Below are 144,179 nucleotides of genomic sequence, written 5' to 3'. Positions count from 1 at the left end.
CTTTGAGTGAAAAAATATTTCCTCCTATTTCTTTTGAAAGTATTTCAACTTCATTGAGTGTCCCCTATTCTTTGTATTTTTGAAAGAGTAAAAAATCGATTCAGTTCTACTCGTTCTACAGCACTCAGGATTTTGTAGACCTCAATCACATCTCCCCTCATTCGTCTCTTCAGGGCCGTGCCAACACAGTAAGCGAGGTAAGCATGGCAGGGGGGCGCTTCCCTCTGGGGGGCGCCGCCGCACCATGCTCACCTCGCTCGCCCTTTCCTTGACGTCAGAAGAAGGCGGAACACAGCGAAGGGAAGGCTAGAGACGTCGAGAGCGCCGCCTCCTTCACTGACGCTGCGCTGCCGGAACCGCCACGGAGGTAAATTTAAAAAGAAAAAAAAGAAAAGGGATGTTGGGGGGAGAGAAGAGGGCGGGCAGTTGAACAATGGGAGCGGGAGGGCAGGGGAGAGACGAGAGCATGGCTGCGAAGGGGGAGGGGAGAAGAGGGCGGGCCAGGCCAGGCCAACTGGGACATGGGAGCGAGAGGAGAGAGAGGAGCATGGATGCGAGGGGGGGTCATGGAAGGGAGAGAGGGGAATTGCTGGATAGGGATTAATGGAGGGTGACAGAGGAGCATGGATGGGAGGGGCAGGGCTCAGGGAGAGAGGGGAATGCTGGAAAGGATGAATGGAGGGGGCAGGGGACAGAGGAGCATGGATGGGAGGGCAGGGCTCAGGGAGAGAGGAGAAATTGCTGGACATAGAGGGGAGGGAAGAGAGATGAAGGAGATGAAATGAGGGAAAAGGAAGAGAAGAGAAAAACTGCACATGGATGAAGAAAATAGGCAGAAGCTGAGGACCAGAAATGAAGAAGAAAAGAGGAAAGGAAATAAATAAATGGAAAGGAAGCCCTGGAAACGGAGTTAAGAGGACAGATAGCAGCAGAATCAGATACTGGGCCAGCATGATCAGAAAAAGAAAGTCACCAGACAACAAAGGTAGAAAAAAAATCATTTTATTTTCATTTTAGTGTTTGGAATATGTCCACTTTGAGAATTTACATCTGCTATCTTATTTTGCAATGTATAGCAATTTGTTTCTAAGAATATTGCTGACAATTCCTGTCAGTGTGGCAAGTGGTGAGCGATCATTTTCATGGGGGGGGGGGGGGGGGGGCCGCCGCCAACTGATAGTCTGCAGGGGGACGCCAGAGACCCTAGGCATGGCCCTGCGTCTCTTTTCCAAGCTGAAGATCCCTAACCTTTTTAGCCTTTCCTCATATGAGAGGAGTTCCATCCCCTTTATCATTTTGGTCGCTCTTCTTTGAACCTTTTCTAATTCCACTATATCTTTTTTGAGATACAGCGATCAGAACAACGCAATACTCAAGGTGAGGTTGCACCATGGAGTGATACAGAGGCATTATAGTATTTTTGGTTTTATTCACCATCCCTTTCCTAATAATTCCTAGCATCCTGTTTGCTTTTTTGGTGCTGCCACACTCTGGGCAGAAGATTTCAGCATCCTGTTTGCATTTTTGGCGCTGCCACACTCTGGGCAGAAGATTTCAGCATATTGTCTACAATGACACCTAGACCTTTTTCTTGGGTGCTGACCCCCAAGGTGGACCTTAGCATCAGGTAACTATGATTTGGACTGAGCTGCTACTTTACCTGGCTTTATTTGTATGTTCTGGATTAAAGAGATGAGAGGGGGAAAGTAAGGAAGTCTTGCTGTCTCCAGGTTTGACCCAGACAACAATACACAGATTTGCCTCTGCTTTGGCATCTTTGGTAGCAGCTGAAGGCTTCCTCGCTGTAGCGGTGGATGAGAGACATATCATATGCTGGCTTCTGAGAAAGAAGTGTCTGCAAGTCGACCAGCCTGCATGCCACCTCAGCCAACCTCAGCCATTTCTTGAATTTCCCCCATGCATTTTTGGGGTATAGTTGGAGGATAGACTTTACACGTAGGCTCAAATATACGGACCTACTTGTCCTCAAAAAATAAAATAATCCTCAGAATTTAGAAGGTGTAAATAGCTGTGGTTAATTTTATTTATGAAATTTAACAAATTAAATCCAATCCAAGCAATTTCACTTGTGCAGAAAAGTGTCTAAGGATAAGATAATCTTTTACAAAGAAATTCTCAAAAAGGAAATATATTTACACTCAAGTCCACAATATTAGATCCAAGACTTAATAAGGAGGAAAAATATAAGAAAAATTAATGACAATATTATACCTGAGGTACATGAGCTAGAATTTTACTATATGAAGAGCTCTATTCAATCTCCTGAAGTTCTCTTAGTTACCAAAAATGCTGACAAGTGAGAGGGTTCGAAGAAAACATATTTTAAATCTTTATATCTGATAATACATTTACATGGATATCTTAGGAAAAGGTTCCACCTATTTGCAGAACCCCAGGTTTCAACAAAAGAAACTGCTTAGGTGTGGTTAATTTTCAAAGCGAAGGCAGATGGGTACTTTCACTTTGAAAATGTTGCCAAATCCATGTGGTGAAAAGTACTTTTCACAACGGCAGGCAGTTAAAAAAAAAAATGACCTCTAAGATTTTAACATTATAGGAAGGGCACTATTGTGATCTGATATACCTTGTTCCCACCCTCAAAAGACATCGCTATAACAGGAGCTTCTCTTATAGGTGCCAGCCCTGAGGGTGCTGTGAATACTTGACCACCACAACAAATGCTTTCACTTTGTCTAAGGAGCGGAAATTTATTATTTATTGGGATTTGTTAACCGCCTTTATGAAGAGATTCACCCAAGGTGTGATGGGTTTAGCACTTCCAACTATTCTGAAAAGTTGGCTTCTATGGCTTCTCTGGGATCAAGGGTCCTGTGCTGACTCTTTGAACAGCATGGTTGTTCTCCATCATTCCTATTGCAGTGTTTCTCGAGTCCCGTCCTGGAATACCCCTTGCCAGTCAGGTTTTCAGGATATCCACAGTGAATATGCATGAAAGAGATTTGTATATAATGGAGGCAGTGTATGCAAATCAAGTTCATGCATATTTATTGTGGATATCCTGAAAACCTGACTGGAAAGGGGTATTCCGGGACTGGACTTAGGAAACACTATGCTAATATAATGCCTTCAATGAGGTCACAGTAGTGCAGTGCTACTCAAGCCAGTCCTCAGGCACTCCTAGTCAGTCAGGTTTTCAGGATATCCACAGTGAGTATGCATGAGATAGATTTGCATACCAAGGAGACAGTGCATGCAAATCTATTCATGCATATTCATTGTGGATATCTTGAAAACTTGACTGGCTAGGTGTGCCCCAAGGATTGGTCTGAGAACCACTTCAATATTGAATGTCACAGGAGGCTGCTCACACTTTCTCAGGGTTCTGCCTCCTTTCCCCAGGCAGTGTTGAATGGGTGGCAATGGCACTAAATTGGATTTATAAATACATAGGTAAGCTGGATGCAAATTGCCTGCACTGTCACCCAAAAGACAGGATATTTCCTTTGAAGTAAATCTTTCAAATGAAGCTTTCCATGATTTATTTGTTTAGTTCACCCACTGAAGGGGGTTCACTTGCCAAAGTCAGCCAGGGGCACCTATTTTGAGGGGTGTGCACTGCAAAAAAAAAAAAAAAAAAAATATATATATATAGTTTGTGCTCGTTTTAAACTAATGTTTCCCAAATTCCAGACATTTTTTCATGCTTGTTTGATCTATTTGATTCTTTAGGAGCACATTGCATGCAATTGATTGTGTGTTAATTAATGGGTAAACATGTATACTAAAGATTTTTATGCACATTAAAATGTTAGGCACTCCACTGAACTGAATGTGCACTTACAAATGTAAATGTACACCCCTACCTGTTTTCCCAGTATTCACAGATTTATGATTCACCATAGCTGGTTTAGCAACTTCTGTGGGTCCTTTGGTGGGACAAAGTCTGTGGGGAATGTGGAAAGGCACAGGTATTTCACAGAGCAGAGCAGTTTTGGAAGGGCTCACCACCTCCATACAGCACTTGCCTCTTTCCATCTCATTGCCTGATGGGAGGGGAGGTAATCCTACATGTAACCTTCTGGCCCAGTGCTGTTTTTCTCACCTATTGGGCTCCCCATGGATTCTGTCACACCAGGACTTGTTACTTATCAATTGGCAAGTTGTTACCCCCTGTTGAGGAGGATATGCACAGCAGAGATAGCAATGGTGGGAAAGGAAGGGATGAGGACAGAGAGGCCCCCATGCTGAAAAGTAAACCTGGGTGCTAGTAGTGCCATACTAGCTCTCGTATTTACCTGCGCAAAATGTTCAGAGGGTTCTAGCGTGAGAAACAATGAGTGTGCCAGGCACTAGCGCAGATAGCATGCAAATGTAGTCAAGGGCATGCAAATGAGGTCATTTTGTATTCCTCCCCAATGCTCAGAAAAGAGCGCTGTAAACATAACTGCCTTACCGCCAGGTTGGAGCAAGTGTTAGGGTGTTGGAAAAGAGGATTTCTCATGATTCTCATGCTTCTCTCATGATTCTTTCTGCAAAATCTGCTGATTTTGATTGATTTTGGAAGCAGAAGGAAGCCCCATGCAAGCCCTTAAGTGCTGGAACAGCAGACCCAAGCAAAAGCACACATTGGCGTCTGTTCCCTGTGACTAAATTTAAAGTGTCCGTGCTAAAAATATTTTAAATGCCCAAAGTGAAAACACACATTGGCGTCTGTTTCCTGCACCTAAATATAAGCGTTCAAGCTAAAAAAAAAAAAAAAAAGTAAAACGCTTATATTTAGGCCGCAGAAAACAGACGCCAATGTGTGCTTCACATTCTGGTTTTACCAGGCGCATGAACACAGGAGCCAAGCTTAACACGGAACTCTTCTGGACATGGGCCAGAGTGGAGGAGTGGCCTAGTGGTTAGAGCACTGGTCTTGCAATCCAGAGGTGGCCAGTTCAAATCCCACTGCTGCTCAGTGCCGTAGGAAGGGGGAGGCGGTGGGGTGGTCCGCCCCAGGTGGATGCCGCTGGGGGGGTGTCGGCTCCGCTGGTTCCCTGTTCCCTCTGCCCTGGAACAGGTTACTTCCTGTTCCGGGGCAGAGAGAGCAGGGAACCAGCAGAGCCGACGCAGCTCCCAATGACATGCACTCGGGGCGGTTCGGCCCTCCCGCCCATCCCTCGTGCTTTCCCTTGTAAGTACGTGTTCCGGGAGGGGGGTGCGCTCCGGTGGGGGGAGGGTGCGCCGTGCTGCACCCGGGGGGGGGGGGGGTGCGCAGCGGCGACCCGCCCCAGGTGTCAGCTGCCCTCGCTATGGCACTGCTGCTGCTCCTTGTGATCGTGGGCAAGTCACTTAACCCTCCATTGCCTCAGGTACAAACTTAGATTGTGAGCCCTCCTGGGACAGAGAAATACCCAGAGTACCTGAATGTAGCTCACCTTGAGCTACTACTGAAAAAGGTGTGAGCAAAATCTAAATTAATAACAATAATAATCCTCCTGCGTCAAAGCACAATCCTCCCGCTGAACTCCCTAATGCTCAACGCTATGAGCACGCCTATATTTGCATCTCATTAGTGTTGAGCATCAGGGTGTTGGTCTGCGCTGTTCTGGCAGTATTTTTATGGCGCTATTTGGAACAGCACCGGAGTGTTGAGCATTAGGGTGAGAGTGTGTGTAGTTCAACTGAATTGACCAATTTGGTCTTTTTTTGCCCATTTGTTGTATCAATAAGTATTTATTTTTGCTGTAATTTAAATATGCGATGACGGAACATAAGTAATCTGTGATTTTGGAAATAAAGGTCTATTAAATAAAAACTGCTTCTCACTTTTTATAAATTCTGTGTACTTCATCGGGACATCTGTACAATGGAGAATGTGGACTTGGCTTCTGATGCTGGGGTAGGAATTGATTCCCAGTCATATCATCAAAGGAATTACAACATCCAAATGGCAGATGATGTTTAATGTGAGCAAGTGCAAAGTGATGCATGTGGGAAAGAGAAACCCAAACTACAGCTATGTGATGCAAGGTTCCAAGTTAAGAGTCACTGACCAGGAAAAGGATCCAGGAGTCATCTTTGATGATACTTTGAAACCCCCTGCTCAGTGTGCTGCGGTGGCAAAGAAAGCAAACAGAATGTTAGGTACTATTAGGAAAGGAATGAAAAATAAAAATGAGGAGATTATAATGCCTTTGTATTGCTCCATGGTGCGACCGCACCTTGAATACTGTGTGCAATTCTGGTCACCGCATCTCAAAAAAGATATAGTGCGATTAGAAAAAGTACAGAGAAGGGCAACGAAAATGATAAAGGGGATGGGACTTCCCCATGAGGAAAGGCTGAAAAGGCTTGGGTTCTTCAGCTTGGTGAAAAGACAGCTGAGGGGAGATATAATAGAGGTATATAAAATACTGAGTGGACTGGAACGGGTAGACGTGAATCACTTGTTTACTCTTCCCCAAAATACTAGGACTAGGAGGCATGTAATGAAGCTACAAAGTAGTAAATTTAAAATGAATCAGAGAAAATATTTCTTCGCTCAATGTGTAATTAAAATCTGGAATTCGTTGCCAGAGAATGTGGTAAAAGCAGTTAGCTTAGCGGGGTTTAAAAAAAGGTTTGAATGGCTTCCTAAAAGAAAAGTCCATAAGCAATTATTAAAATGGACTTGGGAAAATCCACTGCTTATTTATTTTATTTATTTATTAGGATTTATTTACCACCTTTTTGAAGGAATTCACTCAAGGCGGTGTACAGTAAGAATAGATCAAGCATGAGCAATAGACAATTACAGCAGTAAAAATATTCAAAAACAATACAAAGTATGGCATGGTATACTATTTACAATGTCAACACAATACATAATAGAACATTATATGTGATAGCGAAGGGTAAAGCAGCATAAAATGTATTGTACTGTTTTGGGATTTTGCCAGGTACTTTTGACCTGGATTGGCCACTGTTGGAAACAGGATACTGGTCTTGATGGACCTTCGGTCTGTCCCAGTATGGCAACACTTATAACATCAGTAGTCAAATTCCCACTGTGCCACATTGTGCAAACCCTTAGCATTGGATACTAGGATGCAAGAGCTGTGCGTCTAAGTCCCAGTGTGGGCTGTAGGTGTACCCTGCAGTTGATGTGCTAAAGTTTATTGAAGTACACAGGATGACTGGTGCTACAGGGGCAGCCCCTTCCCAACCAGAAAGCAGAACTAAGGCTGCATCTCAGAGGAGATGCCCATCCATCCCTCCAACCGATAAAAGCTTTCTCATTTCCCCTCATACATGCTGTCTGTATAGGACAGGAGGGGGAAAAGAGGGGACAGGGTTTTACAATATATCTGTTTCAATCCATTCATCTCTGTAATATGTCATGTTTATCCTCTGAAGACAAGCATTGTTTTTACACTTTTCATATTAACCAAAATGCATTACATGAAAGTTTTATCTGACAGCAATTAGCCTTTTACATTTTTTGCAGTATTTTTTTTATTTATTATTTATTGCATTTGTATCCCACATTTTCCCACCTATTTGCGGGCTCAGTGTGGCTTACAATACATTGTGAATGATGGAAATACAATGTGTTACAGTACGATTATGAGTTACATTGTGAAGAGTTATGGGAAAACAGTGTCAAGTCAAGACATCGTTTAGGGCATGGAAACACTGGAATGTTACAATGGGGAAAAGATAGGGCGATAGAACAATAGCAGAGGACATAGGGTATCACAATTGTATCTGTGGGTGGAGATTGAGGTGTGGTGTAATACGGGGTAGGATGGCTTCAAAGTCCGAAGGGTCTTTCCCCTTTCCTTCCCCTTAGAAATGTTTTTGAGATTGATGAATAAATGCAGGATGCCACTTCTGAAAAGGAAACCCAAACTCAGGACACTATTGGGAGTGGTGGAGCTGGTGCGCTCAGGGTGGAGGGACGGGAGAAGAACAACATTTGATAAAGTGCTCTTCTGCTTATGCACAGCAAAAGGATCTCAGAAAGCCTGGCCGTAACAAATTTTATCTAGTTATTTATTTTGTTAACTTGAAGGCCCGGGATCAAATCCCACAGAAGTTCCTTGTGGCCTTGGGGCCATGGTCTTTGATCTGATGTTGAGTCGGCTTTGGCAGCAGTGCTTGTCAGGTCTTGCCCCCCCCCCCCCACCCCTTTTGGTGGCCAGGAGTGACATGGAGGGGCATAATTGAACGAAAACGCCTATCTCCATGGGCGTTTATCTCCGAGAACGGGTCCGTGAAGGGGCGGACCGAACCGTATTTTGGGAAAAAATAGATGCCCATGTTTTATTCAACAATGTGTGAGCTGGGCGTTTTTGTTTTTCAGCGATAATGGAAAATGAAAGCGCCCAGCTCAAAAACGAATAAATCCAAGACATTTATTCGTGGGAGGGGCCAGGATTCGTAGTGCACTGGTCCCCCTCACATGCCAGGACATCAACCGGGCACCCTAGGGGGCACTTTTACAAAACCAAAAAAAACAGGTAAAAGAGCTCCCAGGTGCATAGCACCCTTCCCTTGTGTGTTGAGCCCCCCAAATCCCCCTCAAAACCCACTGCCCACAAGTCTACACCATTACTATAGCCCTAAGGGGTGAAGGGGGCACCTACATGTGGGTACAGTGGGTTTGGGGGGGTTGGACGACTAATAAGCATTAAGCAGCACAATTGTAACAGGTAGGGGGGATGGGCCTGGGTCCACCTGCCTGAAGTCCACTGCACCCCCTAACAACTCCTCCAGTGACCTGCATACTGCTGCCAGGGAGCTGGGTATGACATTTGAGGGTGAAAATAAAAATTTGTGAAACATCATTTTTTTGTGGTGGGAGGGGGTTAGTGACCACTGGGGGAGTCAGGGGAGGTCAACCCCGATTCCCTCCAGTGGTCATCTGGTCATTTAGGGCACTTTTTGGGGCCTTATTCATGAAAAAACAGGGTCCAGGAAAAGTGTCCTAAATTCTAGCTAAAAACGCATACTTTTTTCCCATTATCAGTGAAATGCGCCCATCTTTGTTCGGCAGATAACCATGCCCCAGTTCCGCCTTCGCCACACCTCTGACACGCCCTCATCAACTTTGTCCGCATCCGCGACGGAGTGCAGTTGAAAACGTCCAAAAATCGGCTTTCGATTATACCGCTTTATTCGTTTTTGTGAGATAAACGTCCATCTCCTGATTTAGGTCAGAACTTGGGCGTTTTTCTCGTTCGATTATAAGCAGGATAGTGGTGTCTCACACTGTGCAGGAGATGGCAATGGCAAACCACTCCTTTTCCTTGCCAAGAAAACCGTGAGGAGGGGGTCCCTCATTGTGTGGTCGTCAGGAGTCAGTTTCACTTGAAGGCACATCTGGATCTAGAACTGGATTTATTTCGCCATGGTTTATGTTATGTTTAACTTTGCTGTTGTTTTTGTTTCAAATTGTTGGCTGACTTGTGGGCTCATTTTTCAAAAGCGAAAAACATCCAAAAAGTGTCACAAAACAGCATTTAGACAAATTTCTTCTCAAAATGTCCAAATTGGTATTTTCGAAACCTATTTTGCAGACATTTGTCTATGCAATTCTTCTGCAGTGCATCCAAATCATTAGGGGGGCATGTCGGGGCATTTTAAAGGTGGGATTAGGGCATGCCTAACACTTGACATTTTACAGCCATACTGAGACAAAACCAGTATGTGCAGGACGTCAGACTCACAGAAACAGAAGCCTGTGTGGCCACATTGCTGATCTGCAAGGGCAGGCTTCTTCATGGAATGTTGCTAGTGGAGGAGTAGCCTAGTGGTTAGTGCAGTGCAGTGGCGTTCCGAGGGGCGCTGACACCCGGGGTGGATCGCCGATGTGCCCCACCCCCACGGGTGCAGCGCCCCCCCCATGCAGCATGACCCCCCTCTGGCGAAGAGACACCTTCCCACCCTGGCAAAAAAAACCCCCCTGGGTGCACGCCGCTGGGGGGGGGTGCCGCGCGCCGGTCAGTGTCATTGGTTTCCATGCTCCCTCCATGATCCGGGGCAGAGGGAGCATGGAAACCAACGACGCTGACTGACGCGCGGCATCCCCCCAGCGGCATGCACCCGGGGCGGACCGCCCCCCCATGGTACGCCACTGGTGCAGTGGACTTTGATCCTGGGGAATTGAGTTCAATTCCCACTGCAGCTCCTTGTGACTCTGGGCAAGTCACTTAACCCTCCATTGCCCCTGGTACAAATAAGTACCTGAATATACTATCAGCCTTATTTTCGAAAGAGAAAGTTGGCCATATTTTGACCCAAATCGGGAGATGGGCGTCTTTCTCCGGTGGGTACCCAAATCGGTATAATGGAAAGATGATTTTGGGCGTCTTCAACTGCAATCTGTCACGGAAACGGCCAAAGTTGACGGGGGCGTGTCAGAGGCGTGGTGAAGGCGGGACTGGGGCGTGTTTATCGGCCGAGGAGAGATGGGTCCCTCGGCCGATAATCAAAAAAAGAAAGGCGTTTTTAGCGCGAATTTGGGTCACTTTTTTGGACCCTTTTTTTTCACGAACAACTCTCCAAAAAGTGCCCCAACTGCCCAGATGACCACCGGAGGGAATCAGGGATGACCTTCCCTGACTCCCCCAGTGGTCACTAACCCTCTCCCACCAAAAAAAACAGAACTTTAAAAACTTTTTTTGCCAGCCTGTATGCCAGCCTCAAATGCCATACCCAGCTCCATCACAGCAGTATGCAGGTCCCTGGAGCAGTTGTTAGTGGGTGCAGTGGATGTCAGCCAGGTGGACCCAGGCCCATCCCCCCCCTACCTGTTACATTTGTGGTGGTAAATGGGAGAGCTCCAGACCGCCCCCAAAACCCACTGTACCCACATCTAGGTGCCCCCCTTCAGCCATAAGTGCTATGGTAATGGTGTAGAGTTGTGGGCAGTGGGTTTTGCTTTCGACTCCTAACCATGACTCTCTTACTCAACACCCTCACTTATCACCCCTACCATTGCAATTTCCCCACCCCTAGCTGTCTGTTCGTCTGTCCAATTTAGATTGTAAGCTCTGTTGAGCAGGGACTGTCTTTTCATGTTAATTTGTACAGCGCTGCGTAAGTCTAGTAGCACTATAGAAATGTTTAATAGTAGTAGTAGTAGTAGTAGATTTGGGGGGCTCAGCACCCAAGGGAAGGGAGCTATGGACTTGGGAGGTATTTTAATTTATTTTTTTATTGTTACAAGTGCCTCCTAGGGTGCTCGGTTGGTGTCCTGGCATGTGAGGGGGACCAGTGCACTATGAATCGTGGCCCCTCCCACGGCCCAATGCCTTGGATTTGTTCGTTTTTGAGCTGGGCACCTTCGGTTTCCATTATCACTGAAAAACAAAACCGCCAAGCTCAGATCCGCACAAATCCGATGCATTTGCCTGGCACAAACCATATTATTGGAAAAAAAGATGGACGCCCATTTTTTTCGAAAATACAGTCTGTCCTGCCCCTTCACGTACCCGTTCTTGGAGATAGACGCCCATGGAGATGGGCGTTTGCATTCGATTATGCCCCTCCACGTAAACCGCTTTCAATGTAGTTGCAAAAACCACAGACAGGCGCTATATCAAGTCCCATTTCCCTTTCCCTTCACTCGTTGAGAGTAGTGGTTTGGGATGTGTTTTGGAGGGTTCAGCAGACAAGATAAGGAAGCAATGGTGAGATACGTACCTGGGAGCATTTATATGAAGTCCACAGCAGTGCCTCCTAGGGTACTCCATTGCTGTCCAGGGATGTCTGGGGACCAGTCTGCTAAGAAAGCTGGCCCTCTTACATCCCAGTTGCTTGATTTTGTGCATTCTTAATTTGTGCGTTTTGTTTCCCGAAAATAGCCTAAAAAGATAAACGCGCAAAACTTTGTTTGAAATGGTATTTTTGAAAAAAAAAATTGATGTCTTTCTTTTTTTGAAAATGGTTACATTTGCTATTCGGAGCGCAAAACATCCAAAGTCCACTTAGACTTCATATATAGAAAGTGCCCCTTTTGATGTTTGTTGGTTACAGATGAGATGTAAAGTTTAATAAACTTAAAGTTAATTAACAAGGGAGTTGTTTGCAGCTTGGCCAATACCTGGGGATGCAAAGATTGCAGAGAAAAGGTTTCCAAGTCACAATTTATCATCAAAAGTCGTTCTTTTAAAAGCTTACGAGTTTTAAGTCATACTTATTCAACTGTGAAGAGCAGTTCATGTGACAGTATGGTTTGTATATTACCACTGAGAGGAGACACACTGGATAGAATCATCTTGTTTTATTCCGTGATGACCTCAAGATTCAGAGTGTTTTAGTATATCAGGCATCAAGCCTCTTTCTGTAAAATAACATTGCTGAGGCTGGGATTCCCCTTCTCTACCCCATACTCTTCCACTTCTCATTTTTGAACGTCTTCGTTGTATTTTTCAATACCTCCTCCACTTTGATCTGTCCCCTTGGGATTACTGTGCACGCAGTCTGTTCCCCATGTGGGGCTGTAATGGTTCCAGCATGGAGCCTTGACTGGAACAGGAGCTCAATACCTTTGTGACCCTGAAAGAATCTGAAATAGCAGCTTTTAGGTCCCCAGAGCAGGGAGAAAAAGCAAGCAGAGAGGTGAAGTGCAGGTAATTTTTGTTCATCCATTGGACACCTTGACAACCAGGGCTGACTCAAATTTTACCATCTTAGAGCTCAGAAATGGTGATTCTTCATCTGGGTTTAGTGGGAGATCAGGGGTTTCCGAATCACAGTTCTGCCCCTGGTTTAGCTCATGATATCTGAAATTGCTATCTGAAATTGCATTAAAAATCCTTGTGGGGCACAGGGATCTAACCAAAAGCTCTGCCTGCATTGGGCCCTTTGTAACTTGGAGCTTCCCCAGATGTTTAAATTCAAAGGTGCCTTGTGAGCTACAGGGGAGCCTTTTACATAGTAACATAGTAAATGACGCAGATAAAGACCTGTACGGTCCATCCAGTCTGCCCAGCAAGATAAACTCATTTTACATGGTATGTAATACTTTATATGTATACCCGAGTTTGATTTTTCCTTGCCTTTCTCAGGGCACAGACCGTAAAAGTCTTCCCCGCACTGTTCTTGAACTTCCCATATCTATCCAGTTACGATCAGGGTGTAGACCATAGAAGTCTGCCCAGCACCGGTGTTGCTACCCAATCTCCACTAAGATTCCGTAGATCCATTCCTTCTAAACAGGATTCCTTTGTGTTTATCCCACGCATGTTTGATTTCCATCACCATTTTCATCTCCACCACCTCCCATGGGAGGGCATTCCATGTATCTACCATCCTTTCCGTAAAAAAATACTTCCTGACATTATTCCTGAGTCTGCCCCCCTTCAACCTCAATTCATGTCCTCTAGTTTTACCACCTTCCTGTCTCCAGGCAAGGTTTGTTTGCGGATTAATACCTTTCAAATATTTGAACGTCTGTATCATGTCACCCCTGTTTCTCCTTTCCTCCAAGGTATACATTTTCAGGTCGGCAAGTCTCTCCTTGTACGGTTTGCAAAGCAAATCCCATACCATTTTTGTAGACATTTCAACTTCACATCATATCAATCAAAATGATCCTAGGCACATCCCTGGCAGCCTTTGCATTCACACAATTTTAGAAAGATGCAACTGGGGAACTGAGGAACTGAGTTCGATTCCCACTTCAGGCACAGGCAGCTCCTTGTGACTCTGGGCAAGTCACTTAACCCTCCATTGTCCCAGGTACAAATAAGTACCTGTATATAATATGTAAGCCGCATTGAGCCTGCCATGAGTGGGAAAGCGCGGGGTATAAATGTAACAAAAATAAAAATAAAGGTGGGGTGAATGGCATGTGGAGAATTCTTCAAAACGGGAAGGGATGGAGAACATAAATCCAGAGTCCAGGGACTGGTTCTTCTGTATACAGTGCTGGGTGGTTTGATAGCGCTAAAGAAACATTAAAAATTGCAGATTCCTAGGGACCCTTTTACTGAAGGTCATTAAGCAGTTAATGCAGAAATTAATGGATACCTGCATACCAGTTAAGGCAATGGTTTGACACTTTAACTCAGGGGCCCTTTTACTAAGTTGCGTAAGCGTCTACGCGTGCCCAACGCGTGCCAAAATGGAGTTACCGGCCGGCTACCACGTGGCTCTTGCGGTAATTTCATTTTTGTCGCACGTCCGATACATGCGGCCATCGGTCATTATTGCCTGGTTACCGCTTGAGACTTTACCACTAGGTCAATGGCTGGCGGTAAGGTGGCAGACGCACAGCAATGTTGATTTTGCTGCACGTCTATTTTCATCACAAATTTTAAAAAGGGCCTTTTTTACAGGTGCACGGAAAAAATGGATCGGCGTGCGCCCAAAACCCGCGCCTACACTACCGCAAGCCATTTTTCAGCTCACCTTAGTAAAAGGAGCCCTCCGTGATTCCCAAACCTGTCCTGGGGGAACCCCAGCCAGTCAGTTTTTCAGGATATCCATAATGAATGTGCATGAGATCGATTTGCTTACACTGCCTCCTTGGTATGCAAATCTACCTCATGCATATTCATTGTGGATATCCTGGATACCTGACTGGCTGGGGTTTCCCCAGGACATTTGGGAATCACTGCTTTAACTTCATGCTGAGTAACGGGCGGGAAATGGGTATGGATTGTGCCTTGCCATTAACAAGCACTATCTTAATGCAGCAGATAATGCTGAGCAGCTCATTCCACTTCAGCGGATGGGGTTAAGTGTATTGGAGTTACATGCAATGCAGTTAACATGCAGTAAGTATATTATCTCTCCATTAACTGTATGGCACACCCCCAGCAATTATAGTTCAGGCTTTTGCAGCTACTTTGTATTCCTTTTTGCAACTAAAGTAGTGACAGCAATATTTTGGCAGAGCTTAGTATAAAGGGGGCCTTAATCACTGTCATTGCGTGTCCCTTAAACCCTGCTTTCAAAGCGAGCCTTAGATTCTGAGCATGTTCCAGCACACAGTCACCTTCTGCCAGATCCGAATCTCTTTATAACAGAATTGCTGGCTCCTGCCATGTTTAGAAAGGGTGGAAGACCTGTAAGACTGACCTGAAACCCTTTTTCGCTTTTTGGGTTTAGGATATGCAGCCCTGCAAGTCTTGCAGCTCACTTTTTAAATACATTCCAGCTGATATTCAAAATGATTTAAGAGGCCAGAAGCGTCCGCTGACTGGTTAATTTGCCATGGGACCGGACGGAATCCACCCCAGGATATTGAGGGAGCTCAGAGAGGTTCTGGCGGGTCCTCTTAAAGATTTGTTTAATAAATCCTTGGAGACGGGAGAGGTTCCGAGGGATTGGAGAACGGCGGAGGTGGTCCCTCTTAACAAAAGTGGTGATAGGGAAGAAGCTGGAAACTACAGGCCGGTAAGCCTCACTTCGGTTATTGGAAAAGTAATGGAAGCAATGCTGAAGGAAAGGATAGTGAATTTCCTGGAAGCAAATAAGTTGCAAGATCCGAGACAACATGGTTTCACCAAAGGGAAATCGTGCCAAACGAATCTCATTGAATTCTTTGACTGGGTGACAGGAGAATTAAATCAAGGAAGTGCTATGGACGTAATCTACTTAGATTTCAGCAAAGCTTTTGACACGGTTCCCCACAGGAGGCTCTTGAATAAACTAGATGGGCTGAAGATAGGACCCAAAGTGGTGAACTGGATTAGGAACTGGTTGACGGGCAGACGCCAGAGGGTGGTGGTAAATGGAGTTCGCTCGGAGGAGGGAAAGGTGAGTAGTGGAGTGCCTCAAGGATCGGTGCTGGGGCCGATTCTATTCAATATATTTGTGAGTGACATTGCCGAAGGGTTACAAGGTAAAGTTTGCCTTTTTGCGGATGACACCAAGATTTGCAACAGAGTGGACACACCGGAGGGAGTGGAAAACATGAAAAAAGATCTGCGGAAGCTAGAAGAATGGTCTAACATTTGGCAATTAAAATTCAATGCGAAGAAATGCAAAGTGATGCAGTTAGGGAGTAGAAATCCAAGGGAGACGTATGTGTTAGGCGGGGAGAGTCTGATAGGTACGGACGGGGAGAGGGACCTTGGGGTGATAGTATCTGAGGATCTGAAGGCGACGAAACAGTGCGACAAGGCGGTGGCCGTAGCTAGAAGATTGCTAGGCTGTATAGAGAGAGGTGTGACCAGCAGAAGAAAAGAGGTTTTAATACCCCTGTATAAGACGTTGGTGAGGCCCCACCTAGAGTATTGTGTTCAGTTTTGGAGGCCATACCTTACGAAGGATGTTAAAGAAATGGAAGCGGTGCAAAGAAAAGCTACAAGAATGGTATGGAATTTGCATTCCAAGACGTATGAAGAGAGACTTGCCAACCTGAACTTGTATACCCTGGAGGAAAGGAGGAACAGGGGTGATATGATACAGACGTTCAAATATTTGAAAGGTATTAATCCGCAAACAAATCTTTTCCGGAGATGGGAAGGTGGTAGAACGAGAGGACATGAAATGAGATTGAAGGGGGGCAGACTCAGGAAAGATGTCAGGAAGTATTTTTTCACAGAGAGGGTGGTGGATGCTTGGAATGCCCTCCCGCGGGAGGTGGTGGAGATGAAAACGGTAACGGAATTCAAACATGCGTGGGATATACATAAAGGAATACTGTGCAGAAGAAATAGATCCTCAGAAGCTTAGCCAAAATTGGATTGAGGAGCAGGTGGGGGGAAGAGGGGTTGGTGGTTGGGAGGCGAGGATAGTAGATGGCAGACTTATACGGTCTGTACCAGAGCCAATGATGGGAGGCGGGTCTGGTGGTTGGGAGGCAGGGAATACTGCTGGGCAGATTATACGGTCTGAGATGGAGATGGGAGGCGGGACCAGTGGTTGGGAGGCGGGGAATACCGCTGGGCAGACTTATACGGTCTGTGCCCTGAAATAAAATAAAACAGGTACAAATCAAGGTAAGGTACAAATCAAGGGCAGACTTATACGGTCTATGCCCTGAAAAAGACAGGTACAAATCAAGGTAAGGTATACACATATGAGTTTATCTTGTTGGGCAGACTAGATGGACCGTGCGGGTCTTTTTCTGCCGTCATCTACTATGTTACTATGTATCCGGTCATTTTGGGCAGCACTTAATCAGTTATCTCTGTTGAAAATGACCAGTTAGCACTGAATTCAAAAGCAGCTAACTCGTGGGTGTTCCAGAGGCTCGGGTTAAGTGCCGATATTCGGCCGCTCACCGCATAAGTGATCGGGCCACATGAATAGCAGTCCTATCTTTAATTGGTTTGGCTTATGCGGTCAAGGGTTGAATATTGACTTAACTGGCTATTGGGCTCATTTTCAAAACAGAAAAACGTCTAAAAAGTGGCATAAAGCAGCATTTGGACATTTCTCTCACAAAAACTTCCAAATCAGTATTTTCAGAACCTATTTTTAGACGTTTTTCTATGAAGTCCGTCAGAAGTGCATCCAAATCTCAAGAGGGCATGTCAGGGGCATGTTCAGGCCAGGACTTGGGCATTCCTAAGACTTAGACGTTTTTCAGCTGTGGAGGGGCATTTTCGAACGAGGACGACCATCTCTAAGGGCGGCTAACTATAAGGACGGTGCCACGAAGGGGCAGGGCAATGCGTATTATCGAAACAAGATGGACGTCCATCTTTCGTTTCGATAATACGGTCAGGGACGCCCAAATCTTGACATTTAGGTCGACCTTAGAGATGGCCGTCTTCGGTTTTCGGCGATAATGGAAACCAAAGACGTCTATTTTATTTATTTATTTATTACATTTGTATCCCACATTTTCCCATATAGCAGTAGGCTCAATGTGGCTTACAGGTTCCGGAGAGGAGAGTACCAACTCCGGGAATATATACAGAATGGAAAATAGAGTAACAGTAGGTGCAAGGAAGCTGATAAAGTTCTGGAAAAGAGAATACAACTCTGGGACGAATATATAGTAGCATGTAGAGAGAAGAAATCCCAATGAGGCTGATAAGTCTCCGGGGATGGGACTACAGCTTCTAGTGAGCAATACAGAGTAGGATAAGGGTAGAAGTACACTTAAATATAACTGGAGTGGTAAAATTCATACAGTAGTAATAGGATTATGTGGAAGGGGTATTGTTCATTTCTTAGTTCGATAGATGTGATGCATTGTTCATGAATTTGTTTGGGTCTGCTGGGTAGGCTCCTTTCTCAAAAACGTCAAAATCCAAGCCCTTTGGTCGTGGAAGGAGCCAGCATTTGTAGTGCACTGGTCCCCCACACATGCCAGGACACCAACCAGGCACCCTAGGGGGCACTGCAGTGGACTTCAGAAGTTGATCCCAGGTGCATAGCTCCCTTACCTTGGGTGCTGAGCCCCCCAACCCCCCCCAGGTCCGCCTGCCTGAAGTACACTGCACCCACTACAACTGCTCCAGGGACCTGTATACTGCTGCAATGGACCTGAGTATGGCATTTGACGCTGGCATAGAGGCTGGCAAAAAAGTATTTTTAAACTTGTTTTTTATGGTGGGAGGAGGTTAGTGACCACTGGGGGAGTAAGGGGAGGTCATCCCCGATTCCCTCCGGTGGTCATCTGGTCAGTTCGGGCACCATTTTGAGGCTTGGTCGTGAAAAAAAATGGACCTAGTAAAGTCGGCCAAGTGCTCGTCAGGGACGCCCTTTTTTTCTATTATTGGCTGAGGACGACCATCTCCTAATCACGCCCCAGTCCCATGTTCACTACCCTGCCGACACGCCCCCGTGAACTTTGGTCATCCCCGCGATGGAAAACAGTCGAGGGTGTCAAACAATCGGCTTTCGATTATGCCGATTTGGATGACCTTGCGAGAAGGACGCCCATCTCCTGATTTGTGTCGAAAGATGGGCGTCCTTCTCTTTCGAAAATAAGTGTGATAATGGAACAAAACATAACCGTCCAGGACTAAACCTAAGACGTTTTGAGCTACACCTGTTTTTATAACAAGGCACAAAAAGGTGCCCTAAATAACCAGATGACCACTGGATGGAATCAGGGATGACCTCCCCTTATTCTCCAAGTGGTCACTAACCCCCTCCCACCCCCCCCAAAAATGTGATGAAAAACATTACTTGCCAGTCTCTGTGCCAGCCTCAGATGTTATAGTCAGGTCCATTAGAACAGCATGCAGGTCCCTGGAGTAGTCTAGTGGTGGGTGCAGTGCACTGCAGACAGGTGGACTCAGGCTCCTACCTCCCTCTACCTGTTACACTTGTGGATTAAACTGTAAGCCCTCCAAAACTCACCAGAAACTCACTTTACCCACATATAGGCGCCCCCTTTACCCGAAAGGGCTATGGTAGTGGTGTACAGTTGGGGGTAGTGGGTTTTGGGGGGCTCAGCAGACAAGGTAAGGGAGTAATGGTGAGATGTGTACCTGGGAGTATTTTATGAAGTCCACTGCAGTGTCCCCTAGGGTGCCCTATTGCTTTCCTGGGATGTCAGGGGGACCAGTCTACTAAAAATGATGGCTCCTCCTACATCCCATTGGCTTGACTTTGTGCGTTTTGTACTTGGATGTTTTTTTTTCCGAAAATGGACCAAAAAACAAAACGTCCAAATCACAAAACCTTGTTCAAAATGGTATTTAAAAAAAAAAAGATGTTTTTCTTTTTTGAAAATGGACTTCTTTCCTATTTGGATTTAGCCGTCATATCGAAAATGCCCCTAGCTGGCTCAAAAAAAAAAAAGAAAATATTTAATGCCGAAGTCCAGACAGGTTCCAGCATTGAATTTCCAGGAATAATGCCAATGGTGTGCAGCAAAATGCTCACCACCACTGGCTGAATATTGGGGGGATTGTTTCTTCAAGTGAAACCCAGTGGGGCAGGGGCGTAGCTACGGGTGGGCCTGGGTGGGCCCAGGCCCACCCAATTTCAGTCCAGGCCCGCCCAGCACCAGCGCCAGCTCCCATTGCCGGCCACTGCTGCTTTTCCTGATGAGCAGCAGGGCCGGCGCTACAAAAAGAAGAAGCGCTCAGCTGACTGAGCTGAGCGCCAACGCGTCGCTAAGGAAGAGGAAAAAATGTTTAAAAAAAAATGTGGCACCGCAGGCAGCCTCAAAGCATTGGCTGCTGGCTCTGTGCAGGCTCCTCCCGTCTCTTACATCACTGCCCCTGTAGCGAAGCAGGGGCAGTGACGTAAGAGACGGAAGGAGCCTGCAGAGCCAGCAGCCAATGCTTCGAGGCTGCCTGCAGTGCCGCGTTTTTTTAAAAACATTTTTTCTCGTCGGGTTAGCGACGCATTGGCGCTCAGCTCAGTCAGCTGAGCGCTTCTTCTTTTTGTAGCGCCGGCCCTGCTGCTCATCAGGAAAAGCAGCAGTGGCCGGCAATGGGAGCTGGGGCTGGTGGGCCTGAATGGGAGAGGGAAAATGGATGGCAGGATGGGGAGAAAGAGGAAAAATGGAAGGATGGGGAGAGAAAGATGGAAAACAGATGCGAGGATGGCAGAGAAAGAGGGAAAATGGAAGGATGGGGAGAGAAAGAGGGGAAAACAGATGGGAGGATGGCAGAGAAAGAGGGAAAACGGAAGGATCGGGAGAGAAAGGGGGAAAACAGATGGCAGGATGGGGAGAAAGAGGGAAAATGGAAGGATGGCGAGAGAAAGAGGGAAAACAGATGGCAGGATGGCAGAGAAAGAGGGAAAACGGAAGGATGGGGAGAGAAAGAGGGAAAACAGATGGGAGGATGGCAGAGAAAGAGGGGAAACGGAAGGATGGGGAGAGAAAGAGGGAAAACATGGGAGGATGGGGAGAAAGAGGGAAAATAGAAGGATGGCGAGAGAAAGAGGGAAAACAGATGGCAGGATGGAGAGAAAGAGGGAAAATGGAAGGATGGCGAGAGAAAGAGGGAAAACAGATGGCAGGATGGGGAGAAAGAGGGAAAATGGAAGGATGGGGAGAGAAAGAGGGAAGACGCTGGATGGAAGGGTAGGGAGAAAGAGGTGACACTGGATGGAAGGATGCAGAAAGAAAGAGGGGAGACTATTGGAAGGATGGGGAGAGAGAGGGGAGACTGGAAGGATGGGGAGAGAAAGAGGAGAGGCTGCATGGAAAGGGGGAGTAGTGAAAGATTGGAGAATAAGAGGAAGGGGCATGGGGAGAACAAGGGTGAGAAAAAGATGAAAAGCCATAAGTAGATGAAGGAAATTAAAGAATGGATAGTAAGAATGAATTAAATCTGGACACAGAGAGAGGCAGAAAAATATTGAAGAAAGCAAAGAAAAAGGAGAGAAAAATGACAAATGGCCAGGAAACCCTGGCAGAAGAGTTAAGCGAAAACGAAGGAAAGCAGAATCTAGAGACTGGGAGCAACACAATGAGAAAAAGTAAATGGCCATACAACAAAGGTAAAGAAAATAATTTTATTTTTAATTTAGGATAAAGTAATATGGTGTTAATAAAGTTTCAGAGACCAATACTTCCTTCCTTAGGTCAGGAGAGGATACCGTAACAGCATTATACTGACCTGAGGCAGGAGGTTTTGGCCTCTGAAAGCTCACTGAAAAGGATTAGGCTATTAAATAAATTGTCTGAAATCTGATGCACTGAACAGCACTTTACCCTGTGTGACAAATGCATCTGAGTGTGACTACATTTTGCTGGGGGGGTGGGGGGGTAGAGAGAAAATTTTGTGCCCACCCACTTTGGGTTCAGGCCCACCCAAAATTGGCAGTCTGGCTACGCCACTGCAGTGGGGGAAAGCAAATGGCCTTAATGGTTACTACTAATCATTTCTATAGTGCTACTAGACATAGTCAGCGCTGTACACATTATATATAGGTACTTTATTTGTCCCTAGGTGGCTCACAATCTAAGCTTTTTGACACCGGGCTGAAGGCACACACTGACTTCTACCTTAAGGAATCAGCGCAAGGAGGAGGGGAGAACTGTTTCCGTCTATGCCGAGTGAGGATCCTGCAACTGCAATGCTGTCAGTGGAGAGTGATGCTTGTGTTTTCTATCTCTAGGGACAGGCTGGTTCCTTGGAGTCCTGCAGAGCTTCCTTGTCCCTCACTAGTGAAAATGTGGTAATGAAACAGCACCCCCCACTGGCAGGTGGAGAACTCCCACTCAGCTTAGTGGAGGGGAGCTGTAACACTGTATTTATTTGGCTGGCGGGTCCTCGACATCCTCGCCTGCAAAGATATGTTTGGTGCGTGTGTGTGCCCGTGCATTCGTGGGGAGGGGGGGGGGGAGGAGAGGAGAAGAGAGCATTGCACTGCCCCTCCAGCCCACCCCTGATTGACCCCAAAATTGGAGGGCTAGCTATGTCCCTGGCTTCAAATAATTTAGAGAACACATTATAAGATTTTGCTGATTACATAAGTATATAAGTATTGCCATATTGGGAAAGACCAAAGGTCCATCAAGCCCAGCATCCTGTTTCCAACAGTGGCCAATCCAGATCACAAATACCCGGCAAGATCCCAAAAAGTACAAAACATTTTATACTGCTTATCCCAGAAATAGTGGATTTTCCCCAAGTCCAGTCAATAACGGTCTATGGACTTTTCCTTTAGGAAGCCGTCCAAACCTTTTTTAAACTCCGCTAAGCTAACCGCCTTTACCACATTCTCTGGCAACAAATTCCAGAGTTTAATTACACGTTGAGTGAAGAAAAATTTTCTCTGATTCGTTTTAAATTTACTACATTGTAGCTTCATCGCATGCCCCCTAGTCCTAGTATTTTTGGAAAGCGTGAACAGACGCTTCACATCTACCCGTTGAACTCCACTCATTATTTTATAGACCTCTATCATATCTCCCCTCAGCCGCCTTTTCTCCAAGCTGAAGAGCCCTAGCCGCTTTAGCCTTTCCTCATAGGGAAGTCGTCCCATCGCCTTTATCATTTCCGTCGCCCTTCTCTGCACCTTTTCTAATTCCACTATATCTTTTTTGAGATATGGCGACTAGAATTGAACACAATATTCGAGGTGCAGTCGCACCATGGAGCGATTCAAAGGCATTATAACATCCTCATTTTTGTTTTCCATTCCTTTCCTAATAATACCTAACATTCTATTTGCTTTCTTAGCCGCAGCAGCACACTGAGCAGAAGGTTTCAACGTATCATCAACGACGACACCTAGATCCCTTTCTTGGTCCGTGACTCCTAACGTGGAACCTTGCATGACGTAGCTATAATTCCGGTTCCTCCTTCCCACATGCATCACTTTGCACTTACTCACATTAAACGTCATCTGCCATTTAGACGCATGGAGGCATATTTTCAAAGCACTTTGGGAGGCCAAGTTCCATAGGTTTCTATGGAACTTTGGGAGGCTAAGTGCTTTGAAAATGAGCCTCTCTAGTCTCCCAGTCTCGTAAGGTCCTCTTGTAATTTTTCACAATCCTCCCGCGATTTAACAACTTTGAATAACTTTGTGTCATCAGCAAATTTAATTACCTCACTAGTTACTCCCATCTCTAGGTCATTTATAAATATGTTAAAAAGCAGCGGTCCTAGCACAGACCCCTGGGGAACCCCACTAACTACCTTTCTCCATTGACAATACTGACCATTTAACCCTACTCTCTGTTTTCTATCTTTTAACCAGTTTTTAATCCACAATAGAACACTACCTCCTATCCCATGACTCTCCAATTTCCTCTGGAGTCTTTCATAAGGTACTTTGTCAAACGCCTTTTGAAAATCCAGATACACAATATCAACCGGCTCACCTTTATCCACGTTTGTTCACCCCTTCAAAGAAATGTAGTAGATTGATGAGGCAAGATTTCCCTTCCCCTGTATTTAAGACACTGAACAATCAGGCTTCAATAAGTGTTTGGGTGGTCCTTAAATTATATTGACCATCTCTATTTTGCTGGGATCTTCTGGTACAAATTTGTTAAAAGCCCCTTTTTTCTACCTAGTTTTGCTCGATGAATCTTGGGAGAGGTTGTTTTCGGTAGTAGGGTTGACACTTTGGAACGTGCTGCTGAGAGAATTTAGGATGACAATGTTTATGACAACCTTTAGAAGAGATTGAAGGTCACAAGATGGCGACTTGAAGGGAATTCAGTGAAGCTGCTCTGGTCCTCTGCTCTTTGGAAATCAGATACGTTTTTCTTCTTCCTTATCCCTAAAAGGAGGGGTAGGCAACATGTTGGCCCCACAATGCCTGCTGTACTGGTGGTGGAACCTATGGACCGCTTTGCTGCTTTAGGACCTTTTGCGGGACTTGAATATTCACTGATGGAGGGAGTCGCTCCCCCAGCCTGAAGCTGAAACATCTCTAAGCCCCGAGATTCGGATGCCGCCGCTCATGCCTGTGGCCGAGCTGAGACCTGAGCAGGGAACGCTGCGTCCTGACGAGTCAGGAATGTTTCCTGGTGTGGGGTCAGGTTCCAGCGACGGACTGCCAAGTATTTCCATGCAGATGGGCACAGTACAGCATGGAGTTGGCATTCTTGGCAAGACCATCATGGTAAAAGAGAAACAGCTTTCTGGTGATTCCTTAACTGAATCTATTTCATTGAGTAAGTCATTTTTATCTACTAAACCAACAACCATTACCTTAGATACCATTTGGGAAGCCCTTTTGGGGTTGGAAACATCCTTTTCTCAAAAACTATTATCAGTATATCAGCAAACCCAGATTCCTTCAGAAAAAGTCTCTGTGTCGGAAAATAAAATTTCAATAATGGACAAAAAAATTGAGACTAATGGCACTGATATTCAATCTCTTCAACAAACTCAAGCAAATTTGATTAAAGAGAATTTGATATTGCAGTATAAGATTGAAAATTTAGAAAATCAACAGAGGTCTAAAACATTGCGTTTAATAAATTTTCCCAAACTGTCTTCACTTGCTCCTCTTATAACCTTTAAAAAGTATTTATTGGAAATATTGAAGATTTTGGAGCAAGCTTATCCTCCGGTCTCTAAAACTTATTACCTATTGCCTTATAATAAGAAAATAACTAATCAACCTGTAGCAGGGCTGCCAAGTGGGGGGGGGGGGGGGGGGGGGCAAAATTCCCTGGGCATGGGCCTCCAAGGGGGGCCCGACGCCGGGGATCTATCTCTCTCTCCTGCTCCCAGGCCACCGGTGCTGTAGTCCCCAGTCTCCACCTGCCTACCCTCAGCTCCCTCGACAGCCCCCTTCTGTCTGCCACTGGGCTCCCTGCATTTAAAAAAATCTCTAAATCGGCAGCGCAGCACCAGCGAGCAGTGCCTCGCGTCTGTATGAAAGTGGCAGATCACCTCGGACCTTCCCTCACTGTGCCCCGCCCTCGCGGAAATAGGAAGTTATATCAGGCAAAGGCGGGACACAGTGAGGGAAGGCCCGAGGCGAATTGATCTGCCGCTTTCATACAGACGCGAGGCACTGCTCGCTGGCGCTGCGCTGCTGATTTAGAGATTTTTTTTTAATGCATGGGGCCCCGTGGCAGACAGAAGGGGGCTGTCGAGGGAGTTGAGGGTAGGCAGGTGGAGACTGGGAACTGCTATGCTGGTGGCTTGGGAGCAGGAGAGGGAGGCGACAGCAGTAGCGATTGGGGGGGGGGGGCCCAGGGGCCTGGCTCAGTCTCTCAGCAGCCCTGACCTGAAGCTGAAGAAGCTGAAGTTTCTTTTGAAACTTTAAACCTTACACAGGCACTTGAAGATGATACCCTGGGTTTAAAATCTGCAACACTGATTGTGACTTTTGTACTACAACCTGATAGAGACTGGATACTGAAGCAATTTTTTCATCTTAGAGATGAACTTTTTATGAATTGAAAGATCAGAGTATTTCCAGATGTATCTAGAGCAACCCAAAAGAGGCGCCAACTTTTCCTTAAACTCCACCCATGGGTTTTACAACTGGGCGGATTTTTTCGGCTGAATTTTCCTTGCAAGTGTGTATTGAAATTGAATTCAATGAAATATGTTTTTTTTTATGATCCTATACATTTAAGTTCATTTTTGGAATCCAAGACTATTGCAACTCCAATTTCGCAGCCAAAAGTAGTAATTTCATCTACTCCGTATTCTAATTTAATCTTAAATCCGAGTTATTCTCTTCTTATATATAATTTTGATTAGTGATATGACTTTTCCTTGGTATTGTACCTTGTTCTCCTCTCTTAATATTTTGCTTATTTTATTTTGCATATATTAGAAGTTTCAATATTATCTATCTTTTCTGTATCAAGATTATTCTGGAATTATTCTGTAAATTGCTTAAAAAAAAAAAAAAGAAAGAGATTGAAGGTGCATCTTTTTAAACAGGCATTTTCCCCAGTAGGTGCTGAGGGCTCATCCAGCTGGATGACTAATAAAGCAACAGACTTTTATTGATAGATGTTGTGATCATACATATTTGTTATTTGTGTCTTTTGTACATTTTTAAATAATATGTGTAAACTGCCCAGAGTAGTAGATGGTGCAGGATATAAATCTTTTTAAATAATTAAATAAATGCTGAAATATGAAGACACTGGCAGGGCTTCTAGGAGTCCACCACCCTCCCTGCTGCTTCAGCCCCTGAATTCTGTGCACTGTCAGAGACCAAGAAGACAAGGCCATTGTGCTCCCTGCCTGCCCTTTGGACAATGGTAGCAGAGGCCTTCTCAGAGGGATGGCAGAAAAAGGGAAGAAAGCAAATGAAAACTATTATTCCTGTCAGTGGCCTCCTGCCTTCTCCACAAGAGCCCTTCTGGCCCACTGATCTTTTTTCTCACAAGATTTCTGGATTAAGAGGTCTCCAGCTATGAAGGGACAGAGAAGCTCTTGGGTTCAAAGATAAAGCCATAAGCTTCAAATGAAACTGTTTACTGTTACAATGATAACATTTTACACACACACAAATCCACACACATCACTAATTTTAGATATGCAGAAAGACTCATTCAATCTGTGCTGGAGTCAGGGATGGGTGAAAGGCTCCATAGATATCTGCTAGTGTTAGATATAGGGAGAGGGGTTCCCTCAGTCTGAGCTGGTGTCAGATATAGGGAGAGGGGTTCCCTCAGTCTGTGCTGGTGTCAGATATAGGGAGAGGGGTTCCCTCAGTCTGAGCTGGTGTCAGATATAGGGAGAGGGGTTCCCTCAGTCTGTGCTGGTGTCAGATATAGGGAGAGGGGTTCCCTCAGTCTGTGCTGGTGTCAGATATAGGGAGAGGGGTTCCCTCAGTCTGTGCTGGTGTCAGATATAGGGAGAGGGGTTCCCTCAGTCTGAGCTGGTGTCAGATATAGGGAGAGGGGTTCCTTCAGTCTGTGCTGGTGTCAGATATAGGGAGAGGGGTTCCCTCAGTCTGTGCTGGTGTCAGATATAGGGAGAGGGGTTCCCTCAGTCTGAGCTGGTGTCAGATATAGGGAGAGGGGTTCCCTCAGTCTGTGCTGGTGTCAGATATAGGGAGAGGGGTTCCCCCAGTCTGTGCTGGAGAGAGGGGCCTCTCTGAAGGTTTCTTTCAGCCCTTAGTTTCACAACTTCAAAGTTTAAGGCTTCATTTCAAAATCTGTAGCCCCATTTTTGGAAAATAGACTCTTTAAATAAAGTTGAAATAATTTGTGGTTCCACAGAAAGTAAAGGCTGGGACCACCTGGCTGACACACTGGCTCATCCCAGTTGCATTACCGCTTTTCTGGTGGTTAATTTTAGTGGAAACAGAAATAAAAAGTGAAAAATATCTGCAGTCTCACACAGCAAATCCCATGTGGTGCTGTCAGCTGCAGATGTGTCCCTGAAGTGTCTATGTTTAACTGTGTCTGTGGATTGCTTAAGACTGATGGGTGGCAAACACAGGGATGGGATTATTTTGCTCTGGTATATTTTATATTTTATTTTAACTTGGGTGCCGATGCTCAAAGCCTGGCACAAAAGAGCATAATACAGAAAAACCTATAATGAGAAAGGAAAGCAGAAACATAGCAAAGCGATGCTCAAAAGAAATAATATGCAAATGATATGCATGCTTAATTTGCACTAACAAATGAAAAGTAAGGGGAAGGCCGTGCCTGGCACATGTGCACAAAATTTCTGCGGTAAGTGCGGCTCTTATGTGCATGCCCAGACAAACCTGGAAGTGTAGGCACATAACCCCGGATTCTATACAGCATGCCAAGAGATCTGTACTGAAATCCAGGCGTATTCTATAACAACGCATGTAACTTAATTGGTTAAACAAGCTAATTAGCATTGATAACAGCAGTTAACAAGCACTAATTGGCAACAATTGGAATTTATGTGCACAATTCGCTAAGCGTATTCTGTAATGCGGTCCACCTAACTTCTAACGTGCGCAGGCAAAAAGGGGTGTGGTTATGGGCAGGGAAATGGGTGCTTCGTGGTTGTTCAAAAATTTATGTGTGGTGTTATAGAATGTAGCCCTCTGCACCTAAATCTATGCATCGGGATTTAGGCCACATTTTCATTGGTGTAAAATGGAGGCATGTAATTTTAGGTGCTGGGATAGCGTATTCTATATACTGTGCCTAAATGTAGGATATAGAATACACTATCCGTGCGAATGTTTTAGGCGCCATGTATAGAATCTCCCCCATAGCGGCGTGTTCTTCTGCGCTTTTAAATATGAGCCTTTCAATAATGGTTTATACTTATGTTTTTGAAAGGCTCATATTTAACGCAGAGAACCAGTCGCTGTTGTGCGCGCTCATTTTCGGTTTTGCTCAGACTTGCACACGTTTCAGCACTTACAGCTGCACGGGCTTCCTTCCGTTTGCAAAAGAAGACAAAATCCACAGTTCAACGTGAGAAATTTTTTTTAATTTATACATTTTTAAACAAAACCTATCAAGACAACTCTTCAACATAGTAATATAGGCAATAAATAAGTACAGGAAATACATACCATATAATCATATATCCCTCCTTAGACTATGAAAAAAGAGGGGGAAGAGAAAATCAGAATATAGGAGTTTAAACAAAACGTAACACATTTTTAAAAAGACTTAATAGGTACTACCTCAAGGTCCTTTAAATAATAAGAAGACGTGGTGATCATATACACTTTAACTTCTTCAAGTCCAAAAAGGAGAGTAACTGCTCTGGAACAAAAAATACATACTTAGATTGAGCATATCTGATTGTGGGGTCCTTTTACAAAGGTGCGCCGAAAAATGGACTATGCTAGTGTAGGCATGTGTTTTGGGCGTGCGCAGATCCATTTTTCAGCGCACCTTTTTTAAATTTTTGCCAAAAATGGATGTGCGGCAAAATAAAAACTGGTGCGTGTCCATTTTGGGACTGAGACCTTACCGTCAGCCATTGACTCAGTGGTAAGGTCTCACACATTAACCATGCGGTAATCATCTACATGCGTAGAATGGCGATTACCACCCGGTTTCTGCAGCACACCAGAAAATAAATATTATTTTCCGGTGCACATAGTGGACGCACATCAAAAATAAAATTATCGCAAGGGCTACCTGGTAGCCAGGCGGTAACTCCAAACTGACACACGTTGGGCGTGCATAGGCACCTACATGGCTTAGTAAAAGGACTCCTGTATATTTACAGGGGAAAGCTAGCAGAAAAGTTCCTCCCAAGTTCTTCTTGTCTCATTGAAAGGAAAGCATTCCTCCTCTGTTCTGTAACTTTAGCAACGTCCGGGTAAATTCTTATCTTCTGACCAAAAAAAAAAAAGATCTTGAGCGTGTCTAGAATATTACTTCATTATTGCGTTAACATCCTGTTCCAAAACCATAGACGCTACTAATGTGGTCCATTCTGTGGCTTCATTAATGGACTCTTCTAATATAGCAGAAATATTTTTTGAAACCTATTGATGGTACAGGCTCTGAACCTACAACTTCACCTTGGACATTTTTCAGAGAAACCGGAAGATAATAAATCTTGTTTACTGGAGGCAAAACATCAGAAGAAAACTTCTATATTTCAGTTAAATATTTATTGAAGATATCCAAGGGAGGAGTGGCCAGAGCTTTTGAAATATTCGAAATACGTAAATTGAGTCTCCGATTATAATTTTCCAAGAACTCAATCTGCCTATGAACAGCCAACCTGTCCACAATCGCTGCATTCTTAAATTCTTGAAGATTTTTAATTCCAAACAAATTTGTTCAACTTGACCCCAAAAATTAGTTTTTAAAGTTTCCACTGTCTTACTTAAGGAATCAAATTTTCCAACCCAAGTCATTACCTCCGTTGATGTCTTCATTGCAGTAGAGTTCACAGTTTGAAGAGAACTTCAAATGGACTCCAGAGTTATCGCTGCAGGGGCCTCCAAATGGCCACCACATGATCCTTCCACCAGCTGGTCTCTAACCGGGGCTCCAATCCCACCTTGTACTACCGACGCCACCCCGTCAGTGCTCATTGCACTCTGGGCCTCCGCTCTTGCAGCTGGACATGAAGGGGAACTCACTGCCGGGGAAGAAAGAGATGTTTTGGGCTCCAGTGGGGGAGGCGCTCCAATGCCTTCCCCCAATGTGGAGCTTTCACTTCCAGCTTCCGCCCTTGAGGGCCCGATGATAAACTCATCGATCTGAGGCTGGACTGAGGGTGTAATAGGACCTGGTGGGGGCAGCATCCTAACTACCCCTTTCCTCTTTTTATGTGGCATAAAGACAAAAAAGAGGAAACAAATTGTACAGGAAAATGGAGACCAGCAGGGAGCAACCTGTACAGAGCATCAGGGACCTGCCGCCATCTTGACTCCTACCCTCCCCCCGACCTCAATGTGAGAAATTGACAAGAAATCTCCTGAAAACCTGTGCTGCCCCTGACCTGGCATTAAACTTTTGGCGCTGGATCCAAGATGGCCGCCAGCACCTAGGCAGTAAGAGGAGCTCAACTTTTCCTGGAAAATGCTGAAAAGACGTGGGAAGGCGGTAGCCCGAGCTTTGCAACCCCCTTCCTTACTTTCCTCAAGCCCTATGGACCGATTTGTGAGAACCTCGGGACAGAATCATCAGATCGAGAGCGGACCCCTGGAGGGCGCCGGCGTAAGACAGGAAGTATTGGCGTCCTCTGAGCCCCGATCGACTAACTCCACCCCTGCAGCCGCAGATGACTAGCTCTCCCTTCGATGGATCGGCAGGACCTCAGCCAAGGAGTGAGAGGGTAAATCCCATGATGGAAGCTCAATTTCAACACGAAGGGTTACCTGAGGGACAGACTGGGTAGCCCTTCGAAAGCTAATCAAGAAATGTATTAAGTTATGTCCAATAAAAAAGGTATCATCTTATTTTTTTTCCCATGTTTTATTTTGTTTGATTTCTATTGATAACCTTAAGAGTGGACTAACACGGCTACCACACCTCTCTACTGATATTTCAAAGGAAACCCAGAAAAGGCGCAAACAATTTTTGTTGCTGAAACCTGCCATTCTACAACTTGGGGGAATATTTTATTTACGGTTTCCCTGTAAATGTGTAATCTGACTTAATTCAATTAAGTATGTGTTTACGGAACCTTCACAATTAACATCATTCATTTCTTCCCAAAGAGCTGAAAGAGTTTAATTTAAGCATTATTACTGTCCTTTCTAGGTGCTGAATAACCTTAGTAAAACCTAATGTGTTTTTTCCCCTTTAATTTTCCTGTATTTTGAAATCATGGATCCATTTAATAGTGGACTTGAGTGTTAGAATTATGTTTATTATAAGTTCCTGAATTTGATCTTTGTAAACACTATTCATAATCAAGAGATTATTCTTGAAATATATTGTAAAACTGTAAGAACAAAAACAAAAAAAAAACTTTGGTGCTGGAGTCATCATTTCCTTCTGTGCATTGCAGTGCTTTCGTTTGTGCATTGGGAAGGAATATTTACTGATCTCATTAACATCCATTTAAATACACTTCAACACAATTTGCACCGTGTACATTACACCCACTCTCGATCCCTTTGAGCATTCGATGCACAATAAAGTGAGCACAAATCAGGCACTAACTGCTTTTTAACACTGGCCTCTTGGTCTGAGGTTTATGAAAGGTGAGAAATTGAATGTAAATAAATAATAAATACAATTTTTAAAAACCCTGCTTTTCTATTCAAGGGAGCTGGGATTTGATATACTGCCTTTATGTGGTTACAATGAAAGTTGTTTACTTATTACAAAGAGGTAAAAATGGTTAATATTTCAACTGGATTTAAGTCTGATCGTTTAAGAGGACAATGTTTGTTGTATTTCCCATCGGTATGTAATGTAAGATTTAAGGGACTATTGTTTACTTCTATTTCTTATAAGGCAGTATCATTTTGGAACTCCCTACCATTAGAACTATATCGTAAAGACTTTTTATTTCAGAAGTAATTCAATGTATAGAAGCTGGTCTTTAGCTGATGTTTTCTCATCTTTACTGTACTTATTAACTGAGCGCTCCTTTTACCAAGCTGTGGGAAAAAGGGTCCTGCACTAGCGGCAGGGGACATTTTTTCCCATGCGCCAGGACCCTTTTTACCGCATTGGGTAAAAAGTCCCCAGATACACATGGTCATGCGGTAAAAGAACTCTTACCATGTGGCCATGCAGCGGGGAGCCCTTACCGCCACCCATTGAGGTGGCGATAAGGGCTCCTGCGCTAACCCAGTGGTAACCGGGCAGGTCACAGCGATGCCTGATTACCGCCGGGTTGCCGCCGTGCAAGCCTTTTCTGGGGGCTTTTCTTTTTCCCATGGAAATGGTGTGCGCTTGGGGCAGAACTACTGCTGGTGGCCACATTGGGCAGGCGGTAGTCCTGGAAGAGCGAGCAGTAGTCCTGTGTTGGGCTTACCGCTGCTCTGTGAAAGGGCCCCTGAGTGAGATGTAACATCTGAATATGTGGCTCACTCTTGTTTAACTATTCATGGTATTAGCAGGATATAAGCCTAGTATAATGTAATATAATACAGGTACTTATTTTCTCCCTGGGGCAATGGAGGGTTAAGTGACTTGCCAAGGGTCAGAAGGAGCTGCAGTGGGAATTGAGCCCGGTTCCCCTGGTTCTCAGACCACTGCACTCTTAGTATTAAACAGAGCGACTCTACAAAAATGGAGAACATCAGAAAGCCATCCCCGCCCCTCCAAAACCTCCTTTCCCAATAATTCTGGAATTGATTCTTTTTACACTAGTTAGACCTATTACTGAAATTCAGTTAACATTGGGACACTTTCTAGGAACAGCTTAAGAATTCCTGGTTAGGATCCATTCCTTTGCATTAAGAAATATCAGATTCAGAGTAACTTAGTGTGACAATTTGGATGTGCTGGTAAAGCAAAACATTAACCCCCTCATTCAGGGGTTATTTTACAAAGACGCGCTAGCGTCTTTAGCGTGCGCAAAAAATAAGCTCACGCTAAATGTTAGAGTCGCCCATATATTTCTATGGGCACCGCTGGCATTTAGTGCATGTTAATGATTAGCGTGCCCTAAAACCGCTAGCGCGCCTTTGTAAAAGGACCTCTTAATAACAGGTCACTTACAGTTAGGTACCGATTGGACATGTAATATACCCACATGATTGTTACAGTTACATGCGTAAGTGCTAACCATGTGCTCAGCAGTATTCTATAACATATGTGCACAATTGGCCTAGTGCAAAAATGCAAGGAGATGTTCACAGGGGGAAGATTATGGGTGGGGCTGACATTTATGTGCTTAACTTACAGAATACTGTTAGGGGTCGATATTCAAAGTGATTTAAATGGCCAGAAACAGCTCCTGGCCAGTTAAATCACCTGTTCAGGGCTAACTGCTAACTTTCAGCAGTAGATAACCGGTTAGTGCCGAACTGAAACCTGCCTCTTTGGGGGCATTCCAGGGGTGGAGTCGACACTTAGCTGGTTAAATGCTGACATTCGGTAATTAATTGACCAGCTTAACCACATAAAAGTCAGTCCTTACTTTATGCAGTAACCCATAGCCAGTTGTTTATTGATGATAAAAGTCTTTTATCATCAATAAACAACTGTTTTAAGAATCCATCCCTCCAGTCTTTGGTTTTCCGTGGTCAAACATCCCACTTTCTCCCATATCTGTATTCTCTCGTGGGGCGTTCGAGTTCTCCGCTTTTTGCAGATTATCTGCACTCTTCTCCAGCTCCAGCCCCGCCTGTCCCCAGCTCCAGCCCTAGTCCTGCCTGTTTCCAGCTTCAGCCTGCCTTGTCTTCAAAGAAGCCTTGCCGGCCAGCCAAGCCTTACCGGCCAAGCCTTGCTGTACTTACCAGTTTACAGTCTGAGCCTTGCCTGCCTTGCTGGTTTCCAATCGGAGTCTTGCCTAGTTCTTGCCTCCTGCTGTGTCTGAGTGACTCACCTGCCGCTAGGCGGCATTCGGCAGCGGCCCAAGGGCTCACCTTCCCTGAGCGTGTGACACCTCTACACTGTTCCCTCTAAACTGAGCAGGAGTTCTCCAACTGCATTGCTGCCAGTTTCATTCACTTTGATTTTCTCACCATTTGATTTAGCATTCATTCATAAATATGATTTTATATTAAAATATTAGGTTATTTATTATGTATATTGTTTGTGTTTTAGTGTGATTTTTTAATTTTTTAAAAATATTTTGTTGTTTTATCTTTGTAAAGAATAGTATGGTTTAAATGTTTGATTTGTATTTTACATTAATCATTCCCTGTGTATGTTTTAAGCCAGCTAGAATACAAGATAAGCAGTATATAAATGTTTAAGTAAATAAACAGCATTTTACATGCTCAGGTAGGCATTTATAAAATTGTCTGGGCATATACACAGATAAAAGTAGGTGTTAGAAAAATATATCACCTACCTATGGGGTCCTTTTACTAAGCCGTAGTGAAAAGTGGCCTGTGGTAGTATGGGCGTGTGTTTTGGGCGCACACTGGGCCATTTTTTTACCACGACTGGGAAAAAGGACTTTTTTGAATGGGCTGGGAAATGGGCATGCACTGAAATTAAAACTAGCGCACGCTTATTTATGGCCTGAGCCCTTACCACTGCCCATTGACTTAGCAGTAAGGGCTCACGTGCTACCCACATGGTAACCGTGCAGCGTGCGTCAACTGCTGATTACCACCAGGAACACCCCCCACGGTAGAAAATAGAAAATTATGTTCTACCGTGGGATTTGGCATGCGCCAAACTCAGATTTACCATCAGGTGCATACACTTAAGTAAGACCATAAGTGGAGGAGTGGCCTAGTGGTTAGGGTGGTGGACTCTGGTCCTGGGGAACTGAGTTCGATTCCTACTTCAGGCACGGGCAGCTCCTTGTGACTCTGGGTAGGTCACTTAACCCTCCATTGCCCCAGGTACAAATAAGTACCTGTATATGTAAGCCGCATTGAGCCTGCCATGAGTGGGAAAGCGCAGGGTACAAATGTAACAAAAATAAAATAAATAAGTACTGCCATACTCTGTCAAGACCAGGCGTCTACCTAGCCTGGTATCCTGCTTCTTATAGCAGTCAATCCAGGTCACAAGTACCTGCAAAATTCCAAACAGTAGCAAGATTCCATACTAGAAGTGTCCACGGGGACATAATCTTGTCCCCCATCCCCACTTGTCCCCAGTCAATTCTATTCCATTCCCATCCCATCTCCATCATATTGATACCCTTCCCTCACCATCCCCAGTCAATTGTTTTCCATCCACGCACCATCCCCATCATATTGGTATTGTCCCCCTCACCATCCCCACAGTTTTCTTTCCCATCCCCCTACTCAACCCACATTTAAAAGGTCTTGTAAATTCAAGCAAAACATAAAATGCATCCTATAACTTGTTAAAATTTAACACAAAGCAATAGGCACAACTTTGTTTACTATGCAAGAAAAACATATTATGTATTAACATGGACTATAAGAAAACAATCATTTCAAACTATGTAAAAATAATAAACCATCTACAGAGCCAGATTTCAGTTCCATTTTATGTTCCTCGATTGTCCGTCCTGAAACTGAAAAGAATGTTCTGATGATGAGCTGGTGACGAGAGGGCAGGCAACATGTATCAGTTTCGGCCACACATGGGACTTCCAGTAGGTAGTAAGAGACAAGCATAATTCCTTATTCAAGCTCAATATGTGTGTATCCACTTCAATCACAAGAAGCCATTTCCTGGCTCTTGAATAAGTCTTTAAAAAAAATCTGCCTCAGAGTCTTCTCGTTTTGGACGTTTTGTTGGTGTTTCAGCAATTGATTGCACCTCAACTACAGCTTGATCTGCTGTCAGTGTTCGCAGTCTGTTTAAGGCACTGTTCCACCTTTTTAAAAACAATTTTGTAAGTGATTTTGCTGAGGATCAACTTCGCTTTTTGATGGCTGGAGTCCATGAGAGAGCACGAGATTGAGATTATGACCTGCGCAATCTATCCAGACCTCATCAGGAAATGACTCTGGGTAAGTCATTAACCCTCCATTGCCCCTGGTACAAAATAAGTACCTGAATATATGTAAACCGCTTTGAATGTAGTTGCAAAAAAACCTCATAAAAGCAGTATATCAAGTCCCATTTCCGTTCCCTTCCCCTGCTTTCAGATTAGCTGCATTATCAGTCACATAGATGAGACTAGCTCAGTGGAGATTAAACTCAGCCAAAACACTTGAAAAAGTTCAATGAATATTCTCACCAGTTTATCAGGGGTCTTCCTCATTGCCCAAATGATTGAACATATGCATCAATTTTTATCAAGGTGAGCTCCTCTTTCAAATAAAAAAAAATTAAGCTGAGGTCTTGGTGTCAAGTTTCTGAGTCAAGGTGTGCACAGGGACATAATCTGATCCCCATCTCCTTCTGTCACTAGTCATTTCCAATCATCCCCTCCACTTTTGATCCATCCCCTCCTGTCCTCACTGTTGTAATGTCTTTTTTCTCCCCATCCCTGCAAATTTCTGCATGTTTCCTGTTGTTCCTGTCCCCGTGCACACTTCTATTCCATACTACTGAGCCCTGGAGATAAGATACAGCTTTTCCCACGTCTCTATCTTAACGGTCTCTGGACTTTTCCTCCAGAAATGTGTCCAAACCTTTGTAAAACACAGTTATGGTAACTGTAGTTTCTGCAACCAGGCATTCTTAGGATAGGAGAATCATCATAGAGGGTGTGCAATCAGTGCTTACAACGTGAGATTGGTCAGTAAAAATCTAGAAGACTGTCAGTGAAAAAAAGAAAAGCAGATTCATGGGTTGGTAACCTCACTACCCAGAAATACACTGACCTGATCTTAGACTCCAGTCTTCCTTACCCAGGGCACTACCTGGCACTGACTCTCTTTTTCAGAAAAGCACCAGAGGAGACCTGAATTCTCCAGAAGACTGATTCCAGGGGCTTTAATCTATGGTTTAGGACCAGCTGCATTACTGATTTACTATTGCACTTTCTGAAAATCTGGCTGAAATGCCCTCTATCATTATAACTCATTTTCTGGTTACAGATCAGAGCCTGCGATTGAATCCCTCCCAACATGTAAGCATTGTGTGAGAGAAAAGGGCTCAATAGCACACAGAATCAGACAGTGTTTTTTGGCAAGGATGCATAGGAGCAGATGAAGGATCATTTCAAATCCTGCTTTAAAGAAAACCCAGCACTTACAACCCCTCAGGTCATAGAGGGTGTGGTAGGTTTTTTTTTTTTTTGGCTTCCTCCTCTCCTTTGGTAAAGTAATAGTACCCAGTGACCGTCTGCAACCTGTTTAATGGGCCTGAAAGCCAAAAGTTACCTTGAGACCTTTCCAAAGATCCATGTGATAAATAACAGAGGCAGAACAGGTAATCTGTAATCAGGTCTCCTTTGCACAAGTTACTTTTTACATGTTTTTTCTTGCATTCAAACTCTCTGGCTATGAAATAGCTGTTTAACCCCCCCTCCCCCCCCCCCCCCCCAGCCGACTGCTTCTGTGCAGATCTGCTTTCTGAGGAGTAGGTGTGTGTGATGTTTTTTTTTTTTTAACCTGCACCATAGGCTGAGCTTTTGCTGTCTAGATGGCAGGGCAGGATGTCCCTGTGGTTGCCTTATCTGTAACCACAAAAACCCCAGCAGGAAAAGAGAGATGGGAGTGCAAATGTGTGAGAGAAAGCCCTACTTCAACTGTCAGCTTCTACCCCCCCCCCCCCCCCCGCCACCCCTCACTGACAGGCTCCCTAAAGCACTCACAGACACATACAGTACTCACACCTTCACTAGCACCTCCACACTCTAAGATGTGGTCTGTAGGACTAGTAATGGGGTGGGGGGGGGGGGGGTGGGGGGGGAGGGAAGGTGTGTGTGTGTGTGGAGGGGTGGAATTCCTCTGTCCCAACACTCTGCTCCCAGTTCCCATTCCAGGTGCTGCAGCCCTGGCTCTGATCTTTACCTATAATATTGTCCCTGTCCTGCTGATGACATGGACTGCAGGTGGCAGGGCTCCCAGAAAGCACTTTGGTGTTCCCCTTCACAGGTCTGGTATTCAAGGGCCCAGGGCAGAAACTGGGGAGGGGGCTCCAAAGCTGGTCTTCAGCCTATGCCTTCTTCAGCTTGAGGCTGGTTTGGGGGCCCCCTGTAGTACAGGGGCCCAGGCCAATTGCTCTGTTTGTCACCTCCTAACGCCAGCCTTGCCCCTTCAGGAGCTATGGGGGTGGGGGAAGGGGTTTGATAGTGAGGGCTTACTTTTGCTTCTACTCCAACAGAGGGGTTCAGGGATGATGAGTCTGGGTTATTGTTTTAATCATATACTGTAGTTTTATGATGTTTGGTGTTTCTTGTACTCCACTTACAATGTATGATGAGTGGATTGTAAATGATTAAAAAAAAAAAATAGCTGCATTTTTCACTCACACCTTCAGAATTTCACTCTCACTCTCACTTTTATGATCATTGTCACATACTCATTCACACATCCTCAGACCCTCTCCTGCTCTCACCCGCTCTAATTCTAAGGCAATCACTGAAAATTTTAAAGCCATTATCTTGGGTTTTACAGTGGAAACGGGCTTTTAAAAATTTTTCCACACTGTACTCCAGGTTAAGGTACAACACCATTCATCCTTTTGCCTGCATTTAGAGGAAGTGTTCCTGTAGCAAAGACTAACAACATACACAGTATTTTTGTATTTTCAAAAGTATGAAAATTGTCCTCTGAATATACCTATTCACATATACGTTTGCCAATGTCTCTCATCACTGACTGGTGCAACTGCTCATGCACTTGCCCAATAGAATTTGCTTTGATTCTGGCAATGGGACCCTCTCATTTAAGAAACAGTCTGAATCTGTGCAGTTTATTTCCAGTTTTTCACCATCGTTTCCAAAAGGTGTGAATTTCTTGTCTTAATGCAGCAGTATTCTTTCTCCTCTCCCCTGAATACACACTGAGTTGGTCCCTCTGTTTATTCATTAGGATTTATTTACTGCCTTTTTGAAGAAGTTCACTTAAGGTGGTTCACAGCAAGAAGAAGCTGGGCATAAGCAATAGACATAGAAACAAAGAAAGTGGTGACAAACACCATATGACCTACCCAGTCTGTCCATCTATATTATCTACCATCATATCCTTTCCCTTGGAGAATCCTACGTATTTGTCACATACTTTCTTGAAGTTGGATAAAGTCTTTGTCTCCACTTCCATCGGGAGGTCGTTCCACGCATCCACCGTTCTTTCTATAAAGAGGTATTTCCTTAAATTACTCCTGAGTCTATCCCATTTCACAGCAGTAAAAATATTAAAATAACAGTACACATTACATCACAATATGCTACTTAATATCAACATAAGGCACATTAAAACAGCTTAATAGACAGCATAGAGTGTTAAGTTGAGGTATAAGATAGAGTAACAGGAGTGAGTTAGCAATAAAGGTGAGTAACTTAAGGAAAAATTGCACATGGAGTCAGACAAGGTGGCAAGGCCGGCAGGAGCTGCCTGATCACTGGTTCCAAGAACAGGTACCGTTCTCACTACAAAATGTGACAGAAGCATCTTTGAACAGCAATAATATTTACTCCAATGAGTTACTGGCAACCTTCTACAACAGAGAATTGCCAGATTCCCCTAAAATAAAGGTAACCAAAGCTCTGGACATAAGGTCATAACATCCACACATGCAGACATCCAAACGTATACTCATGTGCCAAACTGATAACCACATAAAAAATCACCCCCACACCCCCTCCTACCCATATGCTTGTCTGAAGAAAGGACCTGTGTGGTAAGATGCTAGCTTAGAATATTATCTTTGAATAATCCTTATGCTAGCCCAGTAAAAGATGCCACAGTCCATGAAGAACTCTGAGATTTTTATGTCAATGGAAGCCAGAGAGTTAGGGATAGACAGTCAAAGCCCTGTCTCATAGAGGAATGAGTGAGGCTGAAAAGGCTTAGAAAGAGCCACATCAGGGCCAGCTTCTGATGCCACTGCACCCCAGGCAGGCTGACTCACTCTCTGGATTTCATAGCTCTGAAGACTTCTAAGTTCAGAAGTTCTTAGCATGAATGTGAAAGGACCATTAAACACAACATACTTGAACACATACATGCATATACACAGATTGAGGGTTTGCACATATGCACACTTGAACACACTGATTGCAGCTCACACACACACATTACATATATAAACTGAGGCTCACATTTATTTATTTACATTTGTACCCTGCGCTTTCCCACTCATGGCAGGCTCAATAAAGGGTTAAGTGACTTGCCCAGAGTCACAAGGAGCTGCCTGTGCCGGGAATCGAACTCAGTTCCTCAGTTCCCCAGGACCAAAGTCCACCACCCTAACCACTAGGCCACTCCTCCTCACAGTTGAGTGACACAGACACACAAATATATACACAGACTGAGGCTCACATACACACACACACAAATAAACACATACATTAAATACATACATACTACTACTACAACAAATCATTTCTATAGCGCTACCAGTCGTACGCAGTGCTTCACAATTGAACATGAAGAAAAGGCAGTCCCAAACTGAGGCTCACATGGGCACAGACACACATTCACATATATACCCTGACTGAGGTTCACATGCACCACTGATTGCAGCTCACACACACATACATTACATACATAAACTGAGGCTCACATGGACACAGACACACAAATATATACACAGACTGAGGCTCACATACACACACACACACACACAAACATATACATTACATACATAAACTGAGGCTCACATGGGCACAGACACACATTCACATATATACGTAGACAGAGACTCTATGTACATGCACACAAACTCTGATTGTAGTTCACACACACATACATACATTATATACATAAACTGAGGCTCATGTGGACACTGGCACACATGCGTAAACACACACACAACTGAGGTTTACATACACATACACAAGCAGCTGCATAGCTAAGAAATGTACCTATACGTAACCTAGATAACATTAAAAAAAAAATCACTTTCCTGGGCTCCCCCCTCCCACTCACAGCAATCCCCCGCTGCTACATCACAGGTACAGTACACAGGATTTCCTTTTCAGGAAACCAAGAAACGTCAATTTCTCAAAGTCAGTCAGTACCAACAATGCTGATTTAAAGGCACATCGGGCTCAGTTCCTGCACTCACATCTCAGGCTGCTCTGACCTCCTTTTCTCTTGCTCTTTAGTCCCTTTTTTTTTTCTGTAGCCTCTTCTAAAAGATTAATTCTGTACTTTGTTTTGATAAATGAGTACACAGTATGGTGCCATGATAAAGCTCCAGGCTGATAAGGTCCCTAACCTAAGGGCTGATGCTCAAAACCTGAAGCTGGCACTAGAGGCGATTAGGCCTGGACTAACATCGGTGTTAGTGAGTATAGAATGCTCAGAGGGCTGTAGCACAGGAGACAACGTGCACACCAAAGATTAGTGCAAATAGCATGCAAATGTAGTGAAACAGATGTTAATAAAGTAATTTCCTATTCCCTCCCAATGCTCAGAGAACAGCATACAAAAATAAGCTGCCCTTATAGCTGAAAACCTAATGCCAGCTTGGAGCATGTATTGGAGTGTTTGAAGAGAGGAATTTCCCATGATTTTTTCTTTAAAAGCTGCTGGTTTTTATTTAATTTGAAAGTATAAGGAAGCCCATGCAAGCCTCTAAGTGCTGATAGCAAAGGTGTAGCCAGACCTCGATTTGGGAGGGAGCATGAGCCCAAAGTGTGTGTGTGTGTGTGTGAGGATGACATTTTGTCCCCTTCCTGCCGCTATTGACTCCTGCTGTAACCCCACATACTTGGCTGGAAGGGGTCCCCAAGCCCAGCCAGCAGAAGCTTTCCTTCAGCAATATTTGCTGCTGCATTGCCTGCCCTGATTTCCCGCCCCGGCACGCGCTCTAAAAACAAGCATGTGTACTGGGGCAGGGGCGGGGGAAAGAAGGGCAGGTAGTCTGGAGGCAAATATCGCCGCAGGAAAGATTCTATTGCCGGGGCTTGGGAACCCCCACCAGCCAAACCAGCAGACCATGGGGGGGGGGGGGGCTTCAAACCTAAATTGGCGGGGCCCAGGTTTCCAAGGACCCCCGTGGCTACCCCACTGGCTGGTAGTGAGAGACGAATGTATGTGGTCAGATCAAACTTAAAAGTGAAAGCACACGTCAGCGCCTGTTTTTGCGCTTAAATATAAGTTTTTCAGGTGGAATTTTTTTTTTAAAGCTTATATTTAAAGGCACAGAATGGTGCCGATACCAGGCTTGCCTGATGCATGTGTACAAGAGCTGTGCTGATTGCAAAACTCTTGTGCGCATGTACCAGGCATATTCCTCTCCCTTGCTGTCAATCAAATAGCGTACCTATCATTTGCATCTTTTTATGGTTGAGCATTGGGGAGCTATTTTTCTGCGCAGCTCTCGCGGTATTGGTCAGGCGCTGTTCTAGATAGCGCTGCAGTTCTGAGCATTAGCCCACTAGAGAGCTTTACAAGTCAAAGGAAGAAAATCTTGCAAAGAAGGAATTATTGTTGGGTGGGGGGGGGGGGGGGGGGGAGGGGAGGTGACATGCTTAGGGTCTTGCAGAGAGAGTGATAGAGCTCTGGTACATCTCAGGTTTCCAAGCCAACTGTATTCAGGTGACTTCCACTTCTTGCAATGTGGAAGGAAAGTTGCTGTCTTTATCTTTTGCATATCTTACTGCTTTGCTTGCTGAATCCTCTCCCCCCCCCTCCTAAATCATAACACTTCCTCTCCCCCTATCCACCACCCTTGCAAACTGATTGTGATGGTGACAGCTGCAGGGTCCCCCTTAGCTGTTTTGCTTCCCATCCCCCGTGACAGTGTCTTTTTCTGGCCTTGAGGAGCTGGGGTACCTCACCACAGAGAGAGACGCTTGACATTTCAGAAATGTCAGACTACAACAGAACATGGCAGCTGTAAGGTGGCTGGCACCCAGCCAACCCCCTTCATTTTTTTTTCCAGTGAGGGTATGCATGTCTTACAATTTAATGTTTTCCAAAAGTGGGTCAAGAGAGCTGAGTGCAGCATGTCTTCCTTTATCTGATCTCATCTCACTCTTATATGACACCCTAAAACTTAATCCAAGTGATTCTGGAGAAAGTCTTCATGAGATTTTTTTCATGGGAATGTTCTATAGAGCTTTTCATGGAGGCCCCTTTTCAAGTGGTCTATGTGCTTCCCATGGAGGCCGAATCCGAATGATCTGTGTGCTTCCCATGATAGCCATATCTCCAGTAGTCTGTCTGTGGTCCATGGTGGTTGCTTCTCCAATAATCTATGTGATTCCTACGTAGGCTCTTTCTCCAGTCATCTACGTGTTGCCCATGGTTGTTGCTTCTTCAGTAGTTTATGTGTTTTCTATGGTGGCTGCTTCTCCAGCAATATCTCTGTGGCTCATGGTGGCCACTTTTCCAATGGTCTATGTATTTCCGATGATGATTGATTCTCCAAATGTGCATGTGTTTCTCAGAGTGGCCTCTTTTCCAGTATTCTACAAGAACATAAGAACATTGGGGTAGACTGCTGGTCCATCTAGCCCAGTATCCTGCTTCCAGCAGTGGCCAATCCAGGTCACAAGTACCTAGCAGAATCCCAAATAGTAGCAAGATTCCATGCTATCAATCCTAGGGACAGCAGTGGCTTTCCCCATTTCTATCGCAATAGCAGACTATGGATTTTTTCTCTAGAACTTGTACAAACCTTTTTTTAAACCCAGATATGTTAACTGCTGTTACCATATCCTCTGGTAATGAGTTCCAAAGCTTAACTATTCATTGCGTGAAACAATATTTTTTCCTATTCCTTTTAAAAGAATTACCATGTAAATTCATTGAGGATCTCCTAGTTTTAGTACTCTTTGAAAGAATACAAAATTGATTCATGTTTACCCACCACTCCGGATTTTGTAGATCTCTACCATATCCTCCCTCAGCTGCCTCTTTTCCAAGCTGAAAAGCCCTAGCCTCTTATGCCTTTCCTCTTATGAGAGGAGTTCCATCCTCTTTATCATTTTGGTCTCCTTTCTTTGAACCTTTTCTACTTCTACTATATATATTTTTTGAGATACGGCGACCAGAATTGCACACAATAATCAAGATGAGGTCGCACCATGTCTTATTTTCTATCCCTTTCCTAATAATTCCTAGCATTCTGTTTGATTTCTTGGTTGCCACCATACACTAAGTGGAAGATTTCAGCGTATTGTCCACAAAGACACCTGGATCTTTTCTTGAGTGATGACTCCTAAGGTGGAATCTAACATCAGGTAACAATGATTTGGATTATTTTTCTCAATGATTCCCACCATGGCTATTACTAAAGGCTATGACTCCTCCAGTGATCTACAATAGGAGTAGGCAATTCCAGTCTTAGAGAGCCCCAGTCAGGTCAGGTTTTCAGGATATCCACAATGAAGATGCATGAGATAGATTTGCATGCACTGCCTCCTTGGTATGTAAATCTATCTCATGGGTATTCATTATGGATATCGTGAAAATCTGACCTGCCTGGGGATCTCGAGGACCAGAATTGCCTATTCCTGGTCATAAGTACATAAGTATTGCCATACTGGGACAGACCGAAGGTCCATCAAGCCCAGCATCCTGTTTCCAACAGTGGCCAATCCAGGTCACAAGCACCTGGCAAGATTCCAAAATAGTACAATACACTTTATGCTGCTTATTGTAGAAATAAGCAGTAGATTTTACCCGTCCATTTTAATAATGGTCTATGGACTTTTCCTTTAGGAAGCCATCCAAACCTTTTTTTTAAACCCCGCTAAGCTAACCGCTTTTACTACATTCTCTGGCAATGAATTCCAGAGTTTTAATTACATGTTGAATGAGAAATATTTTCTCTGATTCATTTTACATTTACTACTTTGTAGCTTCATTGCGTGCCCCCTAGTCCTAGTATTTTTAGAAAGAGCAAACAAGTGATTCACGTCTACCTGTTCCACTCCACTCATTATTTTATAGACCTCTATCATATCTCCTCTCAGCCATCTCCTCTCCAAGCTGAGGAGCCCTAGCTGCTTTAGCCTTTCCTCATAGGGAAGTCGTCCCATCCCCTTTATCATTTTTGTCACCTTTCTCTGTATCTTTTCTAATTCCACTATATCTTTTTTGAGATGCGGTGACCAGAATTGAACACAATATTCGAGGTGTGGTCGCACCATGGAGCGATACAAAGGCATTATAACGTTTTCATTTTTGTTTTCAATTCTTTTCCTAATAATACCAAACATTCTATTTGCTTTCTTAGCTGCTGCCACACTGAGTAGAGGGTTTCAACGTATCTTCAATGACGACACCTAGATCTCTTTCCTGGTCGGTGACTCCTAATGTGGAACCTTGCATTACGTAGCTATAATTTGGGTTCCTCTTTCTCACATGCATTACTTTGCACTTGCTCACATTAAACGTCATCTGCCATTTAGATGCTCAGTCTCGTAAGGTCCTCTTGTAATTTTTCACAATCCTCTTGCAATTTAACAACTTTGAATAACTTTGTGTCATCAGCAAATTTAATTACCTCACTAGTTACTCCCATCTCTAGGTCATTTATAAATATGTTAAAAATCAGTGGTCCCAGCACAGACCCCTGGGGAACCCCTCTATCTACCCTTCTCCATTGAGAATACTGACCATTTAACCCTACATCAGTGGTCCCCAAACAGGGCTGCCGAGAGACTAGGCCGGGCCCTGGGCAAGGCTGCCTCACCTCTGCCCCCTCCTCCGCTGCTGTCCTCCGCCACTCCTCCTTCCGCCCCCTGTCGCTCCCCCTGCCACTACAGTCCGCGGTCTCACCTGCCTGCCTCCAAGGCTCCGGGCCCCCTGCATTCAAGGTGGCAGTCGCAGATCGCCTCTCTTCTGGCCTTCCATCCCTGTGTCCCGCCCTCGTCTGATGTAACTTCCAGTTTCCACGAGGGCGGGACACAGGAAGGGAAGGCCCGAAGGGAGGCGATCTGTGACTACCGCTTCGAATGCAGGGGGCCTGGAGCCGAGGAGGCAGGCAGATGAGACCAGGAACTGTAGTGTCGGCGGCCTGACCACGGCGCCGGGCCCCTCTTGGAGGCCCAGGCCCAGGGAATTTTGTCCCCCCTGCCCCCCCTCTCGGCGGCCCTGTCCCCAAACCTGTTCTGCTGAATCCCAAGTCAGTTGGTCTTTCAAAATATGCACAACCAATAACCAGGAGATAGATTTGTATGTACTCCATCACATTCACATTTTTCTTATGCGTGTTTATTACAGATATCCTGAAAACTCGGAAGACTAGGGGGTCCTCCAGGACAGCTTTGGGCTTCATTGATCTATGGGCTTCACTTGGAAGTAGGGAACAATTATTATTCACCGAGCTAGGCCAATATGAAACAAACTGCTAAAAAATATATATTCAGTGTCTCTTAAATGGAAAACAGAGGCACTAACTCCATTCTGTCCCAATTGGTCACCAGTTCTGTTGGGTGGTAAAGCCACACATCTAGTTTCAAAACCTATGATAACTCTAAAAAACTCAATGCCTTAGGAGTGTTCCTGTGACCTCTAAGAATCCATCTAGAGCAGGATGAGCAACCATGGGCCTTGAGGGCCACACAGTTTTCAAGGTTTCCACAATGAATATGCATGAGACTGGTTTACATGTACTACTTCCATTTTATGCAAATAGATTTCATGCATATTCATTGTGGAAATCTTGAAAACCTGACTGGATTGTGGTCCTCAAGGGCCATCGGTTGTCCACCCCTGCTCTAGAGGTTCTTAAGTGCCATGAGGTAGGTACCTGCTCTCAACAACTTAGTAACATAGTAAATGACAGCAGATAAAGACCTGAACGGGCCATCCAGTCTACCCAACAAGATAAATTCATTTTACATGGTATGTGCTACTTTAAATGTATACCCGAGTTTGATTTGTCCCTGTTTTTCTCAGGGCATAGACCGTAAAAGTCCGCCCAGCACTGTTCCTGTACTAAAAGTTGTGAAGCTAATGTTGAAGCCCCTTAAAATTTACACTCCAGCCCCTTCATTTCTATTCAGCCACGATCAGGGTGCAGAATTCCATTACTGTTTTCATCTCCACCACCTCCCGCAGGAGGGCATTCCACGTATCTACCACCCTTTCCGTGAAAAAATACTTACTGACATTACTCCTGAGTCTGCCCCCTTCAACCTCAATTCATGTCCTCTAGTTCTACTACCTTCCCGTCTCCTTAAAAGGTTCATTTGCGGATTAATACCTTTCAAATATTTGAACGTCTGTTTCATGTCACCCCTGTTTCTCTTTTCCTCCAAGGTACACATGTTCAGGTTGGCAAGTCTCTCTTCATACGGTTTGCAACGCAAATCCCACACCATTTTTGTAGCTTTTTTTTGCACCACTTCCAGTCATTTTACATCTTTAGCAAGATATGGCCTCCAAAACTGAACACAATACTCCAAGTGGGGCCTCACCAACGACTTATAGAGGGACATCAACACCTCATTTCTTCTGCTGGTTATACCCCTCTCTATGCAGCCTAGCGTCCTTCTGGCCATGGCCGTCACCTTGTCACAGTGTTTCTTCACCATCAGATCCTCGGACACCAATACCCCAAGGTCTCTCTCCTGAGTCGAGCTTACTAAACTCTCCCCTCCTATCCGGTATCTCTCTTTTGGGTTTCTGCACCCCAAATGCATCACTCTGCACTTCTTGGCATTAAATTTTAACTCACTACTAAATCTCAGAAAAACAAATTAATCAAAAAATAATAGCTCACTGCAACAACTATCTCTCACAATGGATACCTTTATTGAAATTGCGAGAATGGACAGGATGAATGGACTATTAGTGGAGTATGTGAAGTATAAGCCCGAGCACGTTGTATCCTCAAGGGACGTGATATTCATATGTATTTGCTTTGAATCTGTAAAATCATTAATAGCATATGTATATGTGGGGATTTATATAGTATTTTCTGGCACAAGTTATAATGTACCTCCTTATGTTTTAATGTTTAGAAACTTGCATCATACGTATTTTGTATAAATGTGCATATGTGATATCATGTACACTGTACAATATTGTGTTGGAGCACAGATAAACAGATATGAATTAGAATTTATCATCAACTGCAGTATATATGTGCACATGTAGTTGAACGTAGTGATGCGTTATAGATCAGAGAAGCTATGGATGGCTTAGCTGTATGTACATACACATTATAAGTAGGCAGAACACCTAATGTGCTATGATGGTTCCATCTGTAATACTACCACATATTCCTTTTGGGGATATAATGGTTGGAATGGGTACGGACTGAGCACATTAAAACACATATCACATTGTGAGAGATAGTTGTTGCAGTGAGCTATTATTTTTTGATTAATTTGTTTTTCTGAGATTTAGTAGTGAGTAATTTTTTGACTTAGGAAGTTTATTTAAGTTATATTTATATATCCTTTTGTATTAAAGGATTGGCTATCTTTGTGTCATCCCCCAAAAGGCAAACCTTTCCTTCCAACCCTTCAGCAATATCTCTCACAAATATATTAAACAGAGATTGGATCATGATCTGTGATATAAGATCTTTGGGCCTATCCTTACTGTCATTTCATATTTATTTTTATTTAGTTATCATGTTTTTGATAACCCATACAATCAAAACAACGTCTTGGCAGTGTCACACTGTAAACTAGAAACCAGTGAGTATAAGACAAGAGTAAAGTTGATTGGGGAAGGCAATGGCAAACCACCCTGCTAATAGTCTGCCAAGAAACTGTCATGTGATTGGCAGCCCACATAAGTAGTTCGCAGCTTTCATATAGGGGACTATTTTTCCCTCTGTTCTTTTGCGAGTCAGCACAGGCACAGGGAGGTGAAGTGACGGGACTTGAGAGCAGGTCACTGTAAAACAGCACCTTGAGTATTGTGTTCAATTCTGGTTGCCACATCTCAAGAAAGATATAGTGGAATTGGAAAAGGTGCAGCGAAGGGCGACTAAAATGATAGCGGGGATAGGACGACTTCCCTATGAAGAAAGACTAAGGAGGCTAGGGCTTTTCAGCTTGGAGAAGGGACGGCTGAGGGGAGACATGATAGAGGTATATAAAATAATGAGTGGAGTGGAACAGGTGGATGTGAAGCGTCTGTTCACGCTTTCCAAAAATACTAGGACTAGGGGGCATGCGATGAAATTACAGTTTAGTAAATTTAAAACAAATGACAGCAAATTGGAGAAAAGTTTTCTTCACCCAACGCATAATTAAACTCTGGAATTCGTTGCCGGAGAACGTGGTGAAGGCGGTTAGCTTGGCAGAGTTTAAAAGGGGGTTAGACGGTTTCCTAAAGGACAAGTCCATAAACCGCTACTAAATGGACTTGGGAAAAATCCACAATTCCAGGAATAACATGTATAGAATGTTTGTACGTTTGGGAAGCTTGCCAGGTGCCCTTGGCCTGGATTGGCCGCTGTCGTGGACAGGATGCTGGGCTCGATGGACCCTTGGTCTTTTCCCAGTGTGGCATTACTTATGTACTTATGTACTATTTCAGGTTTGTCTCCAGAGTTTTTATCTCATATTCTCAAACTCAGATAGGATCTGGGAGTAGGTCAGGCACAAACTGGGGGCCTTCTTCCAAGAGAAGCTTGAACTATGGAGCACAGAGCCCAAATATTACAGACTCTGGAGAACCCAGAACCCAGACATCACAGACCCTGGAGAACCCAGACATCACAGACACTGGAGAACACACAACCCAGACATCACAGACCCTGGAGGACACACAACCCAGACATCACAGACCCTGGAGGACACACATCCCAGACATCACAGACCCTGGAGAACCCAGACATCACAGACCCTGAAGAACACACAACCCAGACATCACAGACCCTGGAGGACACACATCCCAGACATCACAGACCCTGGAGAACCTAGACATCACAGTCCTTGGAGAACAAAGAGTCCAAACATCACAAACCCTGAGAAACCAGAACCTGGACATTACAGACCCTGGAGAATGTAGAGCCCAGACATCACAAACCCTGAGAAACCAGAACCCGGACATTACAAATCCTGGAGAATACAGACACCACAGACCCTCGAAAACACAAAGCCAAGACATAACAGACCCCAGAAAATGCAGAACTCAGACATTACAGACCCTGGAAAATGTAGAGCCCAGACATTACAAACCCTGGAGAACACAGAACCCAGACATCACAAACCCTGGAGAACGCAGAACCTAGACATCACAGCAGTGGCGTAGCCAGAAGACAATTTTTGGGTGGGCCAGCGGGTTGGATGGGTGGGCACTACAACCCCCCCCCCACACACACACACACGCGTGCGCAGCACATTTAAAGTTATCGGCGCTGCCTCCACTCACCTCCCACCGTGGTGCTGCCTCCTCTCCTGCACTTCATGGTCTCCGTCTCCCACCCCCGCGGCAGCGCTCTATCGGCGCTGCCTGCCTGACAGCTGACAGACGTGGCGCGACGACGTTCTGCTCCGGGACCTTCCCTCTGCCACGTGCAATCCACCCTGCGTAAACAGGAAGTTGAATCAATGCGGCAGAGGGAAGGACCCGGAGCAGGAGGACGTCGCGCCGCGTCTGTCAGCTGTCAGGCAGGCAGCGCTGATAGCAAATTGAAAGCGCTGCCACGAGGGTGGGAGACAGAGACCGCGAAGTGCAGGAGAGGAGGCAGCGCTACGGCGGGGGTGGGAGAAGGTGAGGATGGGCCTGAGACAAAACTGGGTGGGCCTGGGCCCATCCAGGCCCACCCGTAGCTACGCCCCTGCATCACAGACCTTGGAGAACAAAGAGTCCAAACATCACAAACCCTGAGAAACCAGAACCCGGACATTACAGACCCTGGAGAATGTAGAGCCCAGACATCACAAACACTGAAGAACATAGAGCTCAGATATCACATACCCTAGGGAAGCAGGGCCCAGACGTCACAAACCTGGAGAACACAAACCACAGATATCACAGACCCTGAAGAATGCAGAGCTCAGCCATCATAGATCCTGGAGAACACAGAACACAGACATTACAGACCCTGGAGAAAGTAGAACTCAAACATTACAGACCCTGGAGAACACGGAGCCAACACATCATAGACCGTGAAGAATGCAGAGCCCAGACATATAGCCCTCAGCTATATGGTAAGCTGTATTGTAGAAAATCTTTAACATCATATCTATGTTAGTTGAATGTTCTAATGCATTCTTATTAGGTGTATCATTAGATTATGCTAACATTGTATTATATCTCTGGTATTTGAATTCCAGTGCTGTTAATTGTGTATATTTTTTATATTATTTCACGGTAGTTCTATTATTAGGTTTCAAGTTACTGTTTTCAAGTTTACCTCATTTATTGTATTTATGTTTATTTTTCATTATTTTACTATTGTTATGCTGTTAACAAAATTGTAAGTTTTATGTTAAACTGTACATGCTGTTCACTGTCTTGGGTTAGTTTCTTCATAAAGGCAGTTAATAAATCCCAATAAATGAATACAATAAATAAATTACAGACCCTGGAGAACATAGAGCCCAAACATTACAGACCCTGGAGAACATAGCATTCAGAAATCACAGGAGAACACAGAGTACAGACATCACAGACCCTAAAGAATGCAGAGCCAAAACATCTAAGACCCTGGAGAGAACACAGCCCAGACATCACAGACCCTGGAGAACACAGAGCACAGTCAACACGGATTCTGGAGAACACAGAGTTCAGACATCATAGACCCTGGAGAACACAGAGTGCAGACATCACAGACCTTAGAGAATGCAGAGCTCAGACATCACAGACCCTGGAGATCACAGAGAACACACATCACGGACCATGGAAAATGCAGAGCCCATTCATCAAAGACCCTGGAGAGCACAGAGCCCAATCATCACAGATCCTGAAGAATGCAGAGCCCAGACATTACAGACCCTGGAGAACGCAGAGCACAGACATCACAGGTCCTGGAGAACGTAGAACCCAGATATTACAGACCCTGGAAATCACAGAACCAAGACATGACAAATCCTAGAGAAAGAGCTCAGACATCACAGACCCTGGAGAATGCAGAGCCCAGACAGCACAGACCCTGGAGAGCACAGACCCTGGAGAATGCAGAGCTCCGATATTACAGACTCTGGAAAATACGGACATCACAGACCCTGGAGAACACAGACATCATAGAACCTGAAGAAAACAGAGTACAGACATCACAGACCCTGGAGGATGTAGAGCTCAGATATTACAGACCCTGGAAAACACAGAGCTCAGGCATCAAAGACCTTGGAGAATACAGACATCACAGACCCTGGAGAATGCAGAGCTCAGACATCACAGACCCTGGAGAACACAGAGAACAAAAAAAATCCACCAAGGTGGAAGAACACCAAATTCCCACGAAAAACACACAAGCAATAGCAGACAGTTGGAAGTTGACCATGAACCTAGGAGACAAGGATAATGATCTGAAACTTCTTAATAGGCTTTTATTGATTGGAGACTTGACACAGTACTGCATTTCAGCCAGAGGCCTGACATATATAAAATATATGATAGAAAAGCTTCTAATATACAATTTATAAAAAGTAAATGCAATTTAAAATGAATATAGTTTAAAACAAATGTAATTTGAAACATACACTTCCAAAGATATACACATATTTAAGAAAAAAAATGTCATAAGCAATGTAATTGTGTGGCTTGATATCTGATTACCAGAAAAACACAAAATATATATACATACACACAGATCTAAATGGAAAGAGCATTGGTAGCGGAAGATCCTATTGGAATATAGCAAAAACATGATTGATTGAAAATCTTGTTAATAAGACCATAAACAGTGCAATGCCTTGTGAATTAAATAGAAACTATGCCTGACCTTAAAAAGCATTACTTAAGCACAGCATATGTTCAAAAATGGTGATGACAAAGTAGTATAAAACCTAAAGTGCTGAACATAACTGACCTTATAAACCTGGTTTAATGTGTGAAAACTTCGATGTGTATAGTATTGGGATGAGAATCTGGTCTATCAAAAAAAAAAGGATAAATAAGCAATCTGTTTGGAACAGATACTGAAATGAAGAGACTCATTATAAGGCTCAAGATCAAAAAGATTTCTAAAAGGCATTGGCCAAAGTACCTCATGAAAGACTTCAAAGGAAATTGGTGCATTATGGGATAGAAGGTAGTGTTCTACTGTGAATTAAAAACTGGTTAAAAGAAAACAGAGAGTAAGGTTAAATGGTCAGTATTCTCAATGGAGAAGTGTAGATAGTGGGGTTCCTCAGGGGTCTGTGCTGGGATCACTGCCTTTTAAAATCTTTATAATTGATCTAGAGATGGGAGTAATTAGTGAAGAAATTAAATCTGCTGATGACACAAAGTTATTCAAAGCTGTAAAATCGCAAGAGGATTGTGAAAAATTGGAAGAGGACCTTACGAGACTGGGAGACTGGGCATCCAAGTGGCAGATGATGTTTAATGTGAGCAAGTGCAAAGTAATGCATGTGGGAAAGAAGACCCCGAACTATAGCTAAGGTTCCACATTAGGAGTCACTACTAGGAAAGAGATCTAGGTGTCATCGTTGATGACACGTTAAAACCCTCTGCTCAGTGTGCAGGGGCGGCGAAGAAAGCAAATAGAATGTTAGGTATTATTAGGAAAGGAATGGAAAACTAAAATGAGGATGTTATAATGCCACTGTATAACTCTATAGTTGTGACCGCACCTCGACCGCAATTCTGGTCACCGCATCTCAAAAAAGATATAGTGGAATTAGAAAAGGTACAGAGAAGGGTGATACAAATGATAAAGGGGATGGGACGACTTTCTTACGAGGCAAGGCTAAAGTGGCTAGGGCTATTTAGCTTGAAGAAAAGACAGCTGAGGGGAGATATGATAGATGTCTATAAAATAATGAGTGGAGTGGAGTGGAAAACTGGTGGAGCATATGAGTGCAAACTATATTTAAACTATATTCTTTTTAAATTACATTTACTTTTTATAAATTGTGTATTAGAAGCTTTTTTATCATATATTTTATGTATGTCTTATTTATATTTGCAGTTCTAAACTCCTGAAGCAGGCCTGTGGTTGAAACACAGTACTGTGTCGAGTCTCCAATCATTAAAACCCTGTTAAGAAGCTTCAGATTGTTGTCCTTGTCTCCTGGGTTCATGGTCAACTTCCCATTGTCTGCTATCGAAAACAGAAAGCACACATCACAGAACTGCTATCAAAAACAGAGAACACACATCACAGACCCTGGAGAATGCAGAGATCAGGCATTACAGATCCTGGAGAATGCAGACATCACAGACTCTGGAGAAAGTAGAGCTCTGATTTCATAGACCCTGGGGAAAACAAAGCACATACATATCAGATCCTGGAGAACATAGAGCCCAGACATTACAGACCCTGGAAAATATGGACATCACAGACCACAGAGAATGCACAGCTGTCATCAGAGACCCTGGAAAACACAGATAACACACATCACAGACCCTGGAGAATGCAGAGCACATTCATTACAGACCCTGAAGAATGCAGAGCCCAGTCATCACAGACGCTGGCGAACATGAAGCTCAGAAATCATAGACCCTGGAGAACACAGAGAACACACATCACAGACCCTGGAGAATGCAGGGCCCATTCATTACAGACCCTGGAGAATGCAGACATCACAGACTCTGGAGAACACAGAGCACAAACATCACAGACCCTGGAGAAAGTAGAGCTCTGATTTCATATACCCTGGGGAAAACAGAACACATACATATCAGATCCTGGAGAACAGAGTCCAGACACTACAGACCCTAGAGAATGCACAGCTGACATCAGAGACCCTGGAGAACACAGAGAACACACATCACAGACCCTGGAGAATGCAGGGCCCATTCATTACAGACGCTGAAGAATGCAGAGCTCAGACATCACAGACCCTGGAGAACACAAAGCTCAGACAGGAGAAGTCTATTACAGAAAAGTGGAAAGAATGAACTCTGAATTTGTAAAGGTGGAAGAGAAAGACATAGGAGGGACTTACCTGATGAGTAGAGCTCCTGAGGAGGGGTGGAGGGTGAGATAAGGGTGGAGAGATACTGGGAAACTGCAGAATGAATCCTAAATCACAATTGTCAACTGGACGTTTGCCCCTCAGGTTACATGAAATTAGCTTCTTCCCAATTTAAGCTTAAGATTTATGATTGGTTGACAACTTTGTTATTACAAGGACTTTTTCCATCCTATTTAGGTAATATTATCTTGATGCCTATCCTTAAAAATAAATTAGAATCTCGAGCAGCAACTAGTAATTATAGCCAAGTTACCTCAATTCTCTTTATCACCAAACTTATGGAGGGCAATGTCACTTTACAATTGTCACAGTATCTGGATAAATTTAATATTCTACACTCTTCACAGTCGGGCTTTAACTTGACTTTAGTACTGAGACATTATTATGTACCTTAATATTTGATTTAATCACTTTGTTGAGTAAGGGAAAAAAAAAGCCCTTATAATGTAACTCGATTTGTCTATCGCATTTGAGCTTGTGGATCACACTTTGTTATTAGATATCTTGAGCAATAAAGGTTTAACAGGGAATGTACTAAATTGGTTTCAAGGTTTTTTGTCTGTAAGATCTTATTCTGAGAAGTTGGAGCGAGAATATTCGCAGAGTTGGGATGCGATCTGTGGGGTCTCCCAAGGTTCCCCTTTGTCCCCAATTCTCTTTAATGTTCTTATGGCATCTTTGGGTTATGAATTAGAAGCAGCTGGTTATAAAGCTTATATTTAAACAGATGATATTACTATCCTGATCCCAATAGACATTGATCTGATAAAAATGGTCCTGCAAATAGAGAATTGTATAGCACTGATAGTAACATGAATGTTCAAAAATCACCTCAAACTTAATAGAGAGAAAACTAACAGCTTTGCTTACTGAGCCACACTGTAGGTGCGAAAATTTGTCAGCGGGCACTAATGATAGGCACAGCCATTATATTCCTATGGGTGACTCTATCGTGCTAAAATGTTTGTTCGCCTATAGCGCGGCTTAGTAAGCAGGGCCCCGAGTTTCTTTTTATTGAAAATCAAAATATTTCCTTGAAGCCTTCCAATTTATTTTTGAATGGCTTAAACTACAAATCGAAAAAATCCTTGAAAATGTTAGTAATATTGTTAGTAAAAAAAAAAAAAAAAACAACAAAAGTGTAGAAACTAGATAAGCTACAAGGGTAAAGAAAAAAACCAAAAAAGTAGCGTGATCAACACAACACTTCCAAGACACCGTGGAGTGAGTAAGAGATAATCAACCTTTATTAAAAAATGGCTTACAGAACAAACAGGTTAGCATTAAAATCTTACTCATCCCTGATATACACATTCGACTGAGATAAAAGAAGTGGGAAAAGTAAACCAGGCTTATCCAAAGAACTGGGACCAAACAAATAATTAATAATAAAATCAACTAACTATTGCATCAGTGCTTATTCCAGTGCCTTACGGTTTGACACAACGGTCTTTTTTAAGACCAACTTTATGTTGCTATTTCAAGCCTTGTAAATGTAAAATTAGACCATTAGTCTTTCCTTAAGACATAAGACTCCTGATGCAGGCCGCCAGGCCAAAACACAACATTGTGTCGAGTCATTTCTAAGGAAACATTAATAAACTGTGTTGATTTTATTATTAATTATTTGTTTGGTTCCAGTTCTTTGGATAAGCCTGGTTTACTTTTCCCACTTCTTTTATCTCTGTTTGCTGCCCCGTGGGATTTATTGAGTTCTCCATGTACGTCGATTCTCTTTAGCTTTTATACACATTTGACCACCTTGAATTCCGTTTCTGATGGACATAACTAAGGTTTCATCTCTAAAATAATTGTATTTACTTTAGCTCTTTTATTAATACTTTTGTATTGCTGTTTATATTAATAGTCTAATTTAAAGTCCCTCCTTTTTAATTAGCCCTATGTAATTTACAGTTTTCTTGGATGTTTATTATTTATCTTTTTAGCATATGCCTTTTATGTCTTGGTAAAAAAAACTCCTTGTTTTATTAGTCATTACTTTTCATATTCTTATAAGTCACATATATCTGTATGCATTGTTATTTTCTATGCATTGTAATTGTATACTCCTTTTAATTTGTACACTCCTGAAGCAGGTGTTTTTCGCCGAAACACGGCTCCGTGTCAAGTCTTTTAAGTTTTTTACATTTTTTAATAAAGGTTGATTATCTCTTACTCACCTCCACGATGTCTTAGTAATATTGTTAGAACATAATATATCCTGGGACTCTCAGATCAATTGTCTTATAAAAAAGAGTTTTTGGATTATGAGTAATCTAAGTCATATTCGAAAATATTTCACCTTGTAATCTTTCCAAATATTAGTACAAGCACTAATTCTGTAGAAGCTTGATTATTGTAATACTAGTAAAAAAGGCCCGTTTCTGACACAAATGAAACGGGCGCTAGCAAGGTTTTCCTCATTTAGCAGTTGCCTGTGAGGTGCGATGCCCCCCCTCCCTGCACCATCCCACCCACGGCGATGCATCCGGCCGCAGCCATCCGACCCACCGTGCCCATCGCACCCACCTTTGCGTTGGTTTGGCGGCGGGGGACCAGGAACCCCGCCACCACAAGTCCTGTGTGCTGACTATGGCATCATCGTCGGCGTTGGTAGCTGTGCAGGGCGGAGTTCTGTGTGTCTGACGTCATGCACGTGCAGAACGTCAGACGCACAGAAGCCCTGCCTCCACAGGCTAGGAATGCAGAAGATGACGCCGTAGTGAGCAGACAGGGCTTGTGCTGGCGGGGTTTCGGGTCCCCCGCCGGTAAAGCAACGTGAAGGTGGGTGTCTCAGGAGGGGGTTGTTGCGGGGGGGTGCTGGAGGTCCTTGTGTTCAGCTACAGCTTTAGGGGGGGGGGGGGGTCTACGAATCTGTGGGCGGGGCTTGTATTTTTTGAGGTTTGGTGCGCGGGGGGGGGGGGGGGGTGTTGGATGTGGGAACAGTGGTCTCCGGAGTCATTTGCACACCGGAGCTTTGGAGGTACGTCCCCTTTCCGTGGGTGGGTTAGCAGGGGGAGGAGTAGGGAAACACGCTCCGCGTGTTTCCCTACTCCTACTCCTCCTCCCCCTGCGTGGGTGCGAACCATTTGTTTAGTTGAGTTTTTTTTCCTGTCCTCGACGTCATGACGTTTGACGCGAGGGCGGGGCATGGGTCAGTGGGGTGGCTTCACCACCATGAATCCACGAACCGTTCTGGGAGACTGACTGACTTCAGTGACGTCAGTGTCCTCAGAACGTTGAGGTTGCTGACTAAATTCAAAACCATCTAAAACACTGCAATTCGTCTCATCTGTGGCTTAGGTAAATTCGATAGAGTATCTCCATCTTATGAAAAACTCTACTGGTTGCCAGTGGAGGCAAGAATCCTTTTTAAGCTTTGCTGTTTTGTCTATAAGATACTACAAGGAGTTGCCCCTAGCTATATGTATCCCATGTTGAATACATTGACTTTCAAGTGTGGAACTTGAAATAATCTAAGCTTATCATTCCATTCTTATTGGGGTTCATGTTCCAAGAAATATTTTATGGTTCTATTCTCATATCAAATTTCTCAAACTTGGAATTCTTTGCCAACTCTAGTGAAATCTCAATTATATTAATTATCCTTTCGCAAACTTTTAAAGACGAATTTGTTTAGAAAATATGTGCATTTTAATTAATTGTTGATGCTATGTTTTTCTTTATATTAGGCTAATTATTATATTGTGAGCTCCCAGTTTTGTAGACTGGTTTTATTTCAAATTGTAATCCACACCTAATCTATATTTTTAGGTGTTGAGGGGAATATAACATTAACATTTGTAGGTCAGTAAGAAAAGTTTGAACTATATGAGGGGAAGGGATATTGAACCAATAGAGGGGAGCTTTTATTAAGACGCTTAGGTGCCTATGCACATCCAATGTGCATCAAATTGAAACTACTGCCCAGCTACCGTGTGCCCCGGGCAGTAATTCCATGTATGACGTGTGTCCAAAAACACGTGGTAGAAAATTTCTACCGCGTGGCGTTTACCCGGCAGTAATCGGCAGTGTACCTGCGCTGATGATTACCACCCAGTTAACAAGTGCAACCTTACTGCTAAGTCAATGGGTGGCGGTAAGTTCTCATGCTGATAATGGATGTGCGCTAGTTTTAATTTTGCCGCACGTCCATTTTCGGCCACACATACACACAAAGGCCTTTTTTGCAGGCACTGAAAACTGGACCTGCGCACGTCCAAACACGTGTCTACACCAGCGCAGGCCATTTTTTGGCACGCCTTAGTCAAAGGGCTCTAGAGTGACTTGAGAAAAGGGGTTATATGAGAATACTGACTTCAGTGGAAGATAAGTTGTGCAGCAGAAGTTTGAACAGATCGAAGGGAAAAGAGATAGTTTAGTGAGAGACCTGTGAGGAACAGTTTGCAGTAGTCTAAGAAGGAAGTGCTGAGAGTGTGGATAAGGGTTTTGGTAGTGTGTTTGGAAAGGAAGGGACAGATTTTGCTGATGTTATAAAGAAATGACGGGTTTTAAAATAGTAACATAGTAGATAATAGCAGAAAAAGACTTGCATGGTGCATCTAGTCTGTCCAACAAGGTACAATGTGATACTACATATGCATACTTGATCTTGATTTGTCCTTGCCATTTTCAGGGCACAAATCGTAGAAGTCTGCCTGACACTGGTCTTGTTCTCCAGCTACTGAAGTTGTCATCAAAGCCCCTCTCCAGCTCATCCAAATCTGTCCAGCCATGATCAGGGTACTCGTCCATATTAAATTCCATCTGTCATTTAGAAACCCAGTTTATTTATTTATTTATTTATTTATGTATTCATTCATTCTTATATCCCGCAATTATTCTAAAACAAGTTTCAGTTCAATGTGGCTTACAATTATCAGTTAAGGAGAGATTTCAGGTGTTGAGGGATTGAAGTGCTGATAAATTAAGGTATTTTTTGCATAAGTACATAAGTACATAAGTAGTGCCATACTGGGAAAGACCAAAGGTCCATCTAGCCCAGCATCCTGTCACCGACAGTGGCCAATCCAGGTCAAGGGCACCTGGCACGCTCCCCAAACGTAAAAACATTCCAGACAAGTTATACCTAAAAATGCGGAATTTTTCCAAGTCCATTTAATAGCGGTCTATGGACTTGTCCTTTAGGAATCTATCTAACCCCTTTTTAAACTCCGTCAAGCTAACCGCCCGTACCACGTTCTCCGGCAACGAATTCCAGAGTCTAATTACACGTTGGGTGAAGAAAAATTTTCTCCGATTCGTTTTAAATTTACCACACTGTAGCTTCAACTCATGCCCTCTAGTCCTAGTATTTTTGGATAGCGTGAACAGTCGCTTCACATCCACCCGATCCATTCCACTCATTATTTTATACACTTCTATCATATCTCCCCTCAGCCGTCTCTTCTCCAAGCTGAAAAGCCCTAGCCTTCTCAGCCTCTCTTCATAGGAAAGTCGTCCCATCCCCACTATCATTTTCGTCGCCCTTCGCTGTTCCTTTTCCAATTCTACTATATCTTTTTTGAGATACGGAGACCAGTACTGAACACAATACTCCAGGTGCGGTCGCACCATGGAGCGATACAACGGCATTATAACATCCGCACACCTGGACTCCATACCCTTCCTAATAACACCCAACATTCTATTCGCTTTCCTAGCCGCAGCAGCACACTGAGCAGAAGGTTTCAGCGTATCATCGACGACGACACCCAGATCCCTTTCTTGATCCGTAACTCCTAACGCGGAACCTTGCAAGACGTAGCTATAATTCGGGTTCCTCTTACCCACATGCATCACTTTGCACTTGTCAACATTGAACTTCATCTGCCACTTGCACGCCCATTCTCCCAGTCTCGCAAGGTCCTCCTGTAATCGTTCACATTCCTCCTGCGACTTGACGACCCTGAATAATTTTGTGTCATCGGCGAATTTAATTACCTCACTAGTTATTCCCATCTCTAGGTCATTTATAAATACATTAAAAAGCAATGGACCCAGCACAGACCCCTGCGGGACCCCACTAACTACCCTCCTCCACTGAGAATACTGGCCACGCAATCCTACTCTCTGCTTCCTATCTTTCAACCAGTTCTTAATCCATAATAATACCCTACCTCCGATTCCTTGACTCTGCAATTTCTTCAGGAGTCTTTCGTGCGGCACTTTGTCAAACGCCTTCTGAAAATCCAGATATACAATATCAACCGGCTCCCCATTGTCCACATGTTTGCTTACCCCCTCAAAAAAATGCATTAGATTGGTGAGGCAAGACTTCCCTTCACTAAATCCGTGCTGACTTTGTCTCATCAGTCCATGTTTTTGTATATGCTCTGCAATTTTATTCTTAATAATAGCCTCCACCATCTTGCCCGGCACCGACGTCAGACTCACCGGTCTATAATTTCCCGGATCTCCTCTGGAACCCTTCTTAAAAATCGGAGTAACATTGGCTACCCTCCAGTCTTCCGGTACTACACTCAATTTTAGGGACAGATTGCATATTTCTAACAGTAGCTCCGCAAGTTCATTTTTTAGTTCTATTAATACTCTGGGATGAATACCATCAGGTCCCGGTGATTTACTACTCTTCAGCTTGCTGAACTGACCCATTACATCCTCCAAGGTTACAGAGAATTTGTTTAGTTTCTCCGACTCCCCCGCTTCAAATATTCTTTCCGGCACCGGTGTCCCCCCCAAATCCTCCTCGGTGAAGACCGAAGCAAAGAATTCATTTAATTTCTCCGCTACGGCTTTGTCCTCCTTGATCGCCCCTTTAACACCATTTTCGTCCAGCGGCCCAACCGACTCTTTGGCCGGTTTCCTGCTTTTAATGAGTCGGTGTAGAACTTTGGATCACATATGGTTATCCATAGAATTTCCTGAAAAGATAAGTTTTCAAATCTTTTCTGAACTGAAGGTATTTGATAATGCTTCTTATGGCCTTGGGTGTTTAATTCCACCATTTAGAGCCTAGGTAGCTGAATCCAGCCATGTAGATGGATTTGTAGGTTATGTTTTTATAGTTGGGTAGATGGAGAAGTAAGTAACCACTAGTTTTTGGGCTTGCATTTCTTGGTGATAATTCGATCAAGTCTAGTATGAAATCTTCAACGAAATCAAGCTGAGCTTGAACATCATGAACTCATGGGCAAATGCATTTCAACTAAAACTCAACACAGAAAAAACACACTGTCTCATCCTCTCATCCCAATACAATACAAACAAACCCACAAGCATAAACACCCCAGATTACACCCTTCCTATCTCAGACAGCCTGAAAATTCTTGGCGTTACAATCGACCGTAACCTCATTCTAGAGAACCAAGCAAAATCTACAACTAAGAAGATGTTCCATTCAATGTGGAAACTCAAACGTGTGAAACCATTCTTCCCAAGGGATACATTTTGCAACCTGATACAATCAATGGTACTAAGCCATGTAGACTATTGCAACGGAATCTATGCGGGATGTAAAGAACAAATCATAAAGAAACTTCAGACCGCTCAAAACACGGCAGCCAGGCTTATATTTGGAAAAACGCGATTTGAAAGCGCCAAACTCCTCTGAGAAAAACTGCACTGACTCCCAATCAAAGAATGTATTGCTTTCAAAATCTGTACCCTGGTTCATAAGATTATCTACAGCGAAGCCCCGGGATACATGACAGACCTCATAGACCTACCAATCAGAAACACAATAAAATCAGCACGAACATACCTAAATCTCCACTACCCAAACTGCAAAGGACTTAAATACAAATCAACTTATGCATCCAGCTTTTCCTACATAAGCACACAACTATGGAACGCATTACCAAAAGCCGTGAAAACAACATATGACTATCTAAACTTCCGGAAATCACTAAAAACTAACCTGTTCAAAATGGCATACCCTACCGACCCAACCTAAATACCTGATCCCTGAAACACAAGCAAAACCAAAGAACGTAATGGACATAACACAACTCCTCCTCTCTACGATTTCCTATTGTGTCTTTTACACATGAATCTTATTTTACCACTACATCACTTCTGTAATTGTTCACACCGGAACTGGTGATAGCCTTTACGGTACTATGTAAGCCACATTGAGCCTGCAAATAGGTGGGAAAATGTGGGATACAAATGTAACAAATAAATAAATAAATAAATAAAATAAAATAAATAAATCTGGTGAAGTTCCAAATAGTATCTTGAAAATGAGAGTGCTAGCTTTGAAAAACAGTCTGGCCTTGATTGGGAGCCAGTGTAACATTGCAAGCAGTGGGGTTGCGCTTTCATATTTTGACTTTTTGAAAATCAGTCTTGCTGCCGTGTTTTGTATGGTCTACAGTGATTTTAGTATGCTTTTCGTGCATCCTACATATGCTGCATTGCAATAATCTAGTTGGGTCAATGTTGTCGACTGTACTATTAGACAAAAAGATTGTTTAGGGAAGTAGGCTCTGATCCTTCTTAGTTTTCATAGTTTTGAAACTGCTTGATGTGACTACTGAGACTTGCTTTTCAAGCGATAGATGTTTGTCAAGAATGATTCCTAGTATTTTTACTTGTGATTCGATTGGGTAAGTTTTTTGGTCAATTGTGAGGTTTTGGTTGAACATGGGATTGTGTGAACTGGACAGAACTAGAAATTTGGTTTTGTCTCTGTTTAGTTTAAGTTTGAAGGTTGGGACCCAGTTTTCCATGAGGACCCCAGTCTGGTATAGTCATCGTGAAGTTCCTCAGTTTTCTCACATATCAACAACTTTGAATAATTTTGTGTCATCTGCCTCCTATCCTAAGACATTTACCCCCAGATTCTATATAGCGCACCTAGTGTTCTGTGCTGAAATCTAAAGGTATTCCATAACAATGCGTGTAACTTAATTGGCTTAACAATCTAATCAGCGTTGATAACAGAACCTAACAAGCAATAATGAGTGCTAATTGGCAATAATTAGAATTTACAAACACAACTCGCTAAGCGTATTCTGTAATGACCTGCACCCAAATTCTAATGCGTGCAATTCAAAAGGGGTGTGGTTAAGGGTGGGGAAATGGGCATTTCATGGACATTCCAAAATTTACATGCGCATTATAGAATATGTCCCATTGCGAGTAAATCTACGCACAGGATTTACGCCATGTTTTCGTTGATGTAAATGGAGACACATAGTTTTAGGTGCAGAGTTATCGACGAAGTGTATTCTATATAACACACCTAAATCTAGGTGCTGCTTATACAATAAGCTTAGCTGGAAATGTTTACAGTGCGGATTTGTTTAGGCGACTTATATAGAATCTGGCCGTTGGGGGCCCTTTAAGAAAATGGGCTTAGTGCAGTGGTTCCCAAACCTGGTCCTGGAGGCACCCCAGTCAGTCAGGTTTTCAGGATACCCACAATGAATATTCATGAGAGAGATTTGTATGCACTGTCTCCACTGCATGCAAATCCCTCTCATGTATATTCATTGTGGGTATCCTGCAAATCTGACTGGCTGGGGTGCCTCCAGGACCAGGTTTGGGAACCACTGGCTTAGTGCTTTTTAACATGGGACTTCCCTGTACGCTGTGTCCATTTCTAACACATTCTTAAAATAGGGCTTTTTGCTTTTTTCTTTTTGCAGGTCCCATCCTAATTTCTCCATTAGTATGTGAAACCTGCAAAAAAAAAAAAAGTCAATTCGGGAACACTTGCCATTTCCTACTTAGGAGGCGCTAAGTGCTCCCAGGTCAGGGTCGCCGAAAGGGGGGGGGGGGCAAAATTCCCCAGGCCTGGGTCTCCAAGGGGGGCCCGATGCCTGGGTCTCTTTCTCTCTCCTCCTCCTGCCGGGACCCGAGTGATCGCGTACCGACAGGAGCAGGAGAGAGAAAACTCTGGCGTCGCACCCGGGCCTCCCTTGGCAGCTGGGGAGGACCCAGAGGAGCAACTCCACAGCTGCTTTTCTGCTCAGCTGAGTGGCGGCTTCTCCTCTCAGGGCACATACTCAGTTTTGAAACCGAGCATGCTCTGAGAGAAAAAGCAGCCACAGGGGCAGGCATTCGTCAGAAGAGCAGCACTGGAGGAAGATGCCTTCTGCTGGTGGGGTCTTGGGATCCCTGCCAGCCCACAAGGTATTTCGGCAGTGATCTGGGGAGGAGGCAGCGGTGACGATTGTGGGAGGGTGGCCGCGATCCGGGGAGGGGGGCGGTGGCGACTTCAGCCCTGCCCTGGGCCCGGTTCAGTCTCTAGGCGGCCCTGTCCCAGGTTAACTCTGCGTTTTTGCATGTGCTAACATGAATGTGCTAGATAGATAATGCTTTCATGCCCATTCTTTGCCCATAACACCCCTCCTCTTGAAAGAAATATAAAAATAAAAAAAGTATGATTAGTGCTGACAGGCAAGATACTGTAAAACACTTTAACGAGTTTTGTGGTAAGTCTTGCATTAATGCTTAACATGCTTTAGTAAAAGGGCCCCTTAATTTTCCGAGGAATCTCTTATGAAGGGCTTTGCATTCTGAAAAGAGTGATATGCAATATTGACTGGCTTCTCTTATCTATGTGTTTATTTACCCCTTCAAAAATGTCAAATAGATTGATAAGGCAAAACTTCCCTTGCTAAATCCATGTTGGCTCATCCTCATTAATTTATACTTCCATGTATCCAGTAATCTTGTTTTTCTGAATAGCTTCTACCATCTTGCCTGGCATCAATGTCAGGTTCACTGTTGTACAGTTTTTGAATCACCCTGGAGCTCTTTTTTAAAAATTGGTGTTTCATTAGCCAACTTTCAGTCCTCAGACACTGTGTCTGATTTTAATGATAGGGTAGAGATTCCTAGTAACTGCTCTGCAATTTTTTTCCTTTTTGTTTTTTAATCTAAAGTGGAAACCATCAGGTCCTGGTTCGCCCTGTTGAATGGGAAAAAAACTTTTGCTCCATTTAATTTAAAATTTGGTTTACTATATATTGTTTTGTTTTGTTTTAACGTTCTAGCACACACCAGATTATATTAACATTCAATAAATTGTTAGTGTGTGCTAAACTGCAGAAATGTTGTTTTTGTGTCGTTTCAGATGGGAAATCATGCAAAGTGAAACACATGGTGCCATGGTTTCCTGGCAGTTTAAAAACCTAATGGAGACTCAGTTCAGATTTCCATAAGAACTATGTCTTTGCACATACAATGAGGGCAAAGGACTGAATTAGTGTATTAGAGTTCAGGTGGGTGAGGTGGTGACTTGTGTACCAGTGAGTATGTAGGACCAAACTGATGATGTCATCATGCCGCCTCATACTCTGTCCCTTCCCCTGCTCTCTGTCCCTCCACCCAGAGAGCTACAAGGACCAGACACCGTATCTCGTATATTCCGGACATCATTTTGCCTTAAGTTTTACATATTTTTGCAACAAATAATTTTGTATTTTTCCTCTAGTTGGCTGAGGAGGGGAACTTACGAGACTGGGAGACTAGGCATCTAAATGGCAGATGACGTTTAATGTGTGCAAGTGCAAAGTGATGAATGTGGGAAAGAGGAACCTGAATTATAGTTATGTAATGCAAGGTTCTGCATTAGGAGTCACCGACCAAAAAAGGGATCTATGCGTCATCGTTGATGATACGTTGAAAACCTCTTCTCAGTGTGCGGCGGTGGCTAAGAAAGCAAATAGAATGTTAGGTATTATTAGGAAAGGAATGGAAAACAAAAATGAGGATGTTATAATGCCTTTGTATTGCTCCATGGTGCGACCGCACCTCGAATATTGCATTCAATTCTGGTCACCGCATCTCAAAAAAGATATAGTGGAATTAGAAAAGGTACAGAGAAGGACGACGAAAATGATAAAGGGGATGGGATGACTTCCCTATGAGGAAAGGCTAAAGTGTCTGGGGCTCTTCAACTTGGAGAAAAGACGGCTAAGAGGAGATATGATAGAGGTCTATAAAATAATGAGTGGAGTGGAATGGGTAGACGTGAATCACTTGCTTACTCTTTCCAAAAATACCAGGACTAGGGGGCATGCAATGAAGCTACAATATTTCTTCACTCAACGTGTAATTAAACTCTGGAATTCTTTGCCAGAGAATGTAGTAAAAGCAATTAGCTTAGTGGGATTTAAAAAAGGTTTGGATGGCTTCCTAAAGGAAAAGTCCATAGACCATTATTAAAATGGACTTGGGGAAAATCCACTGCTTATTTCTAGAATAAGCAGCATAAAATGTATTGTACTGTTTTGGGATCTTGCCAGGTACTTGTGACCAGGATTGGCCACTGTTGGAAACAGGGTGCTGGGCTTGATGGATCTTTGGTCTGTCCCAGTATGGCAATACTTATGTACTTATGTACTAAAGCACTATCTCTACCGTGACACCATACCAATTTCCTCTTTAACTAGTTGTATATTTGCTGGTCCAAAACTGTTCTTCCCTTTTTGTATTTTCCCTTGAAATGTAGTTGTGGTGGGGGGGGGGGGGGGGGGGGGGGGGGGGGGGGGGGGGGGGGGGGGGGGGGGGGGGGGGGGGGGGGGGGGGGGGGGGCGGGGGGGGGGGGGGGGGGGAGGGGGGGGGGGGGTAGGAGGAAGGGGAATAAAATTCTTCAGAAGTTTGGATTTTCCCTGTTCATGGAGTGATTAGGTTTACATCTCTTTTGCTCTTCTTTTTAAGGCGGGTAATGCCTTTTGTGTATATGGAAAGGGATTCTAAATGACGTACTAGTTCCCCTGGTAGAATGCTAGACTCCTTTTGGATGGCTTCCACCTTCCTAGGCTGGAGATTGATTGAAGAAGACTGTAGCAGGATGGTACTGGTTCTTTCTTTCCATCACTTGTCACAGGGAACTTTTCAAAATGTATTTTCTACGACTTCAGTTCAGCACAGTTTGAGTTAAAAGCTTTGAACCAGCCCCAAAGATATGCAGGCATATTGATCGTTACACACCTTAAGCTAGTGAAAAACAGTGGACTTGGAGTCCATTTCTAACCCTAGCCAGTCATTAGTCCAGCCATTCCCAACCCAGTCCTCGGGGCACATCTAGTCCCACCAGGTTGTCAGGATATCCACAATGAATATGTGCATGCATTGCCTGAATTGAATGGAAATCTAACTCATGAATATTCATTGTGGATGTCCTGAAAACCTGGTGGGACTAGGTGTGCCCCGAGGACTGGATAGGCAATGGCTGTATTAATGCAAGCATGGTAACAAACACTGGGCTTTATTTCTGATCTTTTTATAATTTGCTGTAGATTTGGGAGAGGAGGCAGGAAACGGGGTAGGGAAAAGGAGAATGAGGTATGATTTCAAGTTGAGAGCTTAGACTAGGCCAATATGCTCATTTTTTGCCAAACACTATGATGTGAACACACCGGCGCCAGTTCTAGCAGGGGTGACTGAACCCAGCTAACCAGTTTATTCACCCACTCTTCCCCTCAATTACCATTAACATTCTGGCTAGCACAGTAGAAACCGAACACAAGGACAATCCTTTGATGTTCATACTTTATATTCATGTAAGCAACATAAATCTGCCTGGCTGCTTGCGCCCTGACAATAGAATCCATTATGCTGGAAATATCCTCAGGAGGACTGCAGCTTAATTACCTCCTCATTTGCATTTTTGCATGTTAATGACTGCGGAGTTGCTAATTTTGCAGCATCGTTTTAAAGGCGCAGTGTTCCTGCGGTCTTTTTTTGATAGAGTTGACTCCCTCCATACCTTGTTTTCTTCTCATCTTCCTCCCTCTCCATCTCTGCTGTCCATTCTGGGAGAAGGAGCAGAAGGGACCTGGCTTCAGGTCTTATTTGGACTGAAGGAGGCCACTTTTTTCATGGAACGTATCAATCTTTCTAGAGCTTAGGGTTTGGAAGACACAGAATAGAATGCACACAAAAGACAAGCAAGGTGCACCCAAATCAAGAGAAAACGAGTTCAAATTAGTATTCTCAAATGCACATGTTCTTATTTCATATGTGTGTGTGTGTTCACAAACACATCACACAGTCCCTGAAACCTCAGTATGTCTGTATTGCACATCACAAAATTAATGTAGGCTATTCAGAAGCACTGGCAACTGTCCAATAAGGATGAAATGGGATGGAAGTAACACATGGAAGGGGGCTTGAGAAATGGAACGATGATATTGATTCATTGATAAACAGCCCACAGCTAGTCCATATTATACATTGCAAATTTGTCCATTTTCTTCTTGATCTCTTGGTGAATCCAGGGCCAGCCCTACCATTGAGTGACAGTGTCTTTGGCACATAGTCCCTCCTTTTCAACTCCTAATGACTTATGCAAATGATGCTTCACAGCAAAAGCTTGCATATGACCCCAGAGGCAGTTGAACAGGGTGGTCCAAAGGGGACATGGTCCTATATAACCTATAAGCATCAGCAACCAGGGAGATGGGGAGCAAGAACAGAGCTTGGTTTGTTTAGCCCTCCCAAGTAAAAAGATGTTCTGTTGCCCCTGCATGGTCCCACATCCTTCTCATTCCTCTCAGGCCTTCCTGGATGACTCTGATGTCCATCAGAATCTGAAAATGAGTCTGTCTGTCTGTCTGTTTTCTCTATTCATCCTCCAATCTGTCTATGCACCTGTATTTGGTATTCAGAAATTCACCTGATGGTCTGCCATTTTCAATGGTTTCATTCATTGGTTTACTAATTCACCTCATGCCATGTGCCGGTGCAGCCCTTTCTTTTATTTTCCAGCAATACCCATAGTATCACTCCGTTCATCTTTCTCTTTCCCTTCATCCCCTCTGACAAGCAACCAAGCCTCATCCCAGTCTCCCTTGCTTCCATTCCATCCCCTCCAATTTCTCTTAACAAAAATCAGATAAATGACCTTTCCCGTTTAGACTTTGTCTGGCCTGGGCAATTCTAAGAATCAACTATTTCTGGCTTGCAAACCTAACTGTCACAGTCCTGCCTCACCAGAACTAGCAGAAACAGAGCAAAAGGTGTGGGAGGGGGGAGGGGGGGGAGAGATTGAGAGAGACAAAGACAGCTAAATAGAGAGGGAAAGGAGAGAAGACAGAATGACAGAAAGGAAGCGAGGACAAAATGAGAAAGCAAGTGATCTGGAAGAGTTTTCATGATCAGAACTCATTCAGTGCAGAAATCTATTGTGCTTTACAGGATATATATATATATATTTTTTTTTTTTTTGGGGGGGGGGGGGTCATCATTATCTTTCACTGGACAAACAGTAGATACTAGGGCATGTAACCAGTTAAGATCCAGTTAAAGGCATAGACAGGTGATATGTCTGTTGTTTGTCTTTTAAAAAATATGGGGCCCTTTTACTAAGCTGCGGTAAGCACTAACTCTTGGCTTACCGCAGGGCATGTTGAGGTGTCCTGCTGTCATTTTGGGATGTGCACACACTAGGTCTGGGGGCAGAGAGTGGATATGTTCTGTGTACTAAGGGGCTTTTTTACCAAGCTGCGGAAAAAGGGACCTGCGCTGGGCTTTGCCATGCACCTGGGCCTTTTTTTTACCACAGCAGGTAAAAAGCCCTCAGCACACATGGCCATGCGGTAAGAGAACTCTTACCTCATGGCCATGTGATGGGAAGCCCTTACCATCACCCACTGAGGTGGCGATAAGGGCTCAAGCGCTAACCTGGCAGTAACCGGGCAGCGAGCGGTGATGCCCGATTATCACCGGGTTACCACCATGCAAGCCATTTCTGGGGTTATTCTTTTTCCCCCCGGAAATGGCGCACACTCGGGGCAGGACTAGCGCCGGCGGCCGCATTGGGCTGGCGGCAGTGCTGAGTCAGCCGTAAGCCCGCATTGGAACCAGGGCTGGGATTTGGTGCCATGAGTCTTCACTCACAATTTGCCCAGGAATTATCCCCTCTCTGAGCTCAGCCAGTTCGGTAACAGTCTTCAGCTGGGGACCATCCTCTATGGCTCCCTCCAGGACCCTGCAATCATTAACAGAGAACCGAAATAAACAATAAAACATACAAATCCAATGGATTAATAACAAAGTAATAAAAAAGAGTACACACTATATTAATAAAAATTAAATAATAAAATATAGGTTAAAAACTAAAGGTAAAAATAATACAGTTGGACAATACACACAATTCTGGTTGTAGAGAACACTAAACACTGAGCTTGATCCCATTAACTGCTTTAAAATTCCAATAATTAGGGGACATCATTGCACAGTGCCCCTCCCCCTCCCCAGGGCTGTGAGCACCATCTCTGCAGCATCCTCAGCCTTAGTTGATCCAGAGACAAATGACCTGACCTCAGAATCAAACCCAGATCCTCCATCACCAGAACTAATCCAAAATATTAATCTTTAACAACACCCAAAAGGTGACATGGGACCTTGATCATTTATCAATATTGAGATTATTTATTACTTCTGCTATGTAAAACTCTTGTATTGATAGTGAACTTGTTAATATATTCTCAAACTATTTGCTGGTAGTCTCAAAATAATACATCCGATGAAAAAAAAAGCAGTTCCACCGTACTCTGAGGTGTCTGACAAAAGTTTGCTGTGTCTGTGTCAGGTCAGAAGATAAGGGTGTACTCCCCTTCCTTTTTCTCCATGTCTCTGCCTTATCTCCCTTTCCCTCCTTTTCCACAGGGTCCTGTCTCTCCTCCCTCCATTTGCCCCACCTCAAATTCTTCCACCTTTTATCTCCTTCTTGGCACTGGAGTAATAGAATGTGAAACCCCACCCACTTGTCAGAAATAAACACCATAAAATCCAAGTGAAATGGAGGGGGGAGGGTTTGAGGGAAGCAAGGGAATAGACACCACAGGAAGTTTAGTCATCATCTGGCTCAAACATTGCCTGAGGGTGACTTGGGCTGATTGCCATGGGCGAGGAAGCCCCTCTCACACTCAGACCAGGCGGAACAAGGGGTGTCTGTGATGATAGTGGTGGCGTTGGTGAACTGGGGAGGGGGCAGTTTCACTGTAGAGTCAGCCCTGTGAGCATCACACAGTTTCTGTGCAACCCTGCTTCAGAAAAATACAATCAGTCTGCCATTTTATGATGCTTGGGAGGGTATCACCCTCCTGGGGAATGATAATTTACACTAAAGGACTGGGGAGAAGGAGAAACAGAACTGCCAAGTTACCCAGTTCTGGAGGGAGATTTTTGGGCCAGTCCTAGTTTTGAATTTACATCCCAAAAGCATCATGGGATTCATAGTCTCTGATTCTATCCATTGAAATCAGCTCTGCAGGTCCCATAACGCATTAAGATAGGGTTGTCAGAAATCCAGGATTGGGCTTTAATCTCTCTCCTGCAAGCTGGCAGCTCTGTGGAACGGGGGGGGGGGGGGGGGGGGGGGGGGGGAGAGGGAAAGGCTGAGTCAGGAAAGAGACCAGGAGAGAGAAGAATAAGGAAAAAAATAAGAGGAGAAGAACTAGATGGGAAGAGAAAGGGAGAGCAGCAACAGAGAGGGAAGGGGAAAGAGAAAGTGCGTGTAAAAATACAAGACAAGAGAAAAAGAAAAAGAAAAGAGGAACAACAGAAGAAAAGAGATTCACGTACTGAGTTTTATCTTAGGAAACAATTCCTCCTACAGTTAAATGCCAAACAAGAGATGATAAAGGAGTGAGGGGCTTGCAGGGAAAAGGTTACAGCTGAGGTTCCATGAGGAGGGGGATTAGAAAGAGGTTTATGGAACTCAGGGCTGAGGTACAAACAACCCCCACTGCAGGGAGAAGGCTCCAGTGACAGCAGGGAGGACAAGCAGCACTAAACCTGTGCTGCCTGCTATTCAGCAGGGGAGACATGCTGCCACCTGCTGGACACTGTCTGCAGTGATGGAAGAGAAGTCTTTGCTCTCAAGTAATTTCAGTCAGTAGACAGAAAAGATGGGCAGGAGGTGCTGAAACTTGATACTCAGCCCTTGAGGGCTGCAACAGAGTTTGGTTTTCAGGATTCTCACAATGAATATGCGTGAAATCTTTTTGCTTGCACTGCTTCCATTGTATGCATGTAGCATGTTTATTCACTGCCGAAATCCTGAAAACTTGACTGGGTAGAGACCCTCATGAACTCAGCTAGGGGCAATCCTTGGCTAATGACTACACCTGCCTGTGTTTGTTTTAGTCCAAAAGTTTGTCTTGATGGACAAGTTTAACTTTGGGCTGGACCTTGGAAGTGTGACCCCTCTGGGTCACTTAGGGGTCATGTGAGCCCAGGGGGCTAGCTAGGTAGGGGCCGGGCAGCAGGGGGAGCAAGGGGGGTTAGGCAAAGGATCTCAAATGATCCTGGGAGGTGGGGGATAGAAGGCTCCAGCCCAGATTAATGGTGGTCCTGCTGGGCTAGGCTGGGAGAGGTGATTAGTGACAAGGGTGGAGGGGTTGGGCCAATGGCGAGATTATTTATTGTATTTATTTATTTTTGTTACATTTGTACCCCGCGCTTTCCCACTCATGGCAGGCTCAATGTGGCTTACATGGGGCAATGGAGGGTTAAGTGACTTGCCCAGAGTCACAAGGAGCTGCCTGTGCCTGAAGTGGGAATTGAACTCAGTTCCCCAGGACCAAAGTCCACCACCCTAACCACTAGGCCACTCCTCTACTCCTGCTTTATGGGCAGCCACCTCTAAGGAGCAGGGTCTTTCATCTTGCTCCATGGGAGGCGGCTTACCTGCTTTCCCTCCCTTTTAATACAGGCGAGATGTAATGAGTTTTATGATGTTTGGGTTTATTTTACTGATGCAGTGGGCAGATACCCAAACTATGGAACTTTGCTCATCAGGAGTTGAGGGAAGGATGTAAGGCTCAAGGAGCCGGATGTCAGGAGGGTCAGATGAACCTGTTAAAGTGGCATGGAGGTTCATGCCACTTCTGGTGCTTCAGCTGTCATGGTGAGGCAGTTAAGGAGCAGGAACTATGTCATATACATTATGGTAGCTTGGATGCAGAGTTTTTATTATGTTAATGTTATTGATTTCAACTGTTATTATTAATAAACAAAGCTGCAGCCTCATTTATCTCCAATTTGAGTTATGACTGTTTATCGCTAATTTTGCATTAATGTTTGGTTTGTATTGACTGGACATAAAATGTATAAAAGGGGAGGGTGGCTAGGGCCTACACAAAAGACTAATGTTCCAGATCCAAACGTTAATGATATTGTCCTGGGTCTTTGTGCCATAGAGACTCAAACCTTTCCCCCATTCCATCCCCTGGATCTGGAAACCACTGTGGTCTCACTTGTCCTTTGTAATCTGCAACAGTTTTGCTGAACTTCCTGTGCTGCACTAGAAAGAAGGTATATCTCTTAATTGTGATTCATTTTCATTTTTAAACAAATTTAAAAAGAAGTTAGTGATTATATAACTCTGAACAGATAACTGCAGTCTTCTCAAAGCCACATCTACTACCAAGCAATACAGTCAGAGACCAAAAAGATGTGAAGAAAAATACAGAAATATTTCCCATTGTACTGGATGCCACAAACATGATCAAAAGCAATTTCCAAGCACACCTTGATACGATTGTCTATACATATTACATCCTATGAACTACAAAAGGAAACTCTCTTTGGCATAATGCAAAGCACAATGCAAACATTTCCAGTACATTTGAGAGACTGGGATCATATTTCACAAACCGTGGCTGAGGACTGAGGTTCATTACTATATTGGTATGTGCAAAATGAACCCATTTGGAGATATTACCCACATCCTCAATGGGATATAGGCATAGCTGCCGAGAGGGGGGGCAGGGGGGGGGGAATTCCCTAGGCCCGGGCTTCCATGGGGGGCCTGGCGCAGGGGTCTCTGTCTCTCTCTCCTGCTCCTGACGGGACCTGGGTGATCGCGTCCCGACAGGAGCAGGAGAGAGAAAACTCTGCTGCCGGGCCCCCCTTTCATTGCCTGCCTAGCAGCTGCTGGGCCCTCAGGCCGCGCATGCTCAGTTTTGAGACTGAGCACGTGTGACCTGAGGAAAGCAGCCACAGGGGCAGGCAATGCTGGGCAGAGGAAGGAGCTGTGCTGCCTGCAGCTGGCGGGGCCAGCCAAGGTACTTCAGGCGGACGGGAGGGAGCAGTGGCGGTGGTGGTGATGATAATTTTGCGGGAGAGGTGGCAGTGATGATGATTCTGCCCTGCCCCGGGCCCAGCTCAGTCTCTCGGTGGCCCTGGATATAAGCAGAGCAGAGAGAAAAGTCACCAAACTGATGCAGAGTCTACCTCTTAAGCCATATTGATGAGTTGTGAGGTATATTCTAAAGGAGAGGATTGCACATAATTCCAGGAAGCATTTCTTCAGACAGAGGTTGGTGGATGCATGGAATAGCCTTCTGGCAGAGGCAATGAGGAGGAAGTGGCCTTGGACAGCTTTGGGGCAGCTAGGGGCAAAGACAAGAATTTAGAAGGATCTGCAATATTACATAGAAAAATGGTTGCAAATAAAGACCATATGGCCTATCTGGGTTATCCATACACTACCAGTCACAAAACAGAAGGATATACTCTACTGTAGAGGGGGCACCAAAAGTAGAGAAGTAGAACAACGAAACTTCCTCAGAGTTGATGTTCAAACCAAAGTTTTTTCAGTAATCTTCTAAAAACATGGAACACGACCCAACGCGATTTGTGTTTCGGTCCAATCGGCCTGAATCAGGGGTCTTGGAAATAATAAACTAACATGTATTTCCAAGACTGGTCTTCAAACCAATACAAATCAGTGTGCAACGCAGGTATCGTCATGAACCGCATCTGTCAATAGGAAACAGGATTCCTTTGTGTTTATCCCACACATTGCTGTTTAGAAGGAATGGATCTATGGAATCTTAGTGGAGATTGGGTGGCGATGCTGGTAATTGGGAAGCAAAACCGGTGCAGGACAGACTTCTACGGTAACTGAATAGATATGGAAAGTTCAAGAACTGTGCTGGGCAGACTTTTACAGTCTGTGCCCTGAGAAAGGCAAGGACAAATCAAACTCAGGTATACATATAAAGTATCACATACCATGTAAAATGAGTTTACCTTGTTGGGCAGACTGGAAAACTCTTTTTATTGGAAAAAACTAAAAACAAATAACATACAAATCAAAAACAAGCCCCTAGCTATACACGGTCCTCCTATCTATGTACACCCCCTCCCCCTCCTCAATAGTACAGTGGAAACTGTTTATTAGAAAGACCAAAGAAAAAAACCGGACATGCAAATCAAACCCCAGGCTCCTAGCTAGACATGGTCTGCCTATCTATGTACACCCCCTCCTCAATAATACAATGGATCAACCCCCCCCCCCGACCCCCCACAACCCCTTCAGACAACTGGCACACAATCCCCTGGGAAGCATGTCCCCTCATGGCGGCTTAAGCCTCACGTGTCTCCACCACCTCGAAGCCACCCCCACCCCTTTTTCTACCCTTTCCCACTTCGCCGCTTCCTCCACCGCCCTTACCACATCCCAGCTGACTACCTCCGCCGGCCGGACCTCCTGGTACAGGGACACCCTGCAGCGCGCCATCCAGAGGCAGTACCGCAATATCACCGAAATCAGAAAGCGTGTTACCGGATCCCCGCGTCCCTCTCCACCCTCTGGGCCATACACCCAGTCCGCATAGCTGTAGTTGCGGAAACTGGGGATCTGCAGCAACGAGGAAACCCGGTCAGAGACCTGGACTGTAAATGGGCACCTCACCAGGAAATGCTCCATCGTCTCTTCAGTTCCAGCACATTCCTCCCGTGGGCACCCTCTATCCCGCACATTGCGATATTTCAAATTTCCTCGGACGTACAGTCTACCGTGAAAGGACAGCCACGCCAGGTCTTTATACTTCACCGGGATGCGGTTCGAAGCAATCAACCGTAACCCCTGCTGCATCCGTGGGGCCGGCGCGTCCCTCAGCGCCAGAGGAGCTGAGAACACCTGCGCCCGTACTCTGTCCATCCAGACCCCCCGTTGTCCTGCCTTCACCTCCCCCACCGTCAGCCCCCACACCCTCACCAATTTCACTAGGGTCTTGCAATAACTCACCCCCCCCGGAGCCCCCCTTCGCAGTGCCACTACCCTCCCCCCCTCCCGCCATAGGTCCCAATATCTCGGCCACCACTGCAGGACACTCCTAGCCCACCCCGGTGGCTCCCGCCCTACCGCCCTCCCCAGATTGAACTGCAGGAACAAAGCGCTGAAAAACAGGACTGGGTTTATCATGCCCACCCCCCCTCCCTCCTAGGCAGATAGGTAACATTCCGTTTTACCGGATTCGTCCTGTTGCCCCAGAGCAGCCGGAAGAACACCCCATACAAGGCCGTGTACCGGCTCTCCGGCAGCAGGCAGATGTAACTGACGAACAGAAACAAAGGAACTAAGTGTGCCTTGATGAGCTGTACCCGCTCCCCCATGGTCATTTTCCACCCCTTCCATCTATCCACCCTCCCCTTCACTTCTTGGAGACACCTATCCCAGTTGTAGAGCCTATAATCCCCTTCTCGAAGTATATTCCCAAGACCCGTATACGTTCCACAGCTGTAGGAAACCTACCTCCCAACTCAAATTGCAGCCCCTGATCCCCAACCCACAGGCTATTGGACTTTTGAAAATTGACCTGCGACGCTGTTGCCTGCGAGTATTCCTGGATCAGGTTCTGCAATCTACCTCCCTCCCTCTGGTCCGCTACCCACACTGTAACGTCATCTGCATACGCCACGACCCTTAACTGGTTATTGTCCCCCACCTCCACCCCTTCCAGCCCCTCCGCCCCCCCCTTCTCCAGCCGTCTTATAAAAGGGTCGATGGCGTATGCATACAACAGCGGGCTGAGTGGGCACCCCTGTCGGACCCCTGCCCCTACCTCAAACCCCTGCCCTCTCCACCCGTTAACCAGGGGAAAACACCCCGCATGCCGATAGAGTAGCTGTAATTGCTCTATCCAACCCTTCGGAACCCATAGCGCTCCAGAATGCTCCATAGGACACCCCACTGCACTCTATCAAACGCTTTTTCCTGGTCGAGTGTTACCAACAGCCTACCATGCCCTCCCACTCTACTGCGTTCTACCCCCTCCCGCACCCACGCTGCAGCTTCCAAGACCCCTCTCCCTTTAACCCCACATGCTTGCGAGGCTGCTAGCAAATCCCCAGACACCTGCCTCATTCTCTGGAATAGCATTCGCGCAAAGATTTTTCGATCCGTATTAAGCAGTGCTATAGGCCGCCAGTTGGCCAGCATCGCCGGGTCCTTCCCCTTACTTAGTAGGATAAGAGCCGCCTCTGTCAAGGAACTAGGCAAGGAACCCTCCAACTGGGCTGCCCCCCATACCCTCACCAGGATCGGCACCAGCTGCTCCTTAAAGGCCTGGTAGAACTCAGTTGTTAGCCCATCCGGCCCCGGCGAGGTCTTCCTGTGGAGCGCCCCGATGGCTTCCTCCACCTCCTGTTCTGTCCACGGGTTCAAGAGGGCCTGAAGCTGGGGTCCCCCGTGACCTATCCCCGGGGTTCCTTCCACATAACACTCCATCTGCTCCATATCAATCTGCTGGGCTGAAAGGAACGCCGCAAAGTGGTCCCTCACTGCCCCCAGAATCCCCTCCTTGGTGTCCTGCAGGACCCCCTGTGCATCCCGCACCCCCTCCATCACCCTGCGCGCCCTCCGCTCCCGGCAGCATGCGAAGGGGTCCGGGCTACACATTTTCCCGAAGTCCCGCTCATACACCAAGGAGGTGTAGCGGTTGTACTGTACCTGCTCCAGGAGTGCTTGGAGATCATGTATTTCTTCCTCCCTCCCCCCTTGTGAAATCAATGTGTCCCTCTTTTTCTTTATTGCCATGCCCAACTTTGTCCTTTCCCTCCCCTCCCTTCTCGCCTGTCTGAGAAAGAATCCCCGCGTTCGTCTTTTCACTGTATCCCACCACTCCCCCAATGACTGAAATGCCCCCTGCACTGACACCTGATCTTCCAAAAACCGGCGGTACTCCTCCCGCACCTGCTCGCTACCTAACCACTTTAAATTTAGTCGCCATAACCCCCTCCTGGCCTCTGCGCTGCCGCCCCCCCCACCTGAAGGAGGACCATGTGGTGGTCTGAAAAGTCCACGTCCACGGTTCGTGGACCCCCCAGACAAACCCCCTTCTTTACCAGGAATCTATCGATTCTACTTTTACACTGCCCTCGAAAGAACGTGAACCCCTCCTGTTCCTCACAGAAGGCCACATGCGCGTCTACCAGCTCCGCCTCCCGCATGATCCCTGCCAGCCTCACCCCGTCATAGCCCACCTGTACCGATCGTCCCCCACTATCCTTTTTCCGCAATATGGTGTTAAAATCTCCCCCCCAGACTACTTGGCGCGAAGTGTATAGGTAGGGCTTGATCTTCCCAAAGAGGAGCACCCTTTCCTTCTTGCTTTGGGGCCCATACACATTCACCACCCTCAGTGCTCTATCCTCCCAAATCGCATCCACAACAAGACATCTCCCCACCCCCAGCTCCACCACTCGCTGAATATTCACCCGGTGGGACTTAAATTAGATCCCCACCCCACCATACCTCTCCCCCGCCAACCCCCACACCGAGGGACCCCACTTCCAGGCCCGCCTTGCCCGCCTGATCACCTCAATGGACCGCAGCCGAGTCTCCTGGAGCAGGAAGCAATCTGCTTGGACCCTCGCGAACCAGTCATACGCTAAACCCTGCTTCTTCGGAGAGGCGATGCTGGCCACATTCAGCGTGGCAAATGTCAACACTAAGCCTGCCATCCTCATTGCGAGTCACGGGTCTGCTCACTCCCAACTTCTTTCCTTATCTCCTGGGATACCCCCTTCTTACCCTGAAGCAGGTCCTCTGCTATGCGGTCTACATCATCCCCTGCCAGATCCCCCCCCCCCCCCCGCAGCCGTCCTGTCTGCACCTTACCCCCCCCTCCCCCTTTCTTCCTTCCTTTCTTCTTTGCTCTATCCGGACCCACCCCCTGATCCCTCCCTCTCCCCTCTTCACCCCCGCCCCCTACCTCCTCCTCCGAGTCCTCCACCTCCCCCAAGTCCTCCAAGTCCTCCAGATCCTCCTCTAGCTCCACTCTGTCCCCCCAAGCCTGCACTTGGGCCTTCACCACCTGCCCGGCCCCCTCAGCTTTCCTCTTACTCCCCTTTCCCCTCCCTCCCTCCCTTCCCTCTTCCTCCTCCCTCACCCCTCCCCCTCCCCCCAGAGCCTTCCCGCCCTTCTTCCTACCACCAGTACCCTCCTCCAGTGCTTCCTCATATTTCCGTTTGCCCTCCCCAATCCCCCCTGCCGCCCCCTCTTCCTCCATTAACTCCACCTCTTCTCCTTCCCCCTGTTCTTCCTCCTCCCTCCCAACCTCCCTATCCTCCTCCTCCTCCTCCAACACCTGAAATCTGTTCCCCCCCCTCTTCCCCTGCAGCGACCCCTCCCTGCCCACCCCTTCTTCCCCCCCCCTCCGAAACTTCCCTTTCCTCTGTGGCACTTGTACCCACTCCCCCTCTCCCCCCTGCTCCACTCCTGACCCAGCCCCCTGCCGCCCCCCCTCCTGCATCCCCTCCTTCTCCCCCCCTTGCCCCTCCCTGCCTATCACCCCCTGCCCTATCCCCTCCTCCATTACCCCCCTCCACGTCCCTTCCCCCACATATCCCACTCGTTATGGGCCGCCCTAGGGCAGTTCCGATATGCATGGCCTAACCCGCCGCAGAGGTTGCACCTGATCGCGGTGCAGTCCTCTGTGGCATGCTGATCCCCGCATCTTCCACACTTTACCACTGGGCATGACATGCTGAAGTGCCTAAACGAACCACATCTGAAGCACTGCCGCGGCTGCCCCTTGTAAAAGCACAGTATCCTGTCACGACCGATAAAGGCAGCCGAAGGAATGTGCTGGACCACATGGCTCTCCTGTCTCAATTTGACCAGGGCTCCCCAACCTCCTGCCCAAACCCTGCTTGGATCCGGTAACTTTGCAAGTGGGGATCTCAGCTCCGCGTACCTCTGTAGCCAGTAGGCTAAATCTGCCCCAGAGATAGACTCATTTCTCACGAGCAGGGTGATCTGCACCAGGTCCGGCTTGCTGACTGGAATGGCCCTGAGGTCCCGCCACTCCCCCTTTCCCCTCACCCCCTCGTACCTTTCCCAGAATATTTCCATCCCCCTCTGGGTCATGAAGCTCAAGTCATATTCTGGGATGTTGATGGGGTGTATACACGCGGTAAAAGTCCTCGGGTATAAACCCCATCCCCATCACCAGCCTCAGACCCGATCCCTGGAGGGCATTGCCCCCTCCCCTATCCATTTCAGCTGTACCACATTTCGCCGCTTAGGCAGCTGTCCACCCCCTGTCCCCGCTCCCCCCCAACCCCTCCCTGGGCCCTCAAAACCACCCGATCTCCCCCCCTCCCTCCTTCCCCCTCCCTGGACTACTGCCGCAAAGGACTTGGACCCCAGCCCCCACCGCCCCCCCTCCACACTTGTTCCAGCCCTTCCCTCTGCCTCCCCCCCCTTCTGTCCCTCTGCCCCTCCCCTCATCCCTCTCCCTTCCTCAATATCCACCGCCCCCTCCCCCTCCCGTTGTCCCCCGTCCCCTTCCCTCTCAGACAACATCCAGCAACGTCCATAGTCAGTTCTGCGGCTTGGGCTGCCTCCAACTGATTGTCCTGCCCATCACCACTTCCTGGAACGTCCCTGCTCGTCCCTGCCACTGCAGGCTCCAGCCTCTGGGCTAATCGCCTCCTCTCCTCTGTCTCCTGGCGATACTCTGGCACCTGCCCAGTCAGGTCTGCAGCTGGCGATACCAGACTCCCTGCTCGCTCTGCCCCCGAACTCCCTCCAACCTCCGGCACCAGGGGCGAAGCCTCCGGAACTCCGCCGCTCCCCTTGGCTCCTCGCTCCCAGCCGTCCTGCTGGCAGGTCTGCTCCACCACCCGCTGCACATCTGTTAGACTTGCCATGTCCACTTCTGTAGTCAACGAAAGTCTCTCAACAATCGGGTTACTTCCCCCTTGCTTCTGGTGCAGTCCCTCCTGCGTTCTCCCAATGGCTGGCGCTTCCCGGGGGCATGGCTTGTCTGTTCCTGATTCCGCCACAGGCTGGCTGTTAGCACCCCCCGATTTCACCTCTTGTAATGGACAGCTGGTCAAATGAGCTCCCAGCTGCTGCCCGCTCCTATTCCTCTCTCTCCGACCCCTCTCCTGTAAACCGCCAGCTACTCCATGCTCAGGGAAGACCTCCCCTGCTCCCGGACTTCGTGGGCGGGGCTTCTCCAGATGCCATGCTGCTTCGGTTTCCACTTCAGTCATTGCAGACCCGGCCAAAAATACCGGAGTCTGCCTCTGCTGACCCTTTTCCAACAGGGCCTCCTTCACGGCAACTGTCTCTGCTGTTTGCACAACTGCAGGTAAGCCCTCTGAGACTTCGACCACCACCTCTGTAGAAAACAGGCTGCTACCTGCGTCTCCCTCTGCTGCCTCCATTATCTGGAGTTTTGAAAAGTTACTGAGTTCTGTCCTCCCCTCCACAGGTAGGATCTCTACTCCAGCCCCCACCTCAGAGCCATGTCCTGCCGCTGCCTCCTTATCCTCTGGCTGCTGGGTAAGTGCTCTAGACTGTGTTGCCAACTGTCTCATGTATTTTAAAGTGGGGTCACCTCTGAACCCAGACAACTCTTTTGAGTCTAATGCTGCTGAAGACACTGAAGCTTGCTGCAACTGTAGTGTTCCTGAACCCCCAGACTGAGGTATTGAAGCCATCCTTTCTCGGTTAACAGAGAGCTCCCTCAAAGGATTCACAGAGCCCTTTTTTAAACAGTTCAACAAGTGTTCTTTTTTCCCCAACAACTTTGATATCCGGGCTTCCTCTTTAACATACATTTGTCTGTGCTCCGCTGGGGCAAATTTACACATAGTTCTTGCCATTTTCAGACGTTTTCCTAGCTCCACTACTTCTTTTTCCACCAGCTTAATTCGTCTTACAATATTTACCACACTACTTGCTGGATCATCAGGGTCATAGCTCACTTCAAGGAACTCCTCATCTGACGATCCATTCTCCTCACTCTCACTCTCAGCTGCCTCCAGCAAAGGCTTCTGGCAAACTTCCATCGCCTCTTCCTTCTCCCTTCCTTGGAAGCGCCCTTCTGGGGCCTGTACTATCTTCCTCCCCCCTCCACTGTCTTCTCGCTTACCTTCCGCAAGCTGGGCCATGGAGGGGGAAATGCTCTGGTGGCCTCCACTGGGCTGCTTCTCCCTTCGGTCCACTGGACTCCTTTCCCTTCTCCCGGTAGTCAAACCAGGGAGAGAGCCACTCCTTTCGGCCTTCTGGTCCCGGGCCCCAGGAGGCCCCATAGCCTGGGACTTTCCTGAGGCCTTCTCCCCAGGGACCCTCCTCATCTTTGGGGAGGGAGCTAGGTCTCACTCCCTTTCCACTGGAAGTCAGCAGAGCTCACTAAAACACCTCCTTCCTCCTCAGCAGACTGGATGGACCGTACAGGTCTTTATCTGCCGTCATTTACTATGTTTCTATGTTACTCCCTCAACATGATCATGTTTTGTCAAACTGTATCAGGCTGGAGGTTCCTGCAATAAATCAAAAATCAGTATCCAACCGCTCATGACATCTCCGAGCTCATAATTCTGTTGTGATCCTTGTTTAAAAAATATTCTCGGTATCATACCTTAGGCTACTCGAGGACACTCAAATCTTCAATTTTGCTCCATTACAAGATGGCAGCAGCATTCTTCCCATTATTTAAACCTCAATCAGTAGACCTTCACCCACCAATCAAATCAGACCAGTGTCATCAATCTCTTCACTAAGGTCCTGCGGAGTTGCTGTGTTTAATGTGAAAATCCAATGCTGTTCCTTGTAACCCAAAAATCTATCCAAGTCACCTCCTTCCCACCCTCTTTCTACTATTTCAAAAATTCTCCAGTGGATATCTGTGATTAGAAGCTGTTTCAATTGGCAATGATTAACTAATAGAGCTGATTCCTACCCTGCTCTAATTCGAAATTTCTGTTTGTTCAGTCTTAATTTCACCAGTCGTGTCGTCCTTCCCATGTAACGTGCCACATTGGATCAACTATATGTATCTGTTGAAAATGCCCCAAAAACCTCGAGATATTAGTTATATTATTCTGTGTTGTCTCCCACCTAAAACAACTCAAGAAGCAATGACATTTTATTCTGTGTTGTTATATTTATTTATTTTGGATTTTGCTTACACCATTTTCAGTTTTAGCTCAAGGCAAGTTACACTCAGGTACACTGGGTATTTCCCTGTCCCCTGGAGGGCCCACAACCTGAGGGCTCCTTTTATAAAGCAGTGCTACCAATCAGTAGCATACCAAAGGTGGGGCAGGCAGCAAGGGGGTGCATGGAGCAGTCACACAGCTGTCGGCTCCGCCACTTCCCTGCCCCCTCTGATGTTACTTCCTGTTCCGTATGAAGAAAAATTGGTGTTTCAAAGCTCCTAGAGTTTACAATCCAATACCCAACATGGCCATTTTTCACCAACAATACAGGCTGCATCAGGGGCGACTAAAACCAGCTGGTGTAAAACAACTAACTTCACCAATGCTGATTACCAATATGTCTCTGCCTGGATCCGTTTGACACTATGGCCATGTCGGGCATTGGATTGTAAACCTTGGTTGCTTTGAAACACCAATAAAGGCAGTGGCGTAGCAAGGGCGGGGCGGTGGGGGCGGTCCGCCCCGGGTGTCATCGGGTGCGGGGGTGCTCCGCTCCTGCTGCTCCGCCTTTAAAACAATTTTTCAAAGCGCCGGAGACTGGCAGGCAGCGCGCCTCGCGCCTGCTCTGCTAGTAAAGAAGATCTCGCTGAGGTCGTTGCCCTTCCCACATTGAGTCCCGCCCGCCCTCGTGGTAATAGGAAGTTGCCTCAGAGGGGGGCGGGACTCAATGTGGGAAGGACGACGACGTGAGCGAGATCTTCTTTACTAGCAGGGCAGACGCGAGGCGCGCTGCCTGCCAGTCTCTGGCACTTCGAAAAAATTTTTTTTAAGGCAGGACAGGGTAGGAGCAGCAGGAGAACGATCTCAGCTGTCGGGGTCGAGGGGGGGGGGGACTCAGAGGGGAGAAGGGGATTGGGGAGGGGTGGGGGCGCTCAGAGGGGTGCTTAAAGGGGATTAGGGAGGGTGGGGGAGCTCAGAGAGGGGAGAAGGGGATTGGGGAAGGGTGGTGGAGCTCATGGGTACTTAAAGGGGGTTAGGGAGGGGAGAAGGGGATTAGGGAAGGGTGGGGGAGCTCAGAGGGGTGCTTAAAGGGGGTTAAGGAGGGTGGGGGAGCGCAGAGAGGGGAGAAGGGGATTGGGGAAGGGTGGGGGAGCTCAGGGGAGAAGGGGATTGGGGAGGGGTGGGGGAGCTCAGAGGGGTGCTTAAAGGGGATTAGGGAGGGTGGGAGAGCATCAAGGGGTGGGGGAGCTCAGAGGGGTGCTTAAAGGGGATTAGGGAGGGTGGGGAGCTCAGAGAGGGGAGAAGGGGATTGGGGAGGGGTGAGGGAGCTCAGAGGGGTGCTTAAAGGGGATTAGGGAGGGTGGGAAGCTCAGAGAGGGGAGAAGGGGATTGGGGAGGGGTGGGGGAGCTCAGAGGGGTGCTTAAAGGGGATTAGGGAGGGTGGGAGAGCATCAAGGAGGGGAGAAGGGGATTGGGGAGGGGTGGGGGAGCTCAGAGGGGTGCTTAAAGGGGATTAGGGAGGGTGAGAGAGCATCAAGGAGGGGAGAAGGGGATTGGGGAGGGGTGGGGGAGCTCAGAGGGGTGCTTAAAGGGGATTAGGGAGGGTGGGAAGCTCAGAGAGGGGAGAAGGGGATTGGGGAGGGGTGGGGGAGCTCAGAGGGGTGCTTAAAGGGGATTAGGGAGGGTGGGAGAGCATCAAGGAGGGGAGAAGGGGATTGGGGAGGGGTGGGGGAGCTCAGAGGGGTGCTTAAAGGGGATTAGGGAGGGTGGGGAGCTCAGAGAGGGGAGAAGGGGATTGGGGAGGGGTTGGGGAGCTCAGAGGGGTGCTTAAAGGGGATTAGGGAGGGTGGGAGAGCATCAAGGAGGGGAGAAGGGGATTGGGGAGGGGTAGGGGAGCTCAGAGGGGTGCTTAAAGGGGATTAGGGAGGGTGGGGGAGCTCAGAGAGGGGAGTAGGGGATTGGGGAAGGGTGGGGGAGCTCAGAGGGGTACTTAAAGGGGATTAGGGAGGGTGGGGGAGCTCAGAGAGGGGAGAAGGGGATTGGGGAAGGGTGGGGGAGCTCAGAGGGGTGCTTAAAGGGGGTTAAGGAGGGTGGGGGAGTGCAGAGAGGGGAGAAGGGGATTGGGGAAGGGTGGGGGAGCTCAGAGGGGAGAAGGGGATTGGGGAAGGGTGGGGGAGCTCAGAGGGGTGCTTAAAGGGGATTAGGGAGGGTGGGGGAGCTCAGAGAGGGGAGAAGGGGATTGGGAAAGGGTGGGGGGTGGAGGAGCTCAGAGGGGTGCTTAAAGGGGATTAGGGAGGGTGGGGAGCTCAGAGAGGGGAGAAGGGGATTGGGAAGGGGTGGGGGAGCTCAGAGGGGTGCTTAAAGGGGATTAGGGAGGGTAGGGGAGCTCAGAGAGGGGAGAAGGGGATTGGGGAGGGGTGGGGGAGCTCAGATGGGTGCTCAGAGAGGGGAGAAGGGGATTGGGGAGGGTGGGGTGCTCAGAGGGGGGAGGGGAGTGCTCAGATGGGAGAAGGGGTCTGAAGCTGGAACTGGGGTCTGACAAGGGGCAGGAGGGAAAATGGGTCCATGCCTGGGGCAGGTGGGAGAATGGGTCTGGGGCTGAAACGGGGGGGGGGGGGGGGGATGCAAGGCATGTGGTGGATGAAGGGGACTGGAACTGGGGGCTGAAAAGAGGGGGCAGAGAGAGAGGGGACAGATCCTGGATGGAAGGGGGGCATGTGAGGGAGGGCAGACCCTGGACAGATGGGAGAGGGAGGGCAGAAGGATTGAAGGGGCAGAGAGAAAGGGCAGATGGTGGGTGGAAGGAGAGAGAGAAAGAGGGCAGACTGGGGCAAATGGTGGATGGAAGGAGCAGAGATAGAGGGCAGATGTTGATGGAAGGGGGAGAGAGAGATGGCAGACTGGGGCAGATGGTGCATGGAAGGGGCAGAAGTGGATGGAAGGGAGAGAGGGCAGACAGTGTATGGAAGGGGCAGAGAGAGAGGGCAGACACTGGATGGCAGAGAGAGAGAGCGAAGACAGATGCTGGATAGAAGGAAGACAGTGAAAAGATGAGGAAAGCAGAAACCAGAGACAACGAACTGTAAATATATATTTTTATTTTTTTTGCTTTAGGATAAAGTAGTATTGTAGCTGTGTTAATAAATGTTTATAAATAGAACATGTAAATAAGGTAATCTTTTTATTGGACTAATTTTAATACATTTTACTTTCGGAGAACAAAACCCCCTTCCTCAGGTCAGGATAGGACACTGTAACAGTACTATACTGAATTGACCTGAGGAAGGAGGTTTTGGCCTCTGAAAGCTAAATGTATTAGTCCAATAAAATGATATTATTTGTTTTATTTCTATTTGTTAATTTGTAACGTGGTGATTGGTATTTGTTAGTTTTTTCAAATTTACATCTGCTGTCTTTATATTTTGCACAGTACTAGAGGACATTTTCTGTTTCTGTGGTGTTGCATTGTATGCAGAGTCTGGCATCGGGGGTTCAGTTTAATTTTTGTCTAAATAGAAAGTTTATGATTACTTATTCTATAGTGGATTAGGGTGTATCTATTTGTGAAAAAGACATGGCTTTCGGTTGGCATTGACTGTGCAGGATCGACGATCTGTACTAATCTGTCTGTTTTCGTTTTACAATAGGTGAATTGATGTTCTAGTGCTCACTGTAGTGTTTAAGATGCTTTACTTTTCCTTGTGTGACTCGTACAAATTACTGCTTATGGTATGGTAGAATTGCTCTATAGGTCCTGAGTGTTTTGTATTCTCGGTATGCCTAGTATTGGATTTCGGGGGGGGGGGGGGGGGTGTTAAAAAATGACCGGCCCCGGGTGTCAACTACCCTAGCTACGCCACTGAATAAAGGAACTGTTTTTCTTCATATAGTCTGTCTCCATTACACATTACTGCAAGACTGTCACTAGAGGTCCTGGCAGCCATTTTGACCATGGAGCTGGCCTGGACAGGAGTGACAAGGTATTACTTCCACTCCAAAGACCACTTAACCACCAAGGACAGGAATGGTAGGGATGGAGGGGGGGGGCTACTGGGGGGGGGCTTGTTTTCTAGGGGGACGGAAGGAAGAAGGGAGCCACTGTCCTTCGGGGAAAGGAGGGAAGAAGGGAGCCCTTGTTCATCTTGGGGAAAGAGGGAAGAACAGGGCCTTTGTTCTTCAGAGGGGAAGGAAAAAGAGGTGGGGTGCTGTTCTTCAGGGGGAGGGGAGAGCACAAGCAGCTTCCAGTTGGTAACCAGAAGTTATGCAGGTGCCAGCCAATATTCAGTGCTGGCACCCACATAGCTAACTGGGCAGTTAGGACTGTCATTTATGCCATCCTACATACCAAATACAAAGAACGCTATTTGAATTTTACCCTCACCCTTTTCTTAATCTCATTTCCCATCTAGTCCTGACTAATTATGCTCTTACTTATCCACCCTTAATTATTTGTTTGTCCTTGAGATAGTCTAAATCCCTGGTTACTTACTGCACATGTATTAATTTGCTTCTTGAACTTATTGTAATTTGTGTTACAGGAAACTAACTGAGGACCCCACACAGGATTACACAAAACAGCTGAAAGACCTTATCAAAACATTTCCTACACAAGCGCAACCTCACCTGAAGAAACTCATACCAAATCAACCTTCCGTGGGCACATTCTACATGCTACCCAAGATCCACAAACCGGGAAACCCTGGCAGACCAATCATATCAGGTATTGGCACACTCACGGAAGAAATATCTGGATTCATAGAGGGAATTCTGAAACCTCTCGTACACAAAACTAACAGCTTCATACAAGACACCACAGACTTTCTGAATAAATTGAAAAATATCAAGCAACTACCACCTAATACCCTTCTGGTCACGATGGATGTAGAATCACTATACAGCAACATTCCACATGCGGATGGCATAGCTGCATGTGGAAGACTCCTAAAAAAATCCACACTGGACCATCAATACTCACCAGAAACTATTACAAAATTAATCAAATTCATTTTAACTCACAACTACTTCCACTTTAACAATGATATCTATCTGCAAATAATGGGCACTGCGATGGGCACCAGGACAGCACCCCAATATGCCAACCTTTTCATGGCTGAGCTGGAAGAGACATTTCTGAATACACACCAGACCAAACCTCTAAAATACTACCGGTACATCAATGACATTTTTATGATTTGGACGGAGGGTGAAGAAACTCTGAAACAATTTTATTCTGCCTTCAATACATACCATCCTACAATCAGATTCAAAATTGACTACTCCCCAGAAAAAGTCAATTTTTTGGACACCACGGTCTCAATCAGTGATGGCTGTATACAAACATCTATATACAAGAAACCCACAGACAGATGCAGCTACCTCCACAACTCCAGCTTCCATCCTTCACATACAAAAAGATCCATCATTTACAGCCAAGCCACAAGATACCACCGTATCTGCTCTGACCCAGGGGACAGAGACAGACACCTTAAAAGCCTGACTGAATCCTTCAAACAGAAAGGCTACAACCCCAAAATAATCTCCAAGAATATTGCCTCCTCCCTCAAAACACCCAGGGAGAATCTGCTACAGTACAAAAAGAAAAAATCCACAGACAGAATCCCGCTTGTAGTGACATACAATCCAGAGCTGGAAAAACTGAGGAAAATCATAAGAGATCTACAACCTATACTCCAGGAGGATGAATTACTGAAAGAGATATTCCCATCCCCACCAGTACTGGCCTTCCGACAGCCACCCAATTTAAAACACAAGCTAATCAGAAGTAAACTTCCATCACAGACTGAAAAGGAACAGAAGGGCACACTTCCCTGTAATTTATCCAGTTGCAAACTATGCCAAATATTTCACAGGACCCCAAAGTCATCCACAAAGGAAAGATATTCAACATAAAGGGATCTTTCACTTGCTCATCTTCCAATGTGGTATATATCATTCAGTGTAAAAAATGTAACGAAGGATGCTATATTGGAGAAACAGGCCAGATGCTTAAGACAAGATTCAATTTACATAGACATCATATGAACAATACTGGTGCCAGCAGGGTTCCCACGCCTGTTGGTCAACATTTTACAGGACCAGGACACTGTACCAATGATTTCACAGTGAGAATCATCAAAGGTAACTTTAAAACCATACAAGAACGTAAGAACTTTGAAGTCAGAATGATTGAATATTTTAACACCCAACAGAAAGGACTTAACAAGGATCTGGGGTTCCTAGCCCATTATAAACCATAAAGCTGTATGTCTCTGTTGATCACCCTCCCCTCACCTATCCACACCCATCCTGTTAGAATATCAATGATATGCTTTGATGTCCCCATGCATACTTCCTACCCACCCCCCTCCTCCCACCCTGTCAGACTGTCATAGTAATGCTTGAATGTTTTCACTTATATACACTGTCAGCTAGCACATTTGCTTATTTCCGATCTGAGGAAGAAGGGCAACCTTCGAAAGCTAATCAAGAAATGTATTAAGTTATGTCCAATAAAAAAGGTATCATTTTATTTTCTTTTCCATGTTTTATTTTGTTTGATTTCTATTGATAACCTTAAGAGTGGACTAACACGGCTACCACACTCCTCTGTTATATTCTATACATTATTATGTTTTATTCACTTTATTGTTTGTTTGTAAGCAACATTGAAGTTGAGTCTATTTCGGGCTAATGTGGGCTGTAAATGTCATGAATAACTAACTAACTTACTAACTAAATACTGGGTTAGACATGTGGCCACCAGTACTGAGTATTTTCTGCACCCACATAACTCCTGGCTTCTCCCCGATTCTGCCCACTGACCAGACTTCACATCTACAGTTTTTGGGAATATTTAGTAGCACTGCATGGTTAAGTTTCACTGATGGTCACCAAACAAGAAGCTTTACATAAATTGTTGCACCAAAATAAGATTACAAGAAGGAAAAGGTCTTATAAATCACCACTCTATTCTCCATTCTTTTGACTTAAGGAGCCATCTTTAAAGACTTTTGTGATAAGTATAATCATCGACCAAAAACCTCCATCGTCCAACAAACCATATATTATTATTTATTATTTAAATAAGTGAGGCAATGTGGTACTTACCTCCGGCTCCACCATCCCCGACGGACATCCGTTTCGCCGTCGCTTTATCAAGGGAAGGAGCTTAATGGTAGCCTCACATGCCTGCTGCTGACAAAGCGACGGTGAAACGGATGTCCGTCGGGAATGGAGTGACGGTGAAACGGATGTCCGTCGGGAACGGTGGAGCTGGAGATAAGTACCACATTGCCTCGCTTATTTAAATACCGCTAATCACTTTGCATAGTTTTTCATTTGCTTAATTGAACATTTTGTGCACAGTATATGGTTTGCTGGATGGTGGAGGTTTTTGATCGATGATTATATTTATCACTGAAAGTCTTTAAAGATGACTCCTCAAGTCAAAAGGATGAAGAATAGAATGGGGACCCTTTTACTAAGCTGCGTAGGCACCTACGTGAGCCCAATGTGTGCCAAAATGGACTTACCGCCTGACTATCACGTCAATCTTGTGGTAATTTCATTTTTGCCACGCATCTGCTACACATGGCTGAAAAATAATTTTTATTTTCAGACGTGCGTAGCGGACACACGCCAAGTGGCATCTGACGCACGTAGGTCCTTACCACCCAAATTCTTTACCGCAAGGTCTATGGCTGGCACTAAGGTCAGAGACCCAAAATGGACGGGCGGCAATTTTGATTTTGCCGCATGTCCATTTTCGGAAAAAAAGACCTTTTTTACAGTGGCGCTGAAAAATGATTCTGTGCACGCCCAAAACCCGCGCCTACACTACCGCAAGCCACTTTTCAGTGCACCTTTCTAAAAGGACCCCTGGGTGATTTATGAGACCTTTTCCTCCATGTTATTCATATACAACAATCTATTAAGTTTGGTGACCATCCACTGTTTGATATTGTGTTGTTTCACTTAGACCAGGAACATAAGTTTGTAAATTATATTTAGGATTAAGGTTCACTGAATACCAACAGATAGTCCACAGCGCATGATTTACGTAGGCAGAGCCTCTCCTGCCAAGTTAAATCTTTTTGAATATCGGTCCCCTGGATCTTTTTCTTGGGTGGTTACTCCTGATGTGGAACCTAGCATCACGTGGCTATGATTTGCATCACTTTGCACTTGTCCACATCAAATTTCATCTGCTATTTTGATGCCCAATTTGTCACAGACATGATTTACCAACTTGGAATGGTTTTATATCAGCTGCAAGTGTAATCACCTCACTTGTTATTCCTTCTCTCTTCCCTTACTTAATGTTTATACATTTCCAATTGTATCTGATATCCTGTACATTACCAATTGTATCCGTGATCCTGGAATGACTATGTCATAACAAAACTCTGTAAGCCACATTGAGCCTGCAAATAGGTGGAAAAATGTGGGGTACAAATGCAATAAAATAAATAAATAAATAAATAAATAAATAAATAAATAAATAAATAAATAATTTATAAATATGTAAAAAGCACATTAGAACAAGAGACAAGGACAGAATGAGAGACATCGGAAAACAAAAAAAGGGAAATGTTATACATCTAAAGCAAACCAACAAAATGACACAAGCTGATTTTTTTTCTTTATGATCACCCTGAGCAAAACTGAGCAAGTGGGAGGGGCCAATTGCCTGCTGATTATCATGTGTGTTTTCATGAGAATATTTTCTGAGCTAATCAAAAATGTACCAAGTTAGTCCAATAAAAAAAGTATCATCTTATTTCTTTTCTCTGTTTTGTTTTATTTCTATTTATTACCTTTAAAAGTGGACTAACATGGCTACCACATCACTTTACTCATGAAAATAAACAAATCTCAGTCTACCATATCTAAACATTAGCTAATGACAAAGCCTGATCCCTAGGAAAAGTCCATTCTTCCATTCAGAGAAGCACATTCAGTCTTGCTGGGACAGTCACCTAAAACTAATTTCCACTTGGAATAGATTGGTATAACTGTGGGAAGGAAAATCGGAAAGCAGCTTATGTACAGTTTCTCTGCCATACATCCTAAGCTATCCTAAGTCACTGTGCATGCTGGTTAATATGCAAAGTCATCTATTACCATGATGAAATTTTCCTAAAACCCAAACCTCTCCCAAAAGAGAATCTCAAACAGCAAATCAGTGGTTTGAAGGTATGCACGCTTGGCCTGCCTCCTGCCTCCTTCCTTGCCCTCTCTCTCCCTCAGGGGCTGACCTATTATGAATATGTTGACACTGTACCATGAGGGCAGAAGTCAGAATAAAGCATGGAGTGGACCCAAGGGACAGTAGGTTTGTCCAGAAGAACAAAGAGGTCGGAGTTCAAACATTCAGCTGCAAACGCAAGCATACAGTTAGCCACCAGGGGGCATTAAAACTCCAAAAATATCAATTTTATTAAAACATCTAGAATGAGTAATTCCTCTGTCTTTCTGCTACCCTTCCTGCCCATCCATCCAAGGACATCTCTCTCTGTCTCTTTTTCATTTTATACAGTCTTCAGTACAAAATGCTGCAAGTCAGGATTGTGATGCATTTGGTAGAGATGACTGTGAGTGGATGGTGGGAGAAGGAGGAGGACAGGGTCTTGGTATTGTGCCACAGGGTATGAGTTTAGGATGGGGGTGGTCAGTATTGGAATACCAAGGAGAACTGCAGAGTAGCAATGAAATACATTGGCAGAACTGGGGGAAGCTCTGTATTTGAACAGCAGGGGGTGCTGTAGGGTCAGTCTGAGGTGCACTGGCAAAGCTATAGTGAGGATCTCAGTACTGCAGTAGTACTGGGTGCTGCAAGGCAGGAGTGAGGTGCATTGACAGAGCCAAGTGGGGAGGGTGTCAGTACTAGAATAGTAGGAATGAGGTGCATTGGCAGAGTTGTGTGTGTGTGTGGGGGGGTCTTAGTACTGGAATAGCAAGGGTTGCTGCAGGGCAGGAGTGAGGTGCGTTGACTGAGTCATATGTGAGGGTCTCAGTACTGGAATGGCAGAGGGTGCTGCAGGGCAGGAGTGCATTGACAGGGCCATGTGGGCAGGGTCTCACTACTGGAATAGCAGGCGTGAAGTGCACTGGCAAAGCTGTATGTGGGGGTCTCATTACTGAAATAGGCATGAGGTGCACTGGCAGAACTGTGTGTGTATATGAGGGTCTCAGTTCTGGAACAGCAGGAGTGAGATGCACTAGCAGAGCAGTATGTATGAGTCTCAGTACTGGAATAGCAGGAGTGAGGTGCACTGGCAGAATTGTCTATTCTGTCACACTTAAAGCTTGGATTGGTAGAATAAAGGTCCTGACAAGCCTCCACTAGCTTTTAGAAGAAGCCTTAGTCAGTCTCAGATCCTCTTCTCTTCTAACCTTCTATTGATTTCACTTCCAGTTACTGACAGCCCAGGAATAGTCTGATGGGGCCCTAGCTGGAGAAAGGTGCTGTGGGGAAGCCTGAAAAACAGACCCTCCCCTCCTCACCAAGCACTGAGCCATTTCTGGCACAGAACCCCTTGGCCTCTGGCCTCAGTGCATACAACAAAGTGGAACTTCTCAGAAGGGCTGTCCATATTTCCAGTCCAGAGAGAAATTAGCTAAGAGATAGAGATTGATCCCACCCTTACCATCCCCATCCCTCCTAATGTGTGCCCCCCATCTCCTCCTGCAACAGATAAGTCAGACAGATGCATACAATTAACTACAAAGCTCCTAAGCATTCCCTGTTACTTCACAGTACACAATGGTGATCAGTTTAGAAGCATCTACACCTGTAATGAGCAGTATTTACATGTGAGATTGCATATATGTACAAATGATTTCAGAAAGCCACTAGTTATACATGTAGATGGCTGAGATGTAGACATTTCAAGGGGGTGGCCAAAAAAAAGCTCTTCCCATTTCACACTGGGAACACATGATAGGTACAGGGTTGTCAGATTTCAAAAACTCTCCCAGCCCAATTCTTGTCTGCCACCCAAGCTGAGCGAAGAGAGAGAGTGTGTTTGGGGGGTGGGGGGGGGGGGGGGGGGGGCTGTGGTTACTGCTGTGCAGCTGCTTGCTCTGCCTCCTCCTTCAATCCCAGGTGGTTACTGCTCATTGCCTCTGGCAGGGCTGTTGGTGAGTCATCAGCTGGTGACCTCATCACCCATCTCACCCTCCTATTGGTCAAATGTGTAGCCAGAATGAGACTTGAGAGGCTCCAAGCCTCATTCCAGCAGTAAATTTGACCAATAGGAGACAGAGCCAGAAACCACCTAAAACCCCACAACAGTTAAAAAGTGCCCGCAGGCAACTTATAAAAGACGTCCAATTCCACGGGTAAACCATGGTGATGGCAACCCTGGATAGGTACTGTTACTGCACTGAGGCTGTCAGCTACCCACTCATTTGGACCTGGGCTTTCCACCAGTCCTTCAGGGCACAGTTGCGCTATCCTCTGTAGTCATACAAGCTAACTTTTCAAAATGATTGAGGGTGCTGAACCCAATGGAAATGACTCCTTCCTGGACACAGTCAAAGAGTTTACTTAGTATTGGAGGTGCTAAGCATTCACAGCACCCACAGAGCTAGTTCCTAGGTCTGTGCTGTCTTTCAGAAGAAACAGTTACTTTGCTGCTCTCCTTCAGGGCCGCTGAAAGATAGAGCCGGGCCCAGGGCAGGGCCGCTGCACCTGCCGCTGCCCCCCCCCCCCCACTCAGGACACAACTGCCACCGCCATTGCCCCTCGCTCGCTCAGGCCACCACCGCACCCCACCCCTTCCCCCTACCTTCCTGTTCCTCCTCAGCCTCCAAGGGGGGCCCAGTGCCAGGGTCTGTCTCTCTCCTGCTCCTGTGTTCCGGGACCGGGTTATTACTACTACTACTATTTAGCATTTCTATAGCGCTACAAGGCATACGCAGCTGTGCAGCTGCTTGCTCTGCCTCCTCCTTCAATCCCAGGTGGTTACTGCTCATTGCCTCTGGCAGGGCTGTTGGTGAGTCATCAGCTGGTGACCTCATCACCCATCTCACCCTCCTATTGGTCAAATGTGTAGCCAGAATGAGACTTGAGAGGCTCCAAGCCTCATTCCAGCAGTAAATTTGACCAATAGGAGACAGAGCCAGAAACCACCTAAAACCCCACAACAGTTAAAAAGTGCCCGCAGGCAACTTATAAAAGACGTCCAATTCCACGGGTAAACCATGGTGATGGCAACCCTGGATAGGTACTGTTACTGCACTGAGGCTGTCAGCTACCCACTCATTTGGACCTGGGCTTTCCACCAGTCCTTCAGGGCACAGTTGCGCTATCCTCTGTAGTCATACAAGCTAACTTTTCAAAATGATTGAGGGTGCTGAACCCAATGGAAATGACTCCTTCCTGGACACAGTCAAAGAGTTTACTTAGTATTGGAGGTGCTAAGCATTCACAGCACCCACAGAGCTAGTTCCTAGGTCTGTGCTGTCTTTCAGAAGAAACAGTTACTTTGCTGCTCTCCTTCAGGGCCGCTGAAAGATAGAGCCGGGCCCAGGGCAGGGCCGCTGCACCTGCCGCTGCCCCCCCCCCCCCACTCAGGACACAACTGCCACCGCCATTGCCCCTCGCTCGCTCAGGCCACCACCGCACCCCACCCCTTCCCCCTACTTTCCTGTTCCTCCTCAGCCTCCAAGGGGGGCCCAGTGCCAGGGTCTGTCTCTCTCCTGCTCCTGTGTTCCGGGACCGGGTTATTACTACTACTACTATTTAGCATTTCTATAGCGCTACAAGGCATACGCAGCGCTGCACAAACATAGAAGAAAGACAGTCCCTGCTCAAAGAGCTTACAATCTAATATCACGTTAACACAATTACCCAACAGGAGCAGGAGAGAGACAGACCCTGGCACCGGGCCCCCCCCCCTTGGAGGCTGGACCTGGGGAATTTTGCCCCCTTGCTCCCCTCGACGACCCTGTTCTCCTTTACCTGTTCCTCCTGTGCTGAGAAGTATGTTGTATGTTGTAAAATCGGCATCTACATTTGTAGATACCCAGCGGCATAGCCAGACACCCAATTTTGGGTGGACCTGAGCCCAAAGTGAGTGGACATGAGAAACTCTCCCCCCCCCCCACCATCCAACATCTCTCCCTCTCCTCCCCCCAGGTGATCAGTGAATAGTGACTCATACCTCATATTGTTCACCACTACTCTTTCCCCTTTTCCCTCCTTAGCTATTTCCCTTTCTCTCTTACGACATTGATTGTTTGTTTGCTAAATTGTTGTATGTTTTTATAGACTGTTGTACGTCACATTGAGCCTGCCCATGGGTGGGAATATTGTGGGATATAAATGCTATAAATAAATACCTGCTGCTTGTGCCAGCCCTGAGCCTTCCCTCTAATGCAACATCCTGGTCCCATGTACAGGACGTTGTGTCAGAGGGAAGGCTCAGGGCTGGCACGAGCAACAGGTAGGATTCACTGTTTATTGCCGGCAAAGGACCCCAAATCGCTGGGCGGGAGGGAGACATGCTAGAAGTTTTCAGCTGACGGGGCTTGGGAATCCCTGCCAGTCACATCACAGCTGTGCTTCTGCTGGGTGGGCCTAAGTTCAAAGTGGGTGGGCCTGTGCCCACCTGTGGCTGCACCACTGTACATACCAGCACTTATACATTAAAGCCCCGTGTGATGCTGTCATTGTTTTCTGCTTGTATAGGTCTGTAAATGGATGCTCCTGCTCTACGTGCCATCACATATGCCTGTACTCTTTCACACTCTTATACCTATTTTACAAAAGGCTCAGCATTCGGCAGAGCTTTTTGGAAAATACAGAGGGAAATGTGAACGTCCCAGTCTGCAGAATATACACATGCACATGAATCTGTTCCTTCTGTAACATCTCTTTATCCCTTCGATATACCATCTTCGAAATTGTGCTGCTGCATTCTTCTGTGAAGTTCTCCTTCTGCATTCTGTCCACCCCTCCTCCCAGGCCACCCTGATATGCTACCTACAAATTACACCCCCTCCTCATCAGTTCATGTTGTCAGACACTGAGAAAAGCCTCTGAGGTCCAAAGCTGGTGAACACAACAGCACAGGCCACATATAGACTTAGTCATGGTACTTGGTTTTGATATGGACCTGTATATCAGGGTTGGTGCACCTGAGAGTTTTTTTCCAGTGATGCTTGAGCATCCCCACCAGCAAAGGTATGATTGGGGGGAGGAGGTGGCAGTGGCAACGGGTGGGGGTGGGGGGGGACTGAGGGGAAATGTCCCCCTCCCACAAAAAAATCAAGTTCTAGCTACACCCTAATCCATCTGTCTGTCCACCTCCCTGTTTTCCCAGCCTTCTGCAATAAGACAGAGGGAATGGAGATTTCCAGGGGAAGGGATGATGTTTTGATGATCTCAGTGGTGTATAGGGTAAAGGATTGGCAGGGAGATGCATAAAACTTTCCGGGCCAGCAACGTGTGTTTTTGACTGGTTCTAGCCAGTTTAGCGGGCACCGAATTCAGACAGAAATGTATAAAGGGGTTCTGTGGGCTCTTTTCTGGTCACAGTAACAGCCGACAGGAATCATATGCAAAGATATTTTGATAAACTGATCAGTATGTTAATGTGCATTCCCAGCGATGCATGGCCATTTTCTGAGCAATGCACAGAAGCAGCCCCTTCCTTTTACATGGAAAGTTTAACATGAGGTCAGGAGCTGTCATAGAATGAGGATGGCTTCTTGGTGGAGCAGTCTGTGGTGTACATTCAGAGTCTCTGATGAGGGGAAGTGGCCGCGATCAGTGGTGGCGGGCTGCTGGGTAATAGGGGGTTCTGCAGACAGGCCCCAGCATGAAGTCACCAGCTGGGGCCCCTCCCTGAACTCTGTGGGCAAGAAGAGGGCCCCTCCTAAAGGGCAAGAATTCACCTGTGTGGGCAAGGAGAGAGCAGCAGGAGCAGCACCGGGCACAGGCAGATGGAGCTGGGACTGGGGGCAGAAGGTGAGGATTAGGGTTAACTGCACTGCCTGCCTGTAAAAACAAAGCACTGGCACTTCTCTCTCCCTGCCTGCCTGTGTCTACCTTCCTCCGCTGCTCTTCCTGTTGCAGGCAGTTTAATAAGAAAGACGGGCAAAAGCTGCGTCTATAGCCTCTGCCACCAAAAAGCGGCTTCCTGCCTGCCTCAGCTGTGCGCTGATCATAAGAGGAAAAAAAAAGCTACACACACGTGTATAAGATGTTCTGGGCATGCGCACAACTGCCACGCTTAACGATTGGCTGTTCTATGCATGCGCTGGGCACTTTTGCTACCGAGCTGCTCGCTGCAAGTCCGTGCAGCTCATTTGCCTGCGATTCCCTTTGGTAATCGCTTGCTAACTCGGTAAATTGCGCATTGAGATACTCATTATAATTTACCGAGTTGGAAATAGCGAGCGATTCCCAAAGGGAATCGCAGGCAAATCAGCTGCACGGACTTGCAACGTGCAGCTCGGTAGTGAAAGTGCCCAGCGCATGCATAGAACAGCCAATCGTTAAGCGTGGCAGTTGTCCGCGTGCCCAGAACATCTTTTACACGTGTGTGTAGCTTTTTTTTTTTCTTCTGATCAGCGCACAGCTGTGGCAGGCAGGAAGCCACGTTTTGGTGGCAGAGGCTGTAGAAAGATGCAGCTTTTGCTGTCGATCCTGAGTGCGTGCTATGGACCCAGCTTTTGCCCACCTCAATGCTCAATGTTGTTTCCAGGGACTTTAATGCACCTGCCCCTCAGATAGATGAAGGTGTTCCTTTGTGCTGCAGGTTTACTGTGTGTCTGCCTGGACATGGATTTGCAAACTCCTCTATTTGCATGTGCAAGTCTGTACAGAGCCCTGACTAGGCTGGACGCTCTGAAGATAGGCACGTGAGTGCACCATTCAGCTAGTACACCTGTAGTGACTCCTGCTGTTAAGGTATGGGAATGCAGGACACAGCTAGTGCTTCAGTGCTTTCTTCCAGCTGTGTCCCGGGATCAATACTTGAAGGCCTGCTGTGGGTGACTTCTGTCACGGTGGCAGTGAATGAGGCTCGTGCCGCTCTGAATAGGCACACCATAATGACCTCCCTCTTAACATCGAATTTCCCAAACAGGGAAAGTGCCAATGAAAAGGTCACCACTGGGGTCAAGCAGAAAGGTCAAGGGTTGTAAAGCTGGAGCACCAGATGTGGGCAAATCATTCAGGAAAGACAACAGATAAGAGAGAGATGAGGTCAGTTTGCTTTTGGCTGGTGTGGCCCGCCTCCGGCACCCTTCTCCTGCCAACACACACCCTCCCACACCTCTAGGCCTGTATCCTTCTAAGAAAGAAGACTACAGAATTCAAGTGGAAGTCTCCCCATTCTGATCCATCCTGGTTCACACCCTTCTTCACCTAGATATAATAGCAGGGCTTTTTTTGAGGGGGTACTTGGGGGTACTGAGTACCGGCACCTTTTCCATTGTCTGCTAAAATTGATCCATGGTCCAAAGTTGTCCTGTCTCTTCTCTTCTCTTCTCTGCTTTCCACCTCTCCCTGTGCTTCCTTCTTCCTTTTCATTTTCCCATCTTTCACCTCCCTCCTCCTTTTCTGATATATAATGTTAGCCATTGATTAGACACTATTGTCCAATATTTGTCTCAATCTTGAAATCAGAAGAATCATGAGGGCTGAAATGGAATGTCTTCTCTCATGCGCCCCTCCCCTCCCCTCCCCTCCCCCTCCCCCTGCTTAGAAATGATGGCCAGCATGTTGCTGACCCTTCTCCTCCTCCTTCCACATGGGGACAGCGACATTGCCTCGGCAACCAAGTGTGGTCAGCGTTTTCCTGACCTTTTGACCCCCGCAGGGCGCCCGCTTCTTCGGCCAGGGTCAGAGAGGTCAAGGAATCTCATTTTTATTCGAGGCTCTTTTCCACACTGACCAGTTGGGGTTAATTAATTCTGAAGTGAAAAAGCTGGAGGAGGAGATTAAACAACCAGAATGAACGCGCGCACACACACACACACACACACACACACACGCACACGCACACGTGCGCGCACACACACATAGACACACACACACATATATATATATAGTCCTGTTGAAATTGGGGTGTGGGGAACTGAAAAATATATAATGAAAAATACTTGGAGAGGGAGAGGAGGACAGAGGGATTGGAATTAGTGATAATACCACAGTTTCAGGGACTTGGGGTTGTTGGGGGTCTAAACCATGCTTTCTATGACTTGAATGAATCTCTGGACCTCTTTCACTCTCTGTTGCATTGTAATTTGGTAGTAAGGATAACACTACTATACCACAGTCTGTACAGGGCAAAAGATTTAAAAAAATGTTACAGGAGCTGCTGCTCCCCAGAGGTGCTTGGAATAATAGAGTAAACTAAAAGGGAAGGGAATGGAGAATGTGGTCCTTCTGGCTTGTCCCCACCCTTCATGTCACTGAGAGACTGTCTGTCAGACAGAAGAATGAGGGACACATCTGTGGCAGTCCATGTGGGCAGCATCTAGGGAGAAGGCCATTGCTTGGCTTAGAGTCAGGGAAGCATCTGTACTCAGATACTCTAGGGCAGTGTTTCCCAGGTCCAGACCTGGAGTACCTCTTGCCAGTCAGGTTTTCAGGATATCCACAATGAATATGCATGAACTTGATTTGCATACACTGCCTTCATTATACACAAATCTCTTTCATGCATATTACATAGTAACAAAGTAAATGATGACAGATAAAGACCTGTAAGGTCCATCCAGCCATCCAGTCTGCCCAACAACATAAACTCATTACATGGTATGTGATACTTTATATGTATACCCGAGTTTGATTTGTCCTTGCCTTTCTCAGGGCACAGACCATAGAAGTCTACCCAGCACTGTTCTTGTATTAAAAGTTCTGAAGCTAACGTCAAAGCTCCTTAAAATTTACACTCCAGCCCATCGCTATCTATTCAGTCACGATCAGGACATAGACCGTAGAAGTCTGCCCAGCTCCAATTTTGTTTCCCAATTACCCTGCGTTGCCACCTAATCTCTGCATGCACGAGGAGAGACTTGCTGACCTGAACATGTATACCTTGGAGGAAAGGAGAAACAGGGGTGACATTCAAATATTTGAAAGGTATTAATCCGCAAATGAACCTTTTTCAGAGACGGGAAAGCGGTAGAACTAGAGGACATGAATTGAGGTTGAAGGGGGGCAGACTCAGGACTAATGTCAGGAAGTATTTTTTCACAGAGAGGGTGGTGGATATGTGGAATGCTCTCCCGTGGGAGGTGGTGGAGATGAAAACGGTAATGGAATTCAAACATGCGTGGGATAAACACAAAGGAATCCTGTTTAGAAGGAATGGTTTTGCGGAATCTTAGCGGAGATTGGATGGTGACGCTGGTAATTGGGAAACAAAACGGGAGCTGGGCAGACTTCTACGGTCTATGCCCTGATCGTGACTGAATAGATAGGGATGGGCTGGAGTGTAAATTTTAAGGGGCTTCGACGTTAGCTCCAGAACTTAGTACAAGAACAGTTGATATTCATTGTGGATATCCTGAAAATCTGACTGGCAAGGGGTACTCCATGTCTGGACTTGGGAAACACTGCTCTAGGGGGTGAGGGGAAAGTTCTGTACTTCACAGAGATTGAGGGTGCCTGGCTGTTGATTGGCTTTGAGGGGGGAAGGACTACTACCTCTACTACTAATCATTTCTATAGTGCTACTAGACATAGTGCAGGTACTTTCTCTGTCCCTAGAGGGCTCACAATCTAAGTTTTTGTACCTGGGGCAATGGAGGGTTAAGTGACTTGCCCAAGGTCACAAGGAGCTGCAGTGGGAATTGAATCCATGTTGACAGCAGGGGCGTAGCCAGACAACAGATTTTGGGTGGGCCAAGGCAAGAATTGAGTGGGCACCAAGTGTTCTCCCCCCCCCCCCCCCCCCACCAAATAAAAACCAAATTAGCTCAGCTGGTGGGAAAACGCTTCTTTCCACCTTGGCAGCAGGCATGCACTGAAAACTGAGCATGCGCAGGTGCTGGTGTCGTGGAGAGTAGCGTTTTCATTACCAACAGGGGAAATCTTCAGCTGGTGGAGCTTGGGATTCCCGCCAGTTACCACTAAACATGTGCTACTGTTGGGTGGGCCTGAGCCATAAATGGGTGGGCCCTGGCCCACCCAAGCCCACCTGTGGCTACGCCACTGGTTGACAGGATCAAAGCACGAGCACCAACCATTAGGCCACTCTTCCCTCCCTTTTATCTTTTATCTATTTTATTATTTATTTATTGGGATGTATTAACCTCCTTTATGAAGAGATTCACCCAAGGCAGTGTACAGAAGGTACAGTTTAACTTAAAATTTACAATTTTGTTAACAGCATAACAATAGTAAAATGACCAAGTATAAACAAAAATACAATAAGGTAAATGTGAAAACAGTAAATTGAATGCTAATAATAGAACTACCATGAAACAGTATAAAAAATATATATACATTTAACAGCACTGGAATTCAAATAATAGAGATATAAAACGATGTAGGCATAATACTAAAGAAATATCTAATATGCACACATAAGAACATTCAAATAACATAGCTATAATACTTAATTGGATTGGATTTTGCTCACACCATTTTCAGTATTAGCTCAATGTGAGTTACATTCAGATATACTGTACATAAGTACATAAGTAATGCCACACTGGGAAAAGACCAAGGGTCCATCGAGCCCAGCATCCTGTCCACGACAGCGGTCAATCCAGGCCAAGGGCATCTGGTGAGCTTCCCAAATGTACAAACATTCTATACATGTTATTCCTGGAATTGTCTAACCCCTTTTTAAACTCTGCCAAGCTAACCGCCTTCACCACGTTCTCCGGCAACGAATTCCAGAGTTTAATTACGCGTTGGGTGAAGAAAACCTTTCCGTGTTCCTGGAAGGCTTACAATCTAATGAGTCAATTCATCAAGACTAGTAGTTGGAGCAACTGTGGAGTGAGGGTGGGGCACTACCTGGCATTTCCATCCCAAACTACACCCATGTTTATTTGTAAGAAACTGAAACCAATGTGATAAATTTGTTTTCTACTGACAGTTAAAAAAGGTTTGGGATAAACACAGAGGATCCCTATACAAAGAGGTGTCAAGTTACCCAGTTCCAGGCTGGAGACGTTTTGGTCAGTCCTGGTTTTAAACTTACATCCCAAAGCAGTGTGGGATTTGTAGTGCCTGATCCTGCCCATTGAAATCAGTTCTTCAGGTCCTATAATACACCATGATGGGGTGGTCAGAAATCTAGGTCTGTTCCAAAATCTCCAGCCTGGAACTGAGTAACATGGCATCTCTGTATTATACAACAAGAGGATGGAATCAGAGCAAAGCTTAAATGACTTTCATACTGCCACATAAAGCACAGAGATGTGTAACCTGCAATGAGCGGCAGCTACAACCCTAAACAGGGGAATCTTGCATGGATAGGCAGGTACAACACCCTAAAAAAAGATATATAGAGGGGATAACCTGCATGGAGGGGAAGATGCAACTCCACCCACTGTTCTGGGCAAACTAGTATACATCTGCCATACTTTGTATTATTATTTGAATATTTGTACTTCTGTAATTGTCTATTGCTTATGTTTGATTTATTCTTACTGTACAGCATCTTGAGTGAATTCTTTCAAAAAAGCAGTAAATAAATCCCAATAAATAAATAGATCAATCAAGCTGGATTTTATCTGTAGTCATTTAGTATGTAACTATCATGCTTATTTTCGAAAGAGAAGGGCGCCCATCTTCCGACACAAATCGGGAGATGGGCATCCTTCTCTCAGGGTCGCCCAAATTGGCATAATTGAAAGTCGATTTTGGGTGCCCTCAACTGCTTCCTGTTGCGGGGATGACCAAAGTTCACGGGAGCGTGTCTGCACTGTAGTGAAGGCGGGACTGGGGAGTGATTAGGAGATGGGCGTCCTTGACCGATAATGGAAAAAAGAAGGGCGTCCCTGACGAGCACTTGGCCGACTTTACTTGGTCCATTTTTTCTTGCAACCAAGCCGTGAAAAGGTGCCCGAACTGACCAGATGACCACCGGAGCGAATCGGGGATGACCTCCCCTTACTCCCCCAGTGGTCACCAACCCCCTCCCACCCTAAAAAAAACTTTAAAAAAATGTTTTGCCAGCCTCAAATGTCATACCCAGCTCCATGACAGCAGTATGTAGGTCCCTGGAGCAGTTTTAGTGGGTGCAGTGCACTTCAGCCAGGCGGACCCAGGCCCATCCCCCCCTACCTGTTACACTTGTGCTGGTAAATGTAAGCCCTTCAAAACAGTGGCGTAGCCAGACTGCCAGTTTTGGATGGGCCTGAACCTAAAGTGAGTGGGCACAAAATTTTCTCTCTACCCCCCTTCCCCAGCAAATGTAGTCACACTAATCAGATGCATTTGTAACACAGGGGTAAAGTGCTGCTTTTCAGTGCATCAGGTTTCAGAAAATAATTTATTTAATAGCCTAACACCCTTTTCAATGAACTTTCGGAGGCCAAAACCTCCTGCCTCAGGTCAGTATAATGCTGTTATGGTATCCTCTCCTGACCTAAGGAAGGAAGTATTGGTCTCTGAAACTTTATTAACACAGGTACCATATTACTTTATCCTAAATTAAAAATAAAATTATTTTCTTTACCTTTGTTGTATGGCCATTTACTTTTTCTCATTGTGTTGCTCCCAGTCTCTAGATTCTGCTTTCCTTCGTCTTTCTCTTGCCAGGGTTTCCTGTCCATTCGTCACCTATGGCTTTTCATCTTTTCTTCACCCTTGATCTCCACATGCCCCTTCCTCTTATTCTCCAGTCTTTCCCTATGTCCTCTCCCTCTTTCCATCCAGCAGCTCCCCTCTTTCTCTCCCCATCCTTCCAGTGTCTCCCCTCTTTCTTTTGCATCCAGCGTCTCCTTTTTCTCCCTACCCTTCCATCCAGTGTCTTCCCTCTTTCTCTCCTTATCCTTCCACTCATCTACCCTCTCTCCTGATCCTTCCATCTAGTGTCTCTATCTCCCCTCTCCTTCTATCCAGTGTCTATCTCTCTACCCTTTTCTGTTCAGTCTCCTCCCTCTCTCCACATCCTTCTAGTTTCTCTGCTTTTTCTCTGCATCCTTTCATCCATCTCCCCTCTTTCTCTCCCTATTCTCCCATGTCCAGCAGCTCTCTCCCTTCTAGTCCCTTCTTCCTCTTCTTCCCTTGTCCAGCAGCTCTCCAGCCCCTTCCTCCTCTCCATCCCATGTCCAGTAGCTCTCTCCCTTCCAGCCAGTCCCTTCTTCCTCTCCCTCCCATGTCCCAGCAGCTTTCTCCCTTCCCTCCAGTCCCTTCTTCCTCTCTCTCCCATGTCCCAGTAGCTCTCTCCCTTCCCTCCAGTCCCTCTCCCTCCCTTGTCCAGTAGCTCTCTCCCTTCCAACCAGCACCTGTCCCTTCCCACTCTCCATTCAGTAACTGTCTCTTCTAAATCTTCCTCCTCCCCTTCTTTCTGACTCTTTCTTTCAGGATCCCATCCAGCCCCTCTCTTCCTCCTTCCAACCAGCATGTGTCCCTTCCCTTTCTCACTCTGACCCTCCCATCCAGCTCCTGTCCCCTCTGCCATCTTCCCCTTTCCTTCCAGCATCTGACCTCTTTCCCTTCCCCTCCCTCTGACACCCCATTGCTGCTAATGCTCCATCTTAAGTGCCTCGCGTCTGTTGCTCTGTCTGCCCTGCTCTGCCTGCAGCTGTAAGCGATTTGCTCGTTGGCCCTTCCTTCACCGTGTCCCCCCCCTCGCGGAAATAGGAAGTTACATCAGAGGGCGGGACACGGTGAAGGAAGGGCCGATGAGCAAATCGCTTTACAGCTGCAGCAGCGCAGAGCAGGGTAGAGAGAGCAGCTAACGCGAGGCGCTTCACCGTCCGATTCTTCTTTTAAGGTTGGGTTCCGGGAGGTCTGCTCCTCAACGGAGCTGCGACGCCGGCAGGGCGGATCGCCCTGCCTTGGTACGACGATGTTGGGGCGGGCCTGGAGGGAAAGTGGGTGGGCCTGGGCCCGTCCAGGCCCACCCGTGGCTACGCCCCTGCTTCAAAACCCACCCGAAACCCACTGTACCCACATGTAGGTGCCCCCTTCACCCCTTAGAGCTATGGTAGTGGTGTACAATTGTGGGGAGTGGGTTTTGGAGGGGGGGTTGGGGGGCTCAGCACCCAAGGTAAGGGAGCTATGCACCTGGGAGCAATTTGTGAAGTCCACTGCAGTGCCCCCTAGGGTGCCCGGTTAGTGTCCTGGCATGTAAGGGGGCCCAGTGTACTACGAATTCTGGCTCCTCCCACGACCAAAGGGCTTGGAGTTGGTCGTTTTTGAGATTGGCATCTTCGGTTTCCATTATGGCCGAAAACCGGGGACAATCATCTCTAAGGTCGACCATCTCAACATTTAGGTCGACCATCTCTATAATCGACCTAAATGTTGAGATTTGGGCGTCCCGACCGTATTATCGAAACGAAAGATGGACGCCCATCTTGTTTCGATAATACGGGTTTCCCTGCCCCTTCGCTAGGACGTCCTTAGAGATGGGCACCCTTAGAGATGGTCATTCCTGTTCGATTATGCCCCTGCTCGTAACATAGACGAGGCAGAAGGAAATTGTCTGGCCCAGTATTAGACCCGTTGGGAACCAGAGCAGAACAGAAGGAGTATGGCCTGAAGCTCTTCCTCAGTGACATCACTCAGTTTTGCCAAGGTGGGGGGGGGGGGGGAGCTGGGTGGCTCTTCTCACCCTCTCCTCTAAAACTGGACTTGCAAAGATTATGGCTGCAGGTTCCACATCTGAATTCTAAGAACAGCTTAGCAGATACTGTCTACCCCAGGCCTTCTCCCTGAGGCTCTTGGTACTCCTGGAATCTGGCAGTGTATTTTGTGCTTCTACCTGAGGGTCTTGGTACCTACTGGAGTCTGGCATTGTATTCTATGATTCTCCTTGAGGGTCTTCGTACCCCCTGGAGTCTGGTAGTATGTTTTATGGCTCTTCCTGAGGGTCTTGGTACTCCCTGGAGTCTGACAATGTGTTGGTTCTCAGTGACTGTGAGTTAGGGAGAAAAGAAAAAAGAAAAGCTAGCACGGGGAGGGGGGAGTTTTAAAGCAAGAAAGATCGATGCAGAGAGTGTGAAGAGAATTAATGTGGGATGGCTGAGGGGCTGAGCAAGCTCTGGAGACTGGAAACTGTGCTAGGGAGGTTGCCTGGAGCAGCAGCTGGAACAAAGACATCTCTTTTAGCCCTTTCCCTTCCAGCCTTTCTCGATCAGTTTTTCAGCATATGGGTTTACTGCAGTGATTTCCAGCTCTGTTCTTGAACAGCAGTTGCAGCATCCAGGCCTGGTTTTCCAGCAAGCCAAAAGGGATATTCATAAATACACGTGCATAGATAAGGTTGATCTGCACACTTGGTTACCCTCAAGGAGAGGATTTAGCTATGTCAAGTTCCAGGAGGGAGATTTTGGGCCAGTTCTGGATTTCTGACATCCCCATCCAGTTGCATTATGGTACCTGCAGCACTGAGCTCAGTGAGTAGAATCAGGGACTACAATTACCACACTGCATTGGGATGTGAGTTTAAAACCAGGACTGGCTCAAACGTTTTCCTCCTGGAGCTGGGTAACTTGGCAGCTTTGAGCTCTTATTAAGCAGTCCAACTTTTGGAAATAAAACTTCCCAGATTTTAAGTGCTCAGGAGCTGGGGGACTGGCCCATGGTTGTCTCTGTATATTTTTATTCAAATAAACCTTAGAAAGATACAAGAAATGGTGCTGTAACATAGTAACATGTAACATGTTACTATGTTACAGCACCAGCACAGACACCAAATTACCCAGTTGCAGGCTGGAGATTTTGGACAGTACTGGATTTCTAACCACCCCATCATGGTGCATAATGGGACTTGAAGCACTGATTCCACAAATCCCACACTGCTTTGGGATGCAAATTCAAAGTCTCCAGCCCGGAACTTGGTAACTTGACATCTCTGCACCAGTCCCGGGGAGCTGCCATGAGTCTGGTGTTCAGTGTAAGTAAGCTATGCAAATGAATGCTCCTCAGATATTACATGAATACTCTTTCTGATCATTCTGAAAACCAGACCTGCAGGGGGCTCCTGGAGTGAAAAGAAAGGAGAAATCTGGGTAAGACTAAAAGAGGGTGAAGCCTCCTGCTAGCTCTAGAGCAGTATTTCTTAAGTCTGTTCTGGAATACTCCCTTGCCAGTCAGGTGTTTATGACACTCAGTGTATGCAAATCAATCTCATGCATATTCATTGTGGATATCCTGAAAACCTGACTGGCAAAGGAATACTCCAGGACCGACTTGGGAAACACTGCTCTAGAGCAGGGGTTCTCAACCCAGTCCTTGGGACACATCTAGGCAGTCAGGTTTTCAGGATTTCTACAATGAATATGCTTGAGAAAGAGTTGCATTCCCAGAAGGCAGTGCATGCTACTCTATCTCATGCATATTTGTTGTGGATATCCTGAGGACTGGTTGAAAACCACTGCTCCTAGAGGAAAGCTATGTGCTTTGTACAGTGTACCATTGGGATGTGCATTCATTTGAAACAAAATGGGAAGTGCCAATGACATTTTTAACATGAAATGATAGCAAAAAACCCCACACAAAATTTCTTGTTTTTTTTCTCTTGTCAATATTTGCAGATTATTATTGACAACATTGGCTTCCGGAAAGGTTGCTGACTGGATCCAGAATCTCCCAACAGGGTTGATTCAGTCCTGGGTTTACTCTGTTCCATTCAGGGACTTGTAATTCTGATTTTCTTGTTGCATTCCTCAAGAAAAACAAGACTGCAAACCCTGTAAGCAATTATATAAACCCAGGACGGATCAATCCTGTAGGGCAAATTTGGATCCAGTTGGCAACGTTCCATTTAAAATGAGAAAAAGAAAAAAAAATTGAGGAGGAAACAAAAAATTCCATACATGACAAAGGAAACAACAAAACAAAATTCTTGGCCTGTACACCCTGAGTGTGCAACCCTTCAAAAGTAAACTAGACCCTGCTTAGTTGGTAGGTTTACAAATTGCCTTGCACTTTACCCAGTCCCTGGGGGGCAGCCATGTACAGTGATTGAGAAAGGTGAGAAGTGCTAGTTACTTTAATTAGAGTTAGTTATTCTACCTTTGGGGAAACATTCCCCACTGGTGAGCAGCACTGTTCCTAGCAGCCAGTTCCCATCAGGCACCATCGGAAGACATCATCCCAGGAATCAGCCTGCAGGATGGGGGGGGGGGGGGGGGGGGGGGGGGGGAGCTGAGGGCAGCTTTCTGTGCCTCTAGAAAGTATAGGCAAGAATAATTATATTTAGGACCACTGAGTTGAACGGCATCCGATCCCTGGTGAGACTTCATGGAAAGGGTGGTGAATGTGTGGAACTGCTTCCTGGTGAAGCTGATGGAGACAAAGACAGTATTTGAATTTAAGAAAGCTTAGGAAAAGTGCCTGTAAGGGAGAGGAAGGGATAGTGGATGGCATGGATGGGCAGACTAAATAGACCATATGGTCTTTATCTGCCTTCATTTTTCTCTGTTTCTATGTTGGTTTGTTTGATTTTTTTTATGTTCTAAATCTCAGGCCAAACCTAACAGAGATGTGCATTTGGAAACAAAATGATAATAAATAGAAATAAAACAAAACATTGAAAATAAGATGATACCTTTTTTTTTGAGTAATATAATACATTTTTTGATTAGCTTTTGAAGGTAACCCTTCTTCAAATCGGAAATAAGCAAATGTTGACAAATATCGGAATATATATGTGAAACACAAAAGCTTTCCAATGATAGTCTTACAGGAAGAGGGTGGGGTGGGTTAGGTGAGAAACAGGGAGAGATAGATGGGTGATAACAAAATGAAAAATGCAATAAAACAGGCATCTTTCATTTTCTTTTGAGAATGAACCAAAAACATCTGATAATGAAATTCATTTTTTGTTTTCTTTAGCTTTATTGTTTTTTTAGCACAGTCTAAGACCAAAACAAAAATGGAATAGAACAGCAAAAAAATAAACCTCCAAGAAACAAAACAGAAAATATATTTTTATTTTATTTATTAGGATTTATTTACTGTCTTTTTGAAGGAATTCACTCAAGGAGGAGTACAGCAAGAATACATCTAACATAAGCAATAGACAATTACAGCAGTAAAAATATTAAAATAACAATCCAAAATATGGCATAGTATGCTACATTACAATATTAACACAGTATACAATAAAATATTTTAATTGACAACATAGGGTGTAAGCAAAGATGGAACATATAGAAAGCCTGAAAGTCCTGCAAAACAAAATGGTTTGTCCATTTCTACTGTACATTGGTAAAGAAAAGAGCCAGGCAGTTCACTAACAATAGGTCCAAGGTAATAGATGTTTCCCAAGTAGGTCTTGGAGTACTCCCTTGCCAGTCAGGATTTCAGGATATCCACAATGAATATGCATGAAAGAGAGCTGCAAACAATGGAGGCAGTGTATGCAAATCAATCTCATGCATATTCATCGTGGATATCCTGAAAATCTGATGGGCAAGGAAGTACTCCAGGACCAACTTAGGAAACACTGCAAATGGTCCACTAACACCCCCCAAGCTTATGGACTTGTGATGTCACAGCCAGATCAGGAACATCAGCCAATCAGATCAGGGACAGATGTGATGTCATTGATGACTCCAGCCAAAAGCTACACTTGCTACCAGTACCTTACAGGGCTAATTTTAAAACTTTATGTTTGATTTTCAAGGTCCTCAGACAAAATGGGCCAGAGTACTTAAAGAATAAGTTAGTCCTTTACACACCTTTGAGACCTCTAAGGTCATGTCAAGAATCATCACTATCTGTATCTTTGTCAAAGAGTAGTCCCCATGCTCTGGAGTTTGCTCCCAGAAGGACTATGTAGAACTCGAGACTACCTCTACTTCAGGAAGCAGGTGAAAGCCTGCCTCTTGTCCCAAGCTTTTAATACAGAGGGTGATTGACTATACACTCATTCTGCACCTGGATTAGCTTGCTACACTCACTGTAACTTAGATCAGTTCCTTATGACTTGCTTAACTATACAAAGAATGTGCCTTGAGTTTGAATAACCATCGTGGAGGGGCATAATCGAAAGGGGTGCCCAAGTTTTCCTGAGGACGTCCTTGCAGGACGTCTCGGCGAAGGGGCGGGGAAACCCGTATTATCGAAACAAGATGGGCGTCCATCTTTCATTTTGATAATACGGTCAGGGACACCTAAATCTTGACATTTAGGTCATCCCTAGAGATGGTCATCCTTAGACTTGGTCGTTTCTGATTTTCGGCGATAACGGAAACTAAGAACGCCCATCTCAGAAACGACCAAATGCAAGCCCTTTGGCCGTGGGAGGAGCCAGCATTTGAGTGCACTGGTCCCCCCTTACATGCCAGGACACCAACTGGGCACTCTAGGGGGTACTGCAGTGGACTTCAGAAAAAGCTCCCAGGTACATAGCTCCCTTACCTTGTGTGCTGAGCCCCCCAAAACCCACTACCCACAACTGTACACCACTACTATAGCCCTTAGGGGTGAAGGGGGCACATAGATGTGGGTACAGTGGGTTTCTGGTGGGTTTTGGAGGGCTCACATTTACCACCACAAGTGTAACAAACAGGTGGGGGGGGGGGGGTGGGCCTGGGTCCACCTGCCAGAAGTGCACTGCACCCACTAAAACTGCTCCTGGGACCTGCATACTGCTGCGATGGACGTGAGTATAACATTTGAGGCTGGCATAGAGGCTGGCAAAAAATATTTTTAAAGTTGTTTTTTGAAGATGGGAGGGGGTTAGTGACCACTGGGGGAGTAAGGGGAGGTCATCCCCTATTCCCTCCGGTGGTCACCTGGTCAGGTCAGGCACCTTTTTGTGCCTTAGTCGTAAGAAAAACTGGACCAGCTAAAGTCGTTCAAATGCTCATCAGGGATGCCTCTTTTTTTCCATTATGGGTCGAGGATGCCCATGTGTTAGGCACACCCAAGTCCCGCCTTTGCTACACCTCTGACACGCCCCGTGAACTTTGGTCGTCCCCGCGACGGAAAGCAGTTGGGGATGCCTAAAATCGGCTTTCGATTATGCCGATTTGGGCAACCCTGTGAGAAGGACGCCCATCTTCCGATTTGTGTCGGAAGATGGGCGTCCTTCTCTTTCGAAAATGAGCCTGAAATTATCCCAACTCTGCACCATGCACCTTGTTCCCATAGCTGCTCTTGGTCCCTCAGCTATATGGTAAGCCGTATTGTAGAAAATCTTTAGCATCATTTCTATGTTAGTTGAATGTTCTAATGCTTGCTTATTAGGTGTATCATTAGAATAATGCTAACATTGTATTATATCTCTTGTATTTGAATTCCAGTGCTGCTAAATGTGTATATTTTTTATAGTTTCATGGTAGTTCTATTATTAGGTTCCAATTTACTGTTTTCAAGTTTATCTCATTTATTATATTTATTCTTGGTTATTTTACTATTGCTATGCTGTTAACAAGATTGTAAGCTTTATGTTAAACTGTACCTGCTGTATGCCGCCTTGGGTGAAGCTGTTCATAAAGGCCGTGAATAAATCCCAATAAATAAATGGGCTGCTCTTGGCTGGTCTGACTTCCATCTGATATCTTAAATGCACCTGCCCCCTAGTTGAAGAAATTCGCTTGCACAAATTGACGTTTAATGCACAAAGTTGCACGCTCGAGTTACAGAATAGTGTCAGTTATGCACGTAACTTAATTGTTAAAGTAGCTACTACTAGGCATTAACAACCAATAATTGGATATAATTGGTGTTAACTGACCCTGATTTGCAGTTATGCTCATAACTGCCCTGAGCTGGTATACTATAAATTGAGCACACAAAATCCATAGAGGTCCATTTAGTAAGCTGTGGTAAAAGGGGGCCTGCGCTAGCATCAGTGCGTGCTTTTGATGCATACTGAGGCCCCCTTTTACTGCAGTGGGTAAAAGGCTGTCCATTTTGGGGGTGAGCATTTACCGTCTACCATTGAGGTAGCGGTAAAGACTCCCACGCTAACTGATTACCACTGGGTAAGCACCAGGGCTACAAAAATAGAAAATATTTTTGTAGTGCCTGAAATGGTACATGCTGGGGGTGGGAACTACCGCTGGGCTCCTGCAGTAGCGCATGGCAAGCTTGGGCCCCATAGTGTGTAACTTCAAGGAGGCTTTTTTTTTGTTACATTTGTACCCCGCACTTTCCCACTCATGGCAGGCTCAATGCGGCTTACATGGGGCAATGGCTTGAATCTGGAGGGGCATGGGTGGCACTTGCACAGTAGTAAACCAAAGTTGGGGCAGTGGGGGCGGTCTGCCCTTGGTGCAGTAGGAAGGGTGGCGGGGGTGATGTGTTTGGGGGGGTTGTGACGCACCTCAGGGGGTATGATGTACCTTGGGGGGTAGGAGTGTGATGCGCCTCGGGGGGGGGGGGGGGGGGGTGATGCACCTCTGGGAGTGGGTGTGTGATGTGCCTCAGGGGGGAGGGTGCAGCAGCAACCCATCCCGGGTGGCAAGCAAGCTAGGTACACCACTGCACCTGCATGCACAGGTTCTAGAATTTTAGCACTTGAAGTTAGGCGTGTAACTACAGACTTATGTTCGTATTCTATATAAATGCTGATACAGAATTTGCAATTCACGTACATCATCCTGGCGCTTATTTTTAGATGACCTGTTGAGAATTATCCTCCTGCATCATAAAGGGATGAAACAAAAGGGAAGCGGAAAATACAGGCATTCTGCTCATGATTTGATTTTCTTTAAAAAGGTTGTGGCTGATACAACCTGTCACGTTTCTGTGTGCTAAAGGACATTGGCCTGAGTGTCTGCCTGCAGAATGACCCTCCTCGTACCGTAAGCTGAGGGGCTGGCCCTTTAAGGGAATAAGTTTCGGAGCTGGTTCAGTGAGATATTGATTGATGCTATGGTAACATATATTAGATTATGTAGAGCTAGAAATGTGTTGCAGAGCTGGAAGCCTGTTTGGGAAGCTGGTGCCGAGTTTCTTGTAAACTGCCTCCCTGAAGGGGGCTTTGGCCAGCAAGGAGTTTGCTTTCTGTCAGTTAAATGTTACCTGGTAATTAGTACTAGATATGGGAGGGGAGGGGGGATATCAGAGGAAAAGGGAAAGGATGCCTTGGGCAGACAGAGACGGGAATGGTGGGCGGCTTATCTGGAGTCAGAGAGAGCAGGATGGGTGATTTTTCTATATTGGAATGCTGGACTTCCAAGAAGTCAGAGATGGGGAGGAGGAGGGGAGTCAGTGCAGATTATAGGTATTAGAAACTAGAGAGGTATTGCCTCAAGGGAGTCTGACAAGCTCCCTTCCAGCAGGGATGAGCTCTGGTTTTAGCCCATTTCATCTAAGAAGTTGCCATCCTGCTTGTTTTAGACTGGCTGAGTCAGTTCTTTACAACATGGAGCTTGTAGGCAACTGTCTGTGTGCCAGTGCCAGAGACAGAGCTTACCTCAAGAAGTATGTGCCGGGAAGGAAGGGAGGGTCCAATCTATCCATTCTGGGCATTCCATTCACGTTCTTTTCATCTCTTCCTGGCATAGATGTCAACTTTTCAGAATGATTGGGGGTGCTAAAGTCAACATGAATGACCCCATCTTGGACCCAGTGAAGGAGCTTGTTCAATGTCAGGGCTCTTAGGCCCCATTGAACCTCTGGTGTGGTACAGGAACCTAGAATCGGTGCTCCAGGTCAGCAACCTCCGAAAAGTAATCTGCACAAACGTTCAGTGTAGTGTGCATCTGGCCAGGCCCTTTTATAGACTGTGGGCCTGCTTACAAAACAGCTGGAACAGCTGCACAGATACCTCAAGGTCCTGGAGAACAGTGTCACCAGAGCAGCAGGACACAGGCAGGAGCTCTCTATACACCGCAGGGCTCAGAACTACCGAAAATGAGAAAAAATTGCCAATCGATTGCAGGCGTCTGTCTCCCCCTCCCATCACCCTCCACATTGAATAGAGTTTAACAGGTTGGGCGCACAGGTGGCCAGCAGACCATAGCTGGTTGTACAGTATGTGCACACAGGTTGGTGCACTGTACAGGAATAATTGGGTTTCAAAAATGATCAGGGCTCAGACAGAAGAGAAATATATACAATTTTAAAAAATATTAAAATAAAAAGGGTAAAATACCAACCCAGAGAAAAGAAAGTGGAATGCAATAAAAAGGAAGGGAAGAGCCCAATCACTGCTGCTTATATCGATCTGGGGACAGTGCTGGGAGCACTCAGCAGAAATCAGCTTTTCTTCAAGGCTCTGACAGAGATACCCCCTGACACTACAGCAATGGAGGCACTGAGTGCAGGCAGAGGACAACTTTCACATGCACCGTACAGGCTTTCCCAAGCAGAGGACAACTTTCACAGGCACGGTATGGGTTTTCACAGGCATAGCACTGTATTAAACAAGCAAGGCATGGGCTTTTTTCAGGCATACTCAGGCTTTCACAGGGTCCATGCAGGCAGAATATTTTTCTCCTAACTTAAGCCAGCAAAAGCTGTATCTTTTTTTACCGAGGTCTGTGTGAGACAAGTCCCTCACTCACAAGCTGAGATAAACTTTCTGAGGGGATGAAGGTGTGAGTGTGTGTATGTGCTAGGTATAGCTCTCTGTATCTGTACCTCTGTATGTGTCTGTGAGTGTAGGTGTTCATGTTTGTATTTACTGTCACCTATCTGTGTGTACGAGTCAGTCTGTCTGTGTAATAGGATTTTATGTGTGATTTTGCAATTAAAGGGAACCAGTATCCTATGACAGAATTTCTATGTTTTTTTATGACTGATTGAGAGACAGGTACCTCACAGACAGACACAATTCATTTGGTTCCCTTCTTTCTTTTCTGTAATGTTTCCCCACTTGGGACAGTGGGTTCCTGATCTGAGCACATGTGGACAGGAGAGAGGAGTCTGCTGGGAAGGGCCTCAGTAACAATGGGGGCCTTCAGCACCCGGCCTCCGCTTCCTTCTCTAAATGCAAGTTCAATCAATACTTTTAAAAAAGAGAGAGACATGCAAGTACTAACAGCAGAGAGGGCAAAGGAGGTATGCAATAGCTGCCATGTCCAGACACTGCTAAATATTTCTCCCTAGCTTCTCCATACCCTTCTTTCCTTGCTCTCAGTCCTCCAATTGCTCACTTTAAGAAAGACAAGCTTTGTGCTCCTCACATCAGGTGATCCCAAGGCTGCTCCATCCCTAAATTTGGACTGATAGTTCCAAACTCTCAAAGCAGGAAATGCAAGCCCGAGAGGGGTGTAAGATCAGGACTGCCCCTGATAAGGGAGAGCCACCTGGTCATCTCAGTTAAAGGACGGTTGTCCACAGAGATGGGCCTTGGACTCTCTTCCTAGACCTAAGGGTGAATGTGATGCCCTCTTAGTGCAGGACTAACCTCCTATTCGTTAATTCAGCACAATATATTGCTGGTAATTTTTCAGATGACAGTATTAGTAAATATTTTAACGTTTCCCTCCCCCAACCTTATTTGTTCTCCTCCTTTGAGTTTCCTACTTATTCAGAGCAAGGCCATTTCAACCATTAGGCAAACTAGGAATCGCCTAGGGTGGCAGTTTCTGGGGGCGGCAACCAGTAGCTGTAGTTGTAGCAAGATGATAGGTTCTGACAGCCACAAAAACTCAAAGAACCATCAGTACATACTTTTATGCATTTTTACAGGACTGTTTTTATCAGTGGAGATATTGAGATGATCATAGTTCTTAGTTTTAATTATCAAAATCTTGGGAGAGGCATAGCCTTGGGTGCCTAATACATTACACCGACCCTAAATGAGAGGCTTCCTACTGGCATAACAAAACCTTGTGCATCTGACTACAAGACCTTCCTAAATGCTGATAAAGTGCGGGGAATGTGCTGTCAGGTTAAAATGACAGGGAACTAAGAATCAACACATATGTAATTTCCCAAACTGCCTCTCTTAGATATTAGATAAGTACATAAGTACATAGGTATTGCCATACTGGGACAGACCAAAGGTCCATCAAGCCCAGCATCCTGCTTCCAACAGTGGCCAATCCAGGTCACAAATACCTGGCAAGATCCCAAAAAAGTACAAAACATTTTATGCTGCTTATCCCAGAAATAAGCAGTGGGGTTTCCCCTAGTCCATTTTAATAATGGTCTATGGACTTTTCCTTTAGGAAGCCGTCCAAACCTTTTTAAAACCTCGATAAGCTAACTGCCTTTACCACGTTCTCTGGCAATGAATTCCAGAGTTTAATTACACATTGAGTGAAGAAAGATTTTCTCTGATTCGTTTTAAATTTACTATTTTGTAGCTTCATTGAATGCCCCCTACTCCTAGTATTTTTGGAAAGTGTAAACAGACGCGTCACGTCTACCCTTTCTGCTCCACTCATTATTTTATAGACCTCTATCATATCTCCCCTCAGCCGCCTTTTCTCCAAGCTGAAGAGCCCTAGCCGCTTTAGCCTTTCCTCATAGGAATGTTGTCCCATCTCCTTTATCATTTTTGTTGCCCTTCTCTGCACCTTTTCTAATTCCACTATCCAGCTTATTTTCGAAAGAGAAAGACGCCCATATTTCGACCCAAATCGAGAGATGGGCGCCTTTCTCTCACGGGCGCCTAAATCGGTATAATCGAAAGCCGATTTTGGGCGCCTCCAACTGCAGTCTGTCGCGGGAACGGATAAAGTTGATGGGGGCGTGTCGGAGGCATGGTGAAGGCGGGACTGGGGCGTGTTTATCAGCTGAGGAGAGATGGGTGCGCTCAGCCGATAATGGAAAAAAGAAGGGCGCCAGAAACGAGAATTTGGGTCACTTTTTTTGGACCCATTTTTTTCACGAACAAGTCCCCCAAAAGTACCCCAACTGCCCAGATGACCACCAGAGGGAATCGGGGATGACCTCCCCTGACTCCCTCAGTGGTCACTAACCCCCTCCCACCAAAAAAAAAGAACTTTCAAAACTTTTTTTTGCCAGCCTGTATGCCAGCCTCAAATGTCATACCCAGCTCCATCACAGCAGTATGCAGGTCCCTGGAGCAGTTTTTAGTGGGTGCAGTGGACTTCAGGCAGGTGGACCCAGGCCCATCCCCCCCTACCTGTTACACTTGTGCTGGTAAGTGGGAGCCCTCCAAACCGCCCCAAAAACCCACTGTACCCACATCTAGGTGTCCCCCTTCACCCATAAGTGCTATGGTAATGGTGTAGACTTGTGGGCAGTGGGTTTTGGGGGGGATTTGGGGGGCTCAGCACCCAAGGTAAGGGAGCTATGGACTTGGGAGGTATTTTAATTTTTTTTTAATTGTTACAAGTGCCCCCTAGGGTGCCCAGTTGGTGTCCTGGCATGTGAGGGGGACCAGTGCACTATGAATCCTGGCCCCTCCCACGACCAAATGCCTTGGAGTTGTTCGTTTTTGAGCTGGGCGGCTTCGGTTTCCATTATCGCTGAAAACCGATACCGCCCAGCTCAAATCCGCCCAAATCCAATGCATTTGCCCGGCATCAACCGTATTATCGAAACAAAAGATGGACGCCCATCTTTTTCGAAAATACGGTCTGTGCCGCCCCTTTGCGGACCCGTCCTCGGAGATAGTCGCCCATGGAGATGGGCGTCTGCGTTCGATTATGCCCCTCTATGTCTTTTTTGAGATGTGGCGACCAGAATTGAACACAATATTCGAGGTGGACCATTAAATTTGGGAGAAAATATCTGTCTCAGTAATTCAGATTTTTTCACCACTATTATCGTCATCAGCCCAAGATTTTCAGATCACCACATTGTGTACATCTGGGCTAGCGAAGGGAACTTCCGGTGGGTGAAATATTGGGGGTGCTCGAGCACCCACAGCACCCATGGAGTCGGTGCCTATGGTCACAGGGGGCTCTTTATTAAGCCACATAAGCACCTACGTGCGCCCAACGAACAGCAAAATGTTACCACACGGCTACTGTGTGGCTTTTGCGGTAATTTAATTTTTGGTGCACGCCCAATAAGCACATCCAAAAATATTTTTTATTTTGGGACGCGCGTATCAGACACACGCCAAGTGGCTCTTGATGCACGTAGGTCATTATCACCCAGTTACCCTGTGAGTCTTTACCACTAGGTCAATGGCAGGTGGTAAGGTCTCAGACCCAAAATGGACGCACACCAATTTTGAGTTTGTCGCACATTCATTTTCGGCAAAAATTTAAAAAAGCTCTTTTTTTACAGGCACGCTGAAAAATGGATCGGCGTGCGCCTACACTACCGCAAACCATTTTTCAGCAAGCTTTTGTAAAAGAACCCCAGGGTGTGCAGCAAGCTAGTCCAGGTGTGGAGTGAGTGTATAGTCTGTCACCACATGTATCAAAGGCTTGTGAGAAGAGCCAGACTTTCACCTTAGCACATACTATGACATTAATGAACCTCATTCCTAAGCCACAGCATGTGGGGTATGATCTCAGTCTCTTAACTTTATTGCTATCGCTCAGCGTAGTACTTGCATTGTGCCAAAATGAGCTTTCTTCTGGAGTTCGTAAGATGTAACGTGGTAGGAAATTTATCCAGGTGCGCTTGGAAGTTCTTTTTGATCAAGCCTGTGGCTCCCAAAACGATGGAAAATATTTCTAACTGTGCGATCCCTGATGCAGTGCCTCAAAACATGATGCCATGTCAGATAGGTGACAGCTTATGAAGTGTTGCTAAGTGGTTCTCACATTAGAGAAAGTTTTGAAAATAAGACTACAATCTTAAGTAGATGAGAAGTAGAATGTCACATCAACCATGTCCATCACGAGGAAATACATAGAAAGAAAAGAAAACTAAAGAAAGGAAAAGAAGATGCAGTACCTTTTTTTAATTGAGTAACTTAGGGGTCACTGCTGAAAGGCTTGCGATAGAGCAGGAGTGTAGCAAGAAATGTGTTCTGGGGGGGAGGGGCTAGGTATTCTCTCCCTCCACTCACCCCTCCCCCACCTTCATTGCCACCACTGCCACAGAAACTGCAACATTGAGGTCTACCTTTGTTGACAGGGATGCCATGTCCCGGTAGCCAAAGAGATCTCCTTTGCGAGTTCTGCCTGTGCTGCCAGAGCAGTGCTCAAGTTGGCAGCACACTTCAGTCATCCACGTGGGCACTCCTGTTCATGCTCATTTCAGTCGCTGAACTGAGCATGTGCGAGAGAGCTGGCATCAGAGGCCAGAGTGCATATGCTGACTTAAGTGCTGCTCTGGCAGCATAGGTGGGACTTGCGAAGACACAGCATAAACTTTCCCAGAGGTTAAGGGACTTGCGAAGGAGATCTCTTTAGCTAGAAGGGCTTGGCATCTCTGCTAGTCATTAAAGCAGAGGGTACCTGAGCTAAAGGCGAGAGGGCCCAGGCCCCCGAGGGCCTCCCTGTGGCTATGCCACTGCTGTAGAAATGCGCATGGATGTCTGAGTTTGTTGCTTTTATTGCATGCATAATACTGTGCTATGCAGAAAGCTAATGGCATACACATTTAATGATGGTATGATGGGATTTTTTTCCAACTAATCCATGGAGTGGCAATGGGAGCAACTTTAGCACTTTTGGTAGCCATATGGAGATATTTTCTGGATGATATATTTTTTATTTGGACTAATTTGAAAGAATCTCTGATTGGATTTATTGAGTGGTTGAACACCTTGTATTTGAATTTGAAGTTTACAGCTACTTTTCATCAAAAGTTTATAAATTTTCTGGATATCCATATTGAAAAACAGGATGGTAAGATCTCTACCACATTATATCGGAAAATCACCAATTGCAATAATTATCTGAACTTTAATAGTTATCATCCATAATTTATCTATTGGACAATTTCTGCACTTGAGGAGACTGTGCTCTTCTTTAAATGAATTTAAATATCAAGCAGGAACAGCTAGATTTATAGAGCAGGGATGCCCTTCAGCAATTATACGTAAAGCTTATTTAAGCGCACGATTCTCTCAATGTGAATTATTGTTGGATTATAAGGATTGGGAAGAGGAAGAAAAATTTGTTTGTGTGCTTCTTTATTCCTCTTTATCTAAATATCTGGTACACTCTATTATGTCTCATTGGCATATTTTGCAAATGGATCAGGTCTTTCATGATAAACCCACTATAGCATTTTCAAGGGCTAAAAATATTAGAGAACTGCTATCTAAGAAAAAAAGATACGATTCTGGGATGGTGAATTCCCCTTCACATGGTAGCTGTAGACATTGCCAATGGTGTTCTTCGTCCATGGTAGGACCTTTATGGGTGGACCCTCATGCTCATAGTAATATAGAGGGGCATAATCGAATGGGGGTGCCCATCTATAAGGGTGGCCATCTGTAATGACGGCCCCGTAAAGTGGTGTACCCGACTGTATTATCGAAACAAGATGGCCGGCCATCTTTCGTTTTGATAATACAGTCGGGGCCAGCCAAATCTCAACATTTGGGCCGCCTTTAGAGATCGCCGGCGTTAGAGATGGCCGCCATTGGTTTTTGCCAATAATGGAAACTAATGGCGGTCATCTCAAAACTGGCCAAATCCAAGCTATTTGGTCATGGGAAGAGCCAGCATTTTGTAGTGCATTGGTCCCCCTCACATGCCAGGACACCAACCGAGCACCCTAGGGGGCACTGCAGTGGACTTCACAAATTGATCCCAAGTGCATAGCTCCCTTGCCTTGTGTGCTGAGCCCCCCCAAACCCACTACCCACAACTGTACAACTCTACCATAGCCCTTAAAGGGTAACGGGGGGCACCTAGATGTGGGTACAGTGGGTTTCGGGTGGGTTTTGGAGGGCTCCCATTTACCACCACAAGTGTAAAAGGTAGGGGGGATGGGCCTGGGTCTGCCCGCCTGAAGTGCACTGCAATACCTACTAAAAACAGCTCCAGGGACCTGCATAGTGCTGTGATGGAGCTGAGTATGACATTTGAGGCTGGCATAGAGGCTGGCAAAAAATGTATTTTCATTTTTTTTTTGGGTGGGAGGGGGTTGGTGACCACTGGGGGAGTAAGGGGATGTGATCCCTGATTCCCTCCGGTGGTCATCTGGTCAGTTCAGGCACCTTTTCAAGGCTTGGTTGTGAACAAAAAGGGAAAAAGAGGCCAAGTAAAGTCAGCCAAATGCTTGTCAGGGCCGGCCTTCTTTTTTCCATTATCAACCGAGGCCGGCCATCTCTTGACCATGCCCCTGTCCCTCCTTCGGTACACTGCCGACATGCCCCCTTGAACTTTGGCCGGCCCTGTGACGGAAAGCAGTTGAAGTTGGCCTTAGGAGAAGGCCGGCCATCTCTCGATTTGTGTCAGAAGATGGCCACCCTTCTCCTTTGAAAATAAGCAGGATAGTAACATAGTAGATGACGACAGAGAAAGACCTGTATGGTCCATCCAGTCTGCCCAACAAGATAAACTCATATGTGCTACTTTATGTGTATACCTGACTTTGATTTGTATCTGCCATTTTCAGGGCACAGACCGTAGAAGTCTGCCCAGCAGTAGCCACGCCTCCCAGCAACTAGCCCCGCCTCCCACCACCAGCTCTGCCACCCAATCTCCGCTAAGATTCTGAGGATCCATTCCTTCTGAACAGGATTCCTTTATGTTTATCCCATGCATTTTTGAATTCCGTTACCGTTTTCATCACCACCACCTCCCGTGGGAGGGCATTCCAAGTATCCACCACTCTCTCCGTGAAAAAATACTGAATACACCATCAAATCTCATTCTGTTTCAGATTGTTCTACCTCGATGGTGGTACATATAATACAGTGCCCATGTGATAAAATCTATGTGGGAAGATGTACACGAGCTGTTAAATTACATCTTACAGAACATGTCTCGGATCGTGAATGGTAAGATTGAGGCACCTTTGGTCCAGCACTGGATACAACATAATCATCAAATCGCGGATATCCGATGGTAGATTACTGATCATATTACAGAAGGGTGGGAGGGTGGAAATACTGAAAAACTACTCAGTTATAGAGAGCAATATAGGATATTTACTCTGAATGCTGTCATGCCTGGGGGACTTAACCGTGAGACTGAATGATGACATTGATTTAAATCTGATCTCTGATTGGTGAAATTGATTTGCCCCCTAGCCTCTGATTGGTGCTCTATTTACTCATATGATGTGATTCAGCTGACTATAAATGACAAAAATGCAGCGGTCAAATTCTAAACCACAGTGAATGAGAACCTACATGGTTGTTGATTATATTGCTAGATATACTGATATTGTTTTATTGTAAAACTTTTTTTCTAAAACTTTTTTCTAATATTGCAGGACACAGACCTTAAGACAGCTATCGGCGAAACATGAATTCATGTTGGTTTTGATGTGTCTCCTATTATGATTTTACCTATAGTACAAAATAAAAAATTTAAGAAGAAATAAAGATAAGTACTCTGTTCAAATTACCTCTGAGAAGAAATTTTTTTAAATATATAGCTAAAGGATCGATGAAGATTACATGCTCATCCTATATATGCTTGGCTCAAATAATATAGCCTAATGGTTGAAGCATAAGTATCTGATAGATCCAACAGTATTTCTTTAACTGATTTATAAAATGAATTGCTGAGAAATATATATAGGAGTTGGGCTTGATGCTATTGTGGATTTTATGCCTCCTTCTTAATTGAAGAGCTGGTTGGTGCTTATTTGATGGGATACAAATTTAGGGGTCCTTTTACTAAGCCACGGTAAAAAGTGACTTGCGGTAGTGTAGGCACTGGTTTTGGGCACTCGCAGAAATATTTTTCAGTGCACGTACAAAAAATGCCTTTTTAAAAATTTTTGCTGAAAATGGACGTGCGGCAAAATCAAAATTGCCATGCATCCATTTTGAGTCTGCGACCTTACCACCAACCATAGACCTAGCTTTAAAAAATTTGGGCGGTAATGACCTATGCGCGTCAGATGCCACTTGGCGCGCGTCCGCTACACACGTCCGAAAATAAAAAAATTATTTTTCAGACGCGCGCCAAAAGTGAAATTACTGCAAAAGGCATGCGGTAGTCGGGCAGTAAGTCCGTTTTGGCGTGTGTTGGGAGCGTGTAGAGCCTACCATGGCTTAGTAAAAGGAGCCCTCGATGTGCAGAAAATTTGTGGCTAATGGGGAGGATCTTGCTGGACACATGTGAGCAAAGGTCTTACAGTAAGCACAACATCTTGTGCACATGTCCAAAGAAAATTGAGCCTCACAAAAATTGCTTGTACAGAAAATTTTATGTAAGGCTCATATTTAGGAGCAGAAGAACAGGTGCTTTTACTTTTGGTTTTGTTCAGACAGGCGCACATGTCTGTTACCTCTTGTCCACCTTTGAAACTTGCAGGGGCTGCCTTCTGATTGCAAACAAGACAAAACAGGTAGTTAAATAGCAAAAACTGGCATGAAATTCTCTCCACAAACCCTTGTACACCTCTCTGCATTGCAGTGGAATACTCAATGGCCTCAGCATTCATTTTAAAGCAACGTGTGGCAATGTATTCTGTGTTCAGTTCCTTTCTGCATTGCTTGGCATGTACAACCCATGTTTAACCCAGGGTAACCACTCAGTTAGGCCTGTGGTAGCTTTCGGCATTGGCCCTCTTAATACCTTTTTGGACCATTAGTCCAAATCCAATTTTAAAAAAAGTTATGAGGGGAATCCAAGATGGCGACCTGAAGGGAGCACATTGAAGCAACTCCGGAACTCAACTATAAGTAAATATTTCTTTCTTAAATAAATTTATATCTCGAAATGCCTAAACGGAGAGGCAGGCAAAGACCAGGTCCTGTGGTAGCTGCCTCTCCTTTGGTTGTGACGATGGACCACTTCCTTGTGTCGGGGCGATAACTGGGCAGTGACGCTTCACAGTTAGAGGAGATGGAGAAAGGAGAAACATCTCCCCAACATGAAGCAAACATCTCTTTTAGCCCAGAATTGAGAGTCCCGCCGTCAATGCCTGCAATCGAGCAGGAAGTCTTGGCAGTGGCGTTCCTAGGGGGGCGGACACCCGGGGCGGCGCCCTGCCCCCAGGTGCAGCACCCCCCCCGATGCAGCGTGGACCCCCCCCGGCAAAAGAACCCCCCCGTGAAAGAGCCCCCCCCGGGTGCATGCCGCTGGGGGGGGGGGTGCCGCAGCGCGCGCCCACTGAGAGTTTACTAACTTTGCTCGTTTGCTGCAGCTCCCTCTGCCCCGGAACAGGAAGTAACCTGTTCCGGGGCAGAGGGAGCTGCAGCGAACGAGAGAAGTTAGCGAACTCTCGCAGCAGGCGCATGCCGCGGCACGCCCCAGCAGGCGCACGCCGCGGCACGCCCCAGCGGCGTGCACCCGGGGTGGACCGCCCCCACCACCCCCCCTTGGTATGCCACTGAGTCTCGGTACAGGGTTTCATACCCTCCGAGATGGGGGTAGTGATCCCTGCAGCAGGGCCAGACTCCAGCAATCGATTGCAGAAAGTGTTGATCTGCATGGTGACGGCGTTTTGGAAAGAAAATCTGCTGAGAAGGAGGAGGCTACTTCTGTGCAGTGTTGCCAGGTGGGCGGTTTTACCGCCCAATTGGGCGGTTTTCCGCGACCCGCCGCGGGAAATTTTTGCCCGCGGCGGGTTGCGGTTTTTTGGGCTGGTTTTTGTGCTTCGGGCGGTTTTTTCGGCCGCGGGGGGGGCGGGGTTAGTGACGTTTTTGGGTGGGGTTAATGACGTTTTGGGCGGGGTTAGTGACGTGGGAGGCGGGGCCGATGACGTGGGAGGCGGGGCCGATGACGGGGAGGCGGGGCCGATGACGGGGAGGCGGGGCCGATGACGTAAGAGGCGGGGCCGATGACGGGGAGGCGGGGCCGGTGACGTGGGAGGCGGGGCCGGTGACGGCGGGGGCGGGGTTTATGACGGCGGGGGCGGGGGTGATGACGCGGGGGTGGGGGTGTCAGGGGCGGGGTTTGTGTTTGGGCGGTTTTTGGGCTGTTTTTTGGGCTCCAGTGGGCTGGAAAAAAATTTTCCACCTGGCAACCCTGCTTCTGTGGGAACTGAGACTATTTCTTTAACACTGAGTAAGTCATCTTTACCTTCAAAACCTTCAACTGTTACATTAGAAACAATTTGGGAAGCCCTTTTGACAATGGAAACATCTTTTTCTCAAAAACTGGTGTTGTTAACTCAGAATGTTCAAACCCCTAATGAAACCATAGTTAAGATGGAGAAACAAATTAAAAATATTGAAGAAAAATCTGAAAAAAATCTTAAGGATATAGAAACACTGCAACAGGTTCAAACAAATATTATAAAGGAAAACAAATGGTTGCAAAGGAAAATTGAAAACTTGGAAAATCAACAGAGGTCAAAGACTTTACGTGTTATAAATTTTCCAAAGCAAGAAATGGTTGCACTGCTCTTGACTTTTAAAAAATATATGTTTGAAATTTTGAGGGTTCCAGAGCAGGCTTGTCCACCAATTTCAAACATGTATTATTTACAACCATATAAAAGATCAACTACAGACCGACAACCGGAAGTTGAAGGGGGTGAATTGATGTTTGAGACTTTGAACCTTTTACAAGTTATAGAAGGAGAAGATGAGGGTTTGGAATTTGCAACTCTTATTGTTACATTCGTATTACAACCAGACAGAGACTGGATATTAAAACAGTTTTTCAGACATAGAAAAGAAATGTTTCTTAATTCTAAGATAAGGATATATCCAGATGTTTCCAAGGTAACGTAAAAGAGGCGTCAATCTTTTCTTAAAATACGTCCCATGGTGGTTCAATTGGGAGGACTATTCTGGTTGAACTTTTCATGTAAATGTGTAATAAAACTGAACTCAGTGAAATACATTTTCTTTGATCCATTGCATGTGAAAACGTTCTTAGACTCTAAAAAAGTAACCGCTCCATCTCTGAGCTTAGAAACAGTTATAACAACAACACCTCAATTGTAAAGATAATATAACCCTGTAAAACTCCCTTTGGAGTCTCTGATTTAGAATTTAAAATAAGTATTATTGATTGTATTGTGCCTTGTTTTCCCCCCAATTTGGTGGACTAATGTTAGAAGACTATAAACTATTATTGTTATAAATTTATTTTTTCCTTATAAGATTTGTGCATATAATCTTCTTATTTCTGTACAAGATTATTCTTGGAATTGTAAACAAGAAAGTTATAAATAAAGAATAAAAAAAGTTATCACCTTATTTTCCTTTAGTTTTGTTTTATTTCTTTCAAGTGGAGTAACACAGCAATCACACTACTTTATCTAGAAGGAGGAAATGTGAAGCTTGACTCCCATATGGCTTCTTAGTTCAGACCCAAAGGAGTTCAGAGGTAAGTCACCTCCGAGGGGTCTCCTTAAGAGCTTACATCTCATACCAGCCGCAGAGCACTCAGCAAAGTCAACCTGAGAAAGATAGAGAAGCAGTAGTTGGTGGGGGGGGGGGGGGGGGGGGGGGGGGGGAGAGTTCAACACATTGCTTAGCTGGAGAAAACCAGGCTTGAAGAATGCATTACCAATCCATTCCCCACTTCTGTTCCCTTTTTGTTCTTCTCTGCCTGTCAAATTTGCCTCCAGACCAGTCTGGCTCTGCTGTTTCCAGTAATCCTGTTCAAAAAACCTACAAGAAAACCTTTTATTTATAATATACTAAAAGGTACATTTCCTGGCACACATGTGGTGTTCTGCCTACAGACATTAACCGCCAGTGGAAAGGCCTGGGTTGCTGAAGAATCTGGGAATTGAATGTGTGTGTGGGGGGTGGGGGGGGGGGAGGCTTGACAGTGAGGAGGGGGATGCTGCAGAGGTTGTTAAACTACTTACATTTTATCATCCTCACTTTAATATTCCCTTATCTCTTGTTTGTCCTGTTTGTCTGTCCTAATTAGATTGTAAGCTCTGTCGAGCAGGGACTGTCTCTTCATTTCAAATGTACAGCGCTGCGTACATCTAATAGCGCTATAGAAATGATAAGTAGTAGTAGTAGTAGTCAATGGGAATCTTTCCTTCATGTTCTGCTCCCTTCTCAAGTGAATATTTTTTTTCAGCCCTTATATTTCGGTAACCCGATGCCATGCGTCCAAAATCCAGGAGACTTTTTTTCCCCTCACGTCCTAGAGTGCATCAGGGTATTGTGGGACTTTTCACTGAATGACCCATGCTACCAAGCAGGACCCCAGCTTCCCATCTCAACTGGGGCCACTGCAAGCATTGTGGTTTCAGCAGTACGGCATGTTGTCAAATTGATTGGAGCAGGCACAACAGGCATGCTTTGGTCCTGGTGGTGACATAAACAAGACAAACTAATTGAACAAACTTCATTTTAATAACACATCTTGTCTCTGGAAAAGGCCATTTATTAGTTTAACTCTCTATTCTAGGGGCTTGAGAGGGAACTGGTAAAGCTGTCACAGTGTCTGAGGGTTCTAGGGGTGATCCTGGAAATTATAGACTAGTAAGTCTGACATGGGTGCCGGGCAAAATAGTGGAAACTATTATAAAAAATAAAATTACAGAACACGTAGACAAACATGGTTTAATGGGACAAAGTCAGCATGGGTTCAGCCAAGGGAAGTCTTGCCTCACCAATTTGCTTCATTTATTTGAAGGCATGAATAAACATGTGGATAAAGGTGAGCCTGTTGATGTAGTGTATCTAGATTTTCAGAAAGCTTTTGATAAAGTTCCTCATGAGAGACTCCTGAGAAAATTAAAGAGTCATGGGATAGAAGGCAAGGTTCTGGTGTGGTTTAGGAAAGTTATCAGAACAACGAGTGAGGTGATTAAATTTGCAGATGATACAAAACTATTCAAGGTTGTTAAAACACTTGAGGACTGTGAAATATTACAGGAAGACCTTAGGAAATTGGAAGACTGGGCATCCAAATGGCAGATGAAATTTAATGTTCATTGGAAAGAATAATCCAAATTATAGTTACCTGATGCTAGGGTCCACCTTGGGGGTCAGTGCTTAAGAAAAAAGATTTAGGTGTTGTAGATAATATGCGCACCATGGAGCAATACAAAGACACTATAGTATTTTGGTCTTATTCACCATCCCTTTCCTAATAATTCCTAGCATCCTGTTTGCTTTTTTGGCTGCCGCCGCCGCACACTGAACAGAAGATGTCAGCATATTTATTTATTAATTTAATTGTTACATTTGTATTCCACATTTTCCCACCTATTTGCAGGCTCAACATGGCTTACATGTTACCGTACAGGCGATCGCCAATATCGGTATTTGTTCATACAAATCAAGGTAAGGTATACACTAAAAGTAGCACATATGAGTTTATCTTGTTGGGCAGACTGGATGGACCGTGCAGGTCTTTTTCTGCCGTCATCTACTATGTTACTATCAGGCTTATTTTCAAAAGTGATCGTCGGCCATCTTCCGACATAAATCGGGAGATGGCCGGCGATCTCGCAAAAGCGGCGAAATCGGTATAATTGAAAGTGGAGTTTTTGACAGCATCGCTGTGCCGGCGAAAGTTCAAGGGGGCGTGTCAGCGGCAAAGTGAAGGCAGGATATGGGCGGGCATGGGCGTGGCTACCAGATGGCCGGCTTTTGCGGATAATGAAAAAAAAAGCGGTGTTAATCAGTATTTCGCTGGGTTTACTTGGTCCTTTAATTTTTTTTTTTTTTTAGGTACATTTGTACCCTGCGCTTTCCCACTCATGGCAGGCTCAATGCAGCTTACATATACAGGTACTTATTTGTACCTGGGGCAATGGAGGGTTAAGTGACTTGCCCAGAGTCACAAGGAGCTGTGCCTGAAGTGGGAATCGAACTCAGTTCCTCAGGACCAGAGTCCACCACCCTAATCACTAGGCCACTCCTCCACGTCTCCACATTTTCACAACCAAGCCTCAAAAAGGTGCCCCAATTGACCAGATGACCACTGGAGGGAATGGGGATGACCTCCCCATACTCTCCCAGTGGTCACCAACCCCCTCCCACACTAAAAAAATAAAAATAAAACACTTTTTGCCAGCCTCTATGCCAGCTTCAAATGTCATACCCAGCTCCCTGACAGCAGTATGCAGGTCCCTGGAGCAGTTTTTAATGGGTGCAGTGCACTTCAGGCAGACAGACCCAGGTCCACCCCCCTCCTACCTGTTACACTTGTGGTGCTAAGTGTTGAGCCCTACAAACCCCCCCAAAACCCACTGTACCCACATGTAGGTGCCCCCCTTCGCCAATAAGGGCTATGGTAATGGTGTAGAGTTGTGGGGAGTGGGTTTTGGGGGGATTTGGGGGGCTCAGCACACAAGGTAAGGGAGCTATGGACCTGGGAGCAGGGTTGCCAGGTGGAAAATTTTTTTCCAGCCCACTGGAGCCCAAAAAACAGCCCAAAAACCGCCCAAACACAAACCCCGCCCCTGACACCCCCACCCCCGCGTCATCACCCCCGCCCCCGCCGTCATAAACCCCGCCCCCGCCGTCACCGGCCCCGCCTCCCACGTCACCGGCCCCGCCTCCCCGTCATCGGCCCCGCCTCTTACGTCATCGGCCCCGCCTCCCCGTCATCGGCCCCGCCTCCCACGTCATCGGCCCCGCCTCCCACGTCACTAACCCCGCCCAAAACGTCATTAACCCCACCCAAAAACGTCACTAACCCCGCCCCCCCCCGCGGCCGAAAAAACCGCCCGAAGCACAAAAACCAGCCCAAAAAACCGCAACCCGCCGCGGGCAAAAATTTCCCGCGGCGGGTCGCGGAAAACCGCCCAATTGGGCGGTAAAACCGCCCACCTGGCAACACTGCCTGGGAGCTATTTGTATATATTTTTTTAATTTTAGAAGTGCTCCCTAGGATACCCGGTTGGTGTCCTGGCATGTCAGGGGGACCAGTGCACTACAAATGCTGGCTCCTCCCATGACAAAATGCCTTGGATTTCGCCGGATTTGAGATGGCTGGCATTTTTTTCCATTATCGCTGAAAAACAAAACCGGCGATCTAAAACCCAGCAAACTCTGACATTTGGCTGGGCTAAACCGTATTATTGAAAAAAAAAGATGGCCGGCCATCTTTTTCGAAAATACGGTTCTGGCCATCTGTTGCGCCGCCACCAAAATAGATCGCCAGTGATCTATTTCGCCGGCGACGCTCAATTATGCCCCTCTATGTTACTAGGTATTGCTCCATGGTGCGCCCGCACCTTGAGTATTGCATTGAGTTCTGGTTGCCGTCAGGGCTGCCGAGAGACTGGGCCGGGCCCAGGACAAGGCTGGGTCCAGGGCAAGGCTGCCCCTGCCCCCCCGAGGTCATTGTCGCCGCCGCCACCCAGGGCCGTGCCTAGGGTCTCTGGCGCCCCCCTGCAGCCTATCAGTTGGCGCCCCCCCCTGCAGACTATCAGTTGGCGGCGGCGGCGGCGCCCCTCCCCCCGTGAAAATGATCGCTCACCACTTGCCACACTGACAGGAATTGTCAGCAATATTCTTAGAAACAAATTGCTATACATTGCAAAATAAGATAGCAGATGTAAATTCTCAAAGTGGACATATTCCAAACACTAAAATGAAAATAAAATGATTTTTTTTCTACCTTTGTTGTCTGGTGACTTTCTTTTTCTGATCATGCTGGCCCAGTATCTGATTCTGCTGCTATCTGTCCTCTTAACTCCGTTTCCAGGGCTTCCTTTCCATTTATTTCTTTCCTTTCCTCCTTTCTTCTTCATTTCTGGTCCTCAGCTTCTGCCTATTTTCTTCATCCATGTGCAGTTTTTCTCCTCTCTTCCTTTTCCCTCATTTCATCTCCTTCATCTCTCTTCCCTCCCCTCTATGTCCAGCAATTTCTCCTCTCTCCCTGAGCCCTGCCCTCCCATCCATGCTCCTCTGTCCCCTGCCCCCTCCATTCATCCCTTTCCAGCAATTCCCCTCTCTCCCTGAGCCCTGCCCTCCCAATCCATGCTCATCCATGCTCCTCTGTCACCTGCCCCCTCCATTCATCCCTATCCAGCAATTCCCCTCTCTCCCTGAGCCCTACCCTGCAATCCATATCCATCCATGCCCATCTGTCCCCTCCATTCATCCCTATCCAGCAATTCCCCTCTCTCCCTGAGCCCTACCCTGCAATCCATATCCATCCATGCCCATCTGTCCCCTCCATTCATCCCTATCCAGCAATTCCCCTCTCTCCCTGAGCCCTGCCCTCCCAATCCATGCCCATCCATGCTCCTCTGTCCCCTGCCCCCTCCATTCATCCCTTTCCAGCAATTCCCCTCTCTCCCTGAGCCCTGCCCTCCCAATCCATGCCCATCCATGCTCCTCTGTCCCCTGCCCCCTCCATTAATCCCTATCCAGCAATTCCCCTCTCTCCCTTCCATGACCCCCCCTCGCATCAATGCTCCTCTCTCTCCCATGTCCCAGCCTGGCCCGCCCTCTTCTCCCCCCCCTTCGCATCCATGCCCCCCCTTCGCATCCATGCTCTCGTTTCTCCCCTGCCCTCACACTCCCATTGTTCAACTGCCCACCCTCTTCTCTCCCCCCAACATCCCTTTTCTTTTTTTTTCTTTTAAAATTTACCTCCTTGGCGGCGGTTCCGGCAGCGCAGCGTCAGGGAAGGAGGCGGCGCTCCCGACATCTAGCCTTCCCTTCGCTGTGTTCCGCCTTCTTCTGACGTCAGAAGAAGGCGGAACACAGTGAAGGGAAGGCTAGAGACGTCGGGAGCGCCGCCTCCTTCTCTGACGCTGCGCTGCCGGAACCGCCACCACGGAGGTAAATTTAAAAAGAAAAAAAAAGAAAAGGGATGTTGCGGGAGGGCGAGCGAGGTGAGCATGGTGCGGCGGCACCCCCCAGAGGGAAGCGCCCCCCTGCCATGCTTACCTCGCTTACCGTGTTAGCACGGCCCTGCCGCCACCCCCCTCCATCTACCACCGGGCTGGGCCCCCTGAATTCAAATCACAGTGCCTCACCTTGCTCTGTGTGAAAACGCAGCATCGGCAGTTTGCAGATCGCCTCCCTTCGGGCCTTCCCTCCCTGTGTCCTGCCCTCATGGAAGTTACATCAGACGAGGGCGGGACACAGGGAGGGAAGGCCCGAAGGGAGGCAATCTGCAGACTGCCGCTGCTGTGTTTTTACACGGAGCGAGGTGGTGAGGCGCTGTGATTTGAATGGAGGGGGCCCGGCCCGATGGCGGACAGTCGATGGAACCGAGGGTGGGTGGGTGGGACTGCGGCGCCAGGCCTCCCTTGGAGGCCAAGGGAATTTTGTCCCCCCTGCCCCCCTCCCCCTCGGCGGCCCTGGTTGCCGTATCTCAAAAAATTTATATTGGAGTTAGAAAAGGTTCAAAGAAGAGTGACCAAAATGATAAAGGGGATAGAACTCCTCTTATATGAGGAAAGGCTAAAGAGGTTAGGGCTCTTCGGCTTGGAAAAGAGACGGATGAGGGAAGATATGACTGAGGTCTACAAAATCCTGAGTGGTGTGTAGAACGAGTAGAAGTAAGTCAATTTTTTACTCGTTCCAAAAATACAAAGACTAGGGGACACTCAAGGAAGTTACATGGAAATATTTTTAAAACAAATAGGAGGAAATATTTTTTCACTCAAGAAATAGTCAAGCTCTGGAACTCTTTGCCGGAGGATGTAACAGCGGTTAATGTATCTGGATTTAAAAAAAAAAAAGTTTGGATAAATTCCTGGATGAAAAGTCCATAATCTGCTATTGAGACAGATATGGGGAAGCAACTGCTTACCCTGTGATTTGTAGTATGGAATGTTGCAACAATTGGGGTACTTGTGACCTGGCTTGACCACTGTTTGGAAAATAGGATACTGGGCTAGATGGATCTTTGGTCTGATCTTCTAGTATGACTACTCTTATGTTCCTATGAGACATTTTTCTTAAAAAGTGCACTTCAGAAAATAGTGTAGAGTACTAGGAAAAGCAAATTTGTTTTAAATTGCAGAAAATCAAAGACTTAGGCCAAACAGTTATGTGAAGCCTGCAGACCCCAAACAGATTCCTAGAATGACCTTACAGCTGCTGGTTTAGGGTATGGCCCTTCACTGGTGCCAGAAATCCTAATTCTCCTCTCCCTACAGAATCAGTGGCCAGGGAAAGAGACAAAGCTGAATTTAAGTAAGAAAAGAATTACATGCTTGGGAGAAAAGGAGACAGACTAAAGGGGAGGGGTGGGGGAGAGAGAGATAGTCTGGGACCATGACCACAGAATGATGGGAGATAGATCAGCTTTTCTCTCCAGTTAATCTTCAACATGCAACTTGGAACAAGGACTCATCAGCAGAGCAAATCAATTCTTCTCAGACACCTGGACACTTTCAGGTCTATTTAAGGAACCCACCCTGCCAATACTTAAAGAGGAGAGAAAAAAAGATACCTACAATAACACTCTTTGTAAAAAGGGAAAGTGAAAAAAAATCAATAATGCTATCCTTGTTTAAACAAACCTTTAGGGTGTGTTTCTTGTAACAGAGATGGGGTATGTAAGTTAGGATTCCTTGGGCCTGTGTGCAGTATGTTTTGGAAGGGGGAAGCTGTTTGAGGAGATTAACTAAGTGTAGACCAAGAAGTGGGAGGTACAGCACACTTTAAACTTTTAACATAGAAATACAACTTGAAAAGGCCAGACTCTCATCTGATTGGCATTAGCAAGAAAACGTGGGGATCAAGATGGCTACCCATGAGGAAACGGAAACAACTTCATCCACACCACATTCTCAGGGAAGGTGCAAATAACTGGTTTCTAAGTTATTTGCTATTGAGAAAGAGTTGGAATATACAATACTTGTTCCAGATATTTTGGTGGAAAATTTAATTTCATTTATTAAACTTATAATCTGTCTACCTACTCATTCTATCCAGTCAGCCCACATGATGGAAATGTTACCACACAACCTCAGTGTTATCCTCTCTACATTGTCTCTCTCAGGGAGGTTGGAAACCGGGTCAAATTGGTTAAAAAGTGCAGACTGAGCTGTATTTGGTTATGTATCTAGGCCAGATCTGAAACTGAAATGAAGTCTGAACACTTTGTTATGGTCTTCTGTAAGGAAAGTTACTGCTGCTACTTGGGCTCATTAGTGAAATGTCTTACTAATTGTGTCTAAAACTCCACGGATGACATAAAGACTGTCTTCTGGTGATGAACTTTCTGCAGGAATTCCAGAAAAGCTTACATTTTGTATTTTTCTCCTTTTTGTGTGTGTGGCACGGGTGCGGCTCAGGCTGAGGGAACTTGGCAGCTCTGGACAGAATCACACATTAAGGAAAACAAATGACTAAGCGTGAAGACAGAGGAACCCTGATAAGATCACATTTGTCAAGATCAGGTATTGGCAGAAGGCCCATCTTTCAATGGCCCATTATGTAGGATTATAGGAGCAGGTGGAGACAGCAGAGAGAGAGAGAGAGAGAGAGAGAGAGAGCAGCAGCAAGGGTGTTCAGAGGTAGGGACCTCCAACCTTCCTCAGAGCTCTTTTCACTGGGTTCCTCCAGTCAGGCCCAAAATGGGGGGAGGGGGGAAGAAGGTGGCAGAATGGGGGTGGGGAGTCAATGAGGCAGGTGGTACTAATAAATATAATGCCCAAAATTTAAAAGAAAAACCGGAACTCTTAGTTTCACAATGTCTTTCCTTCTGGGAGTGTAAAGGGTGCAGTTACCTGCTTAGTGAGAGGAAGAAGACCAGAAGTCCATCTAGTTTAACTTTCTTCTGATTGCCTGGCTCCTTGCTTTACACAGTGGTCTAGAAGCTACTGTAAGCTCTCCCCATTCTGCCCCCCCCCCCCCCCACTGTGCCCCTGTAGGAATGTTAATGCCCAATATCCTCCAGCAGCCTTTTGAACAACCCAATTGTTTGAGGGACTAGTTTTAATTGCAGTCTCTGGTTAGCTTTGAAGAAAGAACAGACATGGTCTGGAAAGTCTTGTATGAGATCCTTGCCTAATTCTCATTTTGTTCCATAAGATGGCCACAGCCTCCAAAGCTTTCCTGGCTGGACCCTATAGGGCTCCTAGGACAGTGTCTAGGACACTTAATACTCACTTCATTTCTAACCTGCCTGTCACTAAGGGGGCAGATCTACAACTGTGTACCTCAGTTTAGGCATCCTGAGGGTGTGTGGTAAGAACCTCTTCTATGATGACATCTGGGCACCCAGATTCCATTATATAATACTAGTGTAACCTGGTATCAGCATGTGAGGGAGTTCATAGAACACTGCCCCTCACCCTTAGGAAAATCCCCCCCCCCCCCAATAGCCTGGACCACCTTAAGAACAGTCCCTCCATTAGCCAGGGCCCCCTTAAGAGCACTGATCCTGCCCCAGGAGGAAGTGAGCTGGGAGGGGTGGAGCCCAGACCTGGGAGTATAAAAGACAGGGCCAGGCTGAGGTTAAGGAGGCCCAGAGAGAGAAGAATCCCCAGCATATGACGCTGAAGCTACAGTACCATAATCGTGACCTGGCTGAGGTAAGCCATTTGTTATTGCCAGATTGAACCTTATAAGTTTTGTTTTGAGATCTGGCTGGAGCCAGATCTGAACCTCGGCAGAGAACCGAGAACTATTTGGCTGTGTTTGGGGCATGGCAACCCCAGCAGTCGCAGACTGTGTTTGGCCTACTGCCAGAGGCTTGCTTAAGACTGCAGAAGTTTCCTATCCTATATCTGTGAAAGGAACAGGCCCAAGGATTCCTTTGAATAAATACTTATTTTTGGTTTCACCCCTTTGTCCGGCTTTGTTATTTACCGGCCCACTCCCAACCCTCCCAACATGACAGACCAGCCAAGTAATTCACCTGTAAGGTCCGCAACTGACGCAAGGGATGATAGTTACACCTGTAAGTGGGAGCTGCAACATGTCCCACGCTATGCAAGTTATGTGGCTATTTGCTGGTAAATGTTTACTAATGTGTGTGCTAATATTCTATCCATTTTTGCATGCAAAATGTGCAGAAATGCATGTGTCTAGTTAATAGAATTGGCATTTAAGCTTCTAAGCAAGTAACTGTACATTAACAATAAGGTCCAATATAACTGACATAAATACCATTATCTATTATTCAGCACAGTCTAAAACTACTAAAAAGCGCGATAAAAAATATCATAAACTATCTGGGTAGGCCTTCCTAATTAATTTTCAACAAAAAATCGGATTTCTCCTGCAGCAGGAATGCTGTTGACTGCCTTACTCTCTTTTGCTGTTAAGCGCCAGTTGTTGCAAGTATATTTTACACAACCACAGGATTTAACCGTACCAGCGACAGTGACAGGTACTTTGACTCCTGACGCAGGCACACATGCCGAAACACGGCCGTGTCAAGTCTGCTATTTGTTAGAACAGTCGGTCTTGCTTACAAGATTAAAGGCTTAATTTTTTATTCTTTTTTTGTTGTCTCGCTTTCTTTGTTTGCTGATGAGCTTTTGCATAGCAGGCCACAGTAAGAAGATGCACAAAATGCAGGAGCTAGAGACCATTAGCGCCAGACTAGCTCCTGCATTTGCAAGTGCACAATGCTCAGAGGCTGGGAGTTTGGGAACCAACACAGGTGTTGAAGAACAGTACAATAAAGCATGCAAATGTTGTCGAAGGGGTACAGACGAGGGCATTTCCTAGTCCCTCCAATGCACAGTGAATAGCACAGCTAACAAGGACGCACTTAATGCTGTGAACCCTACACCAGCTCAGAGCTGGCACTAGGGTGTTTGTGCCGAACCAGAGTGTCCAGAAGCAGCCTTTGCCCCCTCACCCCAAAATCTCCCATCCTTGGAAGTGACGGCGATTTGGTTGGCCTGGCCTGAATTCAGTAGCAGAAGCTCTTCTCTCAGGTCGACCACAGCAGGGCGGGATCTTCCGTAGGTAGCACCTCCCGAGACCTGCCTAGATTCATTCGGAGTATCCCTGCAGCCCTGATCTGGAGTGTGCCGGGAAAAGCTCCAATCCATCACGCACGCCGTAAGTAGGGGAGTCACGACAGCTCTTCCTCCTCTCCCCTCTGTCTGGGCAGTGGGCATGTGCACAAGAGCTGTGCTTAACACAATCCTCCCTAATGCTCAGAGCAGGCCTATATTTGCATATAATTAGCGTTAGGGAGTAGTTTTGCTGCACTGTTCTGGTGGTTATTTAATGGCCCTGTTCTGTACAGCGCTGGAGTTGTGATCATTGGGGCCACTGTGCTCTGTTGGCTGGGGAAATGGGTTGTGTAAATGGGAAATGGATTGATGGTGAAAAGAAAGCAAGGAGGCAGGTGATAACGACCTGCTACACCCAGAACTCTGTCTTAAGTGCTCTTCCCTCAGATCTGAGAACACCATTGATCTGTGGATCAGAGATGATCGGTCCTAGGAGAGAGATGGTAGGAGAAGGGGAAGGGAAGGGATAACGAGAGAAGGGAAAGTAGGGGGAGGGGAGGGTGTCAGCATTTGAGGTCAGTGTGCAATTGATTATTGTAGCTTCATAAATAACTCTTTTCTCTGTCTCTTTCCTTGTCTACCAGTAGCAAAAATGTGTAAAGGGCAGTGTAGGTGGATCTTTGAACTCATGTGTATGCTGTGTGTATTTGTGTACAGTACTAATGTAGATGTGCGTGTTTGCACCCATACACTGATATACCCCTGTGACTGCCATGCGTGTTTACTGTAAGCTGCTGTTTATGCATGTTCCCTCTAATCTTTGCTGGAGTCTTCCACCTACATTCTTACATAGTAACATAGTAACATAGTAGATGACGGCAGAAAAAGACCTTCACGGTCCATCCAGTCTGCCCAACAAGACAAACATATGTGTAAACCTTACTTTGATTTGTACCTGCCTTATTCAGGGCACAGACTGTACAAGTCTGCGCAGCAGTACTTCCCGCCTCCCAACCAACAGTCCCGCCTCCCATCACCGGCTCTGGCACAGACCGTATAAGTCTGCCCTCCACTATCCTCGTCTCCCAACCACCAACCCCTCTTCCCCTCACCTGCTCCGCCACCCAATTTCGGCTAAGCTTCTGAGGATCCATTCCTTCTGCACAGGATTCCTTTATGCATATCCAGTGATGGTGCTGTTTCAAAATCCCATTTTCAATAGTGAGGGACAGACAAATTCTGCAAGATTCCAGAGGACTTGCCAAGAAGATTTTATGACAGGATATGGCATAACATCAAAAAGTTGAAGCCATCTCTCCTGCGCAACAGCCATATTGTGTGTCCCCAAACATTCGCAGACGATTTTGAATAGCAAAATTGTGAGGTGTATGATGCCTATGTGTTTTTTTTATTTGACAGTTTTTTAATTTATTTGAAAGCTTCCCATATGCAACCTGAGGTTTTCTTTACCTCTGGGGAGTCCTGGGGCATGAGGCACGGTCCCACCGTGGGTGTGTGCGCTCCAGAGTGGTAGACTTGTTTGTGGAGCTGTGGGAGGCTCAATGTTTGTAGGTGGGAAGTTTTTAATAAGGCCCTAGCTCTGCCTGAGCCTCAGGGCTGAGTTGTGGGGACTCCCGTGGCTCCAAAAACAAATTTTCCACTCCAGAGCACCTGCACCTGTGGTGGAACCGTGGCTCACCTCCCAGGACCCACCCCCAGGTAAAAGAAAATCTTGGGTCACATATGGGAAGCTTTCAAATAAATAAAACATCTGTCAAATAACCCCCCCCCCCCCCATACACATAGGCAGTCATAAACTTCACAAGTTTGCTATTGTTGTCATTCAATAGCGTCTGCAAATGTTTGGGGGTCACACAATATGGCGGCTCCACCCACTGGCTTCAGCTCACAGAATGGGCCAGATAGGTTCATGCCGTCTCCTGTCAAAAAACCTCCTTGAGACCCGCCTAACTCTAGTGATTGAAAACACAGTATTGAAGCATCACCTCCCACTGGCAGGAATGCAGTTGGAGAACTCCCGCAGAGCGTAATTCTCAAAAGGTTGCCTGTTAAGTGCCTAATCTTTGTGTGCTAAGCATGAATTCTATAATGGTAATTATGGTATAGAATACTAGCCTAAGTCTGCAGATGCACACCTAACGCTAGGCGTGAGCATTTACGCTAGCTCAGTGGTTGGTGTAAATGATTGCGCCTGACTGTATTCGGTAACTTTAGCACAGGCATTCCCCTGGCCCTCCTATGCCCTCCTCAACTCCACACATCCTAGCAGTGGCGTGCTAAAGGAATTATGCTCTTAGGGGGGGTCTTTTACAAAGGCATGCTTCTGCGACAAGGTACAAAAGATCAACCTGGATTTCACTACCAAGCCATCTCCTCTTCAGCCTGCAGCCCTATCCAACAACCAACCAACCATGGCCTCTTTCTCCTCCTTTCCTGAGATTACTGAGGATGAAACCTCCCGCCTTCTTTCCTCCTTGAAATGCACCACCTGCTCCTCCGATCCCATCCCCACCAACCTACTTAACTCCATCTCCCATACTGTCACCCCCTCCATCTGTCGCATCCTTAACCTTTCTCTGTCCACTGCAACTGTCCCTGACACCTTCAAGCACGCCGTAGTCACAACTCTCCTAAAAAAACCATCACTTGACCCTACCTGCCCCTCCAACTACCGCCCCATCTCTCTCCTCCCCTTCCTCTCCAAAATACTTGAACGCGCCATTCACAGTCGCTGCATTGATTTTCTCTCCTCTCATGCCATCTTAGATCCACTTCAATCCGGCTTTCGCCCTCTACACTTGACAGAAACAGCTCTCTCTAAAGTCTGCAACGACCTGCTCCTCGCCAAATCCAGAGGACACTATTCCATCCTCATCCTCCTCGATCTATCCGCTGCGTTTGACACTGTCAATCATGACTTACTTCTTGCCACATTGTCCTCTTTTGGGTTCCAAGGCTCTGTCCTCTCCTGGTTCTCCTCTTATCTCTCCCACCGCACCTTCAGAGTACACTCTCATGGATCCTCCTCCACTCCCATCCCACTATCTGTTGGAGTTCCCCAGGGATCTGTCCTTGGACCCCTTCTCTTTTCAATCTACACCTCCTCCCTAGGCTTACTGATCTCATCTCATGGTTTTCAGTATCATTTTTATGCTGACAACACCCAGCTATATCTCTCCACACCAGACATCACCGCGGTGACCCAGGCCAAGGTATCGGCCTGCTTATCCGACATTGCTGCCTGGATGTCCAACCGCCACCTGAAGCTGAACATGTCCAAAACCGAGCTCCTCGTCTTTCCACCCAAACCCACCTCTCCTCTTCCTCCACTCTCTATCTCAGTTGATAACACCCTCATCCTCCCCGTCCCATCTGCCCGCAACCTCGGAGTCATCTTCGACTCCTCCCTCTCCTTCTCTGCGCATATCCAACAGACTGCTAAGACCTGTCGCTTCTTCCTTTTCAACATCAGCAAAATTCGCTTTTTCCTATCTGAGCACACTACATGAACTCTCGTCCACGCTCTCATTACCTCTCGCCTTGACTACTGCAACTTGCTCCTCACCGGCCTCCCACTTAGCCATCTATCCTCGCTTCAATCCGTCCAGAACGCTGCCGCACGTCTTATATTCCGCCAGAACCGATATACTCACATCACCCCTCTCCTCAAGTCACTTCACTGGCTTCTGATCAGATACCGCATTCAATTCAAGATTCTCCTCCTTACCTACAAATGCACCCGGTCTGCAGCTCCTCACTACCTCTCTACCCTCATCTCCCCCTATGTTCCCGCCCGTAACCTCCGCTCCCAGGACAAATCCCTCCTTTCAGTTCCCTTCTCCACCACTGCCAACTCGAGGCTCTGCTCATTCTGCCTTGCCTTGCCCTATGCCTGGAACAACCTTCCTCAACCCCTACGCCAAGCCTCCTCCCTACCCATCTTCAAATCTCTGCTTAAAACTCACCTCTTCAATGCTGCTTTCGGCACCTAACCTTTCGTGAAATATAGTATGCCCTATCAGACGGACTCTACACTTGTCTTTGACTGTACACTTGTCTCTAGATTGTACACCTGTCTTTTAGATTGTAAGCTCCTTGAGCAGGGACTGTCCTTCTATGTTTAAATTGTACAGCGTTGCATAACCCTGGTAGCGCTTTAGAAATGTTAAGTAGTAGTAGTAGTAGTAGCATGCTAACATTTTAGGCGAACGCTAATTGCTAGAGACGCCCATAGGAATATATGGGCATCTCTAACATTTAGCGCACACATATTTTTAGCGCATGCTAAAAACGCTAGTGCGCCTTTGTAAAAGGGGCCCTAAGGTTACAGAATACAGACTAAGTGCAGTTAAGTGAGTAAATGTAAATTAGTGCTAATGAGCACTGATTTATAGCCAATTATTGATTTTTAATGCCAGTTAGAGCCTGAAAGAAAACTCTGGAATGAGGGGCTGAAGATGTAGTTAAAAGTGGATAGATTCAGAAGTAATCTTAGGAAACACTTCTTTACGGAAATTAGGTGTAAATTTGTATGAGAGAACCTGTGCACTGTTAGGGAGAGTTTGGAGACCTCTGTTCACTTTTATAAAATAGACACCTATATTGACATTTCATGTAGGTGCTCGGTTATGATATTATTGCCCTCCCCCCATACTGACTTGTAACAATGTAGATGATGGCAGATAAAGACCTGTACGGTCCATCCAGTCTGCCCAACAAGATAAACATAGCATAAGGTATGATGTGATACTACATATGTATTCTCGACCTTGATTTATCCTTGCCATTTTCAGGGAACAGACTGTAGAAGCCTGCCCGGCACTGGCTACTGAAGTTGT

Source organism: Microcaecilia unicolor, chromosome 11 (genome assembly GCF_901765095.1).
Source record: "Microcaecilia unicolor chromosome 11, aMicUni1.1, whole genome shotgun sequence".
Taxonomy (NCBI): domain Eukaryota; kingdom Metazoa; phylum Chordata; class Amphibia; order Gymnophiona; family Siphonopidae; genus Microcaecilia; species Microcaecilia unicolor.
The sequence above is the reverse complement of the archived record's forward strand: the minus strand, read 5'-3'. Positions refer to the sequence as shown.